This window comes from Crinia signifera, chromosome 9 (genome assembly GCF_055691185.1).
Source record: "Crinia signifera chromosome 9, ASM5569118v1, whole genome shotgun sequence".
In the NCBI taxonomy this organism is placed as follows: Eukaryota; Metazoa; Chordata; class Amphibia; order Anura; family Myobatrachidae; genus Crinia; species Crinia signifera.
Window position 1 is genome coordinate 117,359,230 of NC_139225.1, and position 144,179 is coordinate 117,503,408.

The 144,179-nt window shown below is 44.8% G+C and overlaps 2 protein-coding genes across 2 annotated transcripts; both read right to left on the reverse strand.

Moving 5' to 3' along the window:
• Positions 1–2,097: 2,097 nt before the first annotated feature.
• Positions 2,098–100,895, reverse strand: LOC146035884 (uncharacterized). The gene is made up of 35 exons (XM_083159578.1): positions 100,880–100,895; positions 98,436–98,501; positions 96,863–96,946; positions 96,088–96,168; positions 89,685–89,768; positions 88,848–88,889; positions 84,472–84,564; positions 80,574–80,621; positions 79,362–79,481; positions 74,041–74,118; positions 72,687–72,761; positions 70,506–70,583; positions 70,061–70,135; positions 69,616–69,678; positions 68,764–68,835; positions 67,275–67,349; positions 66,249–66,311; positions 65,591–65,704; positions 64,357–64,413; positions 62,170–62,253; positions 57,097–57,159; positions 55,705–55,770; positions 33,522–33,584; positions 31,903–31,962; positions 29,983–30,042; positions 28,617–28,721; positions 27,174–27,281; positions 25,632–25,736; positions 21,183–21,272; positions 20,071–20,178; positions 18,701–18,772; positions 17,353–17,436; positions 13,646–13,748; positions 7,296–7,404; positions 2,098–3,076 (listed from the first exon to the last, which is right to left on the reverse strand). The coding sequence occupies exons 3-34, from the start codon at positions 96,886–96,888 to the stop codon at positions 7,306–7,308; spliced, it is 2,514 nt and encodes an 837-aa protein (XP_083015704.1). The 5' UTR covers positions 96,889–96,946; positions 98,436–98,501; positions 100,880–100,895; the 3' UTR covers positions 2,098–3,076; positions 7,296–7,305.
• LOC146036901 (uncharacterized) lies at positions 98,432–120,128 on the reverse strand. The gene is made up of 8 exons (XM_083160746.1): positions 120,008–120,128; positions 116,124–116,180; positions 109,335–109,470; positions 106,892–106,963; positions 106,075–106,146; positions 103,760–103,840; positions 100,880–100,903; positions 98,432–98,501 (listed from the first exon to the last, which is right to left on the reverse strand). The coding sequence occupies exons 1-8, from the start codon at positions 120,126–120,128 to the stop codon at positions 98,432–98,434; spliced, it is 633 nt and encodes a 210-aa protein (XP_083016872.1).
• Between the last annotated feature and the right edge of the window lie 24,051 nt (positions 120,129–144,179).

The following is a 144,179-nucleotide window of genomic DNA, read 5'->3' on the forward strand; positions in this document are numbered from 1 at the left end:
TTTTTTACGATGGTGAAATAGTATTATAAAAAGAGAGAAAATAGGAGTAATATTTTTAATTCACGAATAAACATTGTGCTAATTATTTTAATTAGCAGTGTGTATGTACAACATATATGGCTATATATAACTGTAATATAACAACGGGGGCATGCACCAAATCAGCATTGATATTGGGTGCCGGATGACGGTCTGACAGTGGGGATCCCGACAGTCAGGGCCGGTGCCACCACTAGGCAGCTTTAGGCATTTGCCTAGGGCGCCGGCCACTGGGGGGCGGTAGTTGGGAGCAGGGACCCCCCACGATGGAGGTGAGTGGCTGTCACTCCTCCGCCCCCCCCCCCGAGCAACCTGCCGCATTGCCCCCCCCCCCCCTCTGCAGATGGACAGCTTGTGCAGGCTGACACCAGCGTCTCCCCCTGTGGAGTGACGTAGCGGCATCACCCCCGCCGTGGCGCATCGCACCGGGCAACCCCCCCTCCCCCCCTGTGGAGTGACCGCGCCGCATCGCATCACACACCACACGCCCCCCCCACGTGTGGCAGCCGCATTGCAAAGTGTGTCCCCCCCAGTGTGGCGGCCGCATCGCAAAGTCCCCCCGCCTGGGGCGCTCCGGTAGCTTGCACCGGCCCTGTCAGTATCCCAACATCGGGATCCCGACTGCCGGTGCTCCGACAGGGAAGATTCCGACACACAGGGGCTATTCTCCCTTGTGGGGGTCCAAGTTCATCTTATTAAAATACTGTAATCCCTTCACTATTCATTATCTAGATACGCTACATAACGGAGTATATCTAACATTGTATTCTTCCTGCAGAATAGGGATTTGGGGCTGGGTCCCCATCTGTAATCATTAGCTAGATACACTCCTTAAAGGAGTATGGGCATGATTCAGACCTGCTCATGAGAGCAGGTTAACACCACCCAGCCATTCCAGCAAACGAAATCCCCCCCCAGTGGCGATTCCCCTTGCCACACTGCGAGCGGGTGTGTACGCTAGCAAACACATCCCCTTGCATGATGCCGAACGGGAGAGAAATAGTTCGATGTTCGCTGACCACCAAATAATTTTTCTCCCATTCGGTAACAAAGGTCAGTCTAGACTGACATTTATTCTGGCCGCTATCTGCTGAATTTGGGGCGGACACTGACGTCATGTGACATCAGCCGCCTGCCACGAGCAGGCATCGTCACGCTTGCATTCTCAAGGGAACACCCAGCATTTTGGGGATGCCCATTAAACGCTGGGCATGCCCCTGCCCACCCTGCTAGCAAACGGCCCTGCAGGTGTGAAACTACCCGAAGCTGTTCACTCCTGAGGTGTTCGCATGCACATGTCCGCGCATGCACAAACCCTGAACATTTGGGACAGGGCCAATTTCGGGCCCATAATGAATGGGTCAGAATCAGACCCTGGTTACAGAGCAGTGTGCAGAGGCTCCTGCCACAGGTTACATGACTATTTAGCTCCTCCCCTCCATTTCCTCTGGCCTCGTTTTGTTTTTATCTATGTCATAAATTAGAGGACTGCAGTCCTGAACACATCTCTTGATGGCCGAGACATACTAACCCTTGAAAAGTGATAAAATGGAGAGTGATACTCCATCAACCAATCAGCTCCTACCTGTCATTTTTCAAACACAGTCTGTGGCATGGCAGCTAGGAACTGATTGGCTGGTGGTTTATCACTCTCCTTTCTATCACTTTTCAAGCTTAGTACATCTGGCCCGGTTTTTATATAATAGACCAAAATACAGATATGTATTGGAAATAAGGATTATTGTTTCCATATATGCTGACTTAGAAAACAGAGTTGCCAGTAAAACAGCTACATCGATCCTTCTGATCGCAGATCGTTGTCTAATGTCTTTGGTGCAGATAATTCCGCCAATACAAGAGTAGTAGAGCACAGAGCTGTGCAACATCCACAACCGCGTGAAAGAGTTTATTTCTGAGAGAAAATAACACTGTACGTTTTGCTCGGAAGAACATCTTTAAGAATGTTCATTGCCCTGTTAATTAATCTCACTAAATCACTAAACTCAAAGAAAAAGAAATTTGCTTAAATTGTTTATAGGAAACATGAGTGACAATCGGTTAATAATCAAACAATAATATGTTTTATGATTGTAACATGTATTTTATATTAGCATTAAAAGAGAATAGAATCGTATTTTGCCAAAAGTAAGACGCACAATTTATGTCTGTCGGCTGCAACTGTCATGTTTATGGAGCCAAAAACCGGGTCTGGTCACCTGCATCATGTTTGTTTCACCGCATTTGGTAACAGAACGTGCAAGAATCAGTGAAAGTGAAACACCTACCTCTCTCTTTCTCTCTCTCTCTCTCTCTCTATATATACACACACACACACACGAGGGTGGATCAATAAGTAACTGTGTTAAGAATGAAGACGAAAATTTTTCACAATTTTTTTTATTTATTTTTCAACATAATCTCCTTTCACGGCAATACAGTCTTCCCAACAACCCTGCCATTTCTTTAAACCCTCTAAAAAATAAGATTTTTCATGTAGGCTTCTGTATCAAAGATGATCTCCTTGTTTGAGCTGAATTTTTTTCCTGCATGTTTTCAGGTTAGGGAACAGAAAGAAGTGGCAGGGAGCCAAGTCGGGCAAGTACAGTGGATGCGGCAACAATTCATAGCGTAATTCATGCAATTTGGCCTCAACAATTCCGGACGAGGGAGCTGGTGCATTGTCGTGGTGGAAAAATAATCACTCAATCTGAAATTTGGTATGTCGTTTTTTTGAAAGATGGTAATACACGATAGTAATACCAACTTTCCTCAGCAAACACACTGTCTTCAAGCACAGGTACTTATTGATCCACCCTCGTTATATATATGGGTCATCACATTTCAGTGTCACTCTTACTGACATTTTTTGAAAAATGTTTACAGTTGCTCTTAGTAAATAAATGGTATACGTTGGATATTATATACAACTGGAGACAAAGAAGTATTATACTTTAATAAGTGACAATTTGGTCATCTCCTGTCATTAAAACATGTCTGTACATATAACGGGAGTGTTTCCATACTCTTCTCTCTTGTCCTAAAATAAAAAAAACAAATTGATAAATTAATAAAACATAATGAATTCAGTTTCCAAAAGAAAATGTGAGATGTTCTATATTGCCTATATGTCCCACATCAGACAATAACATGCTTTTGCCCTCCTATATAATAGTGCACAATTAAATTAGAGGCATACAATATAATGGCAATTTTAAATTTATGTTGGGTATAAAACGTACAGTGGGGATCTTAAAAGCAAAAACAGCAATTTTTTTTCTCTAATGGTGAAAACCATGTGCTCAGCAGGTGCGGCAAATCTAACACGTGCAGAGAGAGTTAGATTTGGGTGAGATATTTGTTTGGAAATTTAATAAGATGGGAGTTCCATTTCACATGAGATGTTGCTATGGGCAACCAATCAGATTATATCAATTATCTTCTAGAAGGTGCTAAATAAATAAGTAGATTCTGATTGGTTGTCCATAGCAACATCCCATGTGAAACAGAACTCCCATGTTATAGTCAAGTTTGGCCTTTGTTTCTGTGCAGGGTAAATACTGGCTTCTCTACTTTTACACTGCAATATAGATTTTTAATTTAAAAACTCCTCACCCAAATTCTGAATATCTGTGCACATGTTACATTTGCCCCACTGGCAGTGCAGCATGGTTTTGCACATTGAAGAAAGATTTTGTTTAGAGATCCTTACTGAATAACCCCCAGTAATCTTGCTGAATAGCCAATTTCCAACATTTTAGTCTGATGAAGATCAGTTGAAAACCAGAGGTATTGGCCCTTATTTAGATCTGAACACAGTACAAATTTGTTCTCAAAATGGGCAAAACCATGTGCACTGCAGGTGGGGCAGATGTAACATGTGCAGAGAAAGATTTATGTGAGTGTTCTGTGCAGGGTAAATACCATACTTGCCGACTTTTACATTTGCCTCTCTGGGCCAGCCAAATCTGCTGGTCAGGGGGCAGGATCAAGGAGGCTGACTCATAGCCCCGCCCCCAATCCACTCAAACATCGCGATTCGTAGGTCCGTAGGTAAGGGGTGGGGCTATAATGATGCGATTTGCGTCATTTTAGCCCCGCCTCCTCTCCGCGGACCCGCGATTTGTGGTAAACGCTGGTAATACGATCATTGGGGAAGTGGGGTTCAGGGGCTCTGGCCGGCAAGCAGGAGACTTGCCCACCTTTCCGGGTGGCTGGGAGGGGGACACGATTTTCGGGAGCCTCCCGGCCATTCCGGGAGGGTAGGCAAGCCTGGTAAATAGAGCCTGCATTATTTTTACACTGTAATTTAGATTTCAGTTTCAACACACCCCACCCAAATGTAACTCTCTCTACACATTTTACATCTGCCCCACCTGCAGTGCACATGGCTTTGTCCATTTTGTACTGCGACCAGATCTCAATAAGGGCCATTGGGTACTGATACTTGGAATGCTGCACAACATTCTCTGCCAACTTAGCCAGCTGGAAACGTATCAGGGTGATAATGCAGCGTGTACAGAAATCCAATTACTGGTCACCAATACCTGCCAAAAGTTCATGTTAAAACGCCATGTTTCTTAGCGTTTGTATTTTAGACAGCAATGACTTGCCTTCATTTAAAACAATAATCGTGTACGCTGGAAATCAGAAGTTCCCAGGATCGGGGGCGTCTTAAGAGAGGAGGCGGCCCGTGTGCAGTCTACTCTGGCTGGGCCCCCTCATCTCTGCTGGGAGCAGCGCATGAGAGCAGTGTGTAGCAGAGTCTGAGCACTAGAGAAACTTCCACAACGAGGACCCATAACCGCAAATGATACGAATGAATGATTGCATTTCAGTGTTCTGTGTTGGGATTTGCAGTGGCTTTGTACAGTAAGCTGTGTTTTGTGGCATTCTGCTCTTGGAATAACGACAATGTGGGCTCTGCTGGTGCCCAAGGCAGTGCCCATCCTCCCCCTTAAGTGCCATTACCACCTCTTTGCATTGTTCCCTCAAACTTTCAGTTTCTTACTTTAGCATGTGGGGTGACATCGTTTATGCCTCAGAGCTGGGACTGGGGCACAAAACAATACATACTGATACTGTGAGTGCCACATAAACAGAATGAATCACTGGCAGAGGCATTACCCATGTGCAGAGCATATCTCCCAACTTTCTCCCGGGAGGAGGGACACCGATATACGCACCTGCAGGGGCGTGGCCTAACAAAAGGGGGTATGGCCTATACTCGCAGCTCCCCACAAGGCCATGCCCCCATTTTACACCGCTGTGGGGACTTGCCCAGCAGTTCCGTGAGCTGCTGGGCATGCCCCCAGCCCCTCGGGCTGCAGGAATAAACTCTCCAGGACGTTCCTGCGATAAGCTGGACAGTAGGGAGGTCTGGCAGAGACTCTTACAGACAAAAAATAGCTTTGAGTTTATAAGCAGTCTTCCACATTATTTGTACATACGCTGCAATATAGGTCTGCACTGAGTACACCAGGAGACGGCTAATGTGTGGGTTTGCACTGAATTATGCAGGCTATTTAACCATGCTTCATTGCATCTGCTTGCAGCAGGATTTAGAGTCAGCTAACATGTTGTACAGTAGGCATGAATTATTATATTCTGCTTATAGGAAGAGAGAAATGCACCAACAGTATATCCAAACTGGGCATGAAACGGTGCATACAGCGCATGGGATTTTCTCCTTACGGCCGCTTTCACACCGCATCTAGGACTTAGGGCACTGTGGGCCCTAAGCAAAGCAATGGTGGCCCTACTTAAATAAAAATAATCTTAATTTCCCACAGTCTCACCACCAGCAATCGGCCATCCAGCAATTCGCATTAGCTTACAGACAGTAACTGTTTGGCTGTGGGCCGGTAGAGAATGTTTCCCAGCAGCTCTGATTTTGTGTCATTCACGACCATTGCAGCCGGGCAGCAATCTCTACTAGCATCACAAGAAACACCAGAGGCCCCAGCAAACCCCTGCTCGAAGGCCCCTAGGATTGTGTGGCCCTAGGGCAGCTGCCCAGTAAGCCCATGCGTTAAGATGTCCCTGCCTGGACCCAGGATATTGCCAGGTCGAGGCGTGGTGTGTAAGCTCCAAACCTTATATCCCGAATCGAGTAACCCATCAATTCGACCCGGGTTATAAGGGTTAATGTAAATGCACCACACAAGGATTGGAGCCAGGTTGGACCCAGGATTGTGATTTTGAAATGGGTATAAGTGTCCAGAGTGCGATCCTAAATCCCACCATATGGCTGATGACCAAGCTCTGTGACCTCATTTTCATGAAGATTTGCTCTCATTTAGCTCATCTCTACTTGGTTGGCCATTTTATTTTTTTGAGAACGGGTTTTTGGATTTATACCAATATTGAATAAACTGCATGAACCCGTTTCTGTTCCATAGCAGACAGAGTTCATGGCTTTAAAGGACCATTAAAAAGACACAATCAAGAGAATATTGGGGAGATATATGGAACCTTTTAGAGTGATAAGGTGGAGTTATTACCCATAGAACCAATCAGCTTCTAGCTATCATTTGACAGCGACTTATGGGTCTTACACACGGGGTGATGTATGGGCATTTTCTAAGCGATCTTACTAAATCGCTTACATTGCTCTGTGTGTAGGGGCCACAGCAATAGTGATGCATGGCGCCCAGGGCCGGCTCCACCACTAGGCAGTTCAAGGCATTTGCCTAGGGCGCCGGCCACTGGAGGGCGGCAGTTCGCCCCCCCCCCCCCGCATGGAGGTGAGCGTAGGTGCTGTATCGGGCAGGGGTGTCCGTGCCGCGGCAGCGGCGGGGTCCCTGCAGTGAATAGGAAATAACTAGTGCTATGTGGCGGCGCGGGAAGCGCTGCTGGGTTTGAAAACACTTGCCTCACGCTGATTGGCTGAGATTCAGCCAATCAGCACGTGGCCAGTATTTTCAAAATCAGAAGCGCTTCCCGCGCTGCCGCATAGTCCGGCAGATAGCGCTAGTTATTTCTTAATCATTGCAGGGACACCCCGCCTCCAGCTTTATACACAGTGCCGCAGGTACCCCCGCAGCACGGACGGACACCCCTGCATGCTCCTGTCAGACACCGGCAAGGACCCCCTGTCCGCTACCTAGACGGCGCAGCCTGGGGCGCTCCGGTGCCTTGCACCGGCCCGGATGGCGCCACACTTCACTATCACCTAATAATAAATCTAGTTACATCGCCTTTCAGGGCCAGTGTTCTCACTACAGGTGTAATTAGGAGAAATCCTTTTTTTAACTCACCAATATTCATCTAGAAGAGCTTCTCATAGCAACTCTCGCAGTGCACCACATTGCGGCAAATGAACATGCTGTCAATCAAATCTCCCATTGGCTTGTGGCAGATACCGCACTGTAAAGAAACACAATCATATGCCATCTCTGAAACAACGGTATCAATTAAAATATCTACCTGCTATATGTCTGTAAATTTACTGTTAATCCATCCATAAACAAGCAAGAATACATGGTGGTCAAGTAAAATATAGTAAGCTGCTTACACTGCTCAACTGTACAGCACTTACACCACGATCAGTGGCTTGAGCCACTGTTAAACCTTCACGATCAGAGTTGTGGTTGCCAGTACATTTTATAAAGTTGCCAGATCTGTTCTGTGTCATCCAATTTAGATAATTGTTGAAAGGATCACCTGAGTGACTAGGAATTCCCATTGCACTTGTTATGTGACCTGTCATGAGTACAGTGTGCCACTAGGTATATACCGCTGATAGACCTTATTACTTTATAGTGTACCACTAGGTATATACCGCTGATAGGATATTTTATTAATGTACAGTGTACCACTAGGTATATACCGCTGATAGGATATTTTATTAATGTACAGTGTACCACTAGGTATATACCGCTGATTGGAGACCTTATTAATGTATAGTGTACCATTAGGTATATACCGCTGATAGGAGACCTTATTAATGTATAGTGTACCACCAGGTATATACCGCTGATAGGAGATCTTATTACTGTATAGTGTACCATTAGGTATATACCGCTGATAGGAGACCTTATTAATGTATAGTGTACCACTAGGTATATACCACTGATAGGAGACCTTATTAATGTACAGTGTACCACCAGGTATATACCGCTGATAGGAGACCTTATTAATGTATAGTGTACCACTAGGTATATACCGCTGATAGGAGATCTTATTACTGTATAGTGTACCACCAGGTATATACCGCTGATAGGAGACCTTATTAATGTATAGTGTACCACTAGGTATATACCGCTGATAGGAGATCTTATTAATGTATAGTGTACCACCAGGTATATACCGCTGATAGGAGACCTTATTAATGTATAGTGTACCACTAGGTATACACCGCTGATAGGAGACCTTATTACTGTATAGTGTACCACCAGGTATATACCGCTGATAGGAGACCTTATTAATGTATAGTGTACCACTAGGTATATACCGCTGATAGGAGATCTTATTAATGTATAGTGTACCACCAGGTATATACCGCTGATAGGAGACCTTATTAATGTATAGTGTACCACTTGGTATACACCGCTGATAGGAGACCTTATTACTGTATAGTGTACCACCAGGTATATACCGCTGATAGGAGACCTTATTAATGTATAGTGTACCACTAGGTATATACCGCTGATAGGAGACCTTATTAATGTATAGTGTACCACTAGGTATATACCGCTGATAGGAGATCTTATTAATGTATAGTGTACCACCAGGTATATCCCGCTGATAGGAGATCTTATTAATGTACAGTGTACCACTAGGTATATACCGCTGATAGGAGAGCTTATTAATGTATAGTGTACCACTAGGTATATACCGCTGATAGGAGATCTTATTACTGTATAGTGTACCACCAGGTATATACAGCTGATAGGAGATCTTATTACTGTATAGTGTACCACCAGGTATATACCGCTGATAGGAGACCTTATTAATGTATAGTGTACCACTAGGTATACACCGCTGATAGGAGATCTTATTACTGTATAGTGTACCACCAGGTATATACCGCTGATAGGAGAGCTTATTAATGTATAGTGTACCACTAGGTATATACCGCTGATAGGAGACCTTATTAATGTATAGTGTACCACTAGGTATATACAGCTGATAGGAGAGCTTATTAATGTATAGTGTACCACTAGGTATATACAGCTGATAGGAGATCTAATTAATGCAGGCAGCATTTTCTTGTGCGGTATTCTGTGTCATGCATGTAACTGCTGTCCAACTGGATTAATAGAGCCCTTGACAGCAGAATATACCCAGCGCTACTCTCGCCTCGTATTCCGCCTGAGCCGTCATGTTATTATTCCGCTTGTGTGAGACAGCCCTAATAACAGCTACAGAAAAACCCTAGGAATAGAAGGAAGCATTTGAAATCAGTGTTTTGTTTTCATATTATTCTCATATTGTCTGGAGAATACGTTGACAATGGTTTTCATACTGGCTTCAAAAATGTAATATATTTTTTAAGACATTAATGCACTAAACTACATTTTGCTCTATACTGGGGTTAGAATGTACCCCATGTAAGTATATATATATATATATATACGACCAGGAGGCGGCACTCGATCAAAGAAGCAGTCAGGGAGACAGATATCTCGTCATCAACGTTTCGAACCTTTAATGTAGTTCGTCATCAGGATATCCTGATGACGAACTACATTAAAGGTTTGAAACGTTGATGACGAGATATCTGTCTCCCTGACTGCTTCTTTGATCGAGTGCCGCCTCCTGGTCGTATATTGATGTCCCTTAGGGGAATTGGATGGCACCGGCCCTACTAAGTGCTGAGGTTGTGCTGCTCCCTTCTGGACTTTTATATATATATATATATATATATATATATATATATATATATATATATAGGTGACAATTGTAAGATGGCGCCCTTTTTTATGACCTCAATAATTGGGTCAATAGTGCCTTGTGTTCAAACGTTAAAACAAGTAAAGTCCAAAGTTTATAAACATTTATTAAAAAAGTCTCTTGTTCCACAACAGTGTAAGTGGCGTTTCCAGACTTATTAAAAAGGTTCACGATATTCCTTTTATTTCAGGATAGCAAACAGAATGTTTGCATTGGTGAACCCCTGCTGACTGGATGTTAGATTCTGAGCTCTCCAATAATTCTTACACATCTGGCAATTTTCTTGATATTTCTTTTGGAAACATCCTACATTTGTGACTGCTGAAATCTTATTGGAATGTTACTGAGAACATCACGATGAAAACTGAATATTGTATATAGAATTTGCATTGATTTCATCTGTCTCTTCACGATTGCTGATGTCACATCAAAAGTGACTCGAGATTGCTGAGCGACAAATTATTGTTTTTTTGATATATATGGTTTTTGCTGATTACTATATTCGCCCCTGATGAAGTCATGTTCTGACGAAACGCGTTGGGCTAATTGTGATCAAGACTACTTGAATTGAACAACAATCACATCTGTTCATCAAATTGTATTTTTGAGATACCCCTAATTATAAGGGCTCTTTTTATATTTGTACCATTTTTTATATTTTGTATATTTTATATTAAACATTGATTGTTTAAATCTATTATTGTTGTATTCTAGCGCACTCTGATACCCCCTTGTTTTCCATTTCTATCATTTGGATCTTGTCTAACAGGAGATCCTTCAGAGGTGCTGCTTCCATTTCTAATAGCGCAGGAAGGGGTCCCCCCGTATCGATATATATATATATATATATATATATATATATATATATATATATATATATATATGTATGTATAGTGAGGTCTGGACCCGTCACTCAGGGCTTATCGCTGATGTCCTTGCAATGGTGAAAGTGCTTCTGTGCCTCCTCAGGCAAGGATGGTGGTCCTCCCGGATATAACTGAGCAATGAAGTGGCACTGGGAGTCTTGTAGCAGGTAAAAAAGCAAATGGACTCTTTATTGAAATTTAGTCCATGGCCAACGTTTCGGGGTTCAGTGACCACGTTGTTAGGATTACCTATCCTGACAGCAGGGTCACCGAACCCCGAAACGTTGACCATGGACTAAATTTAAAAAAAGAGTCCATTTGCTCATTTGCTTTATAACCTGCTACAAGACTCTTAGTGCCACTTCATTGCTCCAGATGGAAGTTGCTGCTTCCATCTGGAGACACTACTTTCCTGTACTACAGGCTATCCTGGAACCCATTTTATGTTAAATAAGGTTCTTCATTTAGAACGTAGCATTCTTAGCAACTTCTCTATCTCATCGGTCCTAATTTTTATCTGCGACCTCTAAGACCGTACAACGCATGATCCAGATCCCCCCTGAGGAAGTCCCAAGGGACGAAACACATAGGGATACATCTGTGAAATCCTAATTGTAAACATCAGTTGATGTTGGATCATCATATTTGGGTAATTGTAAATCATTTGAACTGTAAATCAATGTACCAATGTGTTGAATAAAAACTACCTTTTAAAAGTTTGTGTAAATGCTGAGGTGAAAAAACAACTTAGGGCGCACATCTATTCCTTCTTCTTCATATATATATATATATCTATATATATATATATAGATATATATATATATACACATACACATATACATATACTAGTAGGCCCGCTGCTAGTCTGCTACCTTCTATGTCTCTGCATGTGTGAGAAAGAGATGTAGTTTCAGTTGCTGCCAACAGATGGCAGTGTTTACTAGATACACGGATACTAGACACATATATTATAGAGCTGTGTTACTCTAGTCTTGTGTTTATTAAGGGTCAGGCTGGTCAAGAAGGGCACATGGGGAATCTTGAGTTCAGGTGTGACAAACCAGTTTGTTTACAAAAATAATTTTTAAGGGGACCATACAACGTACATTTCTTCCTGAGGGTGCGGGTTGTTAAGTCGGCAGTGTCTAGGTAGACAGTGAAAAGGTCAACCACTATTGGTCGGCAGTCAAAAGGTCGACAAATGGAAAAGGTTGACACATGAAAAAGCTTGACATGCTTTAGATCAACAAGCAAAAGGTTGACGTGAAAAAGGTGGACATGTATTTTTAATGTTTTTTTGGGTGTCTATGTCAACATGGGTCAACGTAAGTGTACAACGCGCCCTCTCACCATGCTTTGGCACACTATATTATTCTCCCTTTGTGCCTAATGGCATGGTTAAGTATGAACATGTCAGGTAAAAAAAAAAAGACAAACTAATGTCAACCTTTTTCATGGCGACCCTTTCCATGCCAACCTCTTGAGTATGTCGACATAATGCATGTCAACCTTTTTTTAAAATCTGTCGACCTTTAGACTCTCTACCTAGACACTGTCGACCTTATGACTGTATCTTCCTACCTGTAGGCTCCGCATTGACTATACACATACTGTATATACACATACATGTCCATAGACATACAATACATACATACATACATATGTGTGGCCAAATCTGAATAACCCAGGCATGTAGCTCTGAGGCTAAACAATTGGCTCAGATATTAGCACAACTGAATGAAAAGCATATACATATTGGTATATTCAATGCGGGCAGCGAGCTATACGGCAAGCAGTGCCAAAAGTTTGCCATCAAAGTAGTCAATGCTCGCTGCCTTTGTGGCAAACCTCGCCAAGCTGTAACAATGAGTATTTTGCGAGAACACTGAATACAGCGAGCGGCCAGCGTGGGGGTTTGTAGGTAAGGTTGGCTTGTTTTCGGCGATCCTTCACAAAAACAAGCCATCCTTACCGTAGAAACACCCTTGCCGGCGGCATTAAATACACCTAATAGAGGTGCCAGCATCCAACTTGATTCACTGTAAATATCTGATAAGCAATGCTGAGAAGTTGACCGGCATCAATTATCTTTTTGGACCCATAAAAATGTGATGTGTGGCCTTTGAGGTATAAAATAACCTGACTGTTGCAAAATTCCATTTTATGTCATTCTTTAGGTGTTTTGGATGCACTTTTGATGTGTTGTGAGACCGCAACCACAAATATATCTGAAACGCGAATGTCTATACATCATGGTGTAATTAGTGTATACATAAAACTTTGGGTGGGATGTATTAATATACATCGCCGTCCTTTGCCGCACGGCCGCCGTGATGCCAGCGCATATGTACTAACATATGCGGCTGGCATCGCGGTGCGGTGACAGAGGCCCCCGGATACCTGTAATGTGGTGTGTGGGGGGTCTTCGTCACATCCCAGCCGCCTCCTGCTCCCTTCACGCTGGGACAGCTCAGTGTGGCTTTCCCTGGTGCCTCCTCATCCCCCCTGCAGCCCGAAGGACGTCCGGCTGCGTTGCTAGGGGGAGGAGAGGTTTACCTTCCAGGGTCCAGGAGGACCTACAGGAAGGTAAGCCGAAGGGAGGGGGAGAGGGGGGTCGGCGAGGCGGCGGGGGTTGCGGGGGAGGCAGCGAAAAGAAGCCCATAGGTTTTTATAGGGTATCACCACCCAAAGGTGGCGATACCCTACTATGCAATAACATGGCGGCAAGGTATTAGTACATATGAAAATGCGGTAAAACTGGGGTTTTATCACATTTTCGGCTTAATACATCCCGCCCTTTGTCAGCTATACAGAGAATGTGAAGTAATTATTTGTGGTCTAATTACCTTGAAGCAATATTCATGGCAGATGATTCCAAGATGTTCTAAAGTGATCTTTGGGCAATCTTTGATCTCACGGCCACAATAAGTACAGGGACCTTCATCGGATCTAGTAACAAATGGCATCAATTAGTGATTTTAGGATTGAAATGATTGGTTAAATAAAAGCAATGAAACTAATTTATGAACCATAGACACAAGCACAATAGAGCATACACACTGAACAGTGTGGTTGATTTGTCATTTCAAATAAGCTCCAAATTACTAACTGTCCAATATATCGCCTAGTGTGTACATACAGAGGAGCATAGCACTGTGTCTGTGATCAGCAGGGATCTTGATGAACTCACACTGCCAACCATGTGAAGTCCCAGAATGCCATGCTCACGGGCAGTATCGGTTTTTAACTATGGGCTGCAGGACTGTAGCCCCATAGTAAAATCCACCACCTTGCTCAGCCTAATGAAGCCAGATGCAGTCTGTGAAATTGCACTGGCGTCACTGTGACTGGCCGTGACTTCCTATTGGAAATCCTACCTGCCATTCTCCAGCAGTAAGGCAGTCCCTTTGGGAGCGTTCCTCCCTCCAGGACTGCCAGTCTGGGCTGCGATAGGCAGAGAGCTAGCTTCCTGTAGGAAGCCACTCCCTGTCTCACCATGCAGCCCTACATGGCATTTATAGGCTGCAGCTGATGCAGAGCATAAAACCCGGGGGTATGCGCATGTGTGCCCGGCACCTGTTACTGCATTCTACAGGAGCTAGATCCCTGAACTGTGGTGGGGAGCGGGACCCGGCGGAGGGGAGCAGGATGCAGCAAGCTGAAGCCTCCCTCCTACAGAAAGATAGGAGCCACCACTGCTCATGGGACAATAATCCAACACTCCAAAGCCAACTTCTGCTCAAAGTAGGGTTAGACATTCAATGGTAGGCAGATACAGATAATATCCCTGAATAATGATCAATGCATTTGTACAGGAAACCTGCTTCTTAGTTTGCTGAAGTTCCAATGTGAGTAGTGTGGGATACCATTATGGTGAGGGGTTAGCAGATTATATAGTCTGTGCTTTGGTGGGAAATATAGGGCCTAATTTTGGTTCACTCTTAGGGCACGATTCAATGAGGCTGATTCGCCATGTTCTACAGCGAATGTGTGCTATTTTCGTGCTCTAAGGTGAATCTTTTTACTGAAAAACTGATTTGGCCTATTCAACATGCACTATTCGCAGACGGCGAACAGTGAATGACGGACAATTCACTGTCTGATAGTCGCCGTAATTCACTGTGGTTTTTCAATGGGTTTTCCAATGTGATTCGCCGTGAGTGTATTCAATGATCAGATGGCGAACTGCTTTCTAAGTGATTATTGCCATGTGTCACCATGTAGCAATCGCCATCTTTTTATGGTAAACTGAACTGTGATCTTTTAAAATACATTACATATGCCGAGCCGGAGCAGTGCAGCGGCTCCTTACCCCAGTCCCCTGCCAGCTTCTGCTGCCTGTGTCCCCGGGAGCCCTGCTTCTGCCCCACAGTGTCTTGCACAGGCAGGGAGGCTTCCATCTTCCATCTCCCTGCCTGCCGCCTTCCCCTGGTTAAAATTCGCCATCAGAGGCAGTGAGCCCCTGCGGCATTGAATACTGCGACAGGGAGGGCTGGCAGCGAATGCTCCAGCCCTCCGGAACACGGCAACTGTGCAGCGAATCCTAAACAGGATTCGCTGCACATCGCGATTATTCACAAGGAATACTGCCCTTAGAGGCAAATTCCTTCTCAAATGGACAAAACCATGTGCACTGCAGGTGGGGCAGATATAACATGTGCAGGCAGACTTAGAGTTGGGTGGGGATTTTCTTAAAAGTGAGATCTATATTGCAGTGTAGAAATAAAGCAGTCAATATTTTCCCTGCACAGTAACAAAATAACTCACCCAACTCTAAGTCCCTCTGCACATATTACATCTGCCCCCCCCCCCCCTGCAGTGCACATGGTTTTGTCCATTTGAGAAGAAATTTGCCTCTAAGAGTGAACCAGTATAAAGCCCATAAATACACACCATGGCTTACAAGATTTCACACTCTTATCACAGCAAATGATCTGACTCTTTGGTATCCACACTGGTAAGGTATCGGCATCTGCTCAGCTCCTACAGTGTGAGTTTACAATGTCACACTGCTATTAGCTGGGCTCAGGGTGGGCAACTGTTTAAAGCACAATGCTGGAGGGACAACTCCATGCTTCATCTCAGCTCTAGAACCTTGTCAAGCTGTGATTAAAAAAGTGTCCCACTCTGAGCCAGCTCATCCAGTGTCTCAACATTTATCGACGAGTGTTAGCTATTTAAAACTCATAGTGTATGATACATGGTGTTCCAGGTGATTGGCTGGAGCACCATTTATCATACTCAATGAGTTTTAAATAACTAAAACTCTTTGACAAATGATGGGGGTGTGTGTTTCTATCAACCACTGGACTCTGGTGTTTGATGGCCATCCCCTAGGTGGATGGAATCAGAATTCTAATGTTCCCCATCTTTCTGAGCCAGAAGTGCATAATGGCTCTCATCAAACGGGGCTCACCCAGAAAAGTAAGCGAGGGAAATAATAGAGAGATGGAGGAGGTTCCCTTCTCTAGTAATTCTGCTAGCCCCTTCAAAATTGTACTACTGAACCAACAAATTCTTATTGACCCTCCCGAGGACACAGATGACACGGAAACTGAAAATCTGTATACTGAGTGCATGTCTAATGCCGTGTACACATGGGCCGACCCAGTGGCCGTTGATATCGATTTGATATCATTGGACGCTGCGACCCAACGAGTGCCGGCATTGGCCAGGAGGGAAAGAGGGATGGACGATGGGAGGACAGAAAGCGGGTGGAGGGTGGGGATGCATTGAGCAGCATTGCACTGCCTTCAACTTATCAGATCAAAGCAGAAGTAGACTTGACTGCCAAGTCTATTTCTGCTACGATCCCGATGCCGCGGATCAGAATTGAATCTACATCGAATGCAGCTAATACTGTTCAATTCAGAGTAATTTTTAATTTGGATCATATAGTCCAAAACTAATAGCCAATGACACTGAATCGAACAGTGTGTACACAACATTACAGTTAGTGTCTGTGAACATTCCGACATCTATTTATGAGATTGGGCTGACTGTTCGTTGTTTATATAGTTGCCTAGTATGACTAAGACAATGAGCAGTGGTGGCCAAACCGGTCCTCGAGATCTACCAATGGTCCACGTTTTCGAAATCACTTAGTTGGTGCACAGATGTTGTCATATGTCGAATTTATCGCCGGTGCACACTCCAATCGCTGGCAATATGGTCGTTCAGTGACCATATTGCCAGCGATTATAGTCCGTGTGTACGCGCCTTAAGACACATGAACTGTTGGTAGATCTTGAGGACAGGTATGGCCACCGCTGACGTAGATGAATATTTGAGCGTATGGAAGGCAGATCTGGGTTATGGTGGAAGTAGCACATAACAAACTACTATTCTATACATTCTAACCCAACCTAGCTAACCAAGCTGCCTGCTTGATGGACTGCTCATATCTTGGTATGTTTTGCTTTCATAGACAAACTGATGGGGGCACATGAATGACAGCTGAGTGAGCGTGGGCTCCATGCTACTCCTTCATACTACACCACACACGATAATAGTATGTTGACTGAAATATGGAATTCCAATTCTCTTCAGTTACCGTTTTGGAGGACTGCTGTACAGATAACTGGAGCTGCTGCTGTAGGACACATGGTCCGAGTCATTTGAGAAGTCTGGAAAGCTTCTGTCAGGGGGGGAAAGAAAATATATATAATATATCACAACACATGGCAAACTGATACTGAGACTGATACTGCTGCCCCAATAGCATACAAGTGGGTCTATTAACTGACATCTCCATCATTACCTATCAGCGGTTGTCACCTACAGGGATGACATCAGAAATTGTGGGGGCAGTATGGAGGAAGCTAAACAGATAGCGTCTGCGGCTGCAAAGCACTGGATGTTAGCAGTGCTGCCTAGAGGTCTGCCGGCCCCAGTCATTTTTGGGGCATGGCCTAATTGTGGGAGGCGTGGCCACACCCCCCGTAGCGGTAAAAAAAGAGTTTATTTTAAACAGTTGCAAATCAGGGGGACTGCGAGCCTCTCAACCAGTGTGATCACCCCCCTCAGCAGTCTCTCTGCAACAGAGCACATGAGCTTCTCATATGTAGTCACACGCTGACAGCATGAGAGATCAAGCTGCTGCTGATGCCTGGGAAGGCAGGAAGGGGGAAGGTGGGGTCAGAGCAGGGCCCTTGCCAGGCCCCTCCTTCAAACCCAGGCCCGGTAATTAGTACCCCCCCTCTCAGTGGCCATTGATGTTAGGCTGAACATTATATACTGTAGATCTGATTAGCTGCAATTGTTTTATACTGACAATTACAAGTAGATTCACACAGGGGCATATTAAGGGAGGAAGTGGCCCATATCCTAACAGATGCCACCTGAATGTACTGGTGTGGAGGTCAGGCACTAGAGGGGAGGTTAGAGTTAGGCTGCATGGATGGGGAAGGGTTAGGGTAAGGCTGTTGGACAGGGCTGGTTATGCTTAGGCTGCAGGAGGAGGAGATGTTAGGGTTAGATTTTTGGAACTACAGGAGGCGCCTCAGAGAAAGACACAGATGTATAATAATAACATTGCTATAATGTACCATTATAGTAACAGTAATGGAATTATACATCCTGGGCCTCATTTAGGGACAGATGTATCAAAAAGTGATAAAGTGGAGAGTGCTTAACAACCAGCCAATCAGCACCTAATTGTCATGTTACAAGCTGTCTTTGAAAAAAGATAGGTAGGAGCTGATTGGCTGGTTGTTTATCACTCTCCACTGTATCACTTATCAAAGCTTGATACATCTGGCCCATTGAGTTAGGAGAAAATCGAGATAAAAAAGCATCTATGGAAAGCTGGGGTCTGCAGAAGCTTCCATAGCGTATACACGTAGCCCCAAGTTATATAATGCATCAATTATACATCACAGATGGCTAATGATCAGTCTTACCCGCCAGAGGTCGGAGATTTCAGATTCTCACTTGTGTTGACATATTCCTTTACAAACAGAACTCCTTTATTGCTGGCAAATTAAAAGAAACATATGTAAATTCACAATATTGGAGCTTTAACTGACATGTACAAGTTTATAGATTTATAGAGCTGTGAAAACAGTTTTCTATTTTTGTAGATTAAAGGTAATTAATGATTGATTACTCGTGTTTCTCTGCCTTGCTATGTTTAAGAGTGTCCTCTAGGTGGCAGTCTATATAAACAATTAGATAGACAGGAAACCTCAAAATGAATGAAATGAAATGTTGACTAGATAATAATAAAGAATGTATGGTAACAAACATCTAGCAGGATACAGACAGTGAATGGGGGAATGGTTTTGGCTTACAAGTTGCCCTGACATGCTAAACATTTGCTGGCTACATATTATCAAGTACAGAAACAGGCCAATCATAGTGCATGGAACATAGAGAAGCCAATCAGTAAAGTCCCATACACACTAGGCGTTATGCTCTATGAGTGTTGCCCCGTGAACTCCCGGGAGAACGTTATTCGGTGTACATATGGAACGATATTGGTAATTGTATCATTCAGAGACGTCACTGAACCTGCGGGTTGATGGCTTTGTAGCCACAGTGACCTGCATGTCCAGCAGACAGGGGAGGTCAGTAACGATACTGAGTGGACACACTAGACATTTTTGGTAAAAGATATTGCTCAGAAGGGCTCTTCTGAGCGACGCATCCCTGAATTGCCCTACATTTCTTCACCTCATTATAGTCACCCTTAACCCGGACAGAGGAGGCTTGAACAGTAGCAAGAGTAGCAAATTGTGGAATGATTCAATGGGCCAGATTCAGACCTGCTCACTGGGCTGCGAGTGTTTCGGAAGCCCGGCACGCAGGTAACATTGCTCCCCGCACTCCCCCTGCCCCAGTGCATGGCTGCGGATGCTTTGGCAGCTGTTCACACAGGGGGAAAAAATCACTCGCCATCGAAAGATTTTCCCCTTGCTCGTAAGCAGCGGGGGAACGCCTGCCGTTGGGAGGGGCTGACCTCCTTCTCTCCTTGGCCCTGCACAGCGCTAGACTTACTCGCCGGGTATGAGCAAGGGGAAAATTGTTCGATGGCGAGCGGTCATTCCTGAGAAATCGCAGCACAGCAAACAGGTCTGAAAAACGGGAAAAACTTGTGTCGACCTTGTGGGTGTCGACCATGTTGATGTCGACATTAAGCTTGTGTCGACATTCTGCTGATGTCAACATATGTATAGTAGACCATTTTCAGGTGTCAACTTAGTCACTGTCGACCAATGGTGGTCAACCTAATTGTCTACCCACTATACCGTAACCGGAAACAAGGAGTTACCTGGACTGAGGATCGTACTGATTGGCTCCCTCAGATGAAGGGCTGTCATAGCGGCTCTCTGTAGTGGTGGTGGTTGTGGTAATCTTTTGTCTTGAACTGGATACGGTTCTAGAATGAACAAGTTTTTGTCAGTAATTGGAAAGAAGAGAATGTACGTCAGCAAGGTTATTGTAAATTATGTCATTAGGAAGAACTGAACTGGGATGGTGATTTCTCTATGCCCCATTATCCTCTATAGCTCATATTAATATGGTCATTGGATGCTGAATTCTTATCAAGACCTGTATGGGCTTTCAGTCCCACTGTGATAAAAAAAATACAAACAAAAAATCACAATACAGTTGACCTCCCGATTGCATGATGTGGTCAGAAGACAACAATTTGGCTTCGGGGTTCAGGGACTGTGCAGTATACTGTATGACTCATTGTTATCTCCCTGTAATAAAGTGATCATGGCTCCTGGTGTGTTTAAAGGGGCATACACACGTAGAGACCTGTGCTAAGCAATTTTGCTAAGCAATTTTTCTGGTGTCAAGATCTCCCATGGAGAGCACATACACACGCAGAGATTTGTGCTAGGCAATTTTTCTAAGCAATTTTGCTTAAGCAAAAAAAGGCAGGGTAGTCGTTCAGAATGAGAGATTGCGATCAATATCTCTCATTCTGTACACACAGACAGATTTTCAGTCATTTGCTAAGCAATTTGACTAGATTTTGACTGCATGCACTGACTTAGTTGGCAAGAGATATTTAATATCTCGGAGCATACACACAGAGATATCTGTGCTTACTTTCTAAGCAATCTTTTCAGATTGCTTAGAAAATAGCACAAATTTGCTCCGTGTGTACACCCCTTTAGTCAGTGCATGCAGTCAAAATCTAGTCAGATTGCTTAGCAAATGACTGCAAATCTCTCTGTGTGAACAGAATGAGAGATACTGATTGCAATCGCTCATTCTGAACAACTACCCGGCCTTTTTTTGCTTAAGCAAAATTGCTTAGAGTACATTAGTAATGTAATTAGTAATGTACTCATCCAAGTTATTTTGAGTGGTTAGTTATATTGTTCAATGATATGCATAATAATTCAATCTCCTTCCTAATCATGTTACCGTGTTGATCTGTTGTTGACGTCTTCTAAGTATTCGTTGTATACAGGATCTGCGGAGTGAGTTGTAGTAACTGTTGTGCGTGAGCTGGACCTGTTTACAAGATGAACCGTCACAGATAGGAATACTACAGCTAATACTATGTGGTTAACAACATATGATTTCACTTTCTAAGGAAATACTTAAAGTTAGACAACGGCTGGTGTCAGGTGTATCAAATGTTACTTATCTTATGGAACTACAAGTATCAGCATGTTCTTGAAAGCTTCAAAGCATGCAAATTGATGGCAGTGCTATATATCAGCAGGAACCAGCAGGAACTCAGTTGCTGAACCTCTACGCACAATACCCACAAATTGTCTTCAATCACACCCACAAAAGGAGCAGAGGGCGGCACAAACAAACTTTACTGTTTGAACCTCTAATTAAATATGACATCATCAGAAACTCGGTTCCTGAACCTGTTATGGGCCAAAATGTGGTTGCCATTAGACATACCTCCCAACTGTCCCGTTACCGCGGGAATGTCTCGAATTTTGGGGACGTTCCTGCGTCCTGCCCGGGCCAGAAGTGTCCCGCGGCGCACGGGGGGGGGAGCAGTTGGGAGCCCCCAGTCGCCCATGAATAGAAGCTGTGCATATGCATTTCACTACGTGTGTAGGACTGATTAACCATTTCTTGCGCTTAAACGAAACCACAAGATTGGACACAACATGAGTAATGTGATTAAATTGTTCTGTCACAAGGGACATTCACAAGCCACATTACTGAATAGGAATGCAGTTGCTACTACTCTTCATGTTGTATGACAATACTTTCTGCATTTCTGGAATTAAATCTATGTATACAATTTTTAAAAAGATAATTGCCATTGCTTCCCGTTAAATGGATTACCTGTGAGGAAAGGAAACTAATTAGAGCTTTTGACTTGATAATCTAAGTGTTGCATATTAATTGCTAATAATGACAAAACTGCATTTCAGTATCTATAAGTCAGATGTTCTCTCAGGCTACAAAATACGCTTGACACAGGAAAGAAATGAGTCATGGGAGTTTGAACAAATCAAGAACAAATATGACACATTTGTTCTTTCCTATTTGTCTAAATCATGGCTCCCACCAGTGGCATAACACGGGGGTGCGGGCCACCCCTGGTTCTCATTCTTCCATGGGGTGACACTGAAATATAAAGAGCAGGGTGCTGCAGTTTGAGACTACCCCTGCAGCACTTGGCTCCTGTCACTGAAAAGCAGCCAGCAGGGCTGCACAGTCTCCAGGGACAGCCAGCATACCCCGGGAATATAGGTGGCCTACACCGCAAAGCCACATCCCCTTTGATGACATCAGCAGGACTTCCCATGATACAACGCCTAATTTTCATTAAGCCACACCTATTTTTGGACCGAATTCTCTTACAGAATCTGGTGCCGTCACTGACACCTACATTCTGGCTGCCACAAGGATACATCATATCCTAGGCTGGGAATGGGATACATACAATACATCGTATGCAAAAAGACTGCATACGATGCATATGATCCTATCAGCTTGGAGTTTCTGAGTTATCGCATGGGGGCACAACAATATTGGTGTTCCCCCCATCATGTCACTGCCTCTTAATGTTGGCAAAGCAACACCAATCTCTCAATTTACTGACCATTGCCCTATACTCCCTCACCAGTATCAATAAAGTTGTATTGACCCCCCAAAAACCTGGCCTTGCATGGCTAGTGGCCTAACAGGGCTCTCATACAAGTGACCATGGAGTGCCACCAGGGCCGGCGCCACCACTAGGCAGGACTAGGCATTTGCCTAGGGCGCCGGCCGCTGGAGGGCGATACTGAGCCGCCGAGGTACCATAGAGAGGTACCCGAAAGCAGGGAGCGGGGAGCAGGTGAGTCTGTGATCCATCCTCCCTCTCCCCTCTCCTATCCCGCCCGTGGCGTGAATCAACGCTGCTCCCCCCGCGCCGCCTGCTCCCCGCTGGGGGGATTTCAGCGCGGCACTACTTGCGCTCCGGGGGGGCGGCGCCGGGGGTTTTTGCTTGGGGCGGGCGGGGGGCTTGCACCGGCCCTGAGTGCCACCGACCTGCAAGTGTCACCCCTAGACAAGTGCCTAGTGGGAAATCCACCACTAGCTGTGTACATGCTCATTGCTCGCTTTATGGGAATAAATTGCTTCATATTAATAATTATGTTTATAGGCATATCATATTAATAGTCTGGTTTATTTGAAATAGGTTTTATAGTTACATGGAAGCATGCCCCACTCATATTGTACTGTATTAAACTACAGCAACATATTATTATTATAGAGAATTTATGGATTTACTATTACGCTACAATATTCAGCTGAAGGTGCAACGCAGATAAAATCCTCAAGATGTTTAATTAGATAAGGAAGCAGAAAGAGTGCTGGAAGAACCAGTTCTTATGTAGCGCCAACTCCTTCAAAACTGGTGACCACGCCAGCCCAAAGAATGCTGGGAATGCTGAAAATCCACATGTTAAAGGTGTAAACTATGGTCAGCCAAAAATGTCTGACTTTATGTTTTTTTTTATTATCTTGGGGCTAGCCACTTTCCTTGTCACTAGTGTTTTGGACGACTCCCTTCTTAGAAATGTCATTTAGGATTATTGAGGGTAGTTGAGAAGCACAACACTTCTTAATGTTAGAAGAGGGATCCACAACAGCCTGGTTCAATAGGGGTAATTCAATTGTGCTCTCATCAGATGCCAATTAGCGTTAAATGCAGCTGAAAGAAATTGGTTTAGCCGCACAAAGCGCCAAAACCTGTTTAAACATCTATATTGGATGCCTGGATTTGAATGATGAGACTACTACACAAACTTGTATCTGCCTGATTAATGGAGATATTATTGTACCAAATAGCTAGAAACTACTTTAAACCTCACTGTAAGGGCCAGCAGAGGTGGGACCGGACCTGCCCTCTGACTCTGTTGCCCCAGACCGGTGTCAGCGAACACGCCCCAGCTGTAAGGGCGAATTAGGTCTGCCCAGACTCCGTTGCAGTCGGGTCTTAAGATGGACAACACGTTCATTTAGGGGGAATGGGCGCAAGAGGAGAACTAACCCCGAAATGGACAGGCCAGAACCACCTGTGGAGACCCAAGTAGGAGATGCCTCCCTGGTTACTACAGCGTATTAAGGTGGAAACATTTGCAGAATAGAATACAGAAGTGGTGTCTTACCCAATGTAGGTGCAACAATGCACAGCAGTTGTATATAAATAAATATAGATGCAACAATGCACAGCGATGGTATAAACACACAAAATAATCCCTGCACCCTGCACTGAAAGGGAAATACCCAAATGAATCGGAACAACCCCACAGTGCTGAACCCACAAGGAGATGTAATAGCTGAGAGTAAATGGGAGAGGGAAAGCTGCAGGGAGAACCCCTGACTTATCTGGAACTCAGGAAACCAGCAACCGGACTGCAAGCACAGGAAAAACCAGCCAGAGTGCAGGAAGCCGACTGGAGCCAGGAACACACCAGGGACTGAGGCAAAGCAGGGTCCAAGATGCTATAACCGGTGCCTGACAGAAGGCTGAGCCGGCTTTTATTCAAAAGTACCACCTCCCCCGGCGGAAGTCACACTGGGTGCACCAGACTGCAGCCTCCTGCTAGGCAACGACCCGACACTTCCACCCTGACCTGCCCGGCGATCATCGGAGTGTGACTGCTGTCTTGGCGCCTGCAGCGCAGCATCTGATAGGTGAGCCGGGACCGGCGCCTAACACTCACCCATCTCATACTGGGCGAGATGTACTAAGTTTCAAAAAGGGATAAGAACAGAAAGGACATATTAGAACATTGTAAAGGACTGATCTTGGACACCATGACCTGATCTCTTGGGTCAGATGTACCAAGCTTTAAAAAGTGATCAAATGGATAGAGATAAACTATCAGCCAATCAGCTCCTAATTGCGGAGATGCAGACGGTTTTAAAATTGATAGTTAGGAGCCGATTGGCTGGTAGTTTATCAGTATTCACTTTATCACATTATGAAGCTTAGTACATCTGGCCCAAGGGGTCAGGCCAGTGGGTCCAAGATTTTTGCAATGTTCTAAGTGGTCCTTTCTGTTCTTAACACTCTATCAACCTGACTTTAAATCCACAAATGCGTTCTTAAGTGAGTGTGACAGTGGTGACAATTCCTGTACGACAATACATTTGTGGAGCGGCAGAGTTACATTTTCTACTTGCAAGCACAATTATCACTAGTGACATTTTTGTTAATGTTACAGCGTCACACCTAGTAAAAGTGTGCGCCACACACAAAATACCTGCAAGAATACAAGTATGGGGGCATTCCACTGACTGACTGTAAGTGACCCCGATGCAGAGGTACATGAGAAACTACTAGGGGCAATTGCACTGTAATCTTGTAGATCTGGAAGACAATGAGATAAGAACAACAATTACCTGGCGGGGCTTGATTCCAGCATTGTGTCTTCTAGGGTCTCTGGCACTCTGTATCTGGATTCTGTAACTTTAGTGGTCGTGCTTTCTCTAGAACGTGGGGTCGGTCTGCAATATAAATGAAATGAATAGAGATAGTGAATCATAAGAAGTGTTCTCTCCCTTATTAATCAATACTCAGTAAGAAGTAAGGCACTCAGGGCCTGATTCAGACCTGTATATCCCCCCCCCCCCCCCGAATCCCCTCACTAGCATTTTCATACACATTCGCTCGCAGACGGCCGCATGGAAGAAAAATCATTCGATGATCGCTCGCCATCGAATTATATTTTTCTCCTTTGCAAATAAAACCAAGTATACAGTTAATTCGGAGTCGGGTGAATTCAGGGCAGGCATTGCCCCAAGCAGGCGTTGATATGCCTGCGTTTGCAGGGGTATGCCTAGCGTTTATATGGACACGTCCATGAAATGCTGGGCCCTGCCCCTGTCTGCCCGTCCTGGAGCGAACACCCCGGTAATTGTGAAACTTGCCGAAGGCGCTTACTCCGGGGGTTTGCACATGCGCAAACCTCAACAATCCGACGGGTTAGCGAATTCGGCCAGCACTGAACAGGTCTGAATCATCTCCCTCAGTTAGACTTGTGATTAATGGAGAGCAAATATACATATGAGAATAGAATTCCATCTGCCATGACTGTATGGATACACGTGTGTTGTTGTATAAACAGTTATTGATCCAAATCATTGACTTGTCTTCTGTAAATCAAATCTCAGCAGAAATGTTGTGACTGAGGCGGATGTATTAAGCCTGATAAAGTGATAAATTGGTGATAAAGTGATAGATGATAATGCAGCAGCCAATCAGCTGTGTTTTAACAATGACAGGTAGTAGTTGATTGGCTGGTCAGTTATCAACTTCCACTTTATCACCACATTACCATGTTTAATACATCTATCCCTCTGTGTGTGACGACAACAAGACATACTAAGGGGGTATTCAATCCCGGGTGACGACTGTAGATCCGTCACAACAGCCGTGAACCTGGCCCGTTTTCATTTTGCTCTACCGTATTTCGCCAGACGGGATTCAATGTCCCACCTCGCGATCGGCGAAAAGGGGCGTGTCCGCATAAACGGCTGTGGATTGTCGAGATTCGCAGTGATTGCGTCAATTCACAGCCATTATAGACAAAAAGGGCCCGACAGCTTTTAAAGTTGGGCTCGTTCTGTCAATCTGCCTCTTCAATGCTGTTGGACAAGACAGCATTGAATAGGCGCCAGCCGCTATTTCCCCCGTCGGAAATAGCGGCAGGGATTGAATACCCCCCTAAGCATGAACTGAGATAGAAATGGCGATGGTGAAGAAGACATAAGAAGATATAACTGGGAGATCTGATCAATTCATTTAACTTTAATGCTTCACTGGTTCATTTCTCAACACTTACATGTGACAGTAAAATGTATAGTCTTGCGTAATGAGTATAAGGCGTGATTGGACATAGTCTTGGGTGATTGCAAAGACATTTAATATGGTGAAATAATAACCTGGGTGAGCGGCTACTCTCTGACTTTGGTACGTCGGCTGTTCTTGATGGCTCGGATCGCGTCTCTGTGGTGGTAGTATTGGTCACACTTCTCTTTTCTGATACTGATCTAGTGACAAACACATACTGGTAAGTTCCCTGGTACTTATTTATACTGTATATGAATAGTGTACTGTACTTCCAAACAGAGGAACCCTTAAGCTGGGTGCACATTAGCCAATAGTGCAAATGATACAATATGGCTAACCATTTCCCTTTAACTGCCTGGAAATCCTGGACAAACGACATTAGAGAAAGATTTTGCTTTTGAGATCCTTAATGAATCAGGCCCATAGTGCGTAGCCAATATGCATGAAATTATTGTTAACGGTATCGTTATCGTGTATATTGTTATCAATAATTGGCTATTGCGTACCCAACTTTCGCCTGTAATTTTGATTGCAAAATATCCCCTGAAAACACAAGATTCTGGCTAGTACCCACTAATATTAAAGATCTCGTGAATGTACAATTGGGGTGATTCAGCTTGGCTCGGCCGAACCCGAATTCGGTACGGGGACCAATGGTGTGGCACTGTGCATGCGTATCTGCGAAAATACGCATGTGCAGGGCCGCTGAGCAGACGCCTTTGTGACTATCACAATCACCGAGACGTACGCACAGAGAGGGGTGGGCAGTGGGCGGACAGGATGCTGGCGCATGGGGGACTCCCAGCATTATTAAATGTCTACAAAGCCGACAAAAACGGTGGGTGCACCCAGAAAAACGTTGGGTGTCTCCATGTGAATGCAGGCATGGCGTCACATAATGCCCGCACCCGCCCCTTGTTTGGCCATCTCCCGGCCAAAATAAAAGTCACATCAGACTGACTTATCTGTGAGCGGCGATCAACGGATGATTTTTTGCATCCGAATGGATGAGTCAGCGAACATTCACTTTGCGAAGGGGCAGCGAATTTACGCTGCTTTCTGAACCAAGCTGAATCACCCCAAAATGCATAAGTTATAACAGCAGATATCAGAGATCCCCCATTTTCAATCACAAAAGCCTCCAAAGGTTTCCAATGACAAAGGTATGCAACAAGAATTCTAATAGTCAGGTCTAAAATTCAATCCTATATAATAAAAAGGCCAATGCGGCTCCTCCTCCGTGGAAGGAATTCAAGTGCCACTAGATGGCGGCTAAAGAAGCAATTCAAGTGTTGGTCCATTCAGGCGCTGGCTCTGACATTACTGTTATGATGTTTTGTCATTTTAATGAGCTGGTACTCAGTAATAAAATACTGTAGGCCACATAATGACAGAAAGTGCATACTATATGATTTTGCCATAGCAAAAAAGGAAACACAGTAAACAATTATGCATGCGTCGTTAAATATCACTAAAGAGCATTGTTTCTAATAAAACTATATACTACAATAATGAGACTACTGATAACAACATACGGATTATTTTTCGGCTTTGTTTCTGGTTCATCCAAGGATTCAGGGACTTTGTATCTTGCCTCATTCACTGTTTTGTCTGCTTCAGGTTTCAGAAGCTGATTAGTTCTGAATAATACAACAACAAAAAAAAATTGAGAATTAAAGGCAAGGTGCTGGTGGCAAGATACTGGGGTTGGGGGATGTATCAAACCTTTTAAAGAGTGGAGAGTAGGATAACCAATCGTCTCCTAGATAGCATTTTACATGTGAGTTCTATCAACCAATAGTAAGAAGTTGTTGGTTGCTATACTTTGCCACTTGTCCACATCTCCACTTCCGAAAAGAGAACATAACCTCAACAAAAGGGGGCGTGGCTTTACAGGTATGCCATGCCCCTATTTTTATCACTGTGGAGGAATGCCTAGCACCTAAAGAACAGGACTGTCCTGTAAAAATCAGGACAGTTGGGAGGTATCGTTGGCGGGTGTGTGTGTGTGGATAATGATGTGCAGGAGCGAGCATCAATATATATTTAAAAAAATTGGGGAGTGTATATGGCGCTACACGTTACCTCTTCCCCACCTGCACTACAACATGGTTCTGCCCAGTCGCTTTTTTTCTTACTTTTAATCAAGCACTTAATGTGATTCAAATGGCTTGGTGAAAAAAAAAATGCACCTGCCTTGTGCACCATTTATGTAGAAAATCTAACACATATAGGGGCATAATGATCAACTATCAGGTATTAGACCCAAAAATTATAATTTTCGTTTTTAGAAAATAATAAATTATAGATCGCTAGTATATACCACGTCTTACATTTAGGTACAGAGGCTGCCCCTGTTACGTGCAAAACTAAGTTAATTGCTAAAGTGATCACTTTACTGCCCAGCTGCCTACTGTGGTCTGCTAATTATGCCTGTGTGACTGGTTAGTACAGAGGATCCCTCTCCCAGCACCTTTTGCGATATGTAGCTTATAGGCTACAAAGTCTAATGCTATCTGACAATGACGTTAGCTGTTGGGGCAAAGCTACGGGATACAAAGCTTTGCATACCTGACACCATAGCAGCCCCATAGAAAACCATGGGTGCTACTTTGTGGTTGGAAACGGCATGACCATGGCGGATATCAGAGATATTTAAAGGTCCCCCTCCCCCCAAAATAAATAATCTTTAATAAATATGTCCCTTTATTAAGGTGAGAATTTGGCCTTGGCATATATAACTGAAAACTGCAGACTTTCTGCAATTACTAATACTGGCTGTTCATGTTTACATCCTGAAAGAGCATTTCCCACTGTGTATAACAGACGTCAGTATCTCTGCTGCTACCAACACATTACCTGTGTAATATACAGTATATTTGTTTCATTTTAATCACTCACCTGTTAGTGATCAGCTCAGGGGAGATTACAATGAGGTCAGATTCTGCTATTGTCTTCTCTCTAATAACAAAGAGCCGTAATCACAAACTGCAATTCACTTGGCACGATTTGAGCATTTGACAGCACTCACAAGTCCTATTTCACTACTAGGTTACATCAAGGTGATGCAATATACACTACAAGGTGTATGAGGAAAATGCACAGGGGAAAGAGATAAAGGGACATGGATTACTGTGGTCTGCTGATTATGCCTGTGTGACTGGTTAGTACAGAGGATCCCTCTCCCAGCACCTTTTGTGATATGTAGCTTAAAGGCTACAAAGTCTAATGCTATCTGACGATGACGTTAGCTGTTGGGGCAAAGCTACAGGATACAAAGCTTTGTAAACCTGACACCATAGCAGCCCCATAGAAACCTATGGGTGCTACTTTATGGTTGGAAATGGCACGACCATGGCAGATATCAGAGATATTTAAAGGTCCCCCTCCCCCAAAAATAAATAATCTTTAATAAATATGTCCCTTTATTAAGATGAGAATTTGGCCTTGGCATATACATATACATATAACGCGCCAGCACATTAACTGCGATTAAAAAAATGAACGCAGTTAACGCGGGGGGGGGGGGGGGGGGGGAATCACTGCAGCGGCAGGGAGTGGGGAACAGGGCTGGGGTACCGGGAAACAGACAGGGGACGGGGATTTGCCGCAGGGGTGCAGAGTCTCCGTCCACACATGCAGACGGAGACCCTATGCCCCTCCAAATATGGCCGCTGCTGTGAAGGAGACAGATGCTAGAGGTGCTCCTTTACCTCTAGCGTCTGTCAGGGTGGGAAGTGCAGAGTACCCAGTGCGGATTCTGGGTTCGCTGTGGACCTGCAACCCCTGGCAACGAGCAAGTAACCCCCCCCCCCTCTGGCATGAAACACATAAGTTCCATGCATGGAACACCTACCCCCCCTGGCATGGAGCAAGTAGCCCCCTTGCCAACAAGAAAGTAAACCTCCCTGGCAACAAACAAGAAAACCCCCCTGGCAACAAGCAAGTAAACTTCCCCTGGCAACAAGCATGGAACCCACTATGCAACAAGCATGCAATCCCCCTTGGCAACGAGCATGGAACCCCTGGCAAGGAGATTTTAGGTAAGCGGCACTTATGTGCCTATCAGCGCGATTAATCGCAGTTAATCTCAAAAATTTCATGCGATTAATCGCGATTAAAAATTTTAATCGTTCCCCACCACTAATATATATATATATATATATATATATATATATATATATATATATATATATATATATATATATATATATATATATATATATATATATATATATATAGACTTGTGGCGGCTCGGCACTCCGACAATATGCACAAATTACTCGGTGCCTTCTGGATCCAGGAAGTAGTAGCTTAGAAAACAGACAGTGGCACTCACTAGGATTTTTCAAACGGGTGCATTTAACAAACCATGCAACGTTTCGGGGACCCTTTGTCAAGGTGCAGGTGAAAACATATATATATATATATATATATATATATAAAAACTGAAAACTGCAGACTTTCTTCAATTACTAATACTGGCTGTTCATGTTTACATCCTAAAAGAGCATTTCCCACTGTGTATAACAGACATCAGTAAAGCCGTGTACACACGGCAGCGATAGGGGATGATATAGCTGGGAATATGGTCGCTGGCGACCATATTGCCAGTGATGGGAGTGCGCGCTCCCGTTTTCAGCCCCGTTCTAATCGCAAGCTCCTGCGACCAGCTGATTACCATCAGCGACCATCTCTGGTCGCCGATGAAAAGGGGGCATTGAGCGATATATCGCCCCGTGTGTACGCACCTTATCTCTGCTGCTACCAACACATTACCTGTGTAATATACAGTATATTTGTTTCATTTTAATCACTCACCTTTTAGCGATCAGCTCAGGGGAGATTACAATGAGGTCAGATTCTGCTATTGTCTTCTCACTAATAACAAAGAGCCGTAATCACAAACTGCAATTCACTTGGCACGATTTGAGCATTTGACAGCACTCACAAGTCCTATTTCACTACTAGGTTACATCAATGTGATAAAATATACACTACAAGGTGTATGAGGAAAATGCACAGGGGAAAGACATAAAGGGACGTTGATTACCTGCGGAGACATGAAAGTGCTGTACTATAAAATGAACTATACACAGTAAGGTTGTATATGGATTTATATATATGGATATCTGAACAGGAAAATTAGACATACGCCTGTAGGAACTGCAAATGACAGTAAATAGAGCTTCAGAGCTTCTCTATTCATTCGTTGCAAGAGACAGTGGGGTCAATCCAATTAGCTGTGGAGGGTGTGATAAGCAGTTGCCACAGCGTTTCATCGCAGGCAACAGCATCCGATCTTGCAACCTTTGTGGGCTGGTTTCAGGCTGAATTCGTTCAGCGAGCACTTCTGTGCAAATATTGGCTGCCATATAGTGCGTCTGCTGACACAATGGCTCGCACTCGCAAGATCATCGTGGATAATTGGATTGACCCCATTGTACCTTATTACATTATCATACAGTGGGGGCGATTCTCTAAGTGAAAAATGCGGTAAAAACCCCTTTATCTGGGTTTTTACCGCATTTTGGGATGCTGTAAGTATCCCCCGCCGGGTTACCACGGCGGGGGGCATCGCCAGAAAAATCTGGGCTTCTACCTCTTCCCACCGCCGCCCCGCAACGACCCCCCCACTGCCCCGCACGGACCCCCGCCGCCCCGCATCGCCCCCTCACCTGTGTCCGGGCAGCACAGAGCTGTGCTGCCCGGACCTGTGACCTCCTCCCTGCACTGATCCTCTTCCGGGTGCAGGGAGGAGGAGAGCTGGGACCCGGCGACTTTCACCGCAAAGGACAGCTCTTAACGCAAGAGCGAAAGGGGCGGAGATTCTTAGAGAATCTCCCCCAGTATCCTTTTGTTCCAAAGACAGCATAGGTCTGGGATAGCCAACTCCAGTCCTCGAGAGCTACCAACAGTTAATGTTTTCCAGATCTCCTCACAGAATCACAAGTGAAGTAATTAGCTCCACCTGTGGCTCTTTGAAACTGTGTTAGTGAGTAATGAGTGCCCCTGTGCAGCAGCTAGGTTGTTTGGAAAAGGTGAACTGTTGGTAGCTCTCGAGGACTGGAGTTGGCTACCACTGGCATAGGCCATTGGTTCCCAAACATTTTTGAATCACGGCGCCCTAGAGTATCAGACATTTTTTGTGTCACCTCTAGGCTAAAAGTTTGCTATTGCGTACTTTAGTAAAAAATATTCCATTAAATAAATTTTGTTTAGATTTCATCCTTGGGTTCAGTTATGTGGTGAGGGTCAGGATTCGCTTCTGTTTGTCTACATATTTTATGATTGGAAGCCACAAGCACTGGTTGTCGCCTGTTACATTGACATAAATAATTTGAATTGGTCTTGGACAGTTTGGGAACCACTGGCACATAAACAAAATCCAAGTGAATAGCCATCAATATATTTACTGCATACTGTAATTGCCTGCTGACCTGTCTTTGCCAGTGTGACGGGGGACCGGAGTCGGAGTCTGAGTGGGCGTCTTCTTTTCTACCCTTTAAAAAAAAAAAATTATACAGCAATGGTTAACATTAGAAAGATGTGCAGACATCCAAAAGATTAAATCATGTCGGCAGATAATCATCATATAATCAAAGCGTGATACTATGAGAAATGAGTCAACACTCCAGCCTATCATATGGCCATTGCCTGACATATAACTGGAGTCCCTGGCCAGGGTTCCCGTTATATTGTGACCCTATGTTTTTGTCTGCTCCCAACTTGTACAACTTTGTATCACGCCTGTAGCGGCTCGCAGAATTGTGTGACACAAAATAAATAAATATTAATAATAATAATAATTATTATTATTAATAATAATAATATTATTTAATCTATAATGTGTAAGATTTCTGTTGTATTAGCTACTTTACACATTTTAAGGTTTTTTAAAAAAAATAAAATCATAGTTTACCAAAATAAAACATTTTATGTAATTCATGTAAACCACTAAACACATAATACTAACAATGGAGGATAGAAAAGTAAAAATGACAGGAGGACTCTGATTAGTGTGAGCTGCCTAAACCCCCATCGCATATCAGCCGGATTATACTACAGAACCTCTGGATAAACAAGTCGTCACAAAGTGGGTGGAGCTATTGTGGGGAATCAAGAAAACACACAAGGTTATTCTGGTTCACTCGCAAAGGCACATGGTTTTTTTCATTTGAGAAGGAATTTGCCTTTTCGAGTGAACCAGAATAAGGGCCTCCGATCGGTTTTCGCCTGTTTTAGCGAATTCCCCCGGAGTTTATGGCTTTCCATAGCAGTACGCTACGGAAAGCCCTCCATTCCGCCCCTCTTCTGCTGGTAAGACTAGCAGATGAGCAGCTGGGCAGCGATAATGCGGGAGCACGCATCAGCGTTCACCGCACAAAGTTGCCCAGTGTGTATGGGCCTTAACTATGGAAACGGTTTGTTCTGATTATACTCTCTGTACAGTACATAAAAAAATACAGTTCCTGTCTTAATAAAGTTTATTTAATGATCATACTGACGTTTTGGTGGACTTTAAGGTTATGCAAACACAATTCACCATCCTTTGTGGAATATTAAGGGTTGAGATGTATTGAGGGGGGGAATTTACTATGATGCGAGTTCTATTTCACATGGGATTTTGCTGTTGGCAACCAATCAGAATCTACTTATTTATTTAACACCTTCTAGATGATAATAGATCTTAACTGACTGGTTACCCATAGCAACATCCATGGTGAAATAGAACTCTGAGCATAGTCATTTATCCCAGGGAGAGATTAACTAGAGAAAGATAAAGTAACAACCACTTATTCATGTCATTGATACATTTAGTAAATATTATGTTTTCATCTCAATTTGATATTGTGCCTTATAAATAACAAAAATAGCATTACATAATAAATGTGGGATTACAACTAACAATCGCTGATTCTATCACTGTATTCATAGTATACGTACAACAGTTCCAGGCTCTGGAGAAGTGATTGAAAGTTATGAAATATTTGCTGTCCCTTTTGGCTGCTTGGGTCACTGTTATTATATGAAACTGAAGCTACATTTGGGACAATTCCTGACATATTTGGCCCAATCATTCTGCAAATCTTCTTTCAAAAGAAAAAACGCAATCATAAGACCGAGAAGTAATACTATTACTACCTATTAGTCCAATTCCCGTTCTCATACTCTCCCCCCATCCGTATATTCTACCAACCTCTCCCACACTTACTGCGCTTCTCTGCTGCCGAAGTAGAACCTCAGCTGCTTCTCACTCAACCAGTTTCCTCTTTCAATGTAACCTGCCTTATATATCACTCCTATCACTATAGGGTGTGACCTTCAGTACATGCTGCTCTACTCCCACAGTCAGAACACTCGTATGAATTAGGCATTGTTAGATTCTAGGCATATTTTGTCCTCTGTGTCACTACAATTTAATGCAGTAGCAAGTGCAGAATTCGCTCGGATGTGAATTTGCATACTTGCGAGTCAACCTAACCCCGCCTTGTGAATAGTGGTACGCCGGCCCACCATTCGCAAGGCGTGTTCCTTTGCACTGACTGTTTTACATAAACATCCAATCGCAGCCTGCAGGGGAACACCCACATCATTTGATGGTCGGCAACGTGAAACGTACATGCATATGAGGCACCCATACATATGCGTGCACGTTCAGAAGGAAGTGGGCAGACGTCCGGTGATGTCAGCTGCCTGCCCCCGGCACCCACGTCACGGCCTCATTAGCATGAGAACACCCATGTAATGCTGGGCGTTCCCCACCCCGCGCCCTTTTCCGCCCCCCCCCCCCCCCGCCCGCTGTCCTGGTTGCTTGCACCCAGCGGTCTGACTATTTGCAGTGGGTGCACCTACTCTGCGTATGCACATGCGCAGAAATGCGCATGCGCAGTAACACTTCGGTCCCTGTGCGAACGAACGGACCTTAATAAGGTCCAGAGAGTCTTTGTTAATGCTGATTTTTAAACAGATGATGTTCTGAAAACAAAATTATTAGGCTCAAGTTCAAGTGCAATAGATGGGCGGCCAAACCGGTCCTCAAGATCTAAGGTCCACATTTTCCGAGCCCCCAGCTGGTGCACAGCTGTAGTCATTACTAACTGTCACATTTCCCAGATCACCTAGCTGGTGCACAGCTGTAGTCATTACTAACTGTCACATTCCCCAGACCACCTAGCTAGTGCACAGCTGTAGTCATTACTAACTGTCACATTTCCCAGATCACCTAGCTGGTGCACAGCTGTAGTCATTACCAACATATTATCACGTTTTCAAACCTGCTGCATTTATTCCTACTACAGATCCACAGGTTGCATGAGACACATGAACTGTTGGTAGATCTTGAGGACAGGTTTGGCCGCCCCTGGTGTATATAATCAGCTATATATCTAACAGTGACCCAATTCTATCAAGACAATACAATTCGCCCAGCCATCCTCCCACTGTGCTGCAACCATTCCCCCATTTTAATAAGACACATCCCTTTTGCCGGTGCAAAGGAAGGGACGGACCATGCCACAAACACGGGACTCCGGGGAGGCACAGCTAAGTGTACAGCTTACAATAAAAGTTTTACAAGTGTACTACAGTTAATATTGCAGTTAAAATCTGAGTTCTCACAGGAGGTTACAGCTTTCAGGGTACACGCCTTTTCCCTGTCTTCACACAAAGGTACTCTCATTGTGATTGGATCTCAACGGTGTATATGGCATTAGCCACACTCACTATACAATGAATGGACCAAAATGGTACAAGTTGTGTTCAAGGTCATATAAAGCAATATCACCAGACCGCGGACAGCACAGTAGGCAGATCCTGATACCAACAATGCATGGCCGTAAGACATTGTTCCTCATTGGTCAGGTGCTCTGGCAGTAGAGATATATATAAGGGTATCTGCATTAAGAATAGTGCAGTGGTTCTGACACTCGGTCCTCAGGACCCCACACAGTTCACGTTTTCCAGGTCACCTGACAGGTGACCTTATTACTCACTGACACATTTTAAAAGATCTACAGGTGGAGCTAATTATTTCACTTGATTCTGTGAGGAGATCTGCAAACATGCACTGTGGGGGGTCCTGAGGAACGACTTTGAGAACCTGTGGAATAGTTGAATCATTCTCTTTAGTTGTAGATTATCCACGCACTAAAAATATATGAATTCATGAGTTCACTGTTTACCAAGTACTGAAACACTGCCCCACAGAACAAAAGCTCCCTGTTCACTAGAACATCCCCTCGTATGCATCCGCTAGCAGGAGAAACCATTCGATGGTTGCCGACCATCGATTGACTTCTCCTGCCTTCGGAAATAAGAGTCAGTCTCAACTGACTTTTATTTCCTTATGATTCTGCCAAAGAAGTTGTGGGCGATAACGTCCTGTGACGTCAGCTGCCCACCCCTGGCAAACATTGGCCTGTCTGCGTTCCCATGGGAACACCCAGGGTTTTCATGCCGATGCCCATATAATGCCGGACTTTCCATGGATGAGCCCCATTTCGGCCACCTTCCGACCCCGACCTCAACAAACGGCCCGGCGAGTATGTAACCGGCAAGTGTGCAAATATGCGCTTGCGCAGACCCCCACATTGGAACAGGGCCGAATTTGCCCCGTTTTGAATGGTAATGAATTAGGCCCTAATTTCATTAGGGAAGGATACTACCCACAAGTGTTTTTAAAACCATACCACACTATGGGCATGAAAATAAATATTCATTTAGCTTATCTTTAGTTCCCTCGGTTGGGTAATCAATCAGTCCAATAGGACAATAAAGTTAATTAATAAAACATAAGCAATTTGAAAACGAGAACAAAGTAATTACGCAATCGTGCTCATTTCCTGTTTACAACTAGACAGCAACTAACTTAGGGGTCGATGAGGAGAATATGTGCTATCCCCATACGTCATGGCCGGGGATAGCGCTTCCCTGATGTATGACACCCTTGGTGCAGGTACTATATTGCCTGCGCTATGAGGAAGGAAGCTTATTGGCTCTGCTATATTTGAAATAGCGTTCCGGGCTCTTATCTGATGTATCAACTGGCGCTGTCATGCTTTGTTCCTTATCCAGCCCTGTCGCTGATCGCCAGCTTTTTCCGGTGCTGCGCGTTTCCAACCTTCTAATGCTCAGTGCCACTTGCTGGTCTTCAGCGTCTTCATATTAAAACAGCGCCATTTTAATTTGAAGACGCCAAAGACCAGCAGGCGGCTCAGAGCATTATAAGGTTGGAGACACAGCTGACATCTGTTGTGGGAGGACGCGTATCCCCACTGGGGGAGGATAACGGATGCAATAATAATAATAGTAATACATGCTGCCGATATCAGGACCCGCTCCACCACGATAATATGGTGAAGCGGGTCCTGTCCCTTAAGGAACGATAAATGGATTACGATACATCTACCCGTTAAGAACTAATAGTCCCAATCACACAGCACCAATTACTGCACCATATAAGATTAGGATAGGCTTATTACTACAGTTTACAAAAAGAAGAGATATATAATATAAAAGGTAGGACTTCATTCCAAAGGAAAGAACCCAGGCATTCAAAGTGACCCGATGCGTTTCATCATCTGTGGCAGACTTCATCAAGAGGTAGTAAAGTGATAGCAACCATCGATTTACTAATGAGTTCCCGACCAACTTATCTATTGCGCACATGTGGTCTTTTATCACACTTATTTTTAGTAACAATAATATTTTGATTTAACACTAAATACAAATACAAATATCCAATAAAACCAATTGAAAAACGATGTAATGACAGCATGGTTAACTTAAATGAAAGAGAACCTACAGTATGCTGAACCTATTCCAAACACCCACATAGTAGATCATAGTAGATGTGGATAATAGTACCAATGTGTAAATAGATCAAATACTTTAATGAATGTAAACATAATATAATTGGCCAATTATAAACAAAAAACATCTGGCCATGATCAGGTGCAGGCTGATGAAGCTCGGTGATATGAGTAAAATGTACACGTTGTTACGGCAATAAGCAGCACTGCAGCAGCATACTACAGGCATGGACTATTTCATGGAGCCATGTGATTTTCCCAGCCCATGTACTACATACATACTACATTTAAATCATATGGATCGGTATCCACTTTATTTGAAGAGCCTAACGCTTAAGTCTAGCCACAGAACAGCATAATAGGTCCTCACCCTCCAGCATGAACCTTCCTCCTGGAACAAAATACTCTGCTCCTGTAAGTACTGCTTAAGTTATGAATTACATGTATTATACTACCATAGAACAGTATGTTACTACTATAGTACAGTATAGTACAGTAATGTACTACAGTAGCACAGCACATAACTACAATAGAACAGTATGTTACTACTATAGTACAGTATAGTACAGTAATGTACTACTGTAGCACAGCACAAAACTACCATAGAACAGTATGTTACTACTATAGTACAGTATAGTACAGTAATGTACTACTGTAGCACAGCACATAACTACCATAGAACAGTATGTTACTACTATAGTACAGTATAGTACAGTAATGTACTACTGTAGCACAGCACATAACTACCATAGAACAGTATGTTACTACTATAGTACAGTATAGTACAGTAATGTACTACTGTAGCACAGCACATTACTACCATAGAACAGTATGTTACTACTATAGTACAGTAATGTACTACTGTAGCACAGCACATTACTACCATGTTACTACTATAGTACAGTAATGTACTACTGTAGCACAGCACATTACTACCATAGAACAGTATGTTACTACTATAGTACAGTAATGTACTGCTGTAGCACAGTATGCTACTACTATGTCACAGTACAGTATAGTACAGTAATGCACTACTGTAGCACAGCACATTACTACCATAGAACAGTATGTTACTACTATAGTACAGTAATGTACTACTGTAGCACAGCACATTACTACCATGTTACTACTATAGTACAGTAATGTACTACTGTAGCACAGCACATTACTACCATAGAACAGTATGTTACTACTATAGTACAGTAATGTACTGCTGTAGCACAGTATGCTACTACTATGTCACAGTACTGTACTACTGAGCATAGCAGATTACTACCATAGCACAGTATGATACTGCTAGGTCTTAGTATTGTACTACTGTAGCATAGCAGGTTACTACTTATACCGCTCTCACACTGCACGCTAGAAGTGGGTTATTGCCGTGTCCTTGTGGCCCCAACACGGGTCAAGGTGCAGTATGAAAGGGCCACCTTGGGTCGAGCAACACGGCAGTTCAACCCTGGTAATGACCAGGGTTGAACACGGCTCCGACCCGTGTCAAGTGCAGTGTGAACGGGTAGCCTGGGTTGAGTGACCCGGGTCCTGTTCACAGTAGGGAGGAGGCAGCACTGTCAGCTCGAAGCGCTGCGTCCACCCAAGGCCCCGGTGATGTGCTGCCCCTCAGCTCTTCCTCGTGTGACGTCACCAACGCAGCAATAAGCCAGGTCAGATGCGGAGAAATGACGTGTCGCTCTCTGGATGGGACCCGTGTCCTAATCCTGGGTATTACCCGGCATTTGCGGTCTGAGCACAGTATTATACGGCTATGTCATAGTATTGTACTACTGTACCATAGCAGGTTACTATATATATACACACATACATATATCAAGCCTAGAACTATTCTAAACAACGTTTGTTTCATTGTATGAAGGTATATTTACACATTCACCTCTTATAATTAGATTCTATTACACAACATATGAATATGAATGTCTTCCCTGTATTTTGTAAGCCTTGATGACACCTTTGTTGTGGGCTGGGAATGGAAGTTTTTGGTTTTGCGTCAGAGACCAGAGGGAATAGTCCCATTGTTCCTGTGCTGTTGTTGGCACAGATTCCCAGAGTGCCGACCACTATGAGTGTTTGTGCTCACAAGAAGCCGACTTCCAGCCACATTAGAGACCTCTTACAGCAGAGAAAACACAATATAGAAGCGTTACATAATATACCTTTGTTCTAGAAGCCATATAAGTTCTACCTAGTGGTTGTAGCCCAAAGTAACAATAAATATATAATCCCACATGGAGAACCACACTGCGGAGGACTGTCCCGAATTGATCAAAACATGGATTCCTCAGGACTGTGACTGATGTAGATGACTAGTCTTCATAAAGTGCAGCGTAATATGCTATTGAAAGTATCATTATATATATATATATATAAATTATCTCTACTAATTACCTCCAGTAATTTTTCTACTAATTACCCCCCTAACTCAGTCCACCTACTGTATAACTTTACATGTGTTCTGTTTCTAAACGCACACATCCCACCAGCTCCAAACCATCATTGCTGTATGCCTGGATCATACAACTCACCAAGAACCTCTGCAATCTGATTAGGCCATTATGCAATACTATCCCGGAAGTTGTGGCAGACTTAAGGTGCCCATACACTGAGGCGATTTCAGTGGCATAACTACTGTAAGGCAGCCCTGGCAGCCGCTTGGGGGAGCAAGCAGCAGTGGGGTCTGGTGGGCACCTGCTCAACGCACTGACATGCTGCTGCCTGCCACTGCCCACTGACTGAGCACTGGAGGCGAGTCATCCACAGCGCGGGTGCGGCCATGGCAGAGACAACAAATCCCCCCACTGATTCAATTGACTGTACACAGAGCCGGCTATTGGCTACTGTGTACAGGATGGGCGTGCTGGGGCGGCCTGGGATGCATCAGAGCCAAGGGAAGCAGCAGTGTCTGCTGGTCTCTCTTCCTCTCTCCTGCTTCAGCTTCTCCGTTATGTGTGTGACGTCATCACGTCACATGCTGGGGAAACACGCTGGAGAGGAGCCTGGGGGGGGAGGGATGTGTGGTTGGGGGCGCCACAAACTTTTTGGCAGGGGGGAGCAAATTTTATAGTTACGCCACTGGGCGATTTGGTCTGATCAGCCCATTAAATCGGACCAAATCGCCTCTCCCTGACATGCAGTCGGTCCGATGCGCGGTCCCGTGCGCATCGGACCCGACCATGTGGTAGGACTGGCTGGACATCCGACCAACCATTCTGGGACCTCCCTCCAGGCGGCGAGGCGGGCGGGAAGCAAGGACGCATGCAATCCATTACAACAGATCGCATGCGTCCTGGCGGCTTGCAGGGTATCTGGTGTCTGAACAGGGTATCTGGTGTCGCAGCAGTGTATGGGCACCTTTACACTTTTTCAGGTAGTCATGGGGGGTGGGTGGGGTTAATGTGTGTTTTGGCCCTGCCCCCTACCTGTGGACTCATGAATCACTGGGATTTTACAGGAGGGCATATAACTAATGATGTGATAGCCCAGTCCACTCACAAAGGGGTGATAAAGGGAAATCTGTTCTGCTCTGCAATCCTGTGCTGGCAGAACCCGGCACATCAGCTAGTATTTGTATTAATAGTATAGTATAGTATAACATAATAAGACAAAGAAATGCGGATGGTACAATGGTGGCCTTGCTAGACATGCACATACTACCCCTGTAATCTGTCCTACTTACTGTATGTATACATGTCATACTGTAGTTAGGGACTTTTTTATTCTATTAAATTGGCTAGCATCTAATGAGAACTAATCAGTTAAAGTGTTGAAATGAGGTGACGGGGCGGCCATTATTGCTGGGCCTAGGGAAGGCCTGCCCCTGGTCATAACATGCTTAGTTAGCATTCAGGGCAGCATAGATAAGGTCAGCATGAGACCAAGGCACCTTCTCCACATGCTGCCAACGGTCGCCAACCGCCATGGGGAGAGGACACCCAGAGTCTTATCACTCCCGTACCTATCACAGTCTGACTACCGCCTCTCATCTGTCCACTGCAAGCTCCAATACTGTGGGATTACTTTAATATTGTTGGTGTGTTCCTGGACTGGCGACTAGGACGTGTGAATTTGTCACCTGCGTACATTGTACCTGCATAATACTTCATCTGCCTGGGAAATGTATAACCCACTAGGACTTGGACCCTCACAGGCCTCAATGCAGATCACTCCTCATATATTACAGGTAAACAATACATGTAAAATATAATCTGGTGGGTAATGTCTAAGCCATTTATGGTTAAATAGAACCCCATATATTAAATATATAATGGGGGCATCTGAATATATTTAGAATCACTTAAAGGGGGTTATTATATACTATTTGCATTCTTTTAGGGCATATAATAGAAAACTAATCAAGATATTGACCCCCACCAATCCTGCACTTATTTACTCCCATAGAAACAGTCATGATCTGATGCTCCTGGCCTTTGCCATTATGACATTATTGGCGAGAGAGGATGTCTGTACAAACGATACTCGAAGAAGTAGCCATTAAACAGCCACTGCTGTGGTGAGTATCTCCCAAATGTCAGGCCCCAGATCCTTACTGTTGTGCCATCTATGGGTAGGGAGCAGTGCCAGATTAAGCCTTCGGGGGGCCCGGGGCACTTTAGACAGGGTGGCCCCCTTGCACTTGTCATTACTGGCCGCAAACTGCATGGGGGAATATTAGAAAAACACAGAGTAAAGGCAGTATAAACTTGGTCAATGGGTAACTTCAGGGGATATATATATATATATATATATATATATACATACATACATACCACATGAAAAGCCTGTGTTTGTCCCTCTGCACCTTACTCTGTAGGAGACCTCACAGTCCCAGTGCTGCCTCTGATTAAAAACCCTCCCATGACTAGGCTACTGCTGCTGTTATCCACGGGCCTGAGAAGCATGTTAGGAGCTCCACCAATCAGAGCTCAGCACAAACGTCTCAGCCTCTGCCATCTGGTGCAAAGTGTCATGGGACTTAGTCAACTCCCAGTAATGGACTGCACACTTGGCTCCTAATGCTCAGCACCATTAATAATTGTCACATTGGCAGATAGGTGAAGCTGCAGCACTACCCCACTCCCATGCACAAAACCTTAAGCTAAAAAAAAATATATAATAATATTTTTTTTTTAAATACATGCCAACCACAGGGGGCCCCTAGCTAGAGGGGGGCCCAGGGGCACTGACCCCTTGTGCCCCCATTATAATCCGGCCCTGGTAGGGAGGGAGTAATTAGTATAATACCTTCATGGGGGGATATCGGCTTTAGTAGTATTTGATGATCACTGGTAAATCCAAAGCATCATGATACACCTAAAACGTATAAGCCATGTAATAACTCAGTTGTATTTAGCAGACTATGGTGAGATGCACTTATCATAAGATATATGTATGTTTTGCCAGCTGGAGCTGGCATTATTATCACAGGGCTCAATGCATTTTTTTCCCCACATTTTTGTTTTTGAGTAAATTTGACCAGATTACATGTCACATTATAAGTATGAAATATACAACCTGACTACTAAATAAATGTAAATTAATCGATTTGTAGCAGGTGAAACTAAAATCATGTGTAAAGGGGGTGGAAATTTTTTTTTTTTTTAATAAAAATATAGTAAGTAAATGGGTCTCATATTGAGTTTTGTGCCATCCAAGGATAAGAGGGAGAGACATTTTATTTGTGTAATTACTTTTGTTTGTTTTTTCTCTTATTTCTTTCTCCATCTTACAGGCATCATGTGAGATGCAAGTCTCGTGACAAATTGTTTATCAAAAACAAACTGTCAGCTGAAAGAAAAACAATGGTTGGTCCTGTGAAAGCGGACCACACTGTTATAGCATGTAAGCCTTTTTTTTTTTTTTATTATTATAATCCTATATTTGATGCTGTGTACTCTGAGAAAAAATGAGCGGTAAACACACAAGAGGTCCATTTATCATTATATATTAGACATAGGGCCAGATTCTCTAAGCTTCAAAAGTGATAAAATGGAGAGTGATAAACAGCCAGCCAATCAGCTCCTGTCTGACTTTTTTCAAACACAGTCTGTCACATGGCAGGTAGGAGCTGATTGGCTGGCTGTTTATCAATCTCAATTTTATCACTTTTGAAGCTTAGAGAATCTGGCCCATATTCCTAAATAAAGCAGCCTAATTTGGGGAACTAACCCCAAATATTCAGTTTCACTCATATGTAAGTGGAATCTCCGATATCTGATGCGTTCCTTCAGTTACTGACATTAGCCACAGCCCCCATAAGGGCCCCATACACTAGTCCGACTTGTCCTAAAGACAAGTCAGACCAAATTCCCCCTGAGCTCCCCGGGAGGCTCACTTACAATTTGTCACGTTTCGTGAAGCACCAGCTGGAGTGTAACGGAGGCTGGGTGCTTTGATATAAGGCTGTTGCATTAACGACAGAAGGGAGTGAAGCAATTGAATAAAGTAAACCTTATTTAATGAAGATACTGCGGTACAGGATATGAATGATGACACAATAATAAAACTGTAGTGTCTGATAAATGATAATATACAATACTTTATGGAAGAACTTTGGAGATGATTGGTAATTGAATAATTGAATAACTGCAAGATTGGATGATTGAGGAATTGGAAGAAAGATTGGGTGATTGGTCGAAGAATTGGATGATTGGATGAGGATTGAATGATTGGTTGAAGAATTGGATGATTATATGGGAATTGGATGATTGGAAGAAGAATTGGATGATTGTATGGGAATTGGATGATTGGAAGAAGAATTGGATGATTGGATGAGGATTGGATGATTGGTTGAAGAATTGGATGATTAGATGAGGATTGGATGATTGGTTGAAGAATTGGATGATTGGTTGAGGATTGGATGATTGGAAGAAGAATTGGATGAGGATTGGATGATTGTAAGAAGAATTGGAAGATTGGATGATGAAGTCCGAAGGAATCTGTGCCGAGTAGGATCGTGGCTGCAGAACCAGGGATGACTACAGAGAATGACCGTCAGGATTGCAGAAGAAGATATTACCCCTTTGGAGGGTTAACCTTGTCCTATCCGTATAGGCGGCAGAGGGTTCCATGATGATATGGTATAAGCAGTGAAACGATCAGCAGGACTTGAAAGAGACTTCACCAAAGGAGCAAGAACTGTAGCAGCAACTACAGACAGCCAGGGAGGATCAATGATGCATGTGGGTAGACATCATTGTACTGACTGCCGGTCTAGCCCGGCAAGTCAGTATTTGAAGGGTGAGCTGCGCGGTGATTGGTTTGCCACTTGACCTTACTGGAAGGAGCCGTGCAGCATAGGCTGAAGGATCCCAAAAGATGTCCGCCACCAGCGATGGCGATGGAAACCAGCCGGCGGTGATTGTGTGCGGATGCGCTGCAGCCGGCATGTCCAACCAGAGGCCTGACCTGACACAGATCCATCATGGCGGTTCATGTCTCACGCTACCCAGAGCCCGCCTGGCACAGGAGCACACACCACCGCTGTCACCCGGAGATGACAGCGCGACAGCATGCACTCCACCAGCATGGGAACCAGCAGTGGAGGTGAGCGCCAGGGCAAGAGATGACTTGTCAGAGGTCTTGGGGCTAGGGACAGCACAGAGGAAACGGGTAGCAGACATGGTGGTCGTGACACAATTTGGCACTTGATGTGCCATTATTATATGATTTATCGCATGTAAAACTCTCGGGGAGCTGCAGCAGCCTCAGTGGGCAGTGGTGAGCAGCAGGATGGGCAGGAGGCAGAACAGGAAGCGGCAGCAGAATAAAAAAAATGTCACGGCCATTGATTGGCTGAGAGCACTGTAAGCCAATCAGCAGCCTCCCATCTGGGCTAAAAGCACCCGCGATGTGCCGCTGATGGATACAATCCAATAGATTTTATGTGCAGGCGGTTCAATCTGCAGGGTCCGACCCGATGCACACGGGACTACGCGTCGGGTTGGATGGAATGTCAAAACCATCTGAGTTGGGGAAGATTTCTCGGGGAAATCGTCCCAAATCTTACTAGTGTAGGTGGCCCTTTAGGTTTCTATGGGGGATACAGTATATTGCTGTCAGATTTACCAAACTTCGTATTCCGGAGGTTGGTCCCCCCAGCGTACCGTTGTAGTTTATTGTAACCATACATGCATGGACACAGGGGTGTTGGACCAGGACATTTCCTAGACCAGAGGCAGAGCTACCATTGGTGCAACAGGTGCAGTACACCAGTGCCCCTGAGGACTAAGGTGCCCACTGCTGCCCTTTCCACCCACATTTTTTCTCTGCCTTTACTGTGCCTCTTCCTGTCACCCTCTTCCTCTCCCTGTCACCCACTGCCATAAACTTGGGTTGGGATGTAGGAGGGGAATCAAATTATATCTTTGCACCTGGACTCACCACTCAAAAGTTTCTCCACTGTCCTGGACTCTAGGTAGAAGCTGCGGTGGACAGCTTTGCGGCCACATAAGTCATGCAGCTGCCCATTGGTGCTGTGGTAGATACTATGTCTCCCGCTGCATTACCATATTAGTAGAGCAATAACTAGACTTTATGGAGCCCAGTGCCAGAACACTGATCCCAGGGAAAGACCATGGTATGATGCACCTTCCCACATTTATATATTAGAGAACACAGCAAATGAATGGATTTGGAAACACATCCTCTTTATACAACATTTGTGCACTTAACTTCAGAGCTCTTTGTTATTCAGTAAAATAATAAATTTCGATATTCTGCCATACCCATTATTCAAACCCATAACCTGTTGTATTCCAGTTAAATTCCCTGCTCATTTAGCTATTTCACTTTGCATAAAAACTATGCAAGCACATGTGGAAGCGGCTTACATGCCCACAGAACTCCTATGACACTCCCACAAGAACACTTTAATGCACCCAGTTACTACCCACAAATGTCCATGTCATGTCATGTGAGAATGTCCTGTATGATGGACTAATGTTTGCTTGTGATAAATACACAGTGACTTACTGTATATGCTTCATCATCTCTTAGATGAGGATGAAGGCCCCAGGAAGCTTGGCAGAAAGCTACATTTCATGAAGCAGGATTGGAGCACCAGGCTGTATGGCTGTAGTTCCCAGCTCCCAGCCTTCTCCCCAGCTGATGCTCTGCTGCAGTCTCCATCTACGCAGCTTCCGGGGAATGTTCCAGAAAAGGAATTAAGCTTAGAAGCCATTCTGTCAGAAAATAAGAACTCCCTCCACAGAATGAAGATGATGATCCAACTGTGCAATAACATCTGCCATAAGGGAGCCTGGGGTGACCGTAGGTCCCATTCTCCATGAAACCCCTGGGCCTGGCCATCACAATTTTTTTTTTTTTTTTTTAATGATTGTCATTTTAATATTAATATAATAATTTTAATATATTTAAATTCTCTTACACAAAAAAATGGACTGCGTTTTTATTTCGTAGAGCTTAAATATTGCTGTTACATGGTCATAATAGTGTCTGTCTTAATGGTACACCTTTCTGTTTAAGAAGCATGACCAGCCCCAGGCTCTAGGACTGGTCCTTGTTCAAAACTCAAAAGGAGTAGGGGTACCCCATATTTTGGAAACCAGCACCAGGCTCAAACAGCCATCAGGGTAATGCCACAGCCGGGGGACACTTTTTATAGAAGATCCCGTGGCCAAGGCATTACCTCTGTGGCTGGTCAGCCTGGGCGGGGTCCCTGGTGGAGAGGCAACCAACCAAATAAATGGGTCCCCCCCCTCCTGGGAGACACCGGCCTGGGCTCAAGCCCCAGGGCAGAGGGCGCCAGGCTGATTATTGATAAAATCATTGGTGGTCAGTTGCCTTATAAACATTGGTGTACCGCCCCCAAAAAGTTTTATCATTGGTGGTACAGTGTAGCAAAACCTCCCCTGCCTGCCCCCCCTCCCCCCCCCCCAACCAACCGTGGTGGCACAGTGTAAAAAAAGATACTTACCAACTCCGGAGTCTGTCCAGCGTCCTCTCACTGCAGCAGTGCAGCTTGTGACTGAAGAGGGCGGGAGGGTGCGACGGCTTCAGCGCTGCTTCTGGGCGGCATGCTCCGGCGTCTTCAGTCAGTGCCAATAGCTCAGATGGCCCTGCTCATCCCCGCATCACACATGTGGGAGATGAGCAGGAGCATCAGTGCGACTGCACTGAATTTACCGGCGGATCGGTTCTGAATCCTGGGCAGATTCAGAACGGTGGGGGCGCGCATGTAAATTGCTGTGTGGCACACAGCGATTTACATGCGTTTTCAGGCATTTAGTAAAATCGCTCAGAAAATCGTCCAGTGTGTGGGGCCCATAACTCACAACAACATTTATAGAAGTTGAGGTACACACGGACGCTAGACATGTATATAGATGATATATAGTGGAATAACATCCATCTGCTCATAACATAGCGGAACAGCAACTATTGTTACAGGGCATTCTGCTAATGTGCTCTTATACATTTATGTACTCAGACTAACATTTTTTCTTTTACTTGCTTACTAATACCCCTTTTACACCAAAAACCCTGGTCGGACCCTGGTCTTTGAACACGGTTGTTTCCAGGGTCGGGCCCTGCTTCATACCCCATTTACACAGCAATTCGACCTGGGTCGGACTAGGGTCTGCACCATTTACACTGGACCTGGGTCAGCCCTGCCTTTCCTTGTGGATGTCATTACAAACGGCCTGCAGCAGCAGCACCACATTACCCCCCTGCACATCATCACCCCCCCTAGCAGCAGCATCATCACCCCCCCCCCCCCCTAGCAGCCGCATCATCACCCCCCCCTAGCAGCAGCATCACCCCCCCTAGCAGCAGCATCATCACCCCCCTAGCAGCAGCATCACCCCCCCCTACCAGCAGCATCATCACCCCCCCCAGCAGCAGCAGCATCACCCCCCTAGCAGCATAATCCCCCCCCTAGCAGCAGCATCATCACTCCCCCTAGCAGCAGCATCATCACCCCCCTAGCAGCATCACCCCCCCCCCCCCAGCAGCATCATCATCACCCCCCCCAGCAGCATCATCACACCCCCCAGCAGCATCATCATCCTCCCCAGCAGTATCATCCCCCCCCCCCAGATTTTTCGGCGGTGTAAAAGGGGTATAAATTCATCACTGCTCGCCTCACTTTTGTCATAGATTAGTCCCAATGCTTCCTCTGATCAGCAGCCACCAGCCTTGGGGAAGGGGCAAAGGCACAGTAGAGATGGTGGTCAGGGCAGAGTTACAGAGATAGGGGGTCAGAGGTACACATGGTGAAAGGGGGTCGGAGGAGCATATGGAGAGGGGTAAGAAAGAGGCAAGAGGTACACATGGGAAGTGCAGTAAGAGGTAAGCTTGAGGAAGGTCACATATGGGGAGGGGATATCATACTGGAGGTAGGTAGGAGGCACTCATAGGGAGGGGGTTAGAGGCATAATTGGGAAGGCAGTGGTCATGCGAGTTCATGGGGATGTGAGGCAGTTATTTGCAGCCACCCACTAAGCAGGGATTTTTCAACATTTGACCCCTAAGGACCAGGGGTGAAAAGGTGTAAAATGTTTTCTTTCTATCAAACTTTGACCAATTGAAGCTAAGTGCATCAGATTATTATTATTAATAATAATAATAATAATAATACATTTTTTCACCTTTTTTCATCATAAAGGTGTCTGTCACAAAGGAACCGCCTGTTTTGTTACACCCCCCATCTATATTCAATAATATATTGCCAGCTTATTCCATTTTAGAACTGGAAATAAAAGAGTAATAAAAAACCCCCATTGCAAAAACGTAGAGACAATCTTTACTAATATGCAGTAATAAAAAAATCTTATACATTTCCAGTACTTTCTTTTCTATGAAGAAAGGTACCGGCAGAAATAAAGCGCTGGATCATCCAAAGTTACACGTTGATATACAGTAGCTGGAATGTATTATTTGGACAGGGAGAAATGGCGCCACCACCAGGTTCATATGTGAAAATGTAATATAATAATAAATAACTTTGCAGTGAACATGCAACAAAAACATATGATTTGTAAAACCAGGGGGCATTTACAGATGTAACAAATAAAATTTGCAGTGTTGTGTGGGGATTTAACGCCACCCGCTACTCGTACAGCTGCCCCCCCCCCCCTCGTTTACCGAATTTGCCCGCACGGCTGCGAATGGATGATTTGCATAAACATCCATTCACAACCTTGTGTGGGTGGACCAAATTATTCCATGGTCTCCTACCATTGAATGATTTGGAGAGTACCTGTATGAAAACAGGACGGGCAGCTGAAATCCGGTGATGTCAGCTGCCCGTCCCCGGCAGCCATGTCACTGCCTCATTTCCATGGGAACGCCCAGCATTTTCATGGCAACACCCATGAAATGCTGGTCGTTTCCATGGGCGCGTCAACCCACTGCCCTCCGCCAGCCCTGGTGGGTGCGAATGGGATGGCAATCTTGCAGTTCGCCATGCCCTTTCGCACCCGGCATCTGCACATGTGCAGAAATGCGAATGCGCAGACGCCAAACATCGTCCCCTGTGCGAACGTGCGGGGGACCGAACGGACCAGAATAAGGTCCATAAAGTGTAGAGAAAACAGCTTGAGTGTCTATAATATTAATATGGTGAGTGCAGAGCTGCTGAGGTTTTAATTTACTCACTTTGATCCAGGTCTAGGGACAGGGGACAGGGGAGTGCAGTGGATCAATGTCTTGATCCATATTTGCAGTGATACATGGTAAAATCATCCTGGTCTTGCAGTGTAAATGATTGCGGCTTTCACAAATTGGGAAAACTCTCCCCAAATCTCTCACTTTCTGATTCTCACACCCTATTACATTTGGCCCTCATTTGTTTTAGAACCAACCTAACAGCTAAATGTCGTAATTAAGTGTTGTTCACAAGCATTTTTGGGACTTTCTCAGGCTGCATTTGTGATCCCGTAAGCGGTAGCAGTGGCTCCAGGGTCTCACTTCCTGCGGCAACATTAGGTGACCATAATGCTACTAAGTAGCCATAAAATCGACTTATCTGTGAGTGGCACTGGGTCATTGCCCGCAGCCGGTGGGACTAGCTAAGCCGCCAGTGGGCAATTGTCCAGGCAGTTGTGGCCTTAGCATATTGGGCAGGATGTATTAAAATTAATCGCCGCCCCTCGCCGCGTTACAGCAGCGATGCCAACTAACATGTGCGACTAGCAGGGGGGGGGGGGGGAGTCTTTGTCACATCCCTGGTCTCTCCCTCACTCCTGCTGTAGGGGCTGTTCTCTCCCAAAGCCTCCTGCTTGTACGGGGATCGGCTGTCCCTGGTGCCTCCTCCTCCTCCCTGCATCCGGAAGGACCTCTGGCTGTGACATGTTGCTAGGATGGAGGAGGAGTTTGATGGAGGACGGGACTGTCAGAGTGGGGTCGGCGTCTGCGGTGGGCATAGGCTTCGGTGAAGATACCCTGGCGACAAAGACTCGGCGGCCAGGTCTTAGTACATTTGAAAATGCAGTAAAACCCCTGAAACCCCAAGGGTTTTACCACATTTTTCCCTTCGTACATCCCGCCCATTGTCACACAGTTGCTGCGTAGATATTCACAGCGATGAGAGCATTAGGATACATCTCTGGAAAAAAGTTGTGGTACTTGTGTAATATCTGGGCGCCCGATTTTCTCATTGCATCGCATGCAATATAGTGGCATACAATTCATGCGATGTGATTTTTCATTATAAAGACCCAATTTTTAATTGTATAGTCACCCATGGGTGATTTCATACCCCCACTATCCAACTACGCATGGAGCTGATTTTATATAGTGTGGCGAGCGCAGCGAGCCACCTAGCCCGAAGCGTGGAGAGCGCAGCCCTGCGAGGGGACGCAGAATACGTGTAAAGTAATCCACGTCCGCTCGCCACACTATATAAAATCAACTCCATGCGTAGTTGGATAGTGGGGGTATGAAATCACCGATGGGTGACTATACAATTAAAAATCTGATCTTTACAATGAAAAATCGCATCTCATTGCATGCCTTAAGTAGTGGCATGCAATGATAAAATCGGGCGCCCAGATAATACACAAGTACCAAAGTTGTTTGATACAATGAAACGTGTCAGAAAGCACAGGACACCAATATACCAGCACAAAGGACACTAGAAGACTTTGCCAATTCATCTAGTTTTGGATGAGCTCAATCCTGTATTTCCGCTCTGGTCCGGACAGATCTTTTCCCTCTCCCCCAACTTTTGGGGCATTACCACCTGCAATATTGGAACGACTCATCCGCATCATTGTGAGGTCGCTTCCACTCCACAGACCCTAACATCCTCCAGCGGTACTCCAAGCCAAGCCAGGTATATGGATGTCTATTGGGGACTCCATTTAATTGTGTCCGTATATTTACAGTGCATACTGTATGTTTTTGATTTGTTTGAGTCCATTATATACATTATTTTATATATTTAAAATACCTGTTTTTATCCAATTGATCCAATGTATTATATTTTAGCCCTCCACTCCACCCTTCCCCTCCTTTGTACACACCAGTTGGGAACTGACCTTCCCTTGCGAAAACATCCCTGCCGGCACCTGAGTTACCCTTGGTAACTCCTTTTTGCTTTTCTGATTATCTCTATATAGACTTATTAATGCCTAATTTGAATCAACACAATAAAGAGCTATTACTAGTTTTGTTTGTGGAAAAGTGATTTTGTTAATTCCTGGTAAGATTATGGCCCCTATTCAATGCGGCTGGCAAGGGGGTTAAACGGTGGGGATGGCAGAAAACCAGCGATCCCCGCCGGGGTTATGCGGGGGGTCAGTTGAATACTGACAGGGCGAGCTATCACAGCTCGCCCCCGGCATTGAATATACTTCTATTACTTTATATAATAAAGTTTTCCTACTATCTCATGTTATAGATTATACTAATAGCACTTATAAAATGTTATTTTAGTTCCCACTATTGGCGTATTATAAATATGCTAATTTGCTTTAATGCCCTATAAATATATTGGCTGGATCAGAGAGACATAATGAGCAGTTTTTTACTTCACTGCCCCATATTTTAAATTTGTACACAAATGTAGTTCTAAAAATATCCCTTTGAGTGCCAACATCTCTATTAGAGATGTGGAAAATATCCGCTAAAAATGCCAGCGTCATTCACATTTGTTATATAAAGTCAAATAAAAAATGTGTACAAAAATATAATATTTTCTATAAAAGTTAAACACTACAGGTCATTACGGTGAATAAAAATGTTTGCTTAGCAGTTTTCACACTTATTTCGATAAATTCACTAGGCAGCAGAGGTGGATTAAGGCTTTGGGGGACCAAGGGTCAGTAATGCCTAGCACTATGTCTTGAACGGGCGCCCCCACAACAGAACTGGTCTGCACCATATAATATCATTAGTGCAAGTAATATCCATGCACAATAAGACTCTGCACTAGCCTCCAAACTTTCAAGCGTTCCCTGAAAACTCACCTCTTCAGGCAAGCCTATCATATTTAAGTTCTACACACATAACCTTCTGAGGCACTTATGTATTATATAGCTTCCCTTCTGGACTTGTAACTTGGTGGGACTGCTATGCTATTACTGGTGCCTGTCCTTGTGTTTCCCTCCTATATCCCTATAGATTATAAGCTTGCAGCAGGGCCCTCCTACCTCCAAGTCTGTCAGTCTGTCGTTACCCAGTTTGTTTTATAACTGTCAACTATTGTAAAGCGCAACGGAATCTGCTGCGCTAAATAAGAAACTGTAAATAAATAAATAAAATAATAAGTGGCACTCACATTATTCTCAATCGTTTGACATCGGTATCCCAATTGCTAGGTGCCCTATTTTCCCTCAGCATGGCAGTGGCACGGTGAGAGCAGTATCTTTATTCTGCACAGCCACCTGCTCCAGTGCTCCCTCGGGCTAAGCTCAGCTGTGTGAGCTGCACTGCCAGTGGCAGTTCTTTGTCTGACGCTCGGCCACACTTCCCAGTGCTGCTTTGTGCTGTGTGGCGGGGGGCCCATTCAGACAGGGGGGCCTGGGGGTACTGACCCCCCCCCCCCCTTAATCTGCTCTGCTTGGCACTCAAAGAGTTAGAAAGTATAAACCAAGCATGCTTCCTCCCAGCCTTCAGAACATATGCTCCCCCACCCCCGACCCCTGGCCTTTTGAACATGCCCTTCCCCAGCTTCCAGAATATATTCTTCCCCATCATCCGAAAAATACCCACCCTCCTGCATGCTCCTAGGCAAATGCCTAGGAGCATGCATTTCAAGCCGAGCACCGTACCTTGAAAGCAGACAGTGGCGGGACTGGGACGGGTATAATGTGTATAAGATAAAGAGGTACTGCTGTGTGGCCTTACATGAATAAGGATGCCCACTATATGTCATGTAAGGTGAATAAGCATGTGTGAAGTAATGATTTGGTACTATTGTGTGGCTACAACCCATCCAAGCAGTACCGCATCCATTTCTGTCCCTATTTAAAATATTGGGGTCTCGCCGGCACAGAGCACCAAAATATCTAGTTAAGGCTCTGTGGATGAGGATTGCTATGGGTGAGGGTTGATGGGTGCTGCTGGCTGCTACTGCAATCAGTGCTGCTGGATAATGGGTGCTGTGCTGGGAGAGATGTGCTAGGTCAGAAGCGGTGGTGCTAGGAGGCGCCAGCCAAAATCCTGTCTAAAGCATCAAATTGGTTCCGGCTGCCTCTGCTCAGGTGTGGCCACTCTTGAGATTACCATAAAAACATATTTTAGGCCACTGCATCATATGAGCACTTCCCAAGAGGTATTTCTGCAAGTAAACAACCAATTGTCTTACAATACAAATGTAGCTGTGACTTACCTGCTGCTAATTGCACTAGAATGGTCACCCAGATCCGACCAGCTTATCAGATCCGACTGGCCGTTACTATAACACACAAAGAGAGACTGGCATCAGGGACATGGCACAATCAAACTACGGTATATTCATACAGTTTCTTAATACATGGGAATATATGCTATTTTATCTACTAAAGGTCCATACACACTGGGTGACTATGCCCAGCGTGTATGGACAGCGGTGATGACAATCACCGCTGGGGGGGGGGAAGCCGCTCAGTGCATGAGCGGCAATGAGCGGTTTTCCTCCCGGCGCCTCCGGCCCGGCGCCGATGGAGGGGGGGAGGACGGCGTTGCATAGTGCAGCGCTATGCAAAGCCGTCCTGAAAGCCACTCATCTGCTGGTATTACCAGCAGATGAGTGGCTTTCCCGGCGATGTTGCGGGAGCGCGCAGCAGTGCTCACCGCTCATCGCCGGACCATACACACTGGGCGGCTTTGAGCTGAAAGCGAATCAAACAGGCTGTTTTGAGCGGCTTTCAGCTCAAAGTCGCCCAGTGTGTATGGGCCTTAAGCTGAAAAGTTTACTGTAAGAATTTTTATTTAATTTTTTTAGGATTTGTACAATAATCTGTTTAAACCTACAAAGCCATTATTGCTAACAGCAACCTAAACATTTAGGGAAAGTCTGCTCCAGTTCACACCCATAAGTCCTGATGAAGGAGCCATACTATGGGGGGTAATTCAGTCCTGCTCATTAGGCTGCGTATATTTGGAGGCTAGCGGGCTGGTTAATGTCACCCTGGCAAACGCACGCCCCCTCCGCCGCCTGAATTCCCTCCCCACGCTGTATGCTTGCACATCCGCTCGCAAGAGGCCACACCGAGGAAAAATGATTCGATGGTTACTTACCATCTAAGGATTGTTCCTCTGTTCACAGCTGAAAAGTAGCCGGGACTTTTCGGCTGGACGGTGTTCTGCGAAGTGGGGGCAGGTGCCGACATCATGTGAAATCAGCCATCCACCCCGAGCCAGGTCGGGGAACACCTGCATTCACCGGGCAGGGCCGGTGCAAGGCTTCTCAGCACCCTAGGCAAAACTTCAACCTACTCCCCCCCCCCCCCCCCTGTACTCTGCACCCACAACAGAGTACAAGGAGAAGGGTCAGCAATGTAGGAAGTATGACTCAAGGGAAAGTATAGAGGTGAGGTCTTAGAAGTTCCACAGCCACCGCCTGCATTAAATACTACAAGGATCCTCCTAGATATCCTTGATTTTTTTATTTGCAGACTTGGTGGCGCCCCCTAGATCCCGGCGCCCTAGGCAGATGCCTAAAGCTGCCTAGTGGTAGAGCCGGCCCTGTCACCGGGACCTGCCCAGAATTTCTATGCTGTCTACAGATGCAAACACTTACCTTGCAATTACTGGGGCAACTTTTGGCTTTGTTTCTGTTCGGGGGACAGGTTTTGGAAGTGAGCTGAAAAATAAAATGATTTTTTTAAAATATATCTTATATAAAAAAAAGTCTAACAACATATGTAGTAGAAGTACGTTTATTTATAAGGCGCCACAAAGTGTCCGCAGTGCTGTACATAGCAAACAAAAAACTAATTACAAGGTAACGTACAGGGTGTGTTGATAAAATACAGAATAGGGATATAGCAGGTAGAACTAAAATCAGCATCAGTTCTGAAGTAGGTGTCGACATTGACTGAAGATGAAGTAGAGGAAAGGAAGAACAGGACGGGAGCACTGGTGAGGTAAAGAGGTAGGGTGAGTACGTGAGGAAGGAGGGCCCTACTAATAAGAGTTAACAGACTAAAAGGAGGAGGGTGGACAAATGAAAAACAATAGGATAAGTAGGAACGGATGGGAACGGATGGAGGGGTAGGGTAGGCAGGATAGGAGGAGCAAAAGAGGTTAGGAGGAGGAGGGATAGGCTAGTCAGAAGAAGTGGGTTTTAAGGGAGCGCTTGAAGGAGGTAAGGGAATCAGAAAGCCTGATGGGTGGCGGGAGGTTGTTCCAGTGCAGGGGGGCAGCGTGAGAGAAGTCTTGGACACGGGAGTGGGAGGAGGTGATTAGGTGAGAGGTCAGTCGGCGGCGGAGCGAAGAGGACGGGAGGGAGTGTGGATAGAGATCAGTGAGGAGAGGTAAGGAGCGGTGGAGGAGGAGAGAGCCTTGTAGGTGGTGGTGAGGAGTTTAAAGAAAACTCGGAAAGGAATGGGGAGCCAGTGAAGAGATAGACAGAGGGGGGAGGCGTAGGTAAAGCGGCGGGAGAGGAAGATGAGCCTAGCAGCAGCATTAAAAATGAATTGGAGAGGGGCGAGGCGGGTGAGAGGTAGCCCAGAGAGAAGAAACATAGAAACATAGAAACATAGAATTTGACGGCAGATAAGAACCACTTGGCCCATCTAGTCTGCCCCTTTTTTTAAACATGTTACCTCAAACCATATTTGATCCTTATTTTTATGTAAGGATATCAATATGCTTATCCCAAGCATGTTTAAATTGTACTACTGTATTTGCGTCTACCACCTCTGTTGGGAGGCTATTCCACTTATCTACTACTCTTTCTGTGAAAATATTCTTCCTCACATTTCCCCTGAATCTTCCTCCCTCTAGTTTCAGTGCATGTCCTCGTGTTCTGTTGCTCCTCTTCCTGTGAAGAATGTCTCCCACCTGTACCTTGTTAAAGCCCTTGATATATTTGAAAGTTTCTATCATGTCCCCCCTTTCCCTTCTCTGCTCTAAAGTATACATATTAAGATCTTTTAGTCTTTCCTGGTACGTTTTGTGATGTAGGCCATGCACCATTTTAGTTGCTCTTCTTTGTACAGTCTCTAATGTATTTATATCCTTCTGGAGATATGGCCTCCAGAACTGAACACAATACTCTAGGTGAGGTCGTACCAATGACCTATACAGTGGCATTATTACTTCTTTCTTTCTACTGCTGATACCTCTCCCTATGCAACCAAGCATCTGACTTGCCTTCTTCATTGCTTTGTTACATTGCCTACCTGCTTTTAAGTCCCCTGAAATAGTGACACCTAGATCCCTCTCTTCCTCTGTAGTTTCCATTATAGTGCCATTTATACTATATTGAGTCTTTGGATTTCTGAGACCCAAGTGCATGATTTTGCATTTTTTGGCATTAAAATGTAGTTGCCATTCTCTTGACCATTTCTCTAATCTGCCTAGATCCTCAATCATTTGTTTTACCCCTCCTGGTGTGTCTACCCTGTTGCATACCTTTGTGTCATCTGCAAAAAGGCACATTTTACCCTCAATTCCATTTGCGATATCACCAATAAAGATATTAAAAAGCACCGGTCCAAGTACAGATCCCTGGGCTACTCCACTTGTAACCTTTCCCTCCTTTGACTGTACTCCGTTTACTACAACTCTCTGTTTTCTGTCCTGCAACAACGCTCTTATCTATTCAACTATCTTAGAATCCAATCCCAAGCTTTCAAGTTTATTTAACAGTCTGCGATGTGGGACAGTGTCAAAAGCTTTACTAAAGTCTAGATAAGCTACATCTACAGCCCCACCTTGATCTATTACTTTAGTCACCCAGTCAAAAAAGTCAATAAGATTTGTTTGACATGATCTTCCCCCAGTAAACCCATGCTGTTTTGGATCCTGTAAATTGCTGGTTTTGAGATATTCTACAACTCTTTGTTTTAAGAGTGTTTCCATCAATTTCCCTACTACTGATGTAAGGCTCACTGGTCGATAGTTGCTTACCTCTTCCTTGCTTCCACTTTTGGGCAGTGGGACTACATTCGCTGTTTTCCAGTCCTCTGGGATTACTCCAGTAGCTAGTGACTGGTTGAATAATTCTGTTATTGGTTTTACAAACTCCCCTTTAAGCTCTTTTAGTATCCTTGGATGTATCCCATCTGGCCCCATTGATTTATCCACTTTCAGTTTTGAGAGTTTTGTGAGGACCTTCTCCTCTGTAAATGTACTTGTCTCTCCCTCAGTTTTCTGACTATACTTGCAACTTAACTGTGGCCCCTTCCCCTCTCTTTCAGCAGTGAATACTGAGCAGAAATAATTATTAATATTATCTGCTATTACATTGTCCCCCTCAAGAAAACTTCCACTCTCTGTCTTCAGTCTAATTATTCCACTTTTTGTTTTTCTCCTTTCACTTATATACCTAAAAAAAGTTTTCCCCCCTTTACCCACTGACTGGGCCATTTTCTCTTCAGCCTGTGCTTTTGCACATCTGATTACCTTCTTAGCCTCCTTCTGTCTAACAAGATACACCTCTTTGTCCTCATTCTTCTGCGTCTGCTTAAATTTCTTAAAGGCCAGCTTTTTTGCTTTCACAATACTCGCTACTTCTTTTGCAAACCACAATGGCTTTCTTTTTCTTGTGTTTTTTCCTAACTCTTTTGACACAAAGTTCTGTTGCTTTTAGAATTGCACTTTTTAATTTTTCCCACTTATCCTGCACTCCTTCCAAGTTCTTCCACTCTGCCAAAGAATCCCTTACAGAGAAGGATGTTGCAGTAGTCAAGGCGGGAGATGACAAAAAAGTGAAAGAGAATTTTGGTCGCATCAGTGGAGAGGAATGGTCTGATGCGCGAGATGTTGCGGAGGTGAAAGCGGCAAGACTGTGAGAGAGCACGAATGTGGAGGGGTGAAAGAGAGGGAGGAGACAATGATAACACCGAGGCAGCGCGTTTGGTCGGTGGAGGTGATCTCGGTTTCACCAATGCTGATGGAGATAGTGGGAGAAGAAGGGATGTTCGGGGGATGAAAGATTAGAAATTCAATTTTGGCCATGTTTCGTTTCAGGAAGCGTTGGGTCATCCAGGCTGAGATGGCCGTGAGGCATTCGGAGACCTTGGACAGGAGTGATGGGGATAGGTCGGGGGAGGAGAGATAGATTAGTGTATCATCAGCATAAAGGTGCTAATGGAAGCCATAGGAGCTGATGAGGGTGCCCAGAGAGATGGTGTAGAGCAGGCATGTCCAGCGTTGGCCCTCCAGATGTTTTGAAACTACACATCCCAGCATGCTTTGCAATAGTTTTAGCATTCTCTAATAGCAAAACTGTGGCAATGCATGCTGGGATGTGTAGTTTCATAACATCTGGAGGGCCAACGTTGGACATGCCTGGTGTAGAGGGAGAAGAGGAGAGGGCCAAGGACTGACCCTTGGGGAACACCGACTGGCTGCGGGGTAGTAGGAGAGGAGGAGCTCGGAGTGGAGACGGAGAAGCAGCGATCGGAGAGGTATGAGATGAACCAGGAGAAGACCGTGCCAGTGATGCCAAAGGAGCGGAGGGTGTTGAGCAGGAGAGGGTGGTTAACAGTGTCAAAGGCAGCAACAGATCAAGCTGGATGAGATTGTCTGTACCGGCCAAAACAGGTGTTCCGGCTGCAATACTACGCCCCTTTAGCTGTGGTCCCACCCCTTTCCTCATCTGTACTGGTCTTCATCTCAGAGATGCTCCTCACCTTTATGAGGGGAATTCAAGTGTTTTGATGGCCATGGAAAATAATTCCTATAGGGATAAAGCATCCAACTGAAGGTGTCCATACACGTTGCGATTTTAACATGCGTTTTGAACTTTTAAAGTTCAAAACGCATCGCATCGGTTAAAATCGCACGCGATGCGCGTCCCCACATGTACAAATTTGTATAGCACAAAAAGCATCTACAGGATTAACTTTAGTTTATGTTTATAATGTTTCTAGAGGTGGTAACAAATTCATATTCACCTTTAATAAGAAAAATATATAATTCACAAGTTGGGGGGGGGGGTTATTTGTATTCATATGGAAAATAAAAATCAGACATGAGTCAATGTGTGCCCTGTAATATTATATTATCTACAGTAGGTGTACTATATGCAGTGGTGCCGAGAGATGGGGGAGGGGGTACTATTTAACCTGATGGAGGGGCCCAGTGGGGCCCCTGTTAGCTGGAAGTAGCAGTTCTTCTCAACCCAGCATATGCTGCTGTGTGCTGGGCTGCCGTGTGGTCATGTAGGCACTTTAAGTACTATTTTTTCTGTATTGTAAGTGTGCATGGTCACGCCTTCTATGATTAGGCCACGCCTCCTAAAAACTACCTGGGCCCAGCCAGGCTCTCTACTGCCCTAACTATATGCTAGATGAAACCACTCTCCCTTATCCAGAACTACAAGAATGCCCCAGTACAGTCCAAACAGAGTATACTGTATACTAATTATAAAGTAATCTGTACAAGATATGTACTATGGCCCTTTACAGTTTACACAGTACTACCCGTCTTTCCCAGCCCTGGCTATACAGGTAGAGGCTACATATACTGTGCATACTATACTGTTTGTCCCGCAACTAATACAAACAAGAACTATAACTGCAAGCAAACTTTCAGGGACAGCCACAGGACTTGTACGTTTTTTTGGGTGCCCATCGTGAGGTGTTTAGGCCCGATTTAATCATATTTACTTTATGAAAGAAAATAATTTACAACAATGCACCTTTCTTCTTTGATGACTGTAATTTTCCCCGGCCCTGTTTGTGTGACCGATGTTCGTGTGTTTGCGGTCTCTGTGTTGTTTCCGCTAGGAGAAATAAATAAAGTTTAATCATAATACTGATATATCTTTTAACTCAGTCACAATATTGTTTAACATCTTAAAAAAAAAAAAGGGAAAAAACTCCTATTCGACCACTGACGGAGCGCAATTTACGAAGCTGCTGAATAGCGGAGAGGTTGCACATGGCAACCAATCAGCTGCTACTTATATGTTTATAGAATGCACTTGATAAATGGTACTTCTTTCACAGCTTCATACATTTCCCCCTAGGTACTGTCGGACCAGTGGCATAACTATAATTTAAGCGCCCCTCCACCGATCATAAAGCAGCGCCCCCCCCTCCACCTCCCCCTCCTGGCTGCCCATGCCCACCACCCCCATCCCCTGCAGATTTACCTGTATTCGCTGCGGTGGTCCCGGCTCCCCTCCTGGCTTCATTCTGATTATTGCTGTGAAAAACGGACCATCACAAAATGTCCGCCCTCACACAGCAGACAGTTTCAGAGAACTGTCTGCTATATGGGGGGCGGACATTTTATGATAGTCCGCGGCATCTCCATAGCATTAGAATGAAGCCAGGAGGGGAGCCGGGACCAATGCAGCGAATACAGGTAAAGCTGCGGGGGATGGGGGGGCATTACAATAGCCCCGCAGCCCCCCGGCGCTGGCACTTACACAGCACCTCCCCGCGACCACGGGGGCTGCGGTGCTATTGTTACGCCACTGTGTCGGACTCCTTTTCTCATTGGGTGGAATGCATCACGCATCCCATTTTGAATGCGATACCTATACAGTAGTGTTTATTGCCGCCATATGAATGTACATTTGTGATAAAACTGCAAATGACTACTCTTCTGATAAAAGCTGCCCTTGTAGGTCCTTCTAAGCACGCACGGCCATCGGCCAGTGTATGTGGGAGCCAGGGAAGTCTGTGGCAAGAAGCCCAACGAAAGGACTTGGATGGATTTGTATGTTTTTTATACTAAAAGAAGAGTCGCTGTGAGCGGCGCTGGCATTTCTTTGCGGATATCTTGAATATTTCTCACAGCAATGAAAGGGTTAAACTAGTTTGGTGTGTAACACGGATTTCTATGTGTTTCGTTTTCGAGCTCTTTGTATACGATTCGATTTTTGTACGGAACAAATGCCATGTGTTCATGTTATATTGTGTGCGTTACATTCAATAAACTATAATTAAAACAAAAAAAATAAAAAAAAATAGTTGTTGTTTGTAATATTATAACACATTTGCACAGTCCACCCAGTAACATCTAGAGGATAAATGTATCAATATTGTCTAGATTCCATTTGAGCACCTTCCCCCTTATGTATGTATTTAGCAAATAACCCCTCAAGTGTGTCCGTTTATACCAAGCACCCCCTGATTTGGGTAAAGTTACCCAGCCCATAGAGATATACCATGTAACCCATAACTTATAAACACCAAACTAGTAACCACTCCTATGTGAGAGAGTAAAGGTCCATACACACTGGGCGACTATGCCCAGTGTGTATGGACAGCGATGATGACATCATCGCTGCAGGGAAAGCCATTCAGTGCATACACACTGAGCGGCTTTTCACGAACCCGGCACCGATGGAGGGGGGAGGACGGCTTTGCATAGTGCAGAGCTATGCAAAGCTGTCCTCAAAGCCGCTCATCTGCTGGTATTACCAGCAGATGAGCGGCTTTCCCGGCAATGATGTGGGAGCGCGCAGCAGCGCTCACCGCCGGGGCATACACACTGGGCAGCTTTGAGCTAAAAGCCGCTCAAACCTGCTGTTTTGAGCGACTTTCAGCTCAAAGTCGCCCAGTGTGTATGGGCCTTAACCATCAACGCCTCTCTGCTAGGATATGTCCTGATTATTTTTACTCTTTCACTATGATACAAATGTCAATATTTTACATTTGAATTAAATGTTTTTACATTTGAAGATAGACTGCACAATTTTTTTAGACACTGCTCCCTAAAATGCAATTGTATTTGTTCCTGGAAAAATATAATAATACTTAGTACAGTACCCTAAACCTGTCTGGTTCAAACAAAACATGTTCTGTTTGAGTAGATGCCAGCATCTTGTCTCAGTGATTTAATGCCATTATGACCAGCAGTACTATTATATTACCTTTCAGTTCTAGTGGTGGCAGTACTGGTTGTTGTAGACTTGGGCTCCGGTTTATCACTACATGGAATTGAAATGATGATAAAAACGGTGATTTAGAAATAATGTAATATTTCTTCCTTAATATTAATCATGGCTAAAGAGGGATACGTATTAACAGGGAACTACATGATATTTAATGAATCCATAATGGATCCTTACCAGTGCAAACTTAATGAGACAGGATGAAAGTGAATTTGGGGTAAAGTGGCCAGGTGTTGATGTTAAGTAAGGTTTTGGAGGGTACATTGGGTCAGATGTATTAAGCCTTAACAAGAGATAAATTCAAGTGTGATAAGGAAAGATAAACGTGCAGCCAATCAGCTCCTTACTGACTTTTTTTTAAACACAGCCTGCAACATGGCAGTTGGCAGGTGATTGGCTGGACGTTTATCTCTCCTTATCACCCTTGCAGTTATCTCTTGTTAAGGCTTAATACATCTGACCTATTATATGCAAAAAAATATTAGGATTGAGAGATAATTAGGTGAATCCAAAAATATGCCACTGTCAGGGCCGGCGCCACCACTAGGCAAATCTAGGCATTTGCCTATGGCGCCGGCCACTGGAGGGCGGCATTTTGCCCCCCCCCCCCCTGCCGCCCGGGTACCTGTCCTGCAGCGATGTGTATTTAAAGCTGGCGGCGGAGGCAGCGGGGGTCTCTGCAGTCCATTAGAAATAACGCCGGGCTATGCGGAAGCGCTTCTGTGGTGAAAACACTGGCAGCACGGCGCACGCTGATCTCAGCCAATCAGCGTGCTGCCAGTGTTTTCACAACAGAAGCGCTTCCGCATAGCCCGGCGGATAGCGCTCGTTATTTCTAATGGACTGCAGGGACCCCCGCTGCCTCCGCCGCCAGCTTTAAATACACAGCGCCGCAGGACAGGTACCACCCTCCCCCGGCACCGGACAGCGCCGCAGGACAGGTACCCTCCTCCCCCGGCACCGGACAGCGCCGCAGGACAGGTACCACCCTCCCCCGGCACCGGACAGCGCCGCAGGACAGGTACCCTCCTCCCCCGGCACCGGACAGCGCCGCAGGACAGGTACCCCCCCCCTCCCCCGGCACCGGGGCGGCCCCACCCCGACTCGCCTGGGGCGCTCCAGTGCCTTGCACCGGCCCTGGCCACTGTGCTCTATTATATAACACTTATTGGTCATATAAAACTCTCATTATATATATCCATCAATACAATACCTTTCTTCTCTAAGGACTGTGATCTTCGCAGGCTCTGGTTTGACAGAAGAGCTTTTGGTCTCAGCACCAGCACTCCAAGACGTCATTTTAGGGCTCTCGGGACGGACTGCAACTCTGAAAATAAAAATGATAATATTTGTACACTATGCTCCTGACAAAAGGAATAAGTGATGTTAAAAAAAACAAATGCATGCAACAGAGTGCGCTAACATGCCTCCATATTCTACAGAGTGTACTAATATGTATATATATTCTACAGAGTGTACTAACATGTATATATATTCTACAGAGTGTACTAACATGTATATATATATTCTACAGAGTGTACTAACATGTATATATATTCTACAGAGTGTACTAACATGTATATATATTCTACAGAGTGTACTAACATGTATATATATTCTAGAGTGCACTAACATGCCTCCATATTCTACAGTGTACTAACATGTATATATATATTACACAGAGTGTACTAACACTCGGGCGATAGGGACTCGGACGCGTGGGAGGCGGCGAGGACTTGGGGCAGATTCTAGTTATAATTTTTCTAATTTATTCTATAAAATGATAGCTAAAACTTATCCTCAGAAGTCGCTTTATTACACTACATTAGGGAAAATTTAAAGAATTTAAATTTGAGCTGTATAATACCAACCGGGTAGAGGGTGCCTGAGATGCCGGCTGTTGGGAAGGATTTCCCTGCCAATTCTTTTCAAACCTGTTAGTCGCAAAATAAACATATTTTCAAAGAAAAATCAAGAATCCAACTAATGTTCACTACAGAAATTCAGTAAATAAGATCAAATGTTACGATAAACTACAAGGAAAGCAAAATGTGTCTATGAGTCTCAACGACATGTGTGCCTCATACAAAGATATGCGCAAAGCTTCCAGTTAGTACAGTAATGTGTATCCTATATAACAGGGACTATCGATGTTTTAGACCATGAAAAGAATAGGGATTTGGACCATGGTAAGAATAGAGATTTGGACCATGGAAAGAATAGAGATTTGGACCATGGAAAGAATAGAGATTTGGACCATGGAAAGAATAGAGATTTGGACCATGGAAAGAATAGGGATTTGGACCATGGAAAAAATAGGGATTTGGACCATGGAAAGAATAGAGATTTGGACCATGGAAAGAATAGGGATTTGGACCATGGAAAGAATAGAGATTTGGACCATGGAAAGAATAGAGATTTGGACCATGGAAAGAATAGGGATTTGGACCATGGAAAGAATAGGGATTTGGGCCATGGAAAGAATAGAATAAAATGGAAAAGAATAGAATAATCCCCAAATCTATACCCAAGACAGGTCTTCGGAAGGAGAGTATTAATTTCCTCTTGCTTAATTGGTCATTGGGGGTGGGGGTGGTGGGGGGTCTGCGGGGGTGCCCTACTCATTTTTTATAAAAATAATGACTTTGGGGAAAGACAGACTTTTTCTGGGGGTGCGTGGAAATTGACTCAAGGATTTTTCTAGAAAACAAAGCATCTCATTTTCTCTCCTTTAATTGAATAGGGAATAAAACTGCAGAGTCTGTCAAAATTCCTATTGAATATACCCCATAATGTACAGTATGATGTAAAATCAGCATTTGCTCTATTGAGACAGCACAGGAGCACAGGTGTAAAGACGACTGTATGGATTTCATAGGAGGCGATGAGTAGATTACCTGTTGGCATCATCATACAGGTAGGACGCTAGCGAGTTTGGGAGACTGTCACTCTTTTTCTCTGTTGTCCCCACCCTGCCAGAGAGAACAAACAGTGTGATATTACTGGCTGTACCGCTCATGCTAATGACGGAACCCTGGGAGAGGTAGGCCTACAGGTAAGACTAGTTACAAGTATTGACAAATGCTAGAAAGAATATTTTTTGGACCAAATGATAACGTTCAATGTGGATATCACAAAAAGCCTATGCGCAGTGGTGGAAGGAAACATTTTGCCATGGATGTTTTAACTTTCTTTTCACAACCAGATTTGCGGCCAACTTAACAGTTACACATTTTGCATATTATTTTATAATATATTGTCATATTTTTTCATCACCTTTGTTTTATATATTTTGGCATTTTAGTTATAACCAATAAATGTTATATTTTAAATGTTCATGGCAGTTAGGACCTTATTCTGGGCCACACACAACGCTGCAAAATTCGCATAGTGGATGTAATGGTGCCCACATGGCTGCCTGCACTGGCAGTTCGCTGTACCCGCTCGCACCCAGCATCTGCACATGCATTCGGCAGCATGGCATTGTTAGTGATGTCTTCTGGTTCACCCTACAGAAAGGCCGACCAGTAGACATCTCTAACAGCGGCAGCACACAAATCAGGCATACATACTACCCCATATAGTATTCTTATTTGTCCAGAAACGACAAATCGGGCAAATATTGACGCGGTGTGTACCTGGTCTTAGTGCTTGTGTGTTGTCACATGATGTGACAAGAACCAGTAATGCAGTAACTTTGGTAACACACGAACAGTGTAATGTCTGCTGTAAAAGGCTATGACAGTTGTGTATTTCATACTATTCAGAAGTTGTGGAAGACTCAACATTTCTCAGGTAGTCTCCCGCAGCCCCAGAAAAGCAGGCAGATCACCCGCATCAGGACCATTTACCCGGAAAGTGGGCAGGATGGGGGCAAAATCAAGGTCACAAAGCGCATATTAATGATGCAAATGACATCAGGTCTTTATGATGTATTAACCTGGTCCAGTTCGCCAATGTGGCCAGCAGCGTCTTTTGGAGACTTTAAAAGCTGGCAAGTACTGTATGGGGTACCGTCTTCCTTCCCCCTGACAGCATCATCATGTTATGCAGAGATCCTAGGTGTAAACCCCCATACACACTACATGATTTTAAAGGATATCGTTCAGAAGGGCCCATATCTAAGCAATATCGTTTAAGAAATGTGTAATGTGTACACTCAATATCAATAACAATGCCTTCATTACACCCTTCCTTGCCCCTGTCCTTGGAACATGCAGGTCAATTTTGGCTACGTAGCCAATGACCTGCATGTTCAGCGGCTACGGGTGATGTCACTGGACGATATTGCTGATGACATTGTTCAGTGTCCAGTATGCACACTATCGTTCACCCACTGTGCGGGTCATCTAGTGTGTACGGGATGCATGCCAGTCCATCTATTACCTTTCTGTCCTTGTAGCTCCTGTTCTTGTTGTTTCCTTGTCTGCTGCAGGTTTGGATGTCTCCTTGTTATCACTAGGATTATGAATAGATTGTGTCAGTTGATAATCTGCTTTGTACAGTGTAGAACTTCTCTCTTCATAGATCGCGCTTTACATTTATAGCAATCACATAGACACATGGAGGCTGGAGTATGTCATTGTGGTGGCGCAGTGGTCAGCAACACAGGGGGTTATGTTACCATCTGACAAGGGTACAAGCCTCTGTCGCATGGACCCTTTTAGGGCGTGAACTACAGTAGGTTTATGGTTAGCACAAGGCTTTATTGGGGCAACTGTCTGGACTAGGGTTACAGCTCCGAGCCCCCGTGCTATGATGCCAGTGGCTGTGTACGCTTACACATCCGCTCGTATGGGGCAGCACAGAGGAAAAATCATTCGATGGTTACTCACGATCTAATGATTTTTCCTCTTTTCGATATGAAAAGTGAGACAGGACTTACTTTGCATACTGTATGGCTGCATCATGTGATGTCATCCGCCTGCCCCAAGCCGGCAGAGCCATGCTTGAATTTGTTAGGGTCTGCCCATGGAATGCTGGATGGATCTCAGCGACCGCCCCCCTGCCTGTCACTCATTTTGCGAACACCTCGGCGAGTGAATAACTCAAAGGGGCTCGCTCTGGGGGTTCGCACATTCATATGAGTGACTATGCCCATGCGCACACCCCCACCATAAGAGGCGGGGCCTAATTCGGACCTGTACGAACAGCTCTGAATCGTCCCAATTGCCCGTTCTGTTAAGATTAAATGACTGTAATAAGTAAAGGGTGAGCACTGAGCAGTTCAATACAAACCGGGGAGGCGATGCCTGAGATGCCGGCTGCGGGGACTGATTGGCTTGCCAATTTGTTTCAAACCTGTAAATGGCAAAATAAACATAATTGTAATAAAGTGTCAAAGATCCTATCGCCGGTACCGCTCTTCTCTTAATGCAGGGGTTCACAAACTCGGTCCTCAGGACCCCACACAGATAGAGAGTTGCCGCTGGGAACCAATCAGCTTTTAGCTGTCTTTTATCAAGTATATTGTATACAGTGACAGCTAGAAGCGGATTTGGTTGCTATGGGTAACTTCCCTACCTGTTGGTACATCTCTACTATGAAATCAGTCAATGTGGAAGAACATACACAATATTGAATATACATTGCATGATGTAACATCAACATTTTGCTTTTACAGCATAGCACATATATGTATAATGACGGATACATGGATGTTACAACAGGCTGAGTAGATTACCTGCTGGCGTCATCATACAGGTAGGACGCTAGCGAGTTTGGGAGAGTGTCACTCTTTTTCTCTGTCGTCCCCACCCTGCCAGAGAGAATAAACAGCGTTGTATTACTGGCTGTACCGCTCATGCTAATAACGGAACGCTGGGAGAGGTAGGTGTACAGGTAAACAGGTAAAAAGAAAATATATAGATTTAGTAGAATTTGATTGGTTGCTAGGGGCAACATCCCATCTTCAATAGGACCCCCATTTTAGTAAATTTACTCTATTGAGTCAGAACCAAGATGACTCGTGTAATCTGACCACTTCAGTGTCCCTTATTACAGATGCAGACATTCGGCGCAAATGTAATTTGTTACACTGATTTCGTGGCAGGACGAGCTGATGCACGTGACCGTTTCCATTGTGTGAATGCTCTATGTGTACGAATGCACGTGAGTACATCAATTACCTTTCTGTCCTTGTAGTTACTGTTCTTGTGGTTGATGTTGCTTTCTCTGCTGCAGGTTTGGGTGTCTCTTTGTTACCACTATGATGAAATAGATTGTGTCACCTGCTTTGTCTATTGGTAAGAAAACTGAGAATATGCTATAAACCCCCAACCATGTCCCTTTTCAAGACAAAAATGTTTTGTTTTACACATGGAGTCTGTGCTGGTTACGCTGCAGAGGGAAACCAGAGATGAGGTGATCAGAGCGACCAGGTCCCCAGCATTCAGAATTCTGTGTGCAATACTTCCTGGTATCTTCTGTGCATGTGACGGAGAGCTTACTGAGCATGTTCTGTCAACATACAGTATGTCTTAACCCTATCAATGCCAACGTTGCTGTGAGAGCTGTGCAAAATACAGTATCCACAAAAAATGCCAGCGTCGCTTACAGCGAGGCGCAATATCTAAACAAAGGGGTGTACATGTTTCGATTTTGACAGGCTTTCAATTCGATTTTGCTTATAGAAGCCAAATCGAATCAAAATCCAATTGAACGGTTTTTAAGACGCTTTCGATCCGCGTTTGGGCCCTTATTCTGGTTCATGCGCAATTTCGCAAAGGCAAATTCCTTCTCAAATGGACAAAACCATGTGCACTGCAGGGGGAGGGGGAGGCGGATGTAACTTGTGCAGAGAGAGTTAGATTTGGGTGGGGTCTTTCTTCAAAGTTAGATCTATATTGCAGTGTAAAAATAAAGCAGTCAGTATTTTCCCTGCACAGAAACAAAATAACTCACCCAAATCTAACTCTCTTTGCACAAGTTACATCTGCCCCACCTGCAGTGCACATGGTATTGCCCATTTGAGAAGGAATTTGCCTTTGCAAATGAACCAAAATAAGGGCCCTGATTTGATGCGTGCTCCCATTTTCTCTATATCGAAAAGGAAAATTAACTGTGCAGGCAAGGGAATATTGAATTCGATCCAGTAAATCGAATGTGTACTGTGCCTTGAATGCAAATCAAAATCAATATCGATTTCGATATTGAATGCAAAAGTGCAAATCGAATGTGAAATCGAATGGAAAGCCAAGGCCAAATGAAAAAGGGGGCTGAGTTGGGGAAATCAAAAGCAAAACGAATCGAGATCAAACTGAAAGTAAATCGATGCGTGTGTACCCAAATCGAATGCGATTTGGGTTCGATGCGTGTGTTCAGTTCATTGACTTCAGAGCATTTGCCTTCAATAACTAAAGTGAGTCATATTCCTCGACTTCAACGCTGGCATTTTTATTTTTTGCCATATTTGGCACTCAAAGGATTAAATAATGATCAGGATTTTCCTGAACTTGTCACTCATGTGTCATCTGGACCTTTTCCTGTACGGTGACACTTTTCTCCTGCAGAAATGTCTATGTCTATTTCTATGTGCATTACAGAATACGGTCGTTAGGTGGATACTATGAAGGTTGACACCTGAAATAGGTCGACAGGGTCAGAAGGTCAAAACAAGCATTTGGTCAACAATGGATAGGTCGACAAAAATGACCCGATACGGTGTATCCTATGCGATCTAGCAGCCTGGCAGGAGTGTGGTTCATTGGGTCAACCACACGTAGGTAGACTTGCATCAGGTCGACCACTGGAGGTCGTCAGTCAAAGGTTGAGAGGGTCATTATGTCGACACAAGCATTAGGTTAAAATTGGGAGGGTCGACATGGGGTTTTAATTTTTTTGTCCGGTATGATATCACAGTCGACATGGACACCGTAACAGTGCACTGAGTCCGCTCACCATGCGTCGGGCACACTATATATTCTTCCTCCACACCCTATCGGCACATGTCGGCTGAAAAGAAAGTGAAAAACCCCATGTCAACCTTCCCACCTAATGCTTGTGTCGACCTAATGACCCTGTCTACCTAAAGCCATGTCGACCTTTTGAGTGTGTCGAACTAAGGCCTGTCGACTTTCCTGTGGTAGACCTAGTGACTGTTTAACCCTGGGAGCTGCCGGGTCATTGCATGCGATACCTCACGCTAGTGTATGGGGGCCTCAAATGGTGAACACGCCCATGTGGCTCTAGCCACACCCCCACTGCTCACCCCCTTCTCAGTATAAGCCATTGCACATTTTCAGCCCTAGGCTCACGTGGTGCATGACAGGGCCCTGGTACAAGGATTTGTAGCAGGCTGGGTAGATTACCTGATGGCATCATCATACAGGTAGGACGCTAGCGAGTTTGGGAGAGTGTCACTCTTTTTCTCTGTTGTCCCCACCCTGCCAGAGATAACAAACAGCGTGGTATTACTGGCTGTACCGCTCATGCTACCGTGCACAAGAATGACAATGATGGGTGGGATAGATATACAGGTAAAACCAGTTACAAGTATTGATAACTGCTATAAATAGTCTTGGACACATTACCATATGATAAAGTACAACATGAACATCACATAATGTACAATGCACAATGGTTTAAATAAACATTTTGGGCCATTGATGTTTTAACTCTTTCTTTTACTTTCACCATCTCTGGTCGCTGATGAAAACGGGACACAATATATTGCTCCGTGTGTACGGAGCTTAAAGCGGTGCCTAAAGCATGCTCCTGCGACCAGCGACCATTAGGGGCTGAACACAGGAGCGCGTACCCGGCAGTTTATCGCCCACGGCACATACAACTCACTGGCAATATGGTCGCTCAGTGACCATATTGCCAGCGATATGTGCTAAAATTGCACCGTATGTACACAGCTTAAGGGCGGTTTCACACAATCCGGCTGATGCCGGGCGTCGAAACTCCACACGGACAAAAGCTGCGCCGTATAGTTAATAATGGACAGGAAGATTGGGTAGAGGCAATAGTAGACAGAGGGAAACCTGTGGGGAAATTTTTCCAACTATGGGATTCCTATATACCTACTCTCCCACTCAATACAAGACAAATGATACACGATAGTCTACAGTCGACAACATGGTACCTTACTAGACTGGCTGCCTAGGACCCTCCTGTTCCCCTGAACTAATGTCTCAACACACGAGTCATTAAAATGTATTTACTGTTCTTCTGATATGTACGATGACTGGATATAAAATGTTAATGATACACGTTTTAATTGTACTATTTCTACAACCTATGTATAACTTGTAAATGTAACATGTAAATCACTTCGAAAAGCAATGTCTTAATAAAAAAGTTTATAAAAAAAATAAAATAATGGACAGGATTGTGTCCATTCACACGGGACGGCCACGGCTGTGGCCATCCCAACCACTGTAAACTTATGTGTACGGTACGGCTTCTTGGCCGTACGGGGTTTCGCTGCCTTTACATTACATCCCTGTGCAAAACATACACCACACCATATAGCGACCAATCAGGCACTTTGTTACTTGAATGGATTATTTGAAATTGTTTATTTTCATATGTACTGTTTACTGTCTTCCAGAAATTTCGGTGACAAGACAGTTGTGTACCCTCTTCCTTCACCGCTGTAGCATCAGCATGTTATGCAGAGAGCTGATGTGTAAGAATGCATGTGATTACATCTATTACCTTTCTGTCTTTGTAGTTACTGTTCTTGTGGTTGATGTCTCTTTCTCTGCTGCAGGCTTGGGTGTCTCTTTGTTATCACTATGATTAAAAAATACACTGTGTTAATTGATAAGCTGTTTTGTATATTACCTATGACCTCAATGATAGCGCTTGGTAGATCTTTAGCAACTACTGTATATAGACATATGAGGCATGGATTATGTCATTGTTATGGTATTGTCGTGTGTTTCAGCACAGGAGGTTATGTTCCATTCTGACAAGGATGCAAGCTTCTCATGTGTGGAGTTTGTATGTTCTTCTACTTTCCTTTGGCTGTTCTCTATAGATTTCATCATTCAGAAACAGATTCATCATCTCCTAACTGTCAGTTTTCAAACATGGGTGGTAACTTGACAGTTAGGTACCAGCCACTTTTTCACTTGACTGAGATTAATGAATCTGCCCCTAAATTGTCTCTAGTGAGGATAGTCATATACACCAGTGCTCCTCAACCATGGTCCCCAAGGCACCCCAAAAGTACTGGTATTAAGGCTATACAGGCTTTGTCACAGGGGACTTCATTTGTACCTCAGCTTGATTATACCATCTGTGTATAAGCAGGGATAGCCATAAAACCGGGACTGTTGGTATGCCTTGAGGACTGCGGTTGAGGAACACTAGCATTGAGGACTACGGTTGAGGAACACTAGCATTGAGGACTGCGGTTGAGGAACACTAGCATTGAGGACTGCGGATGAGGAACACTAGCATTGAGGACTGCGGTTGAGGAACACTAGCATTGAAGACTGCGGTTAAGGAACACTAGCATTGAGGACTGCGGTTGAGGAACACTAGCATTGAGGACTGCGGTTGAGGAACACTAGCATTGAGGACTGTGGTTGAGGAACACTAGCATTGAGGACTGCGGTTGAGGAACACTAGCATTGAGGACTGTGGTGGAGGAACACTAGCATTGAGGACTGCGGTTGAGGAACACTAGCATTGAGGACTGCGGTTGAGGAACACTAGAATTGAGGACTGCGGATGAGGAACACTAGCATTGAGGACTGGGGTTGAGGAACACTAGCATTGAGGACTGCGGATGAGGAACACTAGCATTGAGGACTGCGGTTGAGGAACACTAGCATTGAGGACTGCGGTTGAGGAACACTAGAATTGAGGACTGCGGTTGAGGAACACTAGCATTGAGGACTGCCGTTGAGGAACACTAGCATTGAGGACTGTGGTTGAGGAACACTAGCATTGAGGACTGCGGTTGAGGAACACTAGCATTGAGGACTGCGGATGAGGAACACTAGCATTAAGGACTGCGGTTGATGTGAATGAATAAACATTATCTACAAAGAGCTGTATAATATACTGTTACTTTAGAAATAATAATAATAATAATAATAATAATAATAATAAAAATCATACTAATTACAATGCTTACTGGCTGGGTATGGATCATTAGGTCACCAGCATTATGGTAGACAAGCATTAGGTCGACACCATTAGGTCGACATAAGTTAAGTTCGACATGCAGGAAGGTAGACATGACTTTAGGTCGACAGGGTTATTAGGTCGACACGGGTAAGGTTGAGTTTGTTTTTTTACCGGAATGCCAACATAAACACTAAAACGTAGCACCGCATCCGCTCAACATGCTTTGGGCACACTATTTATTCTCCCACCACGCCCTAGTGGATGTAGGGCATGGAATACCGCCTGTCGGCACATTTTGGCTCAAAAGACAGCAAAAAAAAACATGTCGACCTAATGACCCTTTCGACCTTACCCATGTCAACCTAATGACCCTGGCGACCTAACCCATGTTGACCTTAAGTCATGAAGACCTTCCTGCATTTCGACCTAATGGTGTCGACCATCGTGCTGGTGACTCAATGACCGTATCCCCACTGGCTTATAGTTTCTGTATAGAAAACTTCTGTTTAGAAATAAACTGCAGTACCATGTCTGGCCAAAAGAGGCCTCCGCAGAAGGGTGATTTGAGAGGTATGGTATAAATTACCAGCAGTTTGGATTCCCAGGGCCGAATTAAGTTCTGTGGGGGCCCTGGACTACAAAATTGTGCCACCCCCCAGTCAGGGACAGAGGCACGTGATACCTGGGCAGCGTTATGTCCAGGCAGTGAGGATCCGGGCAGCGCTGCAGTGCGGTCCGTGCAGCGCTAGGGAGGCAGTGGGGTCCCTGCGACGGATGGGAACTACAGTAGTAGCGGTATTTGCGGGGCGGGAAGCATTTGCTGAATGTGCAAGTGTATTTTTAAAAGACTGGCTGGCCGTTTATTGGCTGAGAGAATTCTCTCAGCCAATCAGCGGCCTCCCATCTGATTGGCTGAGAGAATTCTCTCAGCCAATAAACGGCCGGTCAGTTTTTTAAAAATATGGTTTTACATTCAGCAGTCACTTCCCACGATGCTAATACCGCTACTAGTTCCCATCCACCGCAGGGACCACCCCTGTTGCTCCCTGGTTGATCTGGCACTGGTGATTCTGAAGTTCGTTTCTCTAACATCAGAATCCCGAATGTCAGGAGCCTGAGCCTTGTTCTATTTTCCCTCTATTGGGGTTGTAGACTTCCACTAGGGAACATAGCCCATGTAAGTTGGGATTTCGACTGTTAGTCACTCATCCAGCACCCGATTTTGAGCAACACGCGATAGCTTGTGCCATGAGGTGCAGGGTGATCGGGAATTCATGCCCATTTTTTTAAAGCAGCAATCACTAACAAGGCAAAAACAACTTTTGCCTTGTAAATTGAATTTCAAAACAACACATCTCCCTTTTGAGAAAGAGTAGACGTGGCCACTCCATCCCCAACCTCAAACAGTATCAGTCTGTTAATCTGTGGCAATTTTTTACTTTACTCCCTCCGCTGTCGCAGACTGTTAGTGCACATGCGCAGTACAGGTCTAGTACTTTGCGGCATGCGCCACAAGTAAGCGGGGACCTGACTCAAGCCACATACAGTATGCAGATGTGGCAGGTGGTCAGTGGGCCCGCCCCTATATTTTCCTATGGGGCCTAGCACTACCATGTTCTACCATATGGGGAAAATGTTGGACTAAGGTTACAGTTTCAGAAAAATTCAATATAAAAAGCTGTTGGATGTCTGTTCTTTCAGGACTCCATTACTAAGTACTTGTGGGTCAAGCGCAAACACCTTTTTTTACCTTTTTATTAACAGTAGTGCTTAGTCACAATATATTTTACTTGAGATTTATTTACATATCTTAAATGTATCTGTATGCAAGGCTATGACATGATGGGTGAGATTTAATAGGATGAGAGATTCAGAAAATAAAAGAGATTTGGTAAGAAATCTCCATTTTTTTTTAAAGCGGCAATCATTTACAATGCAAAACCAGTTTGATTTTGCAGTGTAAATGATTGCCGCTTTAAAAAAAAACCTGGAGATTTCTCACCAAATCTCTCACTTTCTGAATCTCTCATCCTATTAAATCTCACCCCATATGTCTATAATGTGAAATTGTGCAAGGCTTATAATCAGGGCTATTTTTGTGCCGGAACGCCCCGGAACGCCGTTCCTGAAGCTCTTTTGCAAAATAACGTCATCAGGAACGGCGTTCCGGGACCTCCGCGGCCTGCCCCACTGATGTGCCGCTGCGTGTCCGGCCACCCGCCCGTCAGCTGCCCCTGGTATCCCCTGCACACAGTGAGACAGACGCTAGAAGTCATAGTTCACCTCTAGCGTCTGACAGGAAGCACAGCTCTGCGACTTCCTGGTAACGCTGCAGAGCTGTGCTTCCTGTCAGACGCTGAAAGTGAAAAATGACTTCTAGCGTCTGTCTCATTGTGTGCAGGGTAAGGCAGGGGCAGCAGCAGCAACTGATGGGTGGGTGGCCGGGCACATATTAACCCCTTGGCAACGAGCTAAAACCCCTGGCAACGGAAATTAACCCCCCTTGGCAACGAGCATTAACCCCTGGCAAAAATGATTAACCCCTTGGCAACATCCAATAAGCCCTGGCAACGCATATTAACCCCTTGGCAATGAGCAAGAACCCCTGGCAATGGACATTAACCCCCCCCCCCCCTTGGCAATGAGCAAGAACCCCTGGCAATGACATTAACACCCCCCCCCCCCCTTAGCAACGAGCAAGAACCCCTGGCAACGGACATTAACCCCCTTTGGCACTGAGCATTAACCCCTGGCAACAAATATAAACCCCTTGGCAACAACCAATAACCCCTGGCAATGCATATTAACCCCTTGGCAATGAGCAAGAACCCCTGGCAATGGACATTAACTCCCCCCCCTCCCCTTGGCAACGAGCAAGAACCCCTGGCAATGGACATTAACCCTCCCTTGGCAACGAGCAAGAACCCCTGGCAATGCATATTAACCCCTTGGCAATGAGCAAGAACCCCTGGCAATGGACATTAACTCCCCCCCCCCCCCTGGCAACGAGCAAGAACCCCTGGCAGCGGACATTAACCCCCCCCCCCCCTTGGCAATGAGCAAGAACCCCTGGCAATGCATATTAACCCCTTGGTAACGGACATTAACAACCCTTGGCAACCGACTTTGGGGGGCAACGTGGTGTGGCATAGTCAGTGTGTATCGATTTTTGTGTGACATCCCATTTTTTGGGACGGTCCTGCGGGAATTAGACACATGCATGTGCATGCGTCTAATCAGGCAGGCAGGGGGTCTGAAGGCATGGCCAGCAGTTCACACAGCACTGGCCATGCCCTCACAGCGACAAAACTGCGCCCCAAAAAATTTGTACATATACATTTTTCCTTTCTCCAAAAGTTGGGAGGTATGTATTAGGTGTGAGGGGCATTGCAATGTGTAGCATAATGTATCAGGGGCATTACAGTGTGCAGCATAGTATCATAGGCATTGTGGTGTGCTGCATCATGTTTCAGAGAAATGGCGGTGTGTGGCATAATGTGTCGGGCATTACAGTGTGCAGCATATTGTGCAGGGGCATTATGGTGTGCGGCATAGTATCAGGGGAATTGGTCAAATTTTAGTAGCTCTGACTATTTGTACATAAGGAATTCTTTGCTGCTGGCAATAGTGGGAGAAGAGGCTGGATGTGCTGCAAAATCTAACCGAACACCCCCCTGCAGCCTACCTAACCTCCCTTCCCTCTGACAGCCGAACGAACCCTCTCCTCTCACAGCCACAACAATTGATGCCCCGCCCCTTTAGTAGCTCCATCCACATCACCGCCCACATCTGCCCCGCCCACAGTTCCTGAACCTATTTTCCTACAAAAATAGCACTGCTTATAATAAAATTAGCGTATAAGTTATAAGCGTATCCCTGTTAGTACAAAGGCTTACCATTCACCAGTGATGAGTGTGATCTTTCCGGGCTCAGGTATAACTGCCGAGCTTCTGGTCTCTGAGGTGTTGCTCGTGGAGTAAGAGGTCAGTTTGGGGCTGGAGCTTCTGTCGCTTGTTCTGGAAAAATAATCTATTACCTAAAGATGGGGTGGGGAACCTTTTTTGTGCCAAGGGCCGTTTGTATGGGGAAAAAAATCCTCCAGGGGCCATATGTAAAAAATTTCCTTACAAATTGTCCTGCTGCAGCCGTCCCACGCTCCGGTGGCTGCCGCTAAATAGGACTGACAGTCTCCGGCTGCTGTTGATTAAGAGGAATCTTGCGAGAACTACAGATCTCTCGCGAGAATTCCCCTGTACTTGACTCCCGGCAAAGCCGCCGGACGGGTCGGAGGGCCCGCTACCAACGTAATGGTGAGGCGGCAGCATAACAAAGTAATCAGTCTACTGCTGTTATCACAAAACAATCCTATACTATACTATACAACTGGAGCTGTAAAATGATTAATGGTGTTCACTGTCATCAGGTCCAGGACTGTCTATAGTCCGCATAGGCCTGAACTTATAGGGGCAAATGTATTCATTCTAGACCCGATTATAGAAATGTCATAATATTGGCTGTTAGGGATATTAATGTTGGCTGTTGGGAATAATGGGGCAGATGTATTAAGCCTTAAAAAGAGATAAACGTGAGGGTGATAAAGAGAGATAAACATCCAGCCAATGAGCTCCTTACTGACATATTTCCAGGAAAGCCAATAAAGTGACAGTTAGGAGCTGATTGGCTTTACTTTGGCACTGAAAATGGGGTGTGGTATAGGGTTCCGACAGTCGGGATCCCGGCAGTCATTAGCCCAATGTCGGGATCCCGACTGGCCGGACTCAGACAGCATGGAGAGTGCAACAAAGCCCCTTGCAGGCACGGTGGCTCGCTACGCTTGCACCTATTCTATTCTCCCTCTATGGGGATCGTGGACCCCCACAATGGAGAATAGCCGGTGGCCGTCGAGAACCAGTCTGTCATTGTTTTAACAGACGGGATCCCGACGTCGGGTAAATGACTGTCGGGATCCCGTCCGGCACCCCTGAAAATGGGCATGATCAGGCCTCACGGGGGCATGACAAGAGTCACAGGTCATGGGTAAACGACACCCCTCATCCACCCATACTGCCATTGCAGAGCGCCAGAACTGCAGGATGGCTTACACTAACCTGAGTGGTGATGTTTGGGATGTTGTTTGTTTATTTGATGTTTCATACCTATAAAAAAAAACACAACAAGTTTTGTCAGCATTTTATAACGAAGCAAAAATTTTATATTTATTAGCCTGTATATTTTAATTAACTAATTTATTACAAAAAATAGTTACAGTACATATAATTGCTAAACCAGACACATTTCCTGTACAAATATGATGTGCAACATTCACAAATATATTTAAGGCAGAAATATCTTGTTTTTTGTTTTTTTTTTAAGTGCATGAATGTTTTGGACTGTCATGGTAACCACGAAACAGAGCAGAGAGGCACAGGAATGGCTCTCTGACCTCTGTCAACCCTGTGACATCTTCCTCTATCCTCTGCTGTCACATAGTATACTGAGAGCTGTCACACTGCACACAGGCTGACCCTGTCTGTGGGCCAGATGTATCAAGCTTCAAAAAGTGATAAAGTGGAGAGTGATAAACAAACAACCAATCAGTTCCTATTTGCCATTTTTCAAACCCAGCCTGTAGCATGGCAGGTAGGAGCTGATTGGTTGGTTGTTTATCACCTTTTGAAGCTTAATACATATGGCCCTGTGTCTGGTAGCCAATATTTGTTTCCCCTCCATAGAGATTTTGATAAGGAGATACTGATTTGTAGAAGAACAGTTAAAGCTGGGTACGCACTGAAGCTGTGTGTATCCTGCCAATATGTAAGTCACAAGGGTGTAGCCTGTGATGTTTAGCACAATATGTTCTTCAGCCTACTATATGCAACTTTAAGCAACTTTCCACAATGTAGAGTCTTGTACATCTCGGCTGTATCATCACTGGTAGCTAAGAGGGTGTAACTGGGTGGTAACTGGGCATTCACATGCAGAATAAGTTACCTGATATCATGTCATACTGGTCTACTGTGATGGATCCTGTGGGGACTCACCATTTGAGGGTAATCCCCAGCACCCTTTGTAAGGAGGGCACCCCTCCCACATTCTGCCCAGTTCCAAGTGAAGAATGGGGACATCAGTAACAGCAATCTACGGTTCATGTGGAGGGGGCAGAGCCTAGTGCTGTGATTCTATATTAATTGCCATCATTTAGGCCCCATCCCGTATTCAATTATGTACTTTAGCGGAAAAGAGCAGGGCTAAATGACATGAGTGCTCCGGCCCTGTCTCAACCAAAGCGACCTGCTTGTCCTCTGCGGGCTTCCCTTGGAGAGGACAATTTAAAAATAAGTAAGTATGGCACATGTGGATTATACTTTAAGACCACTAAATGGGATGCAGGTAACATTCCGGAGGTCAGGATGCCGGCGTTCAGTATAATGTCTTCTGAAGACCGGCGTCAGATCTTCGAAAGGGACAGGATGCCAATGCTGGAATACCAACAGCCGGCATCCTAATCGGTCACTAGTGGGGGACTTTGGGTTAGGCTGTGGGGAAGGTTACGGTTAGGCTGCGGAGGGGGGGGGGGGGCGGCGCAGGGGTTGGAGTTAGGATCAGGCACTAAGGGAGGGCTAGGGTAAGGCTGCAGGAGGGGAGGGTTAAGCTGCTAGAAGTTAGGGTGGAGCAGGGGAGGGTAAGTATACTTATCTGACCCTGTTGGGATTCCAACACCGGGATGCCAGCGTCTGCATCCTGACCACTAGTCATCCATATGCATCTCATTTTCTACTAACTGCCTGAGAACAAAGTCATTGCCAGCATGGTACTACTCAGCATGTGCTACAGTATGAACAATGGTTGTGTGCGGATACATGGACTACTGATCCCACTGAGACATCAGCAGAACAGCTGTAACATGGGCAAAACCTGAAAACTGCATAAGTGTTCAGGATATGAAAACCAATTACAGGGCCGGTGCTAGGGTGTCCGGCGCCCTCCTGCAAACTATATGTTTGCGCCCTCCCATAGCGGCAGTAGCATCAATCACAGCCTCGGTGGAGGAACCAGTCACAGCTCTCACAGGATCTCCTCTTCCCGAGAGACCTTGCTCGGCACCAGGAAGCCCTCCCATCCCAGCGCAATATATTTTGCTGGCACTGCACCCCCCAGACCCAGAATTCCAGGCTGCAGCCTAATCAGCCTATTGGTTACCCCACCCTTTCACCCCATACACACTTTAACCCCTGGTACTTCTCATCCCCTATGGGATTCACATCCAGAAATACAATCCCAATAGAGAACATTTGCACGTTAGTTGATGTAATGCAATGATAAGTCATGAAAGATATGAGGTACTTATTGTAGGTACAGCCTTTGTCATATACATAAAGGTGGTTATTCATATTCGTTCGCACCGATGGTGAGAGTCTGCACATGTGCAGATGTGTTTCTGCACATGTGCAGACGCATGGTGTGTGCACCCACAGCGAACATTCTGATCGCCGGGATAACACACCCAGGACAGCGGGCGGGGGGTGGAGAGGGGCGTAGGGCTGGCTCATTACCATATGGGAACGCCCAGTATTTCATAGGCGTTCTCATGGTAATGAGGCTGTGACACGGGTGCAGGCGGCAGACATCACCAGACATCAGCTGCCCGCCCATTTCTGTCCCAGCGTGCACGCATACTGTATGTAAGTAACTAGAAAGTCACTTTTATATGCGTGCACCTTCCACATGTGGGTGTTCCCCGCAGCATGCGAATGGATGGTTATGTTAAACATCCATTCGCAGCCTTTGCGTGGGGACACACACTGCGGGAGCAGCTTAGGGACTGCAGAATCTGGGAGGAGCCCTGAGGAGTTTGTCTTTTACATAAGGACAATAAGGTTTTCAATGCGGAGGGGGGGGGGGGTTCTGTACATGCACATATCTATATATACATACCTCCCAACTTTTACAGCTCAGCAGTCAGGAGGGCGTGGCCTCGCGGGAGCCGTGAGTATAGGCCACACCCCCAAATTAGCCCAAATTAGGCCACGCCCCAATTTTGCCGCTATGGGGGCATGACCCAGAGGCTCTGTGAGCCTCTAGCCATGCCCCCAGCCCCCTGGCTGCGGGAATAGACGCTGTGCGCATGACAATCGGGACTGTCCCGATAAAATCGGGACTGTTGGGAGGTATGGATAATACACTCACGCCAGCTGCTGGTCCCCTCTCCCGGCCTGCTCTGTCACACAGCCACAGAGCACTGCCTGGGAGGAACTGTAGGCTGCCTCTGTATACAGCGCCCCCTACCTCCAGCCGGGATGCAGTTAAAATCCCGGCGGTCGGGATCCCGGCGTTCAGAATCCCTACGCCGGAATCCCGACCGCCGAAATGCCGACACATTCTCCCTCCTGGGGTGTCCACGACACCCCAGGCACCGGGCCCGCTGCGTGGCGAGCGCAGCGAGCCCGCAAGGGGGGGCGATCCACGCCCCCCCCCCCCCCCTTGTCGGCATTTCGGCTGTCGGGATTCCGGCGTCGGGATTCTGAACGCCGGGATCCCGACCGCCGGGATTCAATACTGAATCCCTCCAGCCAGTCCAGCAGCACCCTGTCACTCAGTGCAAGGAGAAGCAGCTGCCGGCAGCCAAACAATCTGCATAGGGTTGTGTTTAAAACAAAAGCAGATTTATTAATCTCGGTGAAGTGATAAAGTGTCTGCTTTTTATCACCGGCCAATCCGCTCCTACCTGTGAAGTTACAGGCTTGGTTTAAAAAATGACAGGTATGAGCTGATTGGCCGGTGATAAAAAAACAGACATTTTATCACTTCACCGAGCTTAATAAATCTGCCCCAAAGTTCGGTCAGCTGCTGCAGCTAGCGACCCTTTGGGGTGCCGGAAAACCTTGCGTTGGCCCTGAGTGCACTCCAGCGTATGCAAATGTTTCAACATACAGTATTACTGTTACTTTAATATGGTTATATTATAATAATACTTATAATAATAATAATAATATAACAACAATGTACCTGTTGGAATCATCATAAAGATATGAAGACAGAGTTTTGGGGAGCGTTTGACTCTTCCTATTTGTTTTGTTCTCTTCCTCATGTATGTCTACCCTTTAAGTACAAACAGAAGGCATTTATATATTTTGCTATTTACACTGTTATCATATATTTACTAAGAACACAAGTCAACAAAACAAAGTTTAACCAGGTTAACAGGACGGCTACAGTTTAATAAAATAAATAGAATTGTATTTAACAAAATAAATTCACTAAGTGGGAGAATTATCAAAGCCTGGAGAGAGAAAGTGAAGAAGTACCATTAATTCACTCCTAACTGCCATTTCCCCCCAAACACAGTCGGTAAAAAGACAGCTAGGAGCTGATTGGCTGGTAGTTTTCCTTTCTCCATCTCCCACTGAGCATGAATTTATTTTCACCTCTACTGTCTATTAATGCTGTGACCAATTCTATTTTGGTCACAACTACTTGAAAATTAATGTTGTAGAAAATATACCACGGTGGTTTGTATTTCAAGAGGGGAGTGTGGAGGTCATTCTGGTCTTCACGCACCGTTGCGACTTCTTACATTAAAACACACAGATTGGAGGCTGCCAGGTTGGCATGGTGGGGGCATGGCATAGGTCCATGAGGACAGACAGGGGCAGTGCTGAGGGCATGGCAGTGTGACTACATCATCATGACCCCACCCATGCTAAACAAAGCAGTGATTACCAGCAATGTGAGTCAGGAGGTGGGGCCATAAAAATGCGATTCAGTGCGAATTGCGCCATCGACCCCCCGATAGACCTCGCATGCTGAAGGGGACAGCAGAAAGGGGGTGCCCCGCTGAAAGACTTGCCCACTATGCCAGGAGCACCACCCAATTTTTGGGATTCTCCCAGCTGTTCCGGGAGAGTAGGTAGTTTTAAAGTGTACCAAACATGAGTACTGTATATGTTATATGTAAGTTACACATAGATCAATAATACCATGGGCTAAATGTAATAGTCTGCGAGAAGCCAGAGGTGGTGTGTCAGTTCTTGGGTTCTTTTTGTTGCCGCCTGTGACTCAAGTGGACCAGTGTTAGAAACTCAGCGTTCAAAATTAGGAGGCTTTAGGAAGTTCTGGCTGGGATCTGAGAGTAGGTGAGAGCCCAAGACAGAGAGTCTAGCACACTGGTGGTTTTCCCCAGGAACTCCAAAATTCCAAGTGCCCAACATGCAGGTTGCGGCCTCCTGCCTGGGTCTTTCAGAACCGATGTCAGAATATCTCAGATTATTAAAATGGCAGGAATTAGAGTGGTGTTGGTTAGCATACAGGGACCGAGGATATAGGTTGGTGGTTGGACTTTTGTTAAAGCTGCTGTAGCGGCGAAACGCGTCAGAGGTGCTGTTGCCCCTTTGCCACCACTACCATTTTGAATCGCAGTCCGGACCAGCCCAGGAAAATATCTTTGTTCTTCTTCACCATCTTGGGACACCAAAATCTGGAATTCCACCGCTCGCCATCTCAGACCTCATCACCCAGGTACCTGAATTTACTTACCAAACTGGACTTCGGTTATTTGTGCCATCTTAGGCCGACCACGTGGATGTCAGAACACTCAAACCATCAGTTTGTGGAGTGGTAACTATATCTTCCTCTCCTTGGGGGAGATTCTCTAACCTTTTTCGCTGCGGTGAGCCGTCTTTAACAGCGCCGCTGTCTCTTCTCCTGATTCTCTGTCCCCCGGCGGGGTAGTGCTTCTCTCTGCACTTCCGCATTCCTTTGTTTTCCAGTGCGCGCTGCTCTCTCCATAGACTTGTATAGGAGAGGCGTGCGCACCCTATGCTGAAAGACCTGCCGCGCTCTGATCAGCTGCGTTACACCTCGCCTCATCTGTCTAGCGGAGAGGTAGTGTAATATTTATTAAATATATTGTATATGGCTAAAGAAGATTCTTCCTGCTCTTTAATGTAATTAAGGGCCTTATTTTGGTTCATTCTTTCTGACAAAATCCTTCTTAGATGGACAAAACCATGTGCACTGCAGGGGGGGCAGATGTAACATGTGCAGAGATAATTAGATTTGGGTGAGTAATTTTGTTTCTGTGCAGGGAAAATACTGACTGCTTTATTTTTACACTGCAATATAGATCTCACTTTGAAGTAAAACCCCACCCAAATCTAATTCTCTCTGCACATGTTACATCTGCCCCACCTGCAGTGCACATGGTTTTGCACATCTAAGAAGGATTTTGTCAGAAAGAATGAACCAAAATAAGGCCCTAAATAATTATCTGGGCAAAATAGGAACGGACTCTCCTACTGTTGCTATGGATGCAGTTAAAATCCCGGCGGTCGGGATCCCGGCGTTCAGAATCCCGACACCGGAATCCCGACCACTGAAATACCGACACATTCTCCCTCCTGGGGTGTCCACGACACCCCTGGAGGGAGAATAAATTAGCGCGGCGAGCGCAGCGAGCCCGCAAGGGGGGGGGGGCGATCCACGTCCCCCCCTTGTCGGCATTTCAGCTGTCGGGATTCCGGCGTCGGGATTCTGAACGCCGGGATCCCGACCGCCGGGATTCAATACTGAATCCCTGTTGCTATAGTGTGGAATTGTGCCTATATTAATTGTGTCACACATGTCAATAACTTTTAATCCGTCTATGTATATGCTCATTGTTTTATACCCTAGTAAAATATCCTTTGTAAAGATCATCCAATTTCTTTTTATTTGAGACATTTTAGTGCTGCTACCACCCCCCTTTTTTTCTTCTTGGTTGTTGGACTAAAGCTGGTAATGTTGGTATAAGGTTGGATCCAGTTATATAGATATCAGGCTGGGATATGGTCGACAGTCATAAGGTCGACACCGTTAGGTCGATATACTGGAAAGTCGACAATGGTCTAGGTCGTCACATGCATTAGGTCGACAGTCAAAAAGTCGACAAGTTTTTTTATTTTACTGTTTTTAACCAGTATGTCGACCAACTTATGATCGACCCAATGATCCAGTTCCATCAGGCTAGCCCAATGAGCTAGATACTCTTGGAATGTTTGTGTGCTGGGCTAAACCCAGTGAAAAAGGATAATTCCTGGAATGCAGATGTTGTGAACTAAATTCAGCAAGTAAGAAACAGATTAAATGTGCCCATACGCATTACAATTATTGTATACAATATCGCATCTGTGCAGCACATACTTTTTGTACTGGATCTCATCTCATCTGATCTCATCGCAAAACTGAGATGCGATGAGATGTGCTATTGTATACAATAATTGTAACGTGTATGGGCACCTTAAGGAGTAAACTACTGGCAGTAGTAGAACCTGGAGTCTGGAGCCCAGAGATGCGGTTCTATGAAGCAATTTGTTCAAGGCACCTATATTCAGAGATGAAAAGACTGTGGAGCACAGTGTGGGTCATGCAAGAATGGAATGGGGGTACAGCAGTGGATTCTGTGACAGCCAGCCTGTCCACCTGACCTCTGTAGATTGGTGCACCATCGCACAGGTAAGAACCGCCTGGATGCGAATCCTGACATGTGGAACGTTGTGTGAGAATGCCCATACTTTTAAAGCGACAAAGTCCTGCACCTCTGGCTTCTCACCTTCTCACAGACTATTACATTAGGGGGTCATTCTGGTTCTATCACCCCCCCCCCCCCCACACACACACTCATTTGCACGGGGGGGGGGGGGGGGAGCAATGTTTTGTTTCTGCGCATGAGCATAATGATTATACGCATGTGCAGGCCCTGTTGGTGTACAGACTGGCCAAATTGCATAGTCGTCGAGCCGTTTGCATGGAGCAGTGCAGATGGGGGCAAGGGGTGGCGGGCCCGGGTCTCTCCCGTGGGAACGCCCAGCGTTTCATGGGCACCCCCATGAAAACGCTGGATGTTCCTTTGGGCTTGCGGTTGGGAGGAGGTGTGCCGGGGCGGGCGGCTGATGTCACATGACGTCAGCCGCCCGCCATGTCTTCGGCTGGAAGCCCGCATACTGTATATAAATCAGTCTCCACTGACTTATATATGCATGCCCTGGAAAAATCATTCTATGGTCGGGGATTTCTCCTGCACATGCGAGGGAATGTGTCTTTGTGACACATCCCCTTGCACGGTTGCTAGGGGATACGGCGGCAGCAGCGATTTGGTGGTCCATGCCCTGTGGGACTTGGTAAGCTGTGAGCTTCAGGACCTTAGTCCTATACTACAAAAACCAAAGTGTAGAGTTATATATAAAAGTCATACAAATATAATAGGAACACTTTAGGATATGCCTAAAATACCTTGCATGTGGAAACAGGAGTTTTTGATCATTATTCCTCATAATAATGTACTATAAATAAAATATTTTCATGCAAACATATAATAATAAACTGATGGCACAGTTCCAATGTCTCACCTTTGTGCTGTATAAGGTGACAATGCTTCCTGTGGTGCGGTTCTGGAAAAAACACGGTGTTAATTAATGATTTGGTTTGGACATATTCATTTAAGACCTATACCTGCTATGTACAGTATTCACTACACAATAAATGTGGAACAATATTATTAACACTTAGGAGGGTATTCAATCTATGCCAGGAAATATTGGCACTCGCCTAAAAAATGCTGTCGTTAACGATGGCTTCCAAGGCTGTCCGATACAATTTTTTTTTTATGTCGTATCTGTTTTGTCGGAAATGCCAGTTTTTCGACGATCTGTGGCTGTTTCCACCAAGCCACAGACTTTTCGGCACTTGACAGTCAGAACATTGATTTCCAACTGTCAGGGTAGTGTTGGATCAGACGAAAACAGACCTGGATTCCAACTGTCGGGACATTCCAACAATCGCAATCCCGGATTTAATACCCCCCATAATTGCTTACATACTGTAGATCACATTGACCTCCTCTGCATGTATCAGTGATTAAGCAGCGCACTGGTAAGGAAATATATGTATATGTATATATATAACAAGTGCTGGTATCCGGCACTCCCAATAGCAAGCAGCAATTGCCCCCGGTGCCTTCCAAAGGAGGGTATGTAGAGTTGGTCACGGCTGCTGGCGGCACTCCAAAGAGGGACTTGACAACACACAGAAATGATGAAACTGGAGCCGTGTACAGTTTGGTCTAACAGTTTCGGAAGATTTAATTCCTTCGTCAGAGAACTATATATATATATATATATATATATATATATATATATATATATATATATATATATATATTTCCAGTGCTCCTGACCGGAACTCACCCATTGTGTCTTTTAGCTGCTGATATGACATATGAGCGATCCTTGTTTGATGTATTCCGTAAAATCCCACTCGCTTGTTCAGTCCTAGTAGAAATATAAATGACGATAATGATGGATATTTGCAAAAATAAAGTGCTACGAAGCAGGCATTAGGGCAGCAAGTCATCCAATGGCGGCTGGGCTCAATGGGGTAAGTTTACTACTTTGTGGGGTTCTATTGAAGATAGATTGGATGTTGCCCATTGCAACCAATCAGATTCTATCGATTTTCTTTTAGCAGGTACTAAATAAAAGTAGTAGAATCGGATTGGTTGCTACATCCCATCTTCAATAGAACACTCATCTTAGTAAATGTACCCCCATGTGTCACATTTATACATGTGGTGATTCCCAGTAATGCAGCCCACACACGCACCGATCCCGGCGTGCGTTGTGGGCTTAATTAGCACACATAGCATCGCATCGTATGCCTTGTGCATACGATATGCATGCGATGCGATGCTATGCTAGAAAAGGCTAGTACAAAAAGTATGTGCAGCACATACTTTTTGTACTGTACGATGAGGTGCCGCGGGAGCGCGCACCCCATTGTACAGCATCGCACCGCCCGCATCGGTGCGTGTGTGGCCTCTTTCACTGGCAGAATTTTAGAACTCTTCTATCTGATCCTATATTTGCAGATATAAAATAAACAGATTTTTTTTCTGTAAGGACTATAAAATGCGATGCTTTCTTTTCAATTGCTCAAGTAAATCCAATTGTCTGCGCTGTGTGTTTCTCATAAGACCCTCTTCACAGTCTTATCTTGGATATATACTATGCAATATATTGCGCTCGTTATATCAACAAACAACTATATATCGGGTGGGTGGGTGTGTTGTGTGTGGGTGTGCGTGTGTAGACCCGACATTCCCAATCATAGTCCTCAATGCATACTAATGGTTCAGATTTTAGCGATATCCAGGCTTCAGCACTGGTAAATTAATTATATTTTTTGATTTAAACACCTTTGTTGAAGTCTGGATATCACTAAAACCTGCACTTAGTTGAGACTGCGTGGTGTAGACCAGTGGTTCTCAACCTTGGTCCTCAAGTACCCCCCAACAGTGCACATTTTGCAGGTCTCCACACAGAATCACAAGTGAAATAATTAGCTCTGCCGTGATCTTTAAAAATGTGTTAGTGAGTAATGAGTGCAGCTGTGCACCTGTCGGGTGGCCTGAAAAGGTGAACTGTTGGGGGTACATGAGGACCAAAGTTGAGAACCACTGGTGTAGACTATTATGTCTATACAGATGGAGTATGTCCCATCCTTGCAGGGGATGGTGCTGGCGACGCCAGCCGCCATCCCCCACTTGCGCCATATTGATGGCGAGAAGGGGACGCGCGCACGAGAGGTGCACGTGTCCCCTTCCGACGGCGCTTCCATCCGCTCCCCCGGGTCCCCGCCGGCTTGTCGGCGGTAACCCGGGGTCCCCGTCGCCTGCCCGCACCCCCCCTAACCCTGTCCGTCTCCCTGAGGCGGAGACGGACAGGGTTTCCTTCGCCCCGGCGACGGAGACTGAGACACGCGTGCGCGTGAGATGCACGCGCGTCTCAGTATAATGGATGGCGAGGCTGCTGGCGGATTGCCAGCGGGGACGTTCTGGCGATCCGCCAGCCAGGATGTACAGTGCTCCATCTGTACATAATATAGAGAATCTATATTTCTACTGTATGTATAGATCATTTGCGTACCTGACCCTCTCCTTCAGGGAGAGAATGCTCTGATCCTGGGCTTCCCTGGTAATGTATGATTGCCATCACCTGTGGGGAGCTAGGTAATTGATAAGAAAGGTGCTGGCAATCATACATTACCAGGGTAAAGAGCATTTACTCCCTTATGGAGAGGGTCAGGTAGGCAACCATGGGACAGGTTTATCAATAAAAAATAGGGAATTTATTAATACACAAATAACTTCTTAAAAAGATACATACATATGGTAAGTACAACTGGGATGGATAAGTAGACTTAATAAGGAGGCTATAAGATATACATATACACACGTGGCCTGGAAGAAGGAACAAGGATGTTACTACAGTATATGATGTCACATGACGATTCCCGAAGTCTGTGAGTACGTGGATAATACTGGCTGGTACACTATGCCACTGATTACTATGTTCACAGAGACCGTGAGGCAGAAAGCTTTTAACCTTACATGTATGTGAGCCTGTTACTTTTAGTAAAGTTGTTATTTATAATATTGATCGGCTTGAAGAGAGATAAGGTGGAGAGAGACACAAATTACCAGCCAATCAACTCTTAACTGCCATGCTAAAGGCAGTGGGGCAGATGTATTAAGTCTGGAGAAGAGATAAACTGGAGATAAAGTGAACAGAGATTTGGGGGGAAATTTACTAAGATGTGAAATACGCTTCACAGGTCATGTTGCTATGGGCAACCAATCAGAAGCTACTTCTTATTTATTTTTCACCCTCTAGCAGATAGTAGAAAGGATCTGATTGGTTACCCATAGCAACATGACCTGTGAAGTGTATTTCACATCTTAGTAAATTCCCCCCTTGATTGGCACCAGCCAATCAACTCTCAACTGTCATTTTCAAACACAGGTTATTGGCTGGTGCTGTATCTCCTTTCACTTTATCTCCCGTTTATCTCTTCTCCAGGCTTAATACATCTAGCTCTATACCTATAGATTTAGTTCTGAATACATCTGACCTATTGTTTGAAAACTGACAGTTGGGAGCTGAATGACTAGTACTTTCTCTCTCTCTCTCTCCACTTTATCATTTTCCAACGAAGCTTAGTACATCTGTATCTGAGTCCTTTATTACAGATTATCGTTGGAAGCTTTGAGGAGGGGTTAGGGTTGAGTAATAATAAAATAAAAATATTTTTTTAAATGAGCCAATTATTACCAATAATCAAATCTCTCTGCAGACCGGGAATATAAAACAGCACCAAACATATAAAACAGCACCAACCACATAAAACAGCACCAACCACATAAAACAGCACCAACCACATCCAAAGAAATCTTCACAGAAGCTTTCAGTCAGACATCATGGCATTCTATAATTGATACTAGATTGTATCAATAGATAGATAATAGATAGTATTACATAATTAGATAATACAGATGTACCTTTATATAGAAATGTTTTACATTTATTGGTTAATTTAACCTTTAATGCCAACGTGATGACTTTAATCATGAACGACAGAAAGTTCTAGCTAAATATGCAATGTTGCAATTCTAGTGGCTGATATGTAGAAGAACCAGTTCACAGGCCACCCACACACCTTTTATGTATAGTAATACTGCTGACTAGCTGGTACCTGTGCTCTGGTTATTATCACATGTGTTTGACAGTGACAGGTCTATAAGCTAATGCATTAGATCAGGGATGGGGAACCTTTGGCCCTCCAGCTGTTGTTGAAGTACACATCCCAGCATGCCCTGCAACAGTTCAAGGGCCAGATTCTCTAAGCTTCAAAAGTGATAAAATGGAGAGTGATAAACAGCCAGCCAATCAGCTCCTGTCTGACATTTTCATGGCAGGTATGAGCTGATTGGCTGGCTGTTTATCACTCTCCATTTTATCACTTTTGAAGCTTAGAGAATCTGGCCCTTAGTATGGCCAAATAGCAAAAATGTAGCAGGGCATGCTGGGATGTGTAGTTCAACAACAATTGGAGGGCCTAAGGTTCCCCCATCCCTGCATTAGAGAATACTACCTAACCCATAGCCAGCCAGCACAAGGAGTCCGGAGTATACGTGCCTGATGGAATCTTTTTGTTTTCTTAGACAAATAATTATCTTTTTAGCTTTTAGATTCCAAGTTGATCACAAGCAAATTCTTTGCTCTACAGAACTCAACAATAACCCTTTCCATAGCTTTCCCAGCTGTTAATACCTATTATTTACATTTTAGCAATTGCATTATTTTCTGTTTATGGAAGTGACAATGGCCTGTATTCAATGCGGGTCGCCGTGGCCGGCGAGGGGGTTAAACAGCGAGGATCGCAGAAAAACAGCGATCCTCACTGTTTAACCCCCTCTCCGGCTGCTCGAGCTATTCAATGTTCCGGGGGAATCCTGATTCCCCCAAACAGCGAAACCTGCGGCCGATGCATTTAGCCGCGGGTTTCACTGCTTCTGCATCCACATTCGCTGATTCCCCCTCGCTCCCAAAACGTAGCGAGGGGGAATTGGCAAATTAGGAGGGCCAGTTGAATACTGTGGGGGCGAGCGGTGACAGCGAGCAGGCAGCCCTGCTCGCTGTCACCGCTCACCCCTGGCATTGAATACAGGCCAAAGACTTGTGTAGTGCACAGTGCCTGATTACTAATTGCACCACATATACAGTAGCTGCTACAGCCAGATTGGTCATCTGGCAATTCTGCCAAATGCCAGAAAGGCTTATGGTCCGGCCTGCCCTAAAAGCCCAGCCAAGCAATTCTGCCTCCTGCTGCTCTACTCAGCTGCCTGGCAACAGATATACAGGGTGTGCTGCAAGGCCAGCCCCAGTAGCGCACGCAGGGGGGGTTTCTGAGTACCCAGAAACCCCCCTAGGAGTCTAAGGGACCTAGTCTTAAAGCTGAGGGTCCCCTCTTTGCATGGGTACAAAAATTTTAAAAATCGGCCCTTGGGAACCGGAGATATCTGACTTCAAAGCAGTGGTCCCCATCCAAGCCTGTTAATTACTCTTCCCAGTCAGATATTTCAGGTTCTGTCTGACTTACAGTTTTTCTGATGGTATATTCCAAAAGCTGGGACTCTTCCCCTTTGATGGACACTAGAAGCTTGTCTCTACTCTTCCCAGAACCAGAGATATCAGCCTTAAAGCAGCTGGTTACTGCTCCAGCTCCACGCACCTGGTATGTAGTTTTATATACTCGTTGGCAGATTGCTCTGCCTCCTGAACTCTCATCCCCTAGTCCCCAATACCATTTGGTAGGTGGGATTCTATAGTTTTTAATTCCATTAAAATCTAAGAAATCTATTTCTTGGAACTGGAGATATCTGCAGTCAAGCAAGCTGTCCTCCCACCAGAAAATGATGAATAATAAGCCCACTCCACTATACACCCCTCCTCTGCATATTAAACATTCTCTACCACCCTGGAAGTTATGTATCAGGGCCCCTTCATTCAGCCCAATGTCCCCTTCTCCCACCCCATCTCCCACCATCTGTGCAGTAAAGGGGTAATTAGTGGAAATTACTCATCCAGGCCCTACATGCTGAGCGGTTGATATAATACTCCCTACCACCCGGGGGACATCAAAGCTTCCCCCACCCCTACCGCTGGAGGGTCGGTAGGTGCCCCAATACATTGCTATGCCTAGGGGTCTACACTGCTGTTGACGCCCCTGTATGTATATATTATATATATATACACACACACACACACACACACACACACACACACACACACACATATATATATAATTTGTTATATAATATAATATTATTATTATTTATATATATTTGGTCTATCTATATTACTTTAACTGACCCGGCATATACTGGGTCACCTAAGTGTCCATCTCCGTGCTTTGCTCCGCCCCTCTGGAAACCCCCTTCTGAAAATCCTGCGTTTGCCACTGAGCCCCAATGATTCACGGCACTCCAATGATTCAAGGCACATCCAGTAAGATACAGAGGGGTGTGACAAGCCCCCATGAAACAAGGCCACCCCACTTTCATACACCTGTGCAGAGTGGATTTTGCCAGGGCTATTTTAAAACCCCTGTCCGTCCCTGGTAGCTGCCAATGGGGCAGATGTATTAAGCCTGGAGAAGAGATAAACTGGAGATAAAGTGGAGATAACTTGGAAGAGTTAACGCACCAGCCAATCAGCTGTGTTTGAAATATGACAGTTGGGATCTGATTGGCTGGTGCGTTATCTCCTTCCAATTTATCTCCAGTTTATCTCTTCACCAGGCTTAATACATCTGCCCCATTATGCCAAGCACCACCACTGCGGTTAGGGTTAGGCTGCGGTTAGGGGTAGGCTGCGGTTAGGGTAAGGGCTCGAGTCAACTGAAATTGCTTTATTGACATGCCAATGTCGACTTTCTGGAGCCAATATTCTGTGTGTCACCATTTTGTGCTGTTTATCCCTGTAAATGAGGGCCATGAAGCAAAATATATTAATAAACACACAGGCAAATTTGCTCAGATAGGTTACTATGGTTCTGGTTACTATGGTTACTATGGTTCTGGGTTTAAAAGAGCAATAATATAACGGGCAGACTACTACTGGTTTTGCAATGGTGTTGCCCTCCTCAGGATGGCAGCCAGAACAATCAGCAAGTGGCAGCTCGGAAAAAACGTGCTTAGTAAATATAGCCTAGCCCACAATCTCTATTTAAATAGATTAAAGTAATTTTTACCTCTTCACTTGTTCCTGCGGGCTGAAAGATGTCTCGTCATCTGACAAATCTACTGATTTGTTTCTTAAATTATAAGGTGCCCTAAAATGATAAATAATGAATTAGACAACCATCATGGCCTGTTAGATGAAAGTACACCATGGCTGAATATAGTAAATACAGTAGCATTATGTTATTATGTCAATGTTTACTACTCTCCATAGACGGCTATAATATAATCTTCCGACAGTCAGGATTCCGAGAGTCATTTCTCTGACATTGGAATCTCGACTGTCAGGAGCCCGATGTGGGGGGAGAGCGCATTCAAGCCCCTTGTGGGCTTGCTACACTGCGCTCGCCACCTATTCTATTGTCCCTCTATGGGGGTTGCGAACCCCCACGAGGGAAAGTAGCCCGTGTAAGTCGGGATATCAGGAAAAAGACCATCGGAATCCCGGTTGTCGGTGAGTCACCTGGCACCCCATAGACAGTGTGTCTTAAATCAGTATGCCACATTACTAGCTGTCCTTTGCGATGACAGGACTTCTGGAGTTTATGACCTGGTGTCCTATCTGCGTATGCGTCAGTTGACCCACACGCTGGTGGTGGTCGTGGTGGGTGATGGGAGGGATCCTATTGCATTCCGGAGTTTGGTGCATACAAAGTAAGCCTCCAAACTTACAGACATTACATAACATTTTACAGGTCCATTATGTGTAATTCACATGTCTGATGGATGTGTGGGTTGTTTTGCTTTGTAGTGTGTTGTAGTGAAATGTAATAAATCATCTCTTACAGTTTCTTGTATTCCTCGGTAGACATCTTTCCGCCGGTAGCAGAGGGGACACGTGGTAGACTGGTTGTGCGAGCCTGGACTGTGCTATAATAAATATATACATATAGGTAAGATAATCCATTCTTTTTATGTGCTGATGTACAGATATATAGAAAATATATAGATAACTGCTCTCTCATATTTTGAATATTGTTTTATTTTTTGTTTATTCATATCACAAGATCTGAATTTATTTTCTACATTCATACTTCCAAGATTCATTTGTTGTGTATATGACTGGCTATATCCAAAGATGGCCCACTGGGGGTGTGCGGTGGTAGGCCTGACCACTTGGACCCCCGAAGCTTGGGGGCGTGGCCAGTCACCATAGAGGATTGTCTAACCATTAGAGACTGGATTGGCTGGGCCACTTGATAAATAGATACAGTAAATTCTGCATAATATACCAGATAAAAAGCAGGAATGCATTAGAAAATAGTCCTGTGTAGCATATGTACAGGGTGTTTCATAAAAAAGGTAACTGCATGTGTATCTTACAGTATGTATCTTATGTGTTACAGTAGAAGTTGAGTGACAGCCGGTATGCTAACGAGACAGGATGGAATGGCGGACTGTAACCTGGCATCTGTAACAACTGGGTTCCAGAACAATTTCCAGGGACACAGCACCACGAGCAATGACAACATCAGGCGTGTAATAGACAAGGGTTCAGTTACCGCTTTTTAAAAAAAAATAAACACTATGTATAATGTATAAAAAGAGCACAGTATAAGACCTGATTCCTAAAGGAAGAAGTAGGCCCTTGATCAGCGGGGCCCACCAGGAGTTTCCCCCGTGGACCAGTCCAACCCCGAGTGTATGTACTTAACACTCCCATCATGCTCTCACACTCTCTCCTCTACAGAAAATTGCCATGCAGGGTGGAGTGTGCTTCTGTAATGTATAGGTCAAGCCCCATACACACTAAACGAGTCCATGCCAATGCCGATTTGGCAGTGCATACACACTTGCCAATGCCAGCGAGGAAGGACGCAATGACATGGAGGCAGCTGCAGCATGGATGTTGTTAACGAGGACCTCCCTCACCTGAACATGCAGGATAAGGGAGGGGGTCATTAACGATGCACAGGAGCGCACATCGTTAACGATATTGAGTGTAAGCACTAGACCATATTATGAACAATATCGCTCAGTATAGCTCAAAAAGCCCTTTCTAGTGTGTATGGGGCTTTAAAGTGAGAGAATGATTTGGCAGAAATACACTGTGGGGAGGGGTTTATCTAAACACACAAAAGTTTAATGATGTCACAGAAGCTCAAATGACTGTAATTTCATATTTCTTTACTGTATCTGATTCTATTCTATTCTAAACATATTACGATGTAACAGAGCTGTAGTGGCACAGTAATAGCAAATCATACAATGATTACAGGACCATTACATTTCCTACTTGAGATTTTGAAATATGAACGGCTCAATTGTGAAATGTAATGGTCCATTACGTATTGCTGTAACTAGCACATGTTATCCACCTGGATGCGCACATTCTTTGTGTTGTAAAAGTGATTGTTACCTTTTCTGGTATCCATTGAAGGAAGACGGGCTTTTTACTTGAGAGACTGCATTAAATGGCTGCCCCCTGTGATACAGAAAAACTCAAAGCTTTCATTTACTATTTAGATAAGATAACAACAAATTCAATCTTTGCATTCCTTATTTGTATATTTATTAATGAATAAACACCAAAAGGAGAATTACATCTTAGTATAACAAATTGTATTTAATACAAATGTGCAGAGAGGCAAAAAAGTAATGGCCAGACCTTTCGCATCTCGAGCTCTTGACCCAGTTCACCTATTGCATGTTGACCTTTAGGAGTAGACCTATTGACTGTCTATCTAATGTAGATCTATCAACCAGAACCAGACTTCTCTATGGTATCAGTCATGAGAATGAGTTTGAAAAAACTCAGGAGCCCGAGGTGTGCTCCCTACCACCAGTGCTGTGCCTAAACACGTGCAAAGGGGGCCGTGCGATCGAATTGGGCCATCTCCCGAAGGAGACGGGCCCCGTTTTTCCCCTAACCCCTCTCAACCATAAGGCCGAAGAGGGGAAAATAGGGAACGGTGGGTCCTCTTCACCGAAGCTTAGAGAGACCCTCATTCCTCAACCCCCGGAAGGGTTAGGACGGTGGGTCCTCCGCACCCGAAGGTTTGGAGAGACCCTCAGTAGACTTCCCTTCGCCTTGAGGCTCAGGGTTATCCTCGGGGGACCGAAGCTCTCCCCAAAAGGCGAGAGCTTCGGCACATTGGGGAAATGGAAGGCCCGAAACGGGCAATACTACAAAAAACAAGGAACGTGAAAAGTGACGAACGTGAGAGGGGAAGAGAAATAAATAATAAAGATACCCTAGCCAGAAGGCCGGGGTGGGGGTGTGAAAAATTGTCCTACCCCATCCACAAGGACGGGGTAAGGATGTGAAGCGCTACCTGAAGGGAAGTGCGCAGTGCAAGTGCTTACTAGTGCATGGTGATTTTGGGATCACCCGTGCATGTTCGGCACCCCCGAGTTTCCCCGGGGGCACAGTGCAGCTTAGGACTCCAAGCAACCGACCGATCAGCGTCCGACCAAGGTTACTCTGTTCCCAGGACCAGGCAGCATCAGCAGCAGCAGACTCCCTCCTATGGTGACATAGGAGGAACCACTGCTGCAGTACATGCAAAGGGGGGTACTTGTTTCATAGCACGGCAACCGTCGTAGGTGATCGCATACCTTAAGTTAAGGTATGCGATGGACGCGACCGACGTCATTTCAGGGCTATTTTTAGCCTTGTCCCCGACAATTCAAAAATTGCGTTCATCGCATGCCTTAAGTTAAGGCATGTGATGCGACCGATGCGATGGACGCGATTTTACATAGGGAACAATGTTCATTGTATACCCACCCTTATGGGTATTTTACATGAGAAATGCCCCCACATTGTTAACGCCATCCCACGATGAAGCGTGGTGAGCGCAGCGGGCCCGCGAGGGGTGGCGGTACGCATCCTCCAACCTTTTCATACCCCCACTATCCACGTCGGCGTGGAGTTGATTTTATATAGCCCAAAGCGTGGCGTGCGCAGCGAGCCCCGCGAGGGGATGCGTAATACCTGTGAAGTAATGCGCGTCCCCTCGCGGGGCTCGCCACACTATATAAAATCAACTCCACGCCGATGTGGATAGAGGGAGTATGAAAAGGTCGGAGGACGCGTACCGCCGCCCCTCGCGGGCTCGCTGCGCTCAACATGCTTCGGGTTGGCGTTGATCGTGGGGTGCCGTTAACAATGGGGGGGCATTTGACCCATCAGGGTTGGGAAACAATAAAAATTAGGGTCTGGGGGCCATTTAACATTGGGGCCAATGTAAAATTGGGTCTCAGGGACCATTTTACATTGATTCCAATGTAAAAATCGCGTCGATCACATCGCATGTGATTTGGTTGCATGCGATGCGATCGACGCCACTTCGGGGGGTCCCGATGGACACAATTTTTATCGCTGGCGCCGTGCTAGGAAACAAGTACCCAAAGGGGAACTTGTTTAAAACACATCTAGAAATACAGTAGAGGTTTTTGATAGCAATTAAAAATTCTTAAAGGTTTCTTTCTACCTTTTTTAAAGGTTTCTTTCTACCTACTCTCCAAGAAGTTGCAGGAGACTCCCAATTTTTTTAGGTGGTGTGGGGGAAGTAGGCAGGATAGCCAGATAATGTGGGGAAATGTGGGCGAAGGGGGTGAAGTTAAAATTATACAAATAAGTCATTTTAGCCCCCTCCCCTTCCCTAAAGAACCTCTTTTTGCAGGATTTTCCATCACAGTGGTGGGGTCTAATAACGCAGCCATCCTACTCTTGATTTGATGTTGAACATACTTATGACAGCCTTCTCGTATGTGACCCACCATTCAGTTCAGTGTTATATTGTTATGCTGCATTAATATATCATTGCTGTTCTGGACAGTTTAAAGACCTGAACTCACCTTATGATATATGAAGAAGTTGGCCTACATAGAGACAAAAAGAAAGGAATTTACCATAAAGAACATAATATAGTATACATATATGGTTATACTGTACACACAGATACAGTGGCGTAACTAGATACATGTGGGCCCCATAGCAAAAGTTTGTAAGGGCCCCTATTCATCAACTAATGGTGAAAAATGTATATAGCACATGATACTTTGACAGGCAAAGTGGGCCCCTCTCAGCTCTGGGCCCCATAGCAGCTGCATCCCCTGCACCTATGGTAGTTACGCCCTTGCACAGATATCCTGCACTGTTGCGCCCTTCCCAGTGTGACATACAGTATGGAGCACATAATCCTAGAGCTCAGATTCATTTACTGTCATTCTCTGTACATATTGTGCATCACAGGATCTGCAATCAGCAGCTTGTAGCACAGTGGGAATTGGTGGGAATATAAGCTGCAGCCGCTTGCATCAGAGCCCTTCATACTCGGATACAGATGGACAAATGTTGCCAGGGCCTGATTAAAGGTTCCAGCTGCCCTAGGCTAATGCAGAAGTTCTCTCCCCCATTTCCACACCACCACATTTCTGCTCATATTCAGCAGATATTGGTACAGTAGTGGTAGTGGTGTTGATGGAGGGGGTGGCGGGGGCTATTTGGTATGACTAAAGCCATAGTGAGTGTAGAAGGACACCTCTGTATTAAGGGGCATACAGACAGTTCGATCCTGGTGGCCGTTGATTCTGATTCAATATCGAAAGCTGCTGGGACACGGCAGGTTCCCGGAATCTAACAGGAGGGAGGACGGCGCGCGGGGGAGGGGGGTGCAGCATAGAGCAGAATGTAACTGCATTCAATCTTCCAAATCGAAGCAGAAATAAACTTGCCAAGCAAGTCTATTTCTGTTTTCGATCCCAGTGCCACGAGCCGCACATCAGTATCAAATCTAGATCAAAGGCAGTTAACACTGATTTCGATTTGATTTTCCTTCTAGAAGCAAAGTAGAATCAAAACCGTATCCAAATCGAACCGTGTTTGTACACCCAGTAAAGAGTGCACCCACAATGGGTTTTTCTGACATTGGCCTCTTGTGAATAGTGAATAGTCCAATTTTGATCATTTGGATGTAATCCAGTTTTAGTTTAAGGTAACAAATGATTCACCAATGCTTATAATATTCCATACAAGGACCTAAAACAGATGCAGATTATGGGGGAAATGTAATACGATGAGAGATTCAGAAAATGAATAAATTGGTAAGAACTCTCCAGGTTTTTTTTTAAAGCGGCAATCATTTACACTGCAAAATCCAACTGGTTTTAAATCGCATGCGATTTAGTGGCGCCGTGAAACTACACAGTACCCTAAGTCAGCCCAAAGCATGACGAGCGGACACGGTACGCGTCCTCCCGACCTGTGCATACCCCCACTATCCACATCGGCGTGGAGTTGATTTTATAAAGCGTGGCGAGCGCAGCGAGCCACCGAACCCAGTGAGGGGACACGGAAAACGATCCCGAAGCGTGGCGAGCAGACGCGGAATACACGTCAAGTAATCCGTGTCCCCTCGCGGGGCTCACCACGCTTCGTGATCGTTTTATGCGTCCCATCGCCACGCTTCGGGCTGGGTGGCTCACTGCGCTTGCCATGCTTTATAAAATCAACTCCTCGCCACGCTTTGGGCTAACTTGAATAGAGGGGGTGTGTTAGGATGGAATAGCATGTAAATCAGCAGAAAATCGCAGAAAATCTGCCGCAAATCGGCCGCTAAATCGCATCAGATTTTTGCATGCGATTTGCGGACGATTTTGCTGGCGCCGTGATAATACACAAGTACCGAATAAAGTTGCACTACTGTGTGGCATAATTTAAATTGGGGGTACTATTGTGTGGCCATGCCCCTTCCCAGCAAGAACACATCCCTGTTTGGGCTGCATACCGAATGTGTGCACTGTTTCTATTTAAAATATTGCGGGTAGGAGCACCAAAATGATGACTGCTATGATGAGGATTGATGGTGCTAAGAAAGTGGAACAGGATCAGAGGCGGAACTAGTGGCGGTGCTAGGGGGCACCAACCAAAATCTTGCCTAGGGCGTCATTTAGGCTAGGGCCAGCTCTGGGTATGAAAGGGGTATTGGTTTAGCTATGCCTTATATTGCTTGTCTAAATACACAAAAGGTGCTCCCATGTGCTCAATACCATATAACTGCTGCCAGTATTGTGCACAACATTTTCTAGGATACTTGGGGCCCACCTAAATTCAGCAAAGTAACCCCCTACTCAGTGGCGTAACTAGATACATGTGGGCCCCATAGCAAAAGTTTGTAAGGGCCCCTATTCATCAGCTAATGCAAAAAAATGTATATAGCACATAGTACTTTGGAAGGCAAAGTGGGCCCCTCTCAGCTCTGGGCCCCATAGCAGCTGCACCCCCTGCACCTATGGTAGTTACGCCCTTGCCCCTACTGTTTAATAATAACCCTTTTACACCAAAAATGCTCCGCTGCCGCGGCTGCTGTCTGCAGAGAGTAGCAGATTGCAGCGGAGGCTATGTTTGCCCCCCCTCCCCCCGCCCAACCTGTGGATGCTGCGGTCCGCAGGTTGGACGTCCCCCATTCATGTAAATGGGAGCAGGGTCGGATGACCCGGCATACCCGTTTACACCGCCCTCTACCCAGGTCCTAGCCGTGTTCTACCCAGGCGTGACCCATTTACACCGCCGCTGGGATATGTTAATGACTTGTGCACATTTAAATACCCTATATTACACCAGTGGTGCAACTGACCTCCAGTGCACACAGGCAAAATAGTCACAATGATTTGTACCCTCCTGGATGGGTATATAATTACAATCCACCTCTTCTATTCCTCTATGGAGTCACTTACTTGTATCCAGTGGTTGATGGTGGAGGTGACTGCTGAGATGCTGCTGGTGGGCTACTTTCATTAGTGCTGTATGAAAACTCTCTGATTAGAAAAAAAAGTTATGATTATTAACCAGCAGATGGCGCTGAATATTGTCTATACCAGGGGTTCCCAAACGTTTTTGAATCACGGCACCCTAGAGCATCAAAATCAGTGGCGTAACTATAGCTCTGAAATTGGGGGCGCCGCCAGGGGGGCTGCGGGGCTATAGTTACCCGCGGTCTGCGTCTCGCCCGGCTCTCTGTCGGGACCTTGCTGACGTCACGGTCCCGGCCGGCTCCTGCTGCAATGAAAACTGACAATTAGAAAATGGCTGCCACCATACTGCAGACAGTTTTCTGTCTGCAGTATGGGGGCAGCCATTTTCTAAGAGTCCGTTTTCATTGTAGCAGCAGGAGCTGGCCGGGACTGTGACGTCAGGAAGGTCCCGACAGAGAGCCGGGCGAGACGCAGACCGCGGGTAAGAAGGGGGGGCAGGTTAGGTGTGTGTGTGTGTGGGGCACCGAATAAACGTGCGACGGGGGGGGGGGGGGAGCGCTAAATAGTTAGTTACGCCCCTGATCAAAATATTTTTAAGGCACCCCTAGGCCAAATGCTTCTTATCGAGAAATTCAGAAAAAAAAAATATTAGTGCATTGTGTTTATCTTTCACAGTTATTTGGTGAGGGACAGGAAATGCTTCCGTTTGTGCACATATGTTATGATTGGCTGCCACAAGCACTGGTTTTGCCTGGTACATTGTCCAAAAATAATATGAATTGATCCTGGTCCACCAACCCAAGGCACCCCTGCAAGTGTCCTGAGGCACCCCAGGGAGCCTAGGCACACAGATTAGGAACAACTGGTCTATACACCTCTTCCTACCTCTGTATTGGGGTGAGGTGGGATCTGTAAACTGTACTTAGCTTAGGAATTGGGAATACTAAAGGTCCCCATACACGGTCCGTTTAACGGATCCTTTTGGGACTTAAATACTACATATCGGATCGCATTGCATGCCTTGTGCATGCAGTGTGCATGCAATGCGATCCGATGTGATCTGTGTTTGAAAAGTGTCAGGCAGGAGCTGATTGGTTGGTGGTTTATCACTCTCCCTTTTATCTTAGTGCATCTGGCCCTTATGCTGGCCACACATTTAGGGACAATTAAGACTTGATCGCTCAGGTCTAAATTCGCTACTTCAGCCATTGGTTGGGGTTTGCGAATGTGCAAATATGTGCATGTTCAAACCCCTGGAGCCTTTGTTCTGTTTCACACTCACCGGGGCGTTCGCTCGCTGATGGGTGGGCAGGGGGTGCCAAGCGTTTTATGGGGACACCCATAGAAACGCTGGCCGCACCCCTGCGAACGCAGGCATGTCCATTCCTGCTTGGGGCAGGCGGCTGACGTCACATGTTTCAGATGCGGTTAGTGGGCATCTGAAAAGTACGGATATATTTATACCCACTTCAGACATACGCAAAAATCCTGGGATATTTCACATGTTCGCGCATAATCCCAGGACTAGCTTTTGTCTGGACTAGGATTTTAGTCGCACCTGCAATTGACCCGGGAATTTTAGAAACCCGGGATTCTGCTCCTAACTGACATGTTACAGGCTGATTTTGAAAAATGACAGTTAATATCTGATTGGTTGGTGGTTTATCGCTCTCCATTTTATTATTTTTCAAGGCTAGACTGATCTGACTAGATCGCTTAGAAAATGACCCTACATAACTCAGTGTGTCGGGGCCATAGCGATAGCGATGCACAGTCCTGTGCATCGCTATCGCTGGGCGATTGAGATCTTGCATGCAGGATAAATCTAGTTAGATCACCAGTCAGGGCCATTATTCTCACCGGAGAACACTAACCCTGACCGATCGCTCAGCACACATCACTGTCATATCCATGTGCAGCGCAGTTTGCTGAGCGATCTTGCTAAGCAATCCAAGTGATCTAGCATTGCTCAGATTGCTCAGCACAGTCGCCCCATGTGTAGGACCCATTAATACATCTCTGTCTTAGTCTTTGATGAACTGCAGGCGATAGCAGTATGGCCTGGTGGTTACACATAGATGTTAAGGCAAGCTTGCACTTGTGGTTCTCCCGGCAAGAGGACCAGCTGGGACCTTTAGCTCACCAAAGAAAAATATATATAAATACACACAGGCAGTTTTAGGGCAAAAACAACTGTTTTTTTTTAGTTGTCAGACCTGGTTTGTTCATTGCCCTAATAATATTCAGACACTGAACAGTTATTCTGAGTAGGTCTTAGCACTGTATATATCACTTACTTGTTGCTGGACTGAACTGTTGGTGACGGGGAACTTGTAATGATCTCCTTAGCTGTAAACGTTCCAGAATTCCTGAAGAAATGACAGAGTAGTATTATAGGAAAATATACTGGTGGGGTAATTGTCGCCCAACAAAATGAACCCTAGAATGAATGTGTGTGCTTAGATATGTGTGAGGGAAATAGATTGTAAGCTCCACTGGGCAGGGAATTATGTGAATCATGAACTATAGAAGCTAGAGCATCTTATATGCATTTATGGGGCAAGGAAAGATTTATTGCTAAATTACCTTGATGTCACATTAGGGATTTCGTCTAACCTTATTGCGTACCTACACAGTTAAGGCCCCACCCCCCATACACTATGACTTCTCTGAGTGGAGAACACGGTGTCCCTTGAACCACCTCAAAGCTTCCCAGATGAGGCAACATCACATACAATATATCATATGCGGTCCTCCTCTGCCCAGAGGATATCCGAGTCAGAGGTTGGAGGAGCAGCACGTCCGATCTCCAACTTCGATCCACACAGGACCGCGCATTGGATCGGATGTCAAACACAGGCAATTTGGCCACTTTCCACCCGATTTCTTGACCGGATCCATCGGAATCTGGTGAAAAGTGGCCAAATCACACTAGTTTATGACCAGCATAAGACTTAATGACAAAACTGATTATTGGACCTTGTCTGGTAAAACCTAGTGGCAGGAATAATGGTTCTGCGAACCACCTGTTGGTAGGAGGAAACGTTCTCTCTGCCTTGTCCTAATACTTTCTCCAGCTGTATAATCTGATTATTTAATGAGCTGTGCACTCACCCATCAGCATTTGTATCCGGATTTGTAGACCAGAAGGACCTCCTGCTCTCAAGTGATTTCAGCTGCGGGGATCTGTAGGGAAGAAAAACGTATCAGAAATCTATAATGCAAAATGCAATTTGCAGCTGGAATGTTTTTACTTTTATTTCAATTCAGAAATAATAATGATAATAATATAAAATGAAAGTATTATAATATACGTAAATATCAATGTATTTATTTTTATCAACATGTAATGCTTCAATCACTCACATTGTTTTCTGGTCACCCACAGAGATCTGTGATACTCTCTGGGTTTAGCAATATTACTGGCTCCTAATGAAGAAATAGAGGTGGGATGCAGTTGAAATCCCGGCGGTCGGAATCCCGGCGTTTGGAATCCCGGCGGTCAAGATCCCAACCGCCGAAATCCCGGCACTTTGTCCCTCTATGGATGGCCACGACACCCATAGAGGGAGAATCAATTAGTGTGCCGAGTGTAGCAAGGCACCGGGCCCGCTGCATGGCGAGCACAGCGTGCCCGCAAGGGGGGGGGGGTGATCCACGTCCCCCCCTTGTCGGGATTTCATACCAATCCCATAGAGGTAAATGTACTAAAGCTTCTAAACATGAAAAGAGGTGATGTTGCCCGTAGCAACTAATCAGTTGCGCATAGCAACTAATCTGTCTATCATTTTCTAGGATGCAATAGGGAAATTGTAGAATCAGGTTGGTTGCTAAGCTTTGATAAAGCGTACTGAGGAGCCGCAAGTGTGTAGACACTTGCAGCTCCTCCTCGAGAATGAGGGAATTCCAGGCATTCCTACCCATTCGATCTTATATATTGACCCCTTAGCGTCTTCTTCTCTATATGATATATGTGATGTCTCAGTTTAATACTATTTCTAAGCGATTTGGCAAAATCACTACATGGGGCCTAAACACGGGGCGATTTCAGACCATTTTCTTAGCAATCTGACTAAATACCCCTACATCGCTCTGTGTGTAGGGGCCATAGCGATACGTGCAGCTCTATCACCCAGTGAATAATATCCAGCATGTTAGATATTGATCGGTCATGGCCAGTGTTCTCACCGGAGAGCACCAGCCCTGAAAGATCGCTCAGCACACAGCGCTGACACATGCTAGAGTGATCTAGCATGGCTCAGAACGCTCAGCAAATCTCTACGTGTGTAGGCCCCTTTAGTCACCATCACGCCTGTAATACCAACCCATTAGTAATTGTTTTACTTTGCTCAGTGCAAATATCTTGTGCAAATCTCTCAGTGTGTATGGGAGATCTAGACTGTGGGAAATCTCCCACACTAAATTGCTGAGAACAAATCTCTTGCTGAAATCTCCCTGTGCGTATGCTCCATTAGTTAGAAAGTGTACATATCAGGCACTGTTCTCATGGTTGTGTTTGTGCTGTAATAAATTATATAATGCTGCTGACACAGTTGCTAATGTTGCTAATGTTGCTAATAATAATGAAAAATGACAAACATATCTCCAAGTGTAAATGTTACAATGTTTAATAGTATGGTTACAGTGTAGTTTGTCTGACAGGATGGAGCTGTGTGGGGGTCACTGTGAAGTAACAGTATAAGGCAGCAATACTCTGTGAGCAGGGCCGCCGACAGGGGGGTGCTGTGGGTAGAGCTGTCCCAGGCCCCGGCCTCTGGAAGGGCCCAGGCAGCTCATGTTGCCCACAGCAACCCTCCGCTGTGTGCTGCCTGCGCTGCGCTCGGTCCTCTGCCAATCAGAGCGGCTGCCAGTACACAAGCTCTAATTGGCTCATCAGCAGGTGCTGCATTTTAATTGGCGCCGGCGTCCTGCATTGAAGAAGCATTTGCTTCGGGACCTGCTGAGTCAAGCGGTCAGAGAAGGGAGGGGGAGATTAAAGAATCAGCACCCCAATGTGATCTCTAGCAATTATCTCTTCACGGACCGTGGTTCTAATTAAGATGAGGGTATCTCATTCCTGCTGCTGATGTAATAGGAATACTGCCCTGCACTGCCCAGGAGAACAATCAGTATAAATGCAGTATTAATCTAGATGGGTGATAGTGGGGCCACGCATCACTATCGCTATGGCCCCCACACACGGAACAATTTGGGGTCATTTTTTAAGCGATCTATTTGGGTAGCTTTGAAAATGGCCCCAAACCGCTCCATGTGTAGCCCCATCACCAGTTCTGTATGGAACCTGTATCCATCTGCCCTGATCCCATTTATTGGTTACGATGGATTTTGTACATATTCGCTCAGCAGCGAATAGAAGTGTAGCTTTACACATCCATTCGCAAGGCAAGATTTCACTGTAGCGGAAAGGCATCTTAACGAATTTGCAGCAGTGCGATCAGGTCTGAATGACCCCCTTTGTTTCATGACTTCAAATGCTAAATTCAAGGCTCATGCAAGCCGAGCATTGTCCATGCACTCATCAGCGAGCAGTTCTTACATTGGGCTGGGGATTTCATCTCTCTCGTCTTCTGAACTCTGCTGATGTATCCAACTCTTATCTTTCTTTAATACTGTGCGCACTTTCATCTGCTTCAGGATCTTCTGCCTGTCCCCTTCTGTGACTCCTTTCCCTTCTGATAACAACAAGAGAAAGCTCGGTCAGTGATGTATCATAAAGACACAAGAGGGGAGATGTATCTAGCATGGGAGAGAGAACATGTTGTCCAATGACTGCTCTAGATAAATGACAGAAGCTTGATACATCTACCCCATAGACTATGATTGCATTTGGAGCTGAAACACATTTCATCAGATATCTCGGCCCAATCGGTCGGCATCAGATGAAAAGTGCCCAAATCGCAGTAGTGTATGGGCACCTTTACACTGCAAACATGTGATAGACATGAAAAATAAAAAAGGTAGAAAAGTCCCAAGGCGCTAAACAGTCCCTGCAGCCTCAATTCCCAAAGGAGGACCACTTGACATTCCTCGGTACAAGAGATTCCAGGAAAACAACAAGGATTTGAAGGCGCTTGACTGGGATGTCCAGGTGTATGGATTAATTTCTCGGTTTCGGGAAACAAAACATAAACAAAGAATGTGTATCAGTGACACAACCAAAAATGATTTATCAAGGTTATCATGGGTCCCAGAGACAAATATCGTACCGGAACTCACAGTGCAGTGCTGTGCTTAACACATATAACGGTATCTTTTAAGGGATAGCTTGAGAAAGGCGGCTGGGACTGCCGAAACATGTCGGGAAGATAAAGTGAGTTCTTTTTGTTTTATTTATGAGTGTTATTGGTCAGTATGCCATACCACTTTTTAGAATAAATATTTTATACTGAGACTGGTCCTCCTCTTTGTTTCCGGTCCACCACACGGGGACATTTGAGAGTGGATTGATTTAAGTGGACCATCTTCATAAAGATACCTTTATAAGTGGATCCTACCTGCATGCGCAGTGAGTACGGTATGCAGCATTGAGACCTTCGCACACTTGTTGCAGATTGAGTGTCAAAGATACCTTTATTTATGTTTTATCTTCTATTTTCACCAGTGAGTATGGTACGCACATTGGAGTACTTACTCACCTCTCGCTATCTGCACTACATTTGATCACCAGCGGTTTACCCCTTAAAATATACCGTTATATGTGTTAAGCACAGCACTGCACTGTGAGTTCCGGTACGATATTTGTCTCTGGGACCCATGATAACCTTGATAAATCATTTTTGGTTGTGTCACTGATACACATTCTTTGTTTATGTTTTGTTTCCCGAAACCGAGAAATGAATCCATACACCTGGACATCCCAGTCAAGGGCCTTCAAATCCTTGTTGTTTTCATGTGATAGACATGAACCTATTCATTTGCAGGGGGATTTGACACCTTGGGAGTGTTAGAACTATTCTTATGCCTTTAAAATACAGGTAATTTTATACGGGATGCAGTCAATTTGCCGGCGGTCGGGATCCCGGCGGTCGGAATCCTGACCGCCGAAATCCCGAAACTTTCTCCCTCCGTGGGTGTCCACGACACCCATAGAGGGAGAATAAAATAGCGTGCCGAGCGTAGCGAGGCATCGGGCCCGCTGCGTGGCGAGCGCAGCGAGCCCGCAAGGGGGGGCGCTCCACGTCCCCCCCATGTCGGGATTTCGGCGGTTGGGATTCCAGTGTCGGGATTCCGACCGCCGGGATTCCGACCGCCGGCATTACATATCGGATCCATTTTATACTGCCCATTATACAAACACAATACAATGCACACTTTTTGACTGTAAATACCCAGTTTGTTATATCAGTTTCCAGTTGTAAAGTGGAAAGGAATTTGCTGCGCTATATAAGAAACTGTTAATAAATAATTAACAATACCCTGTTCTCACGCTGCAAAAACCCAGGTTTTTGCCAGGGCAAGCAGTCATTTCCCATGGCGTGTCTCAGTGTATTCCTCAGTGTACTACAACATATCAAAATGACTGTTTTCCCGTGGCATCCATAAAACCCAGCAACAGGTTGTGAACAAACTTAAAGCACTTTGTAAGATGTACTCCAAGGTGCATAATCTCAACCAGAGGAAGATTGGTGGTGTCCATATGGACAATCAAAGCTGCTCTTTAAACAGCCAATAAAATCTACTCTTTCAACAGCCAATATTAGCTGCTTTTAGATTCCTCACAGCCTAGGGAACAGGACAGTGCCTAGCATGCAAAAGTGCATGAGAACACATCCCCCCCTTCATTTGACGACCATCAAATGATTTCTATCCCCTTAATAAAACTTTATATCTGCCACTAATCGCTAAAAGGGGGGCGGTCACTGACGTCATGTGACATCAGCCGCCTGCTCCGAACGCCCAACATTTTCATTAGGGCGTCCATATAACATGCTGGGTGTTCCCCTGATACTGCCTCTTGCAGGCCCCCTCCCACCCCTGTCTGTGCGAACACCATGGCGAGTGTGATACTTGGTCGCAAGGGGGTGTGCACCCCCACCATCGAAAATGGGGTCGAATTTGGACCCGTACGAACGTGTCTGAATTGGCCCATATCTGCAAACTTTTCCAGCTACAGTATTAGGGAAAAGGGGGCTGCCAAAGACAAAGACCAAAACTAGTTGAGTTCGGCATCTTGTCACACAGATTAAGCATAAGTTATATTATGGAAAGTATATGAATTCTCTTTTACAATTGGCACCGATGACAGTAAAAGGTGGTTACAGTATGTATTAGTCAGACTTACATCATAGTAAATCACTTCTATAAAAAGAAAAAGAAAAGTGATGAAAACCATTATTCATTTTACAACTAAATTACCCCGGAAGCTTTTGGGACAGTTAGAACATTTTAAAGGTATATAACCTTCTAATACCTTTTATAATTATCTAGAACTTCAAGATAAAAGAAGCTATAAAGTCCTATCCAGTGATGCACCATGGAAGGCACATGGTGATGTAACTCGTCAGACCTGTCCGTAATTACATATCATTTTGATTTCAGAACGAATTGCTCATTCGTAGATTGGTTGGGCTATAGCTTTCTACACCTCATATACACCCTGCTCGTAAACGTCTTACTTCAATTCCTTAAATATAGAGGCTAAAGCCATTTTTAGATTTAATTAATATATTATAACTTATTTGTTTGAGTAACGACTCAACGTTTATTTAATAAAGTCAAGACATATATTGAATTTCTGCTTTATAATGGCAGCCCTTGGGAGAATAGATGTCCCATCTGACTATTACCGATTCATTCTGGAAAAGCTTCTATGTAATGTACGCTGGACAGATCTTCCAGAAGATAATTATCCAGCCTACAACGGACAAATTTACTCTGCAGATGGATGCAATTCTAATTAGATAATAAGGTAGTAATTGTCTTAACTATGTTGAATGTACCTGTGTATAAGAAAGCTACTGAATTCATACGGTGCATTGCCCAGGGAGGGTTAGGCTAGCAAGATATGGCACACTTTCAGGCGATTTTTACCCATTGGGACAACATCAGGGACCGCAGTGCCTCCTGTCATAAATAATTAACATAATACTGTAAAATAATATGAAGAAAATACTTATGACACATATTCTGACATAAGTATATGCTTTATATTATTGTAATCATTTTTAATCAATTTTTTTGGGTTTTGGAGGCACCAAGAGCGGTGCCTCCCAATGTCAGTGATGAAGGACCTCAAAAGGGGGTGGAGAGGGGCAGGGCAGTGGGCGGGGCAGAGTACCAGGCTGCAAAAGCCCATTAAAAGACCATGTATAAGTGGCACCTGGAGCAGTGCTTCAGTGACAGGGACGTGCTTTCTGCATATATGAAAGCATGCCCCTGTCACCGAGTATGTGTTTGTTCTTCTTGGGGGGGTGTTTGGTTGGCGGCAGCAGGGGGGTGGGGGGTGGTCAGCAATCGGCAGTGCCCACAAGGGGGGGGGGTTGGACTGGACAAAATATTGTGTGAAAAGTGTCATATCCTTTGTCATTTACTTTCAATTCGATGCATGGTCGCGTGTGCAACGGATAGATCCCGTGACTGTCTTGGCAGCCACAAGGATACATTCTATCCTAGGGCACTGAATGACTTTGCATATGATACATATTATGCATATGATACATTCAGATCTGATCGCAGTACAAATTTGTTCTCAAAATGGGCAAAACCATGTGCCCTCCAGTTGGGCAGATGTAACATGTGCAGAGAGAGTTAGATTTGTGTAAGTTATTTTGTTTCTGTGCAGGGTAAATACTGGCTGCATTATTTTTACACTGCAATTTAGATTTCAGTTTCAAAACACCCCACCCAAATCTAACTCTCTCTGCACATGTTACATCTGTCCCACCTGCAGCGCACATGGTTTTGCCCATTTTGAGAACAAATTTGTACTGCGATCAGATCTGAATAAGGGCCATTGTATGTGTTCCTAGTGGCTGGGGAGGCCGGTAGTTTCCCGGCAGGGAACTAAGAGGGTTATTTTGGTTCACTCTTTCTGACAAATTCCTTCTTAGATGGACAAAACCATTTGCACTGCAGGTGGGGCAGATGTTACTTGTGCAGAGAGAGTTAGATTTGGGTGGGGTTTTACTTACAAAGTGAGATCTATATTACAGTGTAAAAATAAAGTAGTCAGTATTTTCCCTGCACAGAAACAAAATAACTCTCCCAAATCTAATTCTCTCTGCACATGTTACATTTGGTACCCTGCGTTGAACATGGTTTTAGCCATCTAAGAAAAAATTTGCCAGAAAGAGTGAACCAAAATAAACCCCTAAGACTTGTAGAGTGAAAAGGTGGAGAGAGATAAATACCAGTGTTTGAAATATGACATTTGGAAGCTGTCAGTTTACCTCTCCACCAAGCAGAGGCGAAACTCTGGGATGCAATGGAATCATCTGCCACTGGGCTCCTGCTCCCAAGGGGGTCACCTCACCTCCCCTGCGAGTTTAAATCAGTTGATATTGCTTCTGTGGCTGACTCCCCCTCCTAGTAGGACCTTAGACATCACACACTATCTTTATTGTAAACATAATTATTGCAAGTGTCACCCTGTATTACAACCCTTGACCTGTTCCTCTAGAACAGGGTTGCCTATCCTCCCGGAATTGCCGGGAGGGTCCCGAAAATCGGGTCACCCTCCAGGCCCCCCGGAAAGGTGACCAACCCTCCCGGATTCTGGGGGACCCCCACTCCCCCCCATCTTATCTCTGGGGAGGGGGCGGGGCTAAAGCATCATAATCGCGTCATTTAGCCCCGCCCCCTCCACGGAGATAGACAAACTAAGTAACTTTCCTTCATGGGGGCGGGGCTTAATGATGTCACGTTTAAGCCCCGCCCCCGAGCTCCTGCTGAAAGTCTCCTCTCCCCTGCTCTAGAAGCAGATACCTTACTGATAGAGATACAGTATGCGCTCCTGTCTAGAAGGAATGCAAATTCTAGCAATATGAAGTTACTGCACTACAGTACATAGCTCTGCCTAATAGTAATGGTTTTGAAATAAGAATTAGGAGAATCTGCATACTTACAGTGCAGGAGAAAATAACTCTATCGGTAAGGTGTTTCCAGTGAGACAGGTCACAGGTTCAAATCCTATGACTGCTGAGCAATATATTTGTGGAAAATAGATGTAAATACATGTGGTGCAATGTAACAAGATATATAGAAATATTTTCTGAATTGTATATATATATATATATATATATATATATATATATATATATATATATATATATATATATATATATATATATATATATATATATATACGTAGAGTAGGATATAATCCAATGAGGTCCCTCATTGGATTATATCCTACTCTATGTATTTGCTGGGACATGATTATGTCACTATAGTGGAGCACCCCTATGCTGGTTTTCTGGATGTGATTGCAGATCCCTTGGAAATTATATATATATATATATATAGTCCAGGGTTCCCACACACTTGTGTAGGATATAGGGCACTCGCCGAAATTAAGAGTGTTAAACTCAATAATTAATCATCAAAGGCATTGATTTATTCCACAGAAAAGGTGCTCCATATGCTCCAACGTTTCGGTCCCTGCTTTGGACCTTTGTCAAGGAGCTTGTTATGTAGAAAAGAGCCAGCGTGGTTAAAGATGGAAGGAACCTCCAGGATTGGGAGTCAGCACGTGCTGACTCCCAATCCTAGAGGTTCCTTCCATCTTTAACCACGCTGGCTCTTTTCTACATAACAAGCTCCTTGACAAAGGTCCAAGGCAGGGACCGAAACGTTGGAGCATATGGAGCACCTTTTCTGTGGAATAAATCAATGCCTTTGATGATTAATTATTGAGTTTAACACTCTTAATTTCGGCGAGTGCCCTATATCCTACACAAGTGTGTGGGAACCCTGGACTATATTTGGGTGTATACCTAAAAATATACACTCTTTATAAGGCACCCCAAGTTGCACTAGATGAGTGCGAGTGCGGTCTTCCTCTGTACTATATATATATATATATATATATATATATATATATATATATATATATATATATATATATTATAGATACATACATACAAATATGTATTTAAGGTGGTGTGTGTGTGTGTGTGTGTGGAAGGGGCACCAATATCAATATTTATCCTTCCTCCGCAACTGGGACAGATTTACGCCACTGTCTTCAGGGTCACTGCTGCATGCAGACCTTTGACTGGACACATATATCTGACTCTGTACTACACTACACTTGTACTTTCTCATTACTGACATGACCATAAACTTTCTGATTTGTCTGGCCAAAGTGATTATTATAGTAAATTACCTTTCTTTGCTTGCAGAGATGTCATCGCTGCTTCCACCTTTAACTCACTTGTTAATCCTGAAAAACATGAAATATTTTATAATGCAGCACTATTATAGTCCACAGTTCCTTGAATTACAACACACTGGAGTCTAAGCATTTTTTCAAGGCACCCCTGGTCTAAAAGTTTCTCATGGATAAAATAAAAAATATATCAAGGTATATTGCGCTTACCTATCACCCTTAGAGTTATGTGGCAGTGGACATATTTGTGGTTCTAATTGTCCACATATTTTATGTTTGGCAACCCCAGCACTTTGTCCTTTGTTTTGGTCCTGTACCACCAACCCAAGGAACCCCAGGGTGCCTATGCATACCGTTTTGGAACCACTGACAAACAATATTTATTTTAATTTTAGTATAGGTTTATAGTGCTTTGATAAAACTGGATGCTTTGCATGGCTTTGTTTTCCTCAGTTGATGGAATAGTTCTGTGTCCTATGGAGATATACTGTATTTGGTTGACTTCTGAGTGCAAATAGTTGAATTATTAGAAAAATAGAATTTGACAGAAGATAAGAACCACTCGGCCCATCCAGTCTGACCTTTTTTTTTTATCCTTCTGGCACTCTCAACCCTATTTGAACCTTAGTTCTTTGTAAGGATATTCATATGTTACAACCATTACATACTAATAGAACCTAAACAAACCTAGGATAAGAAAGCCAATCAGGCGCAAATATTACAAAATAACCCTTGGATAGGGATAATTAATACTAAGTAGAACTATTGGCTGCTCCCAAATAGCAAACTGGATACTTGCCAAATAAAACACCAAAAAGAAGAACAAGTTAACAAAGGTTAACTCCTCCGTATATATCAAGAGAGCGCCACACAATTGGAACAATTATAATCGTTATAAAATTAATTTATTGATAAATATATACACACAATATAAAACTATACCAACGGTATAACATTTTAGAAAGCATCAAAAAAAAAGGGGTAACATACACATACATACACCTCTTTAAGGGAGATTCAATATGAGGTCAGGTCAGAGTCTGCATACACTCCAACTTACATTAACTCTTGGTTGTACCAGCGTAACCACCTGTGACCAGCTTTAATCTAACTGGACGGTTTTTGCAACAGGCGGCGACCGCTGGCGGGGTAGCTGGAGCTGTCTGCGGACAGAGTGGATTACCGGCATCTGCTAAAACCCAATTTCTATTTATCTTCAAGTGCATCCGTAATGTATGATTGCTTTGTGGATTCCACCTAAGGAGGGTGTATCTAAAACACTTACTGTACTTCTATTGCACAGAGGGATCATTAAATTCCGAACTATTGGTTACCACAACAACCTCATATTGAATCTTCCTTAAAGGAGTGTATGTATGCGTGTCACCTTTTTTTTTTAATGCTTTCTAAAATGTTATACCATTGGTACAGTTTTATATTGTGTGTATATATTTATCAATAAATTAATTTTATAATGTTTATAATGTTTACAATTGTGTGGTGCTCTCTTGAAATATACGGAGGAGTTAACCTGTGTACATATCTTCTTTTTGGTGTACTAATAGAACCTATCGAATCCAGGTGCTATTAATACAATTGAATAGGTATTTTTGTACCAAATATGCACAGCTGCAGATGGTTTGATATGCTTATGGCGGCCTATTCCGATTTTACACATAGATAAACCAGACATTTTTCATTTTAAAAATAAAACATGCTATTTTATTAGACAGGGCTGATATGAATAAATAAACTTACACAATAATGTTCTATAAAGGTGCGTACACACGGGGGCGATTTTTTGCAAAATCGCGGGAAATATGGTCGCTGAGCGACCATATTGCCAGCAATGGGAGTGTGCACCGGCGATATATATTGCCGGGTGCGCGCTCCCGTTTTTGCCCCTGTGATGATTGCTGGTCGCAGGAACATGCTCCTGTGACCAGCTGATTTCCACTGCCGGGCTCCCCCGGCAGTTTCTTTTTCATCAGCGACCATCTCTGGTCGCTGATGAACAGGAGAAATTGAGCAATATATGGCTGAGCAATATATCTCCCCCGTGTGTACGGGGCTTAAGATATATATTTTATAAAAAGTTAAGTGGCCTATACAATTACCAACTAAAGCCCCGTACACATGGAGGAGATATATTGCTCAGCCATATATGGCTGAGCAATATATTGCTCAGTTTCTCCTTTTCATCAGCGACCAGAGATGGTCATTGATGAAAGGGAGCCTCTGCCAGCGGTGCCACAGAGGTAATCAGCTGGTCACAGGAGCAAGCTCCTGCCACCAGCGATTAGAACGGGACTGAAAACGGGAGCGAGCACCCGGCGATTTATCGCCGGTGCACACTCCAATCACTGACAATATTGTCGCCAGCGACCATATTTCCAGAGATTTCAGCCCCTAACGCCCCCGTGTGTACACAGCTTTACTGATACATGTATAATACCATTAAGCAGTAAAACCTGTATTTCAACATAGGAAACAAATATTTCTATTGCAAAAGAGGTTGATCAATATTGATTTGTATAGGGTTTGGATTATTAACTCGACAGTGTCTAAAGTCGACAGTCAATAGGTCTACCTCTATTGGTTGACGGGTGGAATATTTATACATGAAAAAGGTTGAAATGCATCAGATCAACATGATCAAAAGGTCGCTATGGGAACGGTAAACATGAGAAACAGTCAACATGAGTTTTTCATGTATTTGGTGTCTGTGTCAACATGGACACCGTATTAGAGTCTCTGTACTCCCCATGCTTCGGAAACAGTACATTGCTGTATTATATTTTACCTCTGCACCCACTGGGAGGATAAAGAATGAACAAGTCTGTTAAAAAAAAAAACATGAAAAAACGCACGTCGTCCTTTTTCCATGTTGACTTTTCAATGTCGTCATTTTGCTTGGGTCAACATTTTGACCATGTTGACCTAATGTATGTCGACCTTTTTTCATGTTTTAACCTTCTGCCTGTCGACAATAGTCGTCAACCTAGACACTGTTGACCAAATGACCACATACCATTTGTATAAGACCTAAAGCTCATATCCAGTACTTTCTGTTCACCCTAATATCACTAGTCACATTTTCTTTGTAACCATTTCAGTGTGCCAGACTGCACATCAGTTCTCTCTGCACTGTATATGTCCCTCTACACCTGCTTCTCTCTCTGCACTGTACAGTATATGTCCCTCTACCCCCGCTTCTCTCTCTGCACTGTATATGTCCCTCTATGACTGCTTCTCTCTCTGCACTGTATATGTCCCTCTACCCCCGCTTCTCTCTCTGCACTGTATATGTCCCTCTACCCCCGCTTCTCTCTCTGCACTGTATATGTCCCTCTATGACTGCTTCTCTCTCTGCACTGTATATGTCCCTCTACCCCCGCTTCTCTCTCTGCACTGTATATGTCCCTCTACGACTGCTTCTGCTATGATAACTCTGTATTTATTTTTATTTTCTCTATTTTGACGCTACACTGTTGTACCAGAGCCATGGCTCCTCGATCCTGTACTATACCTATTCACTCTGCATGCTTTCTGCCCCCTAGCAGGGTGTGTTGTGGCATGGGCCACAGTGCAGGGCTGTTAGGGGTCAAGGGTGCAGGCGGAGGGGAGAGAGGAGGATAGGAGGAGGGAGAAGACTATTTTGTCCGCTCTTTCTACCTGTTTTCTCGTGTCCTGACCATGCCTGCATTCTTGCCTTCAGGTCTCCTTACCTGCACCTTATGTCACCTGTCTGTCTCACCCTCCCTCTAGATTGTAAGCTCCTTGGAGCAGGGCCTCTTCCCTCCTGTTCTCACAGCACCCTTCTTGCATTTAAATTGCAGCCCTCTTACCTAAAATCTATACCTGCATCTCTTCTCACTCACTTCCGTATATCTCAGCTGTGTAGTGTGGTAAGAATTGTGAGTATATCCAGGGCACTGAGCGACTGGCTGAGCACAATTTCCTTTGGCTAGAATGAAACCGCTTTGGCAATAATGAAACCATCGTTCCTCTCTGCTGCGGGAGATCAGCTGTAATCAGGCCATTTCATGATTTACACCTCAAGCTGTCGGAGCTGCTATCGAGGACTTCCGCCTGGGCCGGTTCTATGTTGTGTGTAAATCTCCGGTTCTCCAAATGCCATATAAAGCTGTTCCTTCGGTCCTGTCTCCTTAAAGGCTCATCCTCAAGGTAGTATAATTTTGGGGGCCACAATGCTTTTCAATGATACGTTTCACTCATATGGGAGCTTTATGAAATAGTCATGGGGCAAGCATTGTGGACCCTCAAACCTTATGCTAACCCATGGATGAGATTTAAAGGAAACAGGAGTGACACCCTTTCTCCTCTCTTTCTTTCTTTCCCTTGTTTTCCATGAAGCAATCACTTTCTCCCTGACCACCCAGTTTTGACAGGCTACAAGCTGCTTTTGGAGAGGAAGCACCATCCTGAATCACTGTGTTGGAATGGTATGCAGTATTTTAGCATGGGAGATGGTCCCTGGTTAGACGAGATATGCAGCCAACCTGTGTCTGCCATAACTGAGGACAAAGTTGCTGCCATGCAGGCCATAATTTAGATAGATACCAGGGTGACTGTGACCCAGATGGAGAAGGAGAGAAGCATATCATTGGGATCTATCACTTGATAATCCATGAAAAGCTTGGTCCGAGCAAGGTCTCCGCAGCTGACTCAAGAGCAGAATGAGGCCCCGGTGACCAGATTTGATGGCGATCGCTCAGACTCTGTCTGGGAGATCATCAGCAGCAAAACATCCTGGATCTACAGCTTTGACCCGAAGACCAAACAACAGTTGTCCCAGTTGGAGGTGCACCACCACAGACGTTCCAACCTGCAGTGTGGTCAGCAGATAATGGCTGTTTTTCTGACCGCGACTGTTAATGTACGGTACAGCTGCTTACCAGTGGTTTGAATGCATGCAATTTTGCATGCTTTGAAAAATGTAATTCTCACTTTATTTGTACTTATAAATGTAAAAAGGAGCCCTACCCTTACATGAGTTTAAGGCAGACTAGATGAGCCAAGTGGTTCGTATCCTGGGCTGGTTTAGAAGGGTTGTGGGGTACGAAGAGGTGGAGCAACTGCACAGTGTATAATGCCAGATGCGACGCCTATGGGGTGATACCACCATTCAGCTGCACCAATTGAACTGCCCATAAGCCAATTATGCATAGCAGCAGTGAAAGGAATATGCTGTACCCACCCACGGGCCAGTTGCACCAAGCCACAGCTATCCTAATTGGTACTGAGTATCCAAATTTGGATTGTCTCACCTAAAGTGGGATGATTGGGCAGTATTATACACCAGCTCCGGCACTACTACATATAGTAGTACTACATGTGTTTACAAAACAGTTAAATGGGAACTAGACAAGGAACTAATGTTAATGCCCATACACATTGGGTGATTTTGAGCTGAAAGGCCGCCCTGGCGATGAACAGTGAGCAGTGAGCACTGAGGCGCGCTACGCCATCATTACCAATGGCCGCTGTTCGTCTGCTGGTTGTACCTGCTCTAATAATCCTGCTCTAAGTTCTGGATCTAAAAAGATTTACAAAATGTGTAAAACAAATGGTTGCTCCCAAATTTAGAACTCAAACTGAAAGTGCTAGCTGGCTCCAACAAGTCATTTACTAAAAACATTTCAACATACACTGTAGTAATAATTTAGAATAAATACACACAATAATACATATTGGCAGATTCTAAAACCAATAGGAAAAGTTAGCTCCGGGGTATTAGTTGTCAAGCGATATAAGAACGTGCCACGTGCAACTAAACCACCCAATACAGCATTATATTCCTAGAGGTAAAACGATCCAAACTCAAACAGAATTAGCTGGATTTCAATAGAAAGCATCTGGGAAGATGCTCATGTCCAAACGCGTGGGGTAATTCAAGCCCAGGCTTTCTCTTCTGCCAGCCAACAGCCCCTGGAGCAGCATTCACAGTCCATTAACTCCGCAGGCACTGCAGTTGCCTCAGTCCCTTGCCGCATTGTTCTGAAGACAATAAATTAGCCATGTAACCCACTTCAAACAAAGCATTTAGTAAGTATAACAATTCACAGCTGATAGTAGTGTACCAGAAAGCCCACAGAAAGCCTAATTCTATAAAACACACACACTGAAAGGCACATACAGCATACTGTATAGTGTTAGAGGTTTCCGAGCAAGTGTCTATTATTATCAGGGATTAGGAAGTCTAGACCTATTACATTTACTTTTGAAGTCAGTTATTAATGGATTTCCTTTTATTTTGCTTTATTACAGGTCGCATAAAATGTTATTAGGCAATAAAACTACCAAGGAGAAGCTCCTATTACATAAGGGCAAACTATGCTTGTGTGAGCAACGTTTTATAGTACGGACGGTGTGATGGTTAGCGTTACCGCCTCACAGCACTGAGGTCGTGGGTTCTAGTCCCACCATGGCTCTAACTGTGCAGAGTTTGTGTATTCTCCCTGTGCTTGCGTGGGTTTACTCCGGGTACTCCGGTTTCCTCCCACAACCGAAAAATATACTGGTAGGTTAATTGGCTCCCAACAAAAAATAACCCTAGAATGTCTGTGTGTCCGTGTACATGTGGTAGGGATTGGGAATATAGATTGTAAGCTCCACTGGGGCAGGGACTGATGTAAATGGTCAAATATTCTCTGTACAGCGCTGCGGAATATGTGTGCGCTATATGAGAAACTGGTAATAAATAAATAAAAAATATTCTGGGCTACACAGGCACTATCCAGTATCTCATTGCTATATGGAGTGACATATCAGTGGTGATATGAGGCTTCTGTCTAATTGGTTTAGGGTGATTGTGCTATTGATAAGGTTTAGATTTGTTATCAAAAATAAAAAATAAAATGTTGCTTATGGCAATCCTGTTAGCACTGGCCAGTGCTGGCCAGCATCCCTCCTTTCCCCGTTCTCCTCCTTCAGTGGTCGCACTGAATGTTGTTATCAATTGAGGAGCGCCGGGAGAGGTGAGGTTGTGTAGGTAGGGGCCGCACTGCACTGCTTTGCCTAGGGGCTTATACAGGCTGGTGCAACGCAATTTAGCGCCCCAGGAAAAACAGGGGGGGGGGGAGTTTTGGGTGCTGCTCACTTGCTCCATTGCGGGGGGTGTCAGCCGCTCCTCATCTGCTCCAGCGCCCGGTCCTGGTGGCAGGAGGGGTGTGGTGTGTCAGCCTCCACCCGGCCTCTCACCTGCTCTACGAGGAGGGGTGTTGCAGTCACCTCTGGCATGCACCAGAGCCTGCTCCACTGGGGTGGAGGGGCGATTGCGCCATGCGGGCACTGATGAACTGCTCCAGCACATGCTACGCAGGGGGTTGAGGGTGAGTGGCGTGCTGGTGTGAGCCTGTGAGAATGACCTTACTGCTTGCCGCCCTCCAGTGGCCAGCGCCCATAGGCAATTGCCTAAAGCTGCCTAGTGGTGGCGCCGGTCCTGGGCCTATAGTGCTATTAAGATGGCCCTGCCTATATTACCCTAGATTATATAACCTCACTAAGCTTCAAAAAGCGATAGTGGAAAGTGATAAACAACCAGCCAATCCGCTCTTACCTGTCATTCAAACCCAGCCTGTAACATGGCAGTTAGGAGCTGATCGGCTGGCTGTTTATCACTCTCCATTTTATCACAATCTAATGCTTGATACATCTGGCCATAATTAATAGAGCATATTTAACGGCAAATTAATTTATCAACAGTCAATTATGGCATAGTAATAACTGATTTGTTGACAGTGCATGCTTTCAGGCTATCCTTGTTGAAGTCTGATTGAGGTTATCTGAATTACTGAAGTAGTTGTTATAGGTAAAATGAATGCACCTTATCATGAGTTTACGTGCATCATTTGGGCCACGTTACCACGTACCACTGTGTTTATGTAAAATTTGCATATTTGACATTTGCATACTGCTGCAGATTTCATTTTTAAATGTATGCTGCTATGAACCTACAGAACAACAGGCAGCAGATGTGATTAGTGGAAGTTAATACTAATTGTCAATGAGTTGCTATCATTTTCTGGATATCTATAACCTGTTATTAAATATAAATTTGAAGACAATTTCTATGAGCCAAGTCCTCTTACAGGAGAATGTAAGTTATGTACATGATGTAGCCACTGCCTCAAGCCAATTCCTCATCCAATAGCAGAGTCGCAGACGGTGCACATGGCAACAACACGCAGGTCCCTCCAGCAATCTGGCAATACAGGTGCAATTGTAACTTTAGCACTTACATTCTTCTGTCATTTCACAAGACCAAGCATGTTCCTTATAGGGGAAATGTATGTGCTGTCTTGGAAATATGTATCCTTATTAGATGAAAGGTTTGCATTAATAAATAGGGCTAGACATATTTTGTACAGATTACCCATGAGATACAATGGGGCTGAATCCAAATGTGGGTGGATCCTGCAGATACCTGTGCAAGATGTGCATGAGCCGAACCAAGGCATATGCACATGGGCAAGGATGAAGGAGTAGATGGCTAAATCAGTACATGAGCATTGCGTCACATTGTCATTGCTGGATGGCATTTGGCTGACTGGCCACGCGGTCGCAGTGAATTGTTCAGCCTCAATACCATCTCTTTATTTTCTCATCGTTGGATGCAGTGAACAGGCTTTTGACGCTACGCTGTTTGCATACTCAGGGAGATTATAGTTGGTAATAGAATTATGCAAAGCATGAGGGTGTGAGTCCTGCTAAACCCAAAGGGCGTGTCTAGTTCCATATATGGAGAGATTGTGAAAAGATATTGTGAATGTGGCACCTAGAAGCTTGGGTGTGTACTTCTACATCTGAGAGGAATCTTGTAAAATTACTTAGGTACTTGTTTCCTAGAACGGCCACAATCGCGGCCATCGTGTACCTTTAAGTTAAGGTACACGATGGCCGCGATGGACCCGATTTACTTTGAAATGAGGTCTATTTTGCCGTCAAAGGGAAAATCGCAGGCATCGCGTCGGTCGGGAACATTAACATTGGCCCCGACGTGACCGACGCGATGCCCCCGATTTTGCCATAGGCTTCAATGTTAAAATATTTTTTAACATTGAAATCGGGAGCATCGATTAGCGCAGCGAGCCCCGCGAGGGGACGCGTATACCTGTGAAGTTATACGCGTCCCCTCACGGGGCTCGCTACGCTCGCCACTTTGAGTGACAAGGGAACATTCTCTACCTGCTTCCCAGCCTGCAGGAAGACAGTGATCGGTGGATGGTTGGAGCCATTCACTTTAGGGAAGCATGCTTTGCCACGATGATGCAATTGCAATGGACATAAACCCAATCACATGCATAGTTTTTTTGGAGTGGCAGAATTTCAGCCTATTCAGAAAGAAGTGTATGTAAAATACAGCCATTTCAGATGTTTTTTTGTTTAGCACCCAGAATAGAGCTGGTACAAATCCATGCTGATAGTGATGACTACTGCTCTCACAAGGGGATAGATATGAGCGGCATGTCCCAAAAACCAGCATAAGTCTGCCCCTTTTTCCTTGCGTGCAGGTAGCAGAATTGGGGCAAGATGTGCTACATTGGTTCCTTCATATCAACGGTCTGTTTGAGGAGCAAAGTCCGCAGCTGGACTGCGCAGAAGGCTTTATACATGTGTTAAGGAGTAACATCTCCCACAGGAGGTTAGCTGTGTACGAGTGGCCTTTCCATGGCTAAGCAAAATGATTACGTTTCTCATTCACCAATCCTAATTGCCGGACATTTCTATATTGTATCCTACACAGACTGTCAAAAATAAAGCTCCTTATGGGCAGTGGCGTAACTATAGCACCGCAGCCCCCGCCACCGCGCGGGGGGGGGGGGGCGCTGTGCATATGGGGGCGCCGGGGGCTGCGGTGCTATATTTACACCTCCCCCCAATCCCCCGCAGGCTTACCTATTTCGCTGGTCCCGGCGGCTCCGTTCTTCTGCTGAGGACCACCACAAAATGGCCGCCCCCATATAGCACACAGTTCTCTGAAACTGTCTGCTGTATGGGGGCGGCCATTTTGTGGTGGTCCTCAGCAGAAGAACGGAGCCGCCGGGACCAGCGCGAAAGGTAAGGCTGCGGGGGATTGGGGGGGTTTGAATGGGCGACGGGGGGCGCCCAAAACATAGCTACGCCGCTGCTTATGGGGCATATTTATTACACTACAGGTCCATACACACTGGGTGACTATGCCCAGCATGTATGGACAGCAATGATCGCATTCATCGCTGGGGGGAAAGCCGCACAGTGCATACACACAGATGAACGGCTTTCCCAGCAATGATGCAGTAGCGTGCAGCAGCGCTCACCGCTCGTTGCCGGGGCATACACACTGTGCGGCTTTCCCCCTGCCCAGCGACATCAGCGGGGGGGGGGCGGAGAGCTTTGCATAGCACAGCGCTATGCAAAGCTATCCTCAAAGCCGCTCATATGCTCGTATTACCAGCAGGCGAACAGCTTTCCCGGCAATGATGCGGGAGTGCGCAGCAACACTCACCGCTCATTGCCGGGACATACACACTGTGAGGCTTTGAGCTGGAGCCGCTCAAACTTGCTGTTTTGAGCGACTTCAAGCTCAAAGTCACCAGTGTGTGTGGGCCTAGAATCAAATGTTTACAAAGGCTTAGCACATTTATTATATTGGGGGTTATTCAGACCTGATCGCATGGCTGCAAATTCATAGGTCGGGCAATTATCTGTAGACTGTGCATGCGCACGGATCATAGCGATGTACAAGGTCGTCCTGAGATAAAATCCTGCAACTTTTTTTATCGCTGGCTGTATGCAAGTGGATTGACCGGGAGCCGGCATTTGGGTGTGGTTATCGCCCATTTTCTGGGAGTGTTAGGGAAAACGCAGGCATGTGTAGGCATTATAAGGGGAAGTTGTGTGACGTCAGTTCAGGTCCCGATCTGACTGCTTCTATCGCACCCGCCGAGTAAGTCCTGGGCTACGCACAGACTGCACACAGTGGAAAATCATTGGATTCAATTTAGCAGAGCAGCGATAAAAAAACAGTGAAAAACCTCATGTTGACCTTTTGACTGTCGACCTAGACACTGTCGACCTAATGCTTGTGTCGACCTAATGACCTGTTGACCTACACCCATGTCGACCTTGACACATGTCGACCCAGAACCATGTCGACCTAACGTGTCGACCTAATGACTGTCGACCAACTTGCTGTAGACCCAATGACCGTATCCAGTCACCAAAGAGTTCAAACTCCTCACAATGGGCCTTATTCTAGTTCACTCTTTCTGACAAAATCCTTCTTAGATGGACAAAACCATGTGCACTGCAGGTGGGGCAGATGTAACTTGTGCAGAGAGAATTAGATTTGGGTGGGGTTTTACTTTAAAGTGAGATCTATATTGCAGTGTAAAAATAAAGCAGTCAGTATTTTCCCTGCACAGAAACAAAATAACTCACCCAAATCTAACTCTCTCTGCACATTTTACATCTGTACCCCTGCAGTGCACATGGTTTTGTCCATCTAAGAAGGATTTTGTCAGAAAGAGAGAACTAGAATAATGCCCAATGTTCCAGTGGTCCCTACTGTAGCCCACACCCCCATCCTATCACCTGGGCAGCTATTCCACCATAAGGAACATTGACCCTCTGTCCTGGAAACACTTATATCAGGAAAGCACAGGTGCTGCTAATCAGACTAACCCTGACCACCTCCGTTTTCCTGCTGCTGCTCTAAAACCTGGACTGGATCCTCCACATAACCTTCATGTGGACGTATGCTGTCCCTGCCACAGCATATAAACCTCGACCGTCAATAACTGTTTTGATGGTGAGACTCTGGTGAACCCCTGGCTATGTGCAGTGATCTAATTTAACACATCGATTAAAAACCCAAGTACCAGATACTTTGATTAGACTTGAAACACCCAAAGATACTATTACAGTACAATCAGAGCATAGTTGCCTACCCTCCTGCATTCTGCAGGAGACTCCCTGAAATAGCAGCAATATCCCTCATTAGTCTAGCAATCTCCCTCACTTCACCTAACCCACATTACACTGTTACATTTTTTGGGGGAAAAAAGGAATGAGAGACAGGTACATTTACATTGAATCATCAGCACCATTTCCCAGCACTTTACCAAGTACAGTATCTCTTATTAACTGCTTCGGGGGCTCATCTACATTTGGATATAAGTCATTTTACAAGATTCCTCTCAGATGTAGCAGTACACACCCACGCTTCTAGGTGCCACGTTCACAATCTCTTTTTACAATCTTTCCATATATGGAACTAGACATGCCCTTTGGGTGGAGCATGACACGCCCCCTCAATGGGGCGCTGTGCAAAATTCTACGGTACTCTTTACCTAGAACGGAGCCCATCGCGACCATCGAATGCACTAAAAAACGGGTGCGATGCGATGCCCGCGATTTCCCATAGGGATCAATGTTAAAAGTCAGATTGGACGCGATTTTAGTGTTAAATGCCTCAATGCCCGCGATTTTTCCATAGGAAACAATGTTAAATGGGCCACAGAGCCCTAATAGTCCACCTGAAGTCTGAAATGGCCCCCACAATTTTTAACGGCACCCCACGATCAACGTCAACCCGAAGTGTGGCGAGCGCAGCGAGCCCGCGAGGGGCGTCGGTACGCGTCCTCCGACCTTTTCATACCCCCACTATCCACGTCGGCGTGGAGTTGAGAATAGAATAGTGTGGCGAGCGCAGCGAGCCACCGAGCCCGAAGCGTGGCGAGCGCAGATACCTTCACAGGTAAACGCGTCCCCTCGCGGGCTTCACAGGTGTCCGCGTCGCCACGGACACCTGTGAAGCCTGCGAGGGGACGCGTATAGCTGTGAAGGTATCCGCGTCCCCTCGCTGCGCTCGCCACACTATTCTATTCTCAACTCCACGCCGACGTGGATAGTGGGGGTATGAAAAGGTCGGAGGACGCGTACCGCCGCCCCTCGCGGGCTCGCTGCGCTCGCCACGCTTCGGGTTCACGTCGATCGTGGGGTGGCGTTAAAAATTGTGGGGGCCATTTAAGACTTCAGGGGGACTATTAGGGCTCTGTGGCCCATTTAACATTGTTTCCTATGTAAAAATCGCGGGCATTGAGGCATTTAACACTAAAATCGCGTCCAATCTGACTTTTAACATTGATCCCTATGGGAAAATCGCGGGCATCGCGGGCATCGCGTCGCACCCGTTTTTAATGTACCCGCGATGCCCGCGATTTTTTACCCCCAACGCCCGCGATGCTAATCGCGGGCGCCGTTCTAGGTAAAGAGTACCAATTCTACTACCAACTATAATCTCCCTGAAACTAGTTTTCAAAAGTAGGCAAGTATGAATCAGAGGCCTATTGTATACACAAATCACCGTCCTATAAATTTGAACACACCCTTATTATCGCACCATAATCACTGGGCATTACTATTGATTGTATAATTTGTACTCGTTTATGACAAACAAGTTATACATGAGATACTGTAAGCTACAAGGATGTTGCTGTAAATGTAAGTAAGCCAGATCAAGCATGTTACACACAGGTCATATTTACATGTTCCTGAGCCAGCTTTGTCAGTAGGACTTCCCGTATCTACTAGAGAGTGTTTGGTACTTTAGAAAAACATTATTACATGATATTATTTTTTAAGACAAATGCTTCTCTGATTGGTAATGTCATTAGGAGGCAGACATGGTGCATTGCATCTTGTCCAAAATGCTTAAAGGATTGTTCAATAAGATGTATGTAACGATTTACCCTTTGAGTGGCAAGGGAATTTGTAAAAAAAATAGGTGTGAAAGTTGCCAAGCAAACATTTTTATTCATCATAATGACCTGTAATGTTTACCTTTATATAGAATATATATTTTTTGCACAACATTTTTTATTTGAATTTATATAATAAATGTGAGTGACGCTTGTCTGTTTAGTGGATTTTTTGCTCATCTCTCTCAGAGATGTTGCCACTTTAAAGGTTAGAGATCAGAGTAGTGTGTTGCTTTGGTAAAACCCTAACCTCAGTCATTGCGTCTTGCAGCATAAGGGATTAATAAAGACTGGGTATCTCATAGTGGGGTGCGGTGGCACGAGAGCAGATGTCCCGCTGCCACCAAACCCACTCACATCCAGGGTCCTCACACCACCTGCACCAGTGAGGTGTGCTCCCCACTGCACAGAGACATGTGATATGCATTAAAGCACAGGATTAATCTTATCAGCCACTATGTGTACTTACACATAGACCAGTATGCATCCATATTTTGGATGAATAAGCTACCTTCCTGTGATCATGTTGGGATTTAGTCTCGCTGGTAGGTACGTAAGTACATATAATAACTGGTTGTCATAGCAAAAATGTGACAGAGCTTCCAACAAACCATCTTAATGTCATATCCACCACAATACCCACTCTACATCCATTTCTATCCACCACAATTGAGGACACTGAGGAGTAGAAAATCTCTCTTATTCATTAAATATAACGTCCATCGAACACAATAAGTTCTATCTAGCTACACAGCCACAAATTCTATGCAAAAAGGAAATTGCCACTTACTTAAGACAATTGGACAGTAACTGATTGAGACTTATGATACAGTACAATTTATGTGATAAATATTTAACGTATAGTCTCACACACACTTGTATTCCTCTCTTTTCTTTTTAACAAATTTAACGTCAATTTTCATCTCTTTATTCACTCATCTATCTTTTAATATTTCACCACATCACGGAAATCAGGTCTCCTCTCTGTGGGGGTTATTTTGGTTCACTCTTTCTGACAAATTCCTTCTTAGAAGGACAAAACTATGTGCACTGCAGGGGGGCAGATGTAATATGTACAGAGAGAATTATCTTTGGGTGAGTTATTTTGTTTCTGTGCAGGGTAAATACTGGCTGCTTTATTTTTACACTGCAATATAGATCTCACTTTGAAGTAAAACCCCACCCAAATCTAATTCTCTCTGCACAAGTTACATCTGCCCCACCTGCAGTGCACATGGTTTTGTCCATCTAAGAAGGAAATTATCAGAAAGAGTGAACTAAAATAAGGCCCTGTATGAGACCTTTTTATAAGAATAACATTAAAAGTGAATTTTTATGTGTAAAATTATTTGATCCTTAGTGCACCCTAAGATACTTCTCTGTGGGTGTTTATGTCTTCATTTAAGTAGTGGGTAGCACCCCCCTTACCTATTTTTGGGAAGACTATTTTCTCCCCTATATAGGAAAACTTCTGGGGGAAGAGGATCATCATTGAAACAATACTGGTGCAGGAATTTTTTCTTTGCGTGTCCTATCCACCACAATACCCGCTCTACATTCAGTCATATCCACCACAATACCCGCTCTACATTCAGTCATATCCACCACAATACCCGCTCTACATTCAGTCATATCCACCACATTATCCACTCTACATCCAGTCATATCCACCACAATATCCACTCTACATCCAGTCATATCCACCACAATATCCACTCTACATCCAGTCATATTTTTTGGGGGAGAAGACCATCAAACTGTGGGATTTGCATTACTGGGGGTGGGGCTTGATGATGTCTACATCAGGCCACACCCCCAGTGATGCTGACAGGCTCCTCTCTGGGGTTCTCCCGGAGAGAAGACTTTAAAAGTAGGCAAGTATGCAGCCATTCCCATGTCAATGCTTCATCAAATGCCACCACCATCCTAGCAGTTCATTGAATTCAATGTATCATCTATATATATATGTCTAGTGTCTGATTGTGTGTCTCCGAAACACTGCCATCTGTTGGCAGCGAGGGAAACTACATCTCTTTCTCTCTCACACATGCACAAACACAGAGGCAATCACAAGGTAGCGGGTAGCAGACTAGCTTTCGAAGCATTTGCTTTGAACGGGCCTACTACCGTGTTTCCCCGATAATAAGACATCCCCCGAAAATAAGACCTCCCCCAGATTTTGGACATGTGTCCAAAATAAGACCTCCCCCGAAAATAAGGCCGATTCAAATTTCAATCCTGTGGATTGCAAACAATAAATACTAGACCCCGCTAACCTCCGCTAACCTCCAGATGATCTTCAATCACCTCTGAGGTATTTAGAGACCTCCGGCTTCTACAGATGCCGCTTTGCTCCCGGTCCCAGGGATGCATTGCGGGAGCCGCGTGACGTCGCCGCGCACATCACGCGGCTGCAGCAGAGCACGGAGCGCTGGCGTTGATGAGACATAGAGGAGGCGAGGTGTGTAAAGGAGGCTATGGTACGTTCCCTCTCTTTAACTGGGGGCATGTTTACAAGGAGCACTGGGGCATGTTTACAAGGAGCACTGGGGCATGTTTACAAGGAGCACTGGGGGCATGTTTAAAAGGAGGACAGGGGCATGTATTAAAATAAGACCTCCCCTGAAAATAAGGCCTATGGTGTTTTTTGTGGGTTGAAAAAAATAAGACAGTGTCTTATTATCGGGGAAACACGGTAGTAACTATATAACTCATGCCAGCAGCTGGCTATTAATCCCATAGCACAGGAACACATATGCCACGAGGTTCTCAGCCTGCTTACAGAATTCTGCCTACTTGACATATTGCCCCAGTTTACTTTCTGGATGAACTAAGACCTGCCACAATCTCTTTAATGAGGGTGTGTTGGCTTCTTGTTAATTCCACTCTGGGGGTGTGGTTGCAACAGCATAGTTTGTTGTTAGTCTGTTTACCACCCCTATCCCTGCTCAACCTGCCCAGCAACATTTTCCTTTGCTGAGAATATACCTAATAAAATAGTTCTGAGTGTCCTATGTCCAGTGATATAACTCCATGTCCTTCATTTACTGAAATTGCTAAAGTTTGTGCTTGTAACTCAGTGTAAAAATGTTGTCAGCGTTGTGCGATTATAAGGATGTTAGCCCTATAGTTGTATAGTGGCATTTGTGATTTGCTCTCTACCTGTAGCTTAAAATTGCAAAGAGTGAGTCAAATTCTTAGGAGGTCATTCTGGTTGACACGCAAAGTTGCAAAATTCGCAGCTTTGCACGTCATTTTAATGCCACCTGCACGAACGCCCTCCGCACACCAAATATCCCCGCACACACATGTCAATGGATCTTACCGATGGAACAACGACCATCTAATGATTTTGCAGACGCTTGTTGGTGTCTTACATCTGTATGGGAAGTGGGCGGCAGCTACTGATGTCAGCTGACCACCCTCCGCACCCGCGTCACTGGCCATTTACATGGGAGCGTCCGGCGTTTTCATGGGGACCCTATGAAACTGGGCGTTCCCCATGGGCGCAGCCTCTTGCCCCCGTCCGCATTGCTAGGTGCAAACGGGACGACGAACAAGCAGGTCGCCTCGTTTGCTCGCAGCAATCGGCTGCACATGCGCATAAAAGTATATCATTCACCATCATCATTCACCATCGCTCCTCTGCACGAACACGCAGGGGAGCAGGGTGATTAGAATCTCCCCCTTACTGAAGTGTAAAGCAGAGCTGTCATAGCAGAATAATAGGCCCTTTTTAGGTGATGATATGTGTCAATCTATAATATATATGTCTAGTGTCCGTGTGTCTCTGAAACACTGCCGTCTGTTGGCAGCAACTGATACTACACCAACTAGCTTTCGCAGCATTTGCTTCTAACGGGCTTACACTGCAATCTGTTGGCAGCAAGTGAAACTTCACCTACTAGCTTTCGAAGCATTTGCTTCGAGCGGGCTTAGTAGTAAGACTATATAAGAGTAGATTTATTAATGATTGGACATAGAAGAGAGATAAAAGAATAACCAATAAGCTCTTAACTGTCATTTTGTAAACACAGCCAGTAAAATGAGTTAGTTGCTCATTAGTTAGTACTTTATATCTACCCAAGCTTTGAAAAATATCTTCCATAACATAAACTTAAGCCATTATCATATTTATAAAAACATATACAATTTATTGCACAAATTAAATGAAAAACCCTAAGCTGATAACACCTATAAAATGTGGGAAAGCCCCTGTAATAATCATACAGACTGCAGTGTAGTGCCAAGATTAAACCATAAACATAATTACATCATTGGCGTGTACCTTCATCTAATTAAAGCATTACATTGTATGTCTTTTTATAAATATGCTTCTGGTTTAATTGTTAATACTACGGGTGAAATGTAATAGGATGTGAGATTCAGAAACTGAGAGATTTGGTAAGAAATCTCCAGTGTTTTTTAAAGCGGCAATCATTTACACTGCAACATCAAACTGGTTTTGCAGTGTAAATGATTGCCACTTTAAAAAAATGGAGATTTCTTATCAAATCTCTCACTTTCTGAATTTCTCATCCTATAAAATTTTACCTTACATATGCTTCCTGACACATATTCTCAGCACCCCTTATATGTATTACATTGTGATTGGCTAGAGGTTGGTCCAGTCGTGTGAGCATGCTATGGGTTTCCATGAGGTATGTTTCTTGCTGGGGCCCTTTCAGTTTGTTTACAGTGGGTCTGAATCTTAAAGGGTCTCACATCCCTATGAAACATGCATGACAATCCCTGCTCATGCATTCCTGTACAACTGCACTGGTAACCCTATACAGGTGATACGTAAAGAATATATTTAACATAACCCACTTTAATAGAACACCCTAGTCCATAGGTTCCCAAACGCGGTCCTCAAGGCCCCCCAACGGTCCAGGTATTGTGTATATTAATGCTTGGTCACAGGTGATTTAATTAGGAACTCAGTCAGGCTGATTTAATCATCTGTGCTGAGCCATGGATATACCTAAAACCTGGACCGTGGGGTGCCTTGAGGACCGCATTTGGGAACCTCTGCCCTAGTCCCTTGATTACCCAGATCCATACTGGTTGTAGTCCTGGTTCAGTGGTGAGGGGGAAAAATTCCCCCTTTGCAGAACACTTGTGGCCCCACCCATAGTATTTTTCTTAGTTTATTTTTTTTTCCAGAGGGGACTTGGGCACTCCCAGCATCAAATGGTTGTTGAACTTCTGCCATGAAAACATGCAGTGGTTACTACACCAATGGTTATACAGAAGCAGACAGAACCTTGCACATGTACACAAACACTGAGCTCACTCCCAGAGGTCAGCCATAAAATGAGCACCAGAAGCAGCAACTGATGGCTGACAATGACAACCGTCACAAACTTGTTGGAAAAAGTACAAGGTTCTAACTGTAAATTTCCATTGTCCATCTCTAATACTCTGACCCGGATCAGTTCTCGGCAGCCCTGGAAGCAATATAAATATTCTGTGCTTGTCATTTACATGGCTATGATTGAAACTGCCTTTGTGAATATTTCAATGACAGATGAGCAAGCAGATTTAGCAATAGACATATTTTTAGACTTTCTCCCATTCATGTAACAACGTTTGATTAGGGTGGTTCTCAGTACAAGCACCTTAGTCAGTGACCCAGCAACACTCTGTAGTATTCCGGAAGTGAGAGATCTATAATGAATGGGTTTCCTTTGAAGAACATATTCATCATTTGTTACCTATTTGTCACCAGGAACCGTTTGTAAATCCCATTTCCAGAACACACGGAGCAGTCATAGAGAAATGCTAATTGTATCATTTGCATTAGGGTCAGGACAGAGTCAATGGACTGGTGAATCGACGTAAACTTTATACCAGAGGTTCAAATCTTGTTCCTCAAGGCACCCCAACATCCAGATCTTTAGGATAAGCCATGGATATCCTTAAAACCTGTACACTTATGGGTGCCTTGAGGATGTAATTTGGGAACGTCTGCTGTGGGCCGTACTTTCATTGTGAGAGCTTCTGGCCATGAAATAAAGGTTGAGACATACATTTCTCCTACTATTTTATTTATCAAACTGTTTTGTGTTAGGCCAGTCATCCTTGAGTGCCCAATGCACCTCAATGTAGATATTAAAGATTGTGTTATCTTTCTATGTTTTACTTGTACCTGATTAACTTATATTTCTGTAAATTGAATTAGTTCCATTTTGTAGAACTAATAACTACAGGCCTGTAGGAACCTTTTCTCCAGGTGTGAGAAGATGTGATAATTTGAGTTGCATCAAATTGCGATATTACATATTCAAAGTATTTACTAATGTGAAGGTGACAGGAAGGAGATTGCGCAAAAGCTTTGTCCTGGCGAATCAGGAGCAGACGGCTTATTGCATTTGCAATATCTTCATGTGCCAGGGGTCAGCCTGCACGGCATTGGTAAGATAATATGCACCTGTAACCCAGTGATTTTCAACCATTTTCAACTAGCGGCACACGGAACAAGATTTTAAAATTGCCAAGGCACATCATCAGTCCCCCACGTGGAAATAAACACACCCATTGGTCCCCACCATAGGCGCCGATTCTGTGGGTTCTCAAGGGCCCGAGCACCCACAGGAATTAATGAGCACCCACGTGCCCGTAACTCCAGAGTCCCAATGCCGGGCCATTGTATTTGCTTGTTGAGCCTTTCGACAGGCTTGAGCACCCACCAGCAAAAATATAAATCGGCACCTCTGGTCCCCACAGAAAAAAAACAATCACTCTGTCACACATACAGTAGAACAGAAAAATAAAACACAATGGCCCCTAAATAAACCCAGTATATTAATAACAGAACAGACTCTAGCCCTTATTCAGATCTGATCGCAGTACAAATTTGTTCTAAATAAGGGCAAAGCCATGTGCACTGCAGGTGGGGCAGATGTAACATGTGCAGAGAGAGTTACATTTGGGTGGGGTGTGTTGAAACTGAAATCTAAATTGCAGTGTAAAAATAATGCAGTATTTACCCTGCACAGAAACAAAATAACTCACACAAATCTAACTCTCTCTGCACAAGTTACATCTGCCCCACCTGAAGTGCACATGGTTTTGCCCGTTTTGAGAACAAATTTGTACTGCGATCAGATCTGAATAAGGGTTTCCGTGCCAGTCTCATCTGCTTGCAGAACAAAGAAGAAACCTTATGCTAATGAAAACGATTTTTAATGTGGAGTGCCCCAGGGTGTAAAGTTAAAAATGTCCTCAGGTGATCATACAAGTCACTGCCCAGCTGCCATCATGTGATCTTCTTGACCGTGATTTGGAAACCACTGGCTTAGGGGCTTATTTATATTTGGATGTGTCAGTTTAATTACACGCCCCTATGGTAATACGCATCCACTTTAACGCCATGATCATAGGTGTTGTTTTCACAATCTCGCTTGAATGCTTTTTAAAAAGTGAGCTATGGGTTAAGTTTTCAAGGAAGAAGAATCTATAGACATGTGACATTTTCAAATACATTCTGCAGAATATTTACCTGTAGATAAATGCAATGTACCATATTTTCTGGGCATTTGCTTAAAAAGAGCTATTTCGGTATGACCTTTTCATTTGAAAAAAAACATCCTTAGTGCTTGATCTTAATCACACACAGCTGCAAAAGAAATGGACCAGATTCTCTCTAACCTCAGAGTGTTTCATTGCCTTGTAACTAGCATACAGAATGAATACTGTATACCAGTCATACAGTATGCAATTCCCTGGTTTGCCTTTTAAAATTATTGGCGCTTTAAAACATCAGACAGATTGCCACAGAGGCCCGCTACACTGTCTGATTTACCAAGCTCCAGAATAAAAATGTTCATTTGGAATTAGCCCCTGTAGCCTATAGGCTACTTACTACCAAAATTACCAGGAGAGGCTTCCAGGAGTGGCCACCACACATGCATTGTCAGTAGGCCATGGATATACAGTAGTGCTTCATGGTAAATATGTCCCTAATGGTCTTGTGACTGAATGAATGTGAGTCCTGGCAGCAAGTTCCAAAATCTAGTGGAAGCCTTACCAGAGGAGTGGAGGCTGTTATACGGTACAAGCAAGCGGAGGGTGGGGGAATTCATATCAAGGTATTTCGTAAAAAGTGAAACTCCAAAAGGAGAAGTCGCAGCCGAGCCCCCTTGAGCTGCCCGAGACCTGGACTGCCGGCCCCCTCTCCTCCCTTCTCCACTGTACCTGCTTGAGTAAAGGAGCTGGGACAAGAGGGGGGGGGGGGGAGTACCTACACCCCTCCAAAGATGGCCGCTGCCTTGTTGGAGGCAGACACTGGAGGTCTTCCTGCACCTCTAGCATCTGTCAGGGGAGTGCAGAGCGTCCAGCACTACCTGGCAACGAGCATGTAACCTCTGTCAATGAGCATGTAATGCCTTATGGCAATGAGCATGTAATCCCCCCAGCAATGAGCATGTAATTCCCTCCCCCCCAGAAACATGCATGCAACCTCTGGAAAAGAGCATGTAACCACCTGGCAACAAGTATGTAACCCCATGGCAATGAGCAAGAAACCATTGGGAATGAGCATGTAACTCTAACTGTGCAGAGTTTGTATATTCTCCCCGTACTTGCGTGGGTTTCCTCCGGGTACTCTGGTTTCTACCCACAATCCAAAAATATACTGGTAGGCTAATTGGCTCCCAACAACTTAACCATAGAATGTCTGTGTGCGTGTACATGTGGTAGGGAATATAGATTGTAAGCTCCACTGGGGCAGGAAATGTTCAAAAGTTCTCTGTAAAGCGCTGCGGAATATGTATGCGCTATATGAGAAACTTAATAGATAAATAAAACTACTGACAACGAGCACGTAGGTAATCAGCACTTTAGTTGGCATTATGTGTGTATGTAGCACTAGTGGGGGCATCATATGTGAAAGCAGCACAAGTGGGGGCAGCGGCATAACTGTGTGTGGCATAACATGTAATAAGTATTACGGTATGTGGTATAATATGTAATAGGCAATACGGTGTAGTATAACATGTAATAGCATGGCCTGTTTAATCCCTTTTCTTAAATCAAACATAAAGCAGCTAGGTCTGATTTAAGAAAAGGGATTAAACAGGCCAAGAGAGAATTTTCAAACAAGATGGAAGATAGGTTTAAGCAATGTCACGATTCGAAAAGTATGTGGCAGGGTTTGCAGGAAATTGCTAGCTATAAGAAGAAAAAAATAGAGCCATCTGCTGCAAATGGGGCCTTGGTAGAAGACCTACAGTAAATGAGTTTTATACTTGATTTGATAAAAACAATTTGGAAACCGCAAGGCCAGAGGAGGTACAAATTGTGCTTGACGAGCAGGAGGTTAGGAGGAGTTTGCAGGGTGTAGGTCTAGTGAAGGCTGCTGGCCCGGATGGGATTCCAGGCAAGGTTCTTAGAGGGTGCAGCGAACAACTGACAGGAATCTTTATGTTGTTGTTCAATATTTCGCTTCAGGCTTGCGTGATCCCGAAGTGTTAAGGCCATGACAATAATTCCACTACCAAAGAAAAGTGTCCCAAAGGGTTTTGACGATTACCACCCTATTGCTTTAACATCATTAGTGATGAAATGCTTTGAACGTTTGATTTTAAGCCATATTAAATCCCATTTTGCTGCTAACTTTGACCCTTTCCAGTTTGCTTATAGAGCAAATTGGTCTACGGATGATGCGGCCTTAACTGTCCTACATCAGACACAGAATCATTTAGAGAAAAGGGGTTCGTATGTTAGGATTTTGTTTGTGGATTTTAGTTCCGCGTTCAATACCATTATACCGACGTCATTGGTTTTTAAACCTTTTAACTTGGGCTTAAATGGGTACTTGTGCAATTGGATTTTAAATTTTTTGGTTGACAGACCACAAGTAGTAAAACTTGGTAAGCTCACCTCGGGGGGAGGTTATGGTTAGTACAGGCATGCCACAGGGTTGTGTTTTGAGTCCGCTGTTATATTCTTTGTTTACATATGACTGTGTGTTGGTTTCAAAGTCTGTAAAGATAGTGAAGGTCGCGTACGACACCGCTGTGGTTGACCGAAAATGATGAGAGAGAATATAGGTTAGAAGTCTCAAGACTACTTAAATGGAGTAAACAAAATGGTCTGCTATTAAACACAAATAAAAACAAGGAGATGGTAATAGATTTTAGGCGAGTTTGTGGGAGGCCAATACATCCCATATTCATGGAGAGTATGCCTATCGAGGAGGTGGGGTTTTTAAAATTTTTAGGTTTACACATCTCCGATGATTTAACTTGGTCTCTAAATTGCACTTCTGTGATCAAGAAGGCCCAACAACTCCTCTTCTTTTTAAGAAAACTTAAGGCTGTGTGCTTAGAGACAAATACGTTAATCAGATTTTATCGGGGGATTGTGGAGAGTGTTTTAACGTTTGGGATTGTAGTATGGTTTGGGAACTGTACTGCGGCAGAGCAGGCCACGTTGGATCGGGTGGTAAAAACTGCTAGTAAAATTATTAGGGTGTCTTTGCACGCACCCAAGAATTGTATAAAAATAGAGTGTTGAAGAAAGCAAACTGTATTCTAGCAGATCCAAGTCATCCAAATTACAAGGTTTTCGACATTTTGCCATCTAAAAAACGGTTCCGGAGTGTCCCAGCACGTACAAAACGCATGCTAAACAGTTTTCTTTCCAACTGATGTACGTATGCTAAATAACAAACACTGAAATGGTAATTGTTTTTGTTGCTTTTATTTTGTGCAAGTACTTGTAAGTAACTTTTGTTGACAGTGCATTGTTGTAGTGTATTGTTAATGACAATAAAATATTCTTCTTCTTCTAGCATTATGATTTGTGGCATCAAGTGTAATAGGCATTACGGTGTGTGGTATAGTGTGTAACAGGCATTACTATAAGATAGAAAAATTACCTGGCTCCGGACACCATGTCACCTAGCTACACTGCTGCATAGACCCATAAGAATCATTACAGCAGTAGCTCTTGTCTAGCCCTAAAAGAATGTGGTTACAGTATCTGAGTTTTGAAACATGATAACTGACAGTCACTCTAAATCAACTAGTCATAACATGCAGAAGGCGTATGCCTCTGTGATATGAATCTTAATGAGATAAGGTAATGGAATACAGGCGTAACTGATTATTTAGTGCATATGCCTTTTCAGCGTGAAGTGTCAGACCATCATCATCTGTCAGTGATCTCAGGTATTCCCCAGTGCTAAAATGAAGGCAGTTACATGCTTGCTTTATAATGAATTGTAAATAAATGCATACAGCCTGTCTGCTGTATAATCAGCAGAGTAAGGGGACTGGAATAATGACTGATTAGGGTGAATGTATATATACTGTATATATATATATATATATATATATATATATATATATATATATATATATATATATATATATATATATATATATATAGGAACGGGTACATCAAACAGCGGTAAAGAAAAAAGGGATTTGACTTTGCTCAAAGTTAGCTGCTTAAATGGAAGGGATTATAGGTTATTCTGGAATAATTAAGTGCTTGTATATAGTATTTTGTGCATGCCAAAAAATAAGTGAAGAAAATAATAATAATAAAAATAAATATAAAATAAAAATAATGAATACCAGATATTTGCACGCTGCTTTTTCCAAAACCGGAAGTCGCAGTCAGTGCTTCCGGTGGCGGCGGTGTGCTGTTCTCATGTTTCCCCTCTCTCCAACGCGTTTCAAAGCACTGGGCCTCTTTGTCAAGGATGGTCAAGGATGGTGGCTATTTGGTTTAGCCTTTGATTTTATAGCGTTGTAGCTCAGAAAACCTTTTTTTTCCTTAAAAAACTTTTTTTTGTAAAAACGGAAGTCAAGCTTATTTTGGCACTAATTGAGGTGAAAGTTTTCAATGGGATTTGCTTAAGGCAGTATATATATAGAAGAATAATTTGTGGAATATATATATATATATATATATATATATATATATATACGTAGATGAAAAAAAGTAGGCACTCTGTGGACTTGGTTTAAATGCAAAAAATGTGTATTAAACAGCAGTGCAAAAACGGCCAATGTTTCGGGGCAACAACGCCCCTTTGTCAAGGCAATACAATATGTGAAAAATAGCAATTGCTCTTTTTCACATATTGTATTGCCTTGACAAAGGGGCATTGTTGCCCCGAAACGTTGGCCATTTTTGCAATGCTGTTTAATACACATTTTTTGCATTTAAACCAAGTCCCCGGAGTGCCTACTTTTTTCATCTACCTACCTATCGTTTAGTTAGGCACCAGACCAGGGCCGTTGCCTTAGAAAGGAGAGTGCCAGTCCGCCTATCTACTATATATATATATATATATATATATATATATATATATATATATATATATATATATATATCAAATTACATAATGCAAGTTATTTTCTATAAATATTTATGCAATCAATCTACAAAAATTAAACTGCACATAAAATACTATGGCCTGTATTCAATGCGAACAGTGAGGGGGCTAAACGGTGGGGATTGCAGAAAACAAGTCATTCTCGCTGTTTAACCCCCCGCGCCGGCAGCACACTCTATTCAATGCAACTCTATTCAGATGCTGAGACATATGCCCATCTTCCAAACGATCCGACTCAAACATACAAATCCGAATTGGATAATATCATTAAGTGTGCTGTTGTTAATAAAATCATTGATAACACTACTGGTGATGCGCTATGTACCAAATTTCCCATAACACCAGCATTACCAAAAGTACACAAAAATGCCCAGCATCTCCCCAGTCGTCCGATAATTTCGGCCCGGGGATCTTTGTACCAGTCCATTTTAATCTACCTTGATTATTTTTTACAGCCGTGTGTTCAAGCAAAAGAAACATATCTCAAAGATACTAATTCCCCGTTGGATAAATTATCTAGTATACCAATGGTGCCCGATCAATGTGTGCTCAGCACCATTGACGTTACAAGTCTTTTTACATGCATTCCGCATGATTTAGGCATTGCAGCGGTACATACCATGATACAGGAAAATATTCTTTACACTGGTCCAGAAATGTCCTTTTTTTTGCAGTTACTAAGTCTTACTTTAAAAAGGAATTGGCAGTGCTGTGTGGATTGGCAGTGCTGTGTGGGATTGACAGTGCTTGGGGGTTTGGCAGAGTGGTAGGGATTGGCAGTGCTGGGGGGACTGGCAGTGCTGGGGGGGATTGGCAGTGCTGGGGGGGACTGGCAGTGCTGAAGGGTCTGGTAGTGCTGGAGGGTCTGGCATTGCTCGGGGGATTGGCAGTGCTGGGGTGTGTGGCAGTGCTGGGGGGTCTGGCAGTGTTGTGGGGAATGGCAGTGCTGGGGGTGGGGCCTGGAACAGTGCTGGAGGGATTAGCAATGCTAGATGGGTCTGGCAGTGCTGTGGGGATTGGAAGTGCTGGGGGATTGGTGGTGCTGGAGGGTATGGCAGTGCTGTGGGGATTGGCAGTGCTAGATGGAATGGCAGTGCTGGAGGGATTAGCAGTGCTCAGGGGATTGGCAGTGCTGTGTGGATTGGCAGTGCTGTGGGGATTGACAGTGTTTGGGGGTTTGGCAGAGTGGTAGGGTTTGGCAGTGCTTTGGGGACTGGCAGTGCTGAAGGGTCTGGCATTGCTCGGGGGATTGGCAGCGCTGGGGGGTCTGGCAGTGCTGGGGGGATTGGTAGTGCTGGGGGGGGGATTGGCAGTGCTGGAGGAGATTGGCAGTGCTTGGGGAATTGGCAGTGCTGGAGGGTCTGGCAGTGCTGGATGGACTGGCAGTGCTGTGGGGACTGGCAGTGCTTTCTGGATTGGCAGTGCTGGGAGGTCTGGCAGTGCTGGGGGGTTTGGCAGAGATGGAGGAGCTGTGGGGATTTGCAGTGCTTGGGGGGGACCTGCAGTGCTGGATGGATAGGCAGTGCTAGATAGACTGACAATGTTGCAGGGCCTGGTAGTGCTGGATTGTCTGTCAGTGCTGGGGGGATTGGCAGTGCTGGGGAGGGGAATTGGTAGTGCTTGGGGGTTTGGCAGAGCTGAAGGGTCTGGCAAAGCTGTGTGGCTTGGCAGTGCTGGTGAGACTGGCAGTGCTGGAGGGTCTGGCAGTGCTGGGGGGATTGTCAGTGCTGGGGGGATTTGGCAGCGCTGGGGGGAATTGCAGTGCTGGAGGGTTTGGTGGTGTTGTGGAGATTGGCAGTGCTAGGTGGACTGGTCGTGCTGGGGGGGATTGGCAGTGCTAGATGGACTGGCAGTGCTGGGGGGATTGGCAGTGTTGGGGAAATTGGCAGTGCTGGAGGGACTGCCACTGCTGGAGGGTCTGGCAGTGCTGTG

Coding starts and splice junctions, on each gene's coding strand:
- LOC146036901 (XM_083160746.1), bottom strand. CDS start 120,128: ATGGTTTCATTATTGCCAAAGCGGTTTCATTCTAGCCAAAGGAAATTG. Junction 116,181..120,007: donor CACAGCTGAGATATACGGAA/GTGAGTGAGAAG, acceptor CATGTTTTTCAG/GATTAACAAGTGAGTTAAAG. Junction 106,147..106,891: donor CCGGATACAAATGCTGATGG/GTGAGTGCACAG, acceptor TCATTTCTTCAG/GAATTCTGGAACGTTTACAG.
- LOC146035884 (XM_083159578.1), bottom strand. CDS start 96,888: ATGTCTACCGAGGAATACAAGAAACT. Junction 64,414..65,590: donor ACAGTCCTTAGAGAAGAAAG/GTATTGTATTGA, acceptor AATTCCATGTAG/TGATAAACCGGAGCCCAAGT. Junction 17,437..18,700: donor AAATCTCCGACCTCTGGCGG/GTAAGACTGATC, acceptor CCCCCCTGACAG/AAGCTTTCCAGACTTCTCAA.